This window comes from Coptis chinensis, chromosome 4, assembly GCF_015680905.1.
Source record: "Coptis chinensis isolate HL-2020 chromosome 4, ASM1568090v1, whole genome shotgun sequence".
NCBI lineage: Eukaryota > Viridiplantae > Streptophyta > Magnoliopsida > Ranunculales > Ranunculaceae > Coptis > Coptis chinensis.
The window spans coordinates 98680090-98824268 of NC_141459.1; the positions used below are offsets into that span (position 1 = coordinate 98680090).

Below are 144179 nucleotides of genomic sequence, written 5' to 3' on the forward strand. Positions count from 1 at the left end.
ATATGGCAGAGGTATAGTCTTTGGCATTATCAATTCGAAAAACATGCATGTGTGTAGAATACCGATTAGTAATCTCAGCATAGAATTTTTGAAAGACAGGGAATACTTGAGAACAATTTTCCATAATATATATCCAACTAACATGAGAGAAATCATCGATAAATGTAATAAAGTACTTGGCTCCAAAAAGGCCAGTGGTTCTACAAGGACCCCAAACATCTGAATGAACTAACTGAAAAAGGAGCACTATAACACTTATTTAACCTATTTTTGTAAGTAGCACAATGATGTTTAGCTAACTCACAAACCTCACAACTTAAAGACTGAATACTATAATAAATACTGGGAACTAAACTTCGCAAACTAGCCAGAGGAAGATAACTAAGATGTCTATGCCACTGAACAGGAGAGACTGATCTGAGACTGTGAGAGTCTGCTTCTAGTGAGAGTGCCCATAACCATCTTGAAAGTAATAGATGCCGCCGTGCTCATACCCCCCACCAACTAGTGTCTTTGTCTGTAGATCTTGGAACACAACATGAGTGGAAGAAAAATTTACATTACAGTGAAGAGATTGGGTGAGATGATGAACATATAATAGATTAAAGGGAAAATTTTGAATAAGCAAGACAGAGACAAGTGATACATAACGAGTTAACTGAATAATACCTCGACCAATAATACTAGCCTTATCCCCATTTGCTAATATGACATATAATGGTGTGTGAGTATACGCAAAATTAGAAAATAACTGGGGATTACCTATCATATGATCAGAAGCTCCTGAGTCAATGACCAAAGAGTTGTTACCACTCGTATGAAGACATGTTTTACCTGAATTAGCTAGGGTTGCAGTGGGTGGATTGGATAGACTCGATGAACTGACTGGAATAGCTTGAATCCGCTTCATCCGGGCTGCAAAATCTTCTGGAACTTGTTGAAAGTCGGTCTTTTTGGGATCAATTATTGTGGCATTGTTGGCTTTGTGCAAAGGTGGGCATCCTGTTATATCCCAACAAAAATCAAAACTATAATTTGTGCGCCCACAATGCTCACAAGGATCAAACCCACCTATACCACGACCGCGACCACTCCCTTAATTACGACCACCTTCACGTCCACGACTAGCTCCACCCCCTCTACCTCTATTACCATGACCGGAGGAGGGGTTGTTAAAATTATTGCTGCTTAAAGCTAGGGATCAATAAAGCCACACTTTCATTGTGTCTTGGGGGAGGTGTAGTAATACTAGAAAGACGAGAATAGGCTTCGGACAAAGTAGGGAGCTTAGATTCAACTTGAACTTGGGCTTTCACATTAGCAAACTTGGGACGTAGCCCAGATAGGAATTTTGAGACTCAAAATTCCTCTCTTTGTTTCTGATAATTGTAAAAATGAATGAATAGTCTACCTACGAAATGAACTATGAATTCAAAACGTAAGTATTCTAAACTTAATGATGCTATAAGTTTATCAAATCTTTCTACTCTCAATCCTATGAGATATAGTGGAGTAGATAAGTTCGTTCCACTCTTAGTTCCCTAGCATGGATTGTTTTCTAATCTAACTAGTCGTTTTTAAGTCTATGAGAGTTTTACGAAGGGGAATTAGACTACGATGCAACTACCCACAAGATGCAACTAGTCGCTTATCAGTCAACTAAGGGAATGTTACGTTGATTCTATGATAAGGAGTTAGAGGGGGATTGATTCCACCTTAACTCGACTTAATCCACTAACGACGAATCGTCGTAATCCGAATTGAAATCCTTGTCGAGAACAATTGGTTATTCCTAATCCCTAATTATACATGGCATTTCTACCAATCATAACTAGCATGTGAACAATTAAACCCATTCTCATGGTGAACTAATCATTTCTAGAGTGGAATAGAAAATACTGCGACTTCTACGATAATCGAATCAAGCTTTCATCAAGGCTTCACAACCCCCTCTAATGGAGGTTTAGCCTTGAATCATTCCGCAATCATTTCCATTTATATTAAAACTAAACATAATATAAAGCATTGAAATTTATTTAATTAAACAATAATGAATCTAATTTAATGACTAAATTGAACTAAGGACATGAATTGAAATTAGATCTAGAATTGGAATTGACAAAATCGAAATGGATAAAGAATACTACTTTATTGATCTAATCCAATGAAGAACAAGATTTAAGGTTTAATCTAATAAAGGATTTGAAACTAATTAAATAAAACAATTAAATCTAGATCTAGAAGCTATTTTAATGGCTACTTTCTATTCTAAGCTATCTACCCTAATTCTCTACTAATTAATCTACCATTAACAAAGACTTAAGCTTTTGTTCTTATACATTCAGATCCAAAATTCGTGCATGGGCTTGGAGCCAGGGTTTGGGCCAGAGAATCAGGCCCAAAACCCAATTCTTTCAGTCCAAAAAGGCCTCTTCAGCTGCAGTTGACTTCCACAGACTTTTCGTCCACTTCTGCTCCTCTGATTGGGTCAAGGCTTGGACCATTACAAAGCTCTTTCCGAGCCGGTCGTTTTGACATAAGGTATGCCCAATTCAGGTGGTCCGAGTCCAAAGATACGGCTTTTCGGTTCTGGCGACTTTTGCTCCTTTATCTCGCTAAAGTGGTACATTTACGCACATAATGGACTTTGAAGCCTGAAAATGCATAAAAACGCTGCGTGTCAGTGTTAACTCTTACTTATTATTCACATAATTGGTCTAACAAAGATGATTATTAAGGGGTTAAAACTACAGTTTTGGGCTCTTATCAAACCACCCCAAACAAAGATTTTGCTTGTCCTCAAGCAAAGATGAGAAATTAGAATAAGTGACCAAAAATGAAGTTCTAACTACTCGTTTAACACTGAGTGCGATTGCATTGACCATATGCAACAAGGCCTTAAACCACTAGGAATTCCCTAGTGGACGAGTTATAGCCTCGTGAGAGTTTTCCAAATGAAGGTACTCACAAACTTCATCTATACTCTGGCGACTAAGAAAATAAAACTATTGTTTCCTTATTCATGCTCAACTATCTATACATCTCTCTAGCAATTACATAAGAATAACCAGTCAAAACCCTAAGTTAATATATGCATAATAATCAATCATCTACAATAAACATATATACAATGAGTAGTACTATCAAATGTTTAGCGAGGTTTGTTTTAGGAACTTCGGAATAAGCGTCCTTAAATAGGTTCTCACAATAATAGTCAAGAAACAACACTCGATTTTTGCACTCAAGTTTAGCTACTCCGATTAATGCAGTGGGCACACTTTACCTTACAATCTCAAATGATGACAACAAAGGAAGCGGTCGATCAAACACATCGCCACTTACTATCACACTAACCTATTCCTAATTGAGCTAGAGGTCTTTATTAGGTGTTACGGGGATTAGGAGATGGTTTAAGAAGGAAGGAAATGGATATTCAAAAGGACAAGTCCGAGATAATAGAGTCTTCATTATTATATAACTTAGAAAACCTTGTTATTTTTTTTTGCTTCTACACTTTGTTTCCATCCTTAGCCAGTATTTTTTTTTTTTTTTTTTTTTTTCCTTGGCTTTTGACTCCTTTTTATTCTATTTTTTTGGAGTTTTATTTTTATTTCTATTTTTCTTTTCTTTGGATGGAAACTTCTTTTCTTTATTTTCTGAAGCAAGTAACAATTTTTGTTTACCACGGGTTTTTTCTCTTCTTCTTTCTTCACTCATTCTATTCTCGGACTTATTCTAAATTGGGTAGGTTGATTTATTCTTTTTTTTTTTTTTTTTTTTTGTTTTTGTAACAAGGTAAAAAGGAATTGTGGTGTATGGAAGGCTAAAGAAAAGGCTTCGAGTGGTGACTAGCGGAAAATAATTCATAGGTTTGAATTTACGGCTATATCGATCCAAAGAGCGGCCTAAATTCTCACTTAGGATATGGTTTAGTGATCAAGCAAGTGGGCGTGTGATTTCTCTATCCGGATTTTACTTCTCCCTTGTGTCATTTCTCAAATGTTTTCACTCATATAAGGCTTTAGGCTATATTCTCCGCAGGATTTGTAGAATAAGTACTCTAGCCTAGATTTGAAAACTTCTCGCTAACAATCATAGATACTCATGTAATATATTTATAGATAGATGCAAAGATTATTACCTACGTATTAACCTAAGTTTCTAACAATTATTCTGATGCAACAACTATGTGAGACTTCTAGATTGTTAAGAGCATGGAGAAAGAAAACAATACCAATATTCCTAAGTGTATAGCATAAACTTATTTATTTATATTTTTAAATTTTTGAAATTTTAACTAGAAAACAAATGCATATTATATATATCTATATCCTAACAGATGTCTTAATTACACGTGATTCTATGCCCCCCCCAAACAAGAAGCATGCTTTGTCCTCAAAGCATTGTAAATAAAGAGGGTAAGAAAAATACCATTGAAGCGCGTGAAATTCAGAAACATCTGCAAAACAATGTTAGAACGTACTAATATAGGAAATAAAAACTGACGCAACTCTATAAGAGTTCCACCCATTATGGGGTTAACCTAATTAAATTGCTTGGGACATAAGCAGACACTAACAGAAACTAAAACTTACCTCCACTCCCGTTGTTATTCGTCATCTTCGTCATCCTCTACTTCTATAAAGAAGTGAGGTTCCTTCGGCGCCTGCCATGCTATGATAATTTGCGAGGCTTCACGCCATTTATCATCTATGGTTGCTAACCTATTAAGTGCCACTTGGTCCGATGGGGTGTAGGGTGCAACTTTGGTGAGGTTGTATCCGCCACCCATGCCAAGTCATTGCGGAAAGATCGAATAATACTATTGGTGGGTCGCGACCGTCTACCTTAATCCAATCCGGTGAAGCGTGTACAAAAAACAGGAAAGAAACATAGCATAATACGTGAAATTAAAACAGGCATAAGAAGGTACTTATGCCTCATGGTATAGGCTCGTGCTAAACTAGACATCAAAGTTCTGGGAAGGTCATAGAATCGGCGTCCATTGGCTAAAGCAAGGAAAACGCTGCAAGTGGCGTCATTCACAGAAGAAAAACGCCATTCCCCTAAAATGTTTAGCATAATCCAAAACATAACAGTTCTATGTTCATGGACCCGGCTACCAAGAGGCAACGTTATAGTCCCTTGGTCCTCAATCTGGAAAAATGCCGCCCCATAAGCCTCGTGCAAAGACTCATAAGTGTAGACATGCATATTATCGACCCAATAGCACCATGGGTCTTGTATCTCGGCCGGGCATAGCAAGTCGAAGAACAAATGCTAGCAAGAACACGGTAATCTCCATTGGTTCATCGTCAATGTTGATGGAGAACACTTGTTCTCCGTCCGGTCTCTCAAAGAAAATGCAGTTATTATAAAAATAAGATGCAAGTCTTTGGAGAATAAAGTTCACCCGGTCTTACCATAAGAGGTTCCCATGACATATATGTGATCACCTCGCAAAACCAAGCACCGTAAAGTAGTGCTTTGGAACAAATCTTCGAAAGACTGTTCGGTATCAATATTGGAGATGTCATCTCAAAATTACGCTTTGGAATAGCTGCGAATGATCCGGATACTACTGCTGGCTGGAAAATTTCTGGTCGGAGAAGTCGGCGGCGGCCTCAACTTAGCGCAGTACGCTCTTTGTATTTTGATTTCCAAGAACTTAGCGCGGGTGGTCGCTTTTGACTTGAAGCGCGGCGCTTCGACCAAATTTTTCTGACAGAATTTTTAGGCGCGCCATTCAACTAGAAACGTAGGCGCGGAAAGCTGATTTTGTGAAAATGGAAAGAAACGCGGGGAATCGCGGGTGTGAAGGGTGAGTGATGGAGTTTAGGTGTAGTGTGAGTTGTGAGGATAGATTGTATCAAGTTTATATAGGTTTAAAGTTGCTAGAATGGATCGGAAAGTTGCCAAAACTAATTACGGCGGTTCAGAATCCTAAAATTTCAAACTTCAGCGGAAACAACTCATCTCCCGGATTCTATTTCAAACCCGGTATCTCTTATTTGGATTTTATGGTGAATGTACCTATTTAATCTAGATTTCATCCTACAATGATTCTCAATCACGATATGCCTAAACTACCATATTTTCACCTTACTCCATGATGAAATTCTAACAAGGGTTTTTATTAAGAATACGACTTGAAATAATCAAACCACCCCAAACAAGTTGGGAAGGTGGGGTCAATATGAAACAAGCACAAAAATGAAAATAAACCCTTATATTATAATTTCATTGGAGTATCACTACAAGATTAAGCATTCTTGAAATAAAAGTTACATTACAATAAAGACAACAAAAAGTAAATAAAACAACAACTTATAAAACACAAATAACTACCACTATCACTCCTCATCCTCTCTAAACACCTTCGCCATCGGGTGGCGAGGGCCTGAACTTCAGTGGTGGCTCACGGGCTCGGAAGGTCCAAAGCCGATCGTCCTTAAAATCGGCGGCGCTCATGCCTAATAGTAGGTGTCCTCGGAAGGCGAGTCCGTGCGAGGTGGGAAGCGTGCTAGCATATCCACTCTAAACCGGGCTGGGCTTCTATCTCACTACCGCTCCCATCTCCATCATCCTCCCTCTGCGGGTGCGGATCTCCGAAGTTGTGGTGAATGGTCACCGTCGAGTCCGGAGGTCTGCCGCGACAGAGTGTTGAGTGAGCGATGCCCCTATGTAGCATAGTCATGCGCTTCGATCGCAGACCGACACCTCCTGGAAGGCATCCGTATCAAAGCGGGTGCCATCCTCCTCATCCTCCTCCGACTCATCCTCATCTACCCTCTGCTCCTCCTCCTCCTCGGCTGTTCCTATCCTCGGGCAATTTCCAGACTTGTTGGACACACTCCCTATAGATACGGCGGGTTCCCGTGCGAGGGTAATGTAAATCCTCTCGGCGGGAGTTGCCTTCATCTTCAACATGATCTTAGTGATAAGCACGGGAAGAGGTGCCAACGACCGTCGAACCTCCCTCATCATGTTCGGCAAAAACTCGGGGATACGAGAAATCGTGCTTCCGCTCGGGGTATCCATAGGGCGATGGAGGCAGTCGGACCGATGTCACCGACCTTGTCCTTGCCTAGGACATTCCGACCAATCCAATCGGGTCTTGCCCGGTTGGTTGGTCCTCGAGGATGCTGGGCGCACACAATGGGAGTTTGGATTGTAGCTCCCATTGATGACGATGCGCCCATCAACGGCTCAACCCGTCAAAGCGGGGATCCACGTAAAAAGCGGCATCAGTTGATTCTAGGCGGAATGCCTAGAATCTCGACCAAACGATCCGTGAGTCAACTCCGCTTCTCTTCTTCCTTACCATCACAAAAATCTTACTCCCTCCAACTCCACGGTGTTATAGAACCGTCGACCAAGTCTTAGTGGTAGAAGTCCTCGATTAAAGTACCACGGACTACTCCGGTCTCTACTAGCCATTTCGTCACCGTAAAAGCGGCGAAATGGTCCGGAGTGAAAAAAATTGCTCGGTATAATTCGGCGTTGAGCCATGTTTGGAATGGAGTGAGGGGTCTAAATATGATGTGGTGGTGGTGGATTAACTGACCGACCTAAGGAAAAGTTGTGGTGGTGTTATGGTGGCGGGAGCAACAAAATTTTGAAATTTTGGTGGTTTTTGTTGGGTTAAATTGGTGGATTTTGTTTTGATTGGTGTTTGAAGTGGATTTGGGGTTGGGATTTGATTTTTGGCGTGGGTTTATGGTATTATTTTTTAATTTTGATTTTTTTAGGTTTGGAAGATGTTAATGGCGGTGGAAGATGAAAAACGATGAACTGTTTTAGCGTGAGAATGTAAGAGCTGGCCTCTCTCCATGATAAGGCGGGTGGTAGCGAAGTTGGGCCCCAAGCCCAAAATCGAAATTTTCGATTTTTCGATTTTTTCGCGAATTTCAAATCAAAATTCCCGGCTTAGTTACATGTCCGATTTTTGCGAATGAGATATGGAAATGATCGGGAGAGAATTTCCTATCCAATGATCCATAAAACACTCTATTCCGACTTCGGATGACATACGAGATAGTGGAAAACGCCTCGAGATGCGTGCATGGCGTAAGTTATCTTGAATGAATGAAATCTAAATGAATAGATCATGTCAATCCGAATCGTAATACAATAAAAGCGGCCTAAGCAACTCTAATGGGACATAAAACATTTTAGTACAGAAACACAACACCCCACCCCAAACAAATTTTTACAACGGCTTAGAAAATTTGTTTTAGCGATGGGTCTTTTAAAGTCGATTCAGAGACTTCATAGATTACTATGTTTATTTTATTTTTTTTTTTTTTTTTTAGTTTTAGAAGGAAAAACAATAAGCAATAAAGACATAATTCACACCATAGAGAAACATGACTCAAAAATCCGAGAAAACATGCAAGAGTGGAAAACGTGAACTATGTGAACCGTGGACTTAGGATCCGGTACTTACGACCACACACTCCATAGGGAGGTCCGGTTACCTTAATGGTGCACTCACCAATATATTGGAATGAAAGGAAATGCACCAACACAGAAATTTGAGTGGATTTATAGTCGGATACTCAAGACTTTATCTAAAACATATGTATGAACATGCGGTTGATCATATATCAACAACCAGAAATAGTTGTGGATCATTCCATAAATAAATATCGGAGGAAACATATCCAAACACAATGAAACACCAAGATTTCCTACGACCACGACCTGAGTGGAATCAAAACGAAGTCGGATAACCCCTATTGTGTAACCTATCATGCACCTTCTTTTTCATTTTTGAATGAGTGGGTGTACTAGTAAATAAGTGTGGAAAAGTGAATGGTTGTGAAGGATATGGTGGATATGGATAAGTTTTAGAAAGGCGACTTGTACACAATGAGGATGTGGTTTTAGCATCGAACTCATTCATTGTGTGTGTAGGGACTGTCTCAATTCTGAAAATGAAGGTGTCAAATAGGTTGTCCTTACGAAGTATCCGTTTTACTAGGAGGATTTAAAAATTATGAAGCCTGAAGAAACAACAGGGATCGAGTGCAAACTTCGAGATTCCTTTGAAAGGGTGGAAGGAGGGAATCGAGGTGGATCTTGTGCAAGTTAGTTCTTGATAGGGTGAATTGTCACCTACTTTCGAAGAAACTCATCAAATTCCTCATCAAGATTGGTCATATCCACATTACTATGGTAGTCCTTTACATCTTTGAAAAGTCATCTATCCCGGCCTCATCAATAATATGTGTATCGACTAGTGTAGGAATGAAAATGTTGGAGTCGACTTTCCAAAGGAAAGAATTTTGGGCATATGATCATCATGGAGCGTGTTGTTGAAATAATCTCGAGCAAAGCTCTCGATCATGCTAACCTCTCCATCCATAGGCGAATCGAGATGCGTGTCCTTGTTTTAAAACATTGACTTCAACAAAGATGGCCAAAAGACATGGACATTGAACCATCCGCGGCAATTAATGAGCGCGTGGCGGTTGCCAAAAGGGCGCCCTAAAATGATCGGAGACCCAGTCGTTTAGCGACTTCGTATCGAGGACTACAAAATCAACGGATAGTAGAAATCCTGAACTTTTACAAACACATTTTCGACTACACCCTTAGGATACTTAATAGACCGATCGACTAATTGCAACGTCATTTTAGTGGGTTGCATTTTGTCCTCTGACCTATTTGTCTATACAAATAAAATGGGAGTAAGTTAACACTAGCCCGTGTCTAATAACGGTGGTCGTATAGGAATCTCTAAGGTGCATTATGCGATGGGGCGACCGGGGTCCTTGTACTTAACAATTCCATTATGTTGAGATAAGGTTGGGAATTGTTACATAAAAATCGTCTTTTTTAGTATATTTGTCTTCGCCTAGTAGTACCTGCAATTCCTTAAGAAACTTAGCATGATGTGGTAGCTTTTTAATAGCCGAGGAAGGGAAGGTTTATAGTTAGATTCTTAAAAACATCCCTAATCTCCTCATAATTTGTATCCTTAGTTAACATGGCTAATTTTTGTGGAAGCGGTGGTTTACGTCTATATTTAGCAATGGTATCACCCGGATGTTTAACCGTGGCTTTTGTTTCTTTGGTTGTGTTGTGGCGGGTACCCTACGGTGGTAGGCTCTTGAGTTTCTATTTAAGGTATCTAGTAATATAGCGGGTGTAGGGGCTCTTGGTGGGGTAACTATAGGCATAGTTACTTTGTTATCAACCACTCTGCCCGAAGCGGAGAGTGGTGATGGCATTTATCTCACCTACATTTTCATATTCATTACTAGTATTATCGGTTACCTCAAAGGCTGTGTTTGTTGTTTTAGGATTAGGTATTGCGTTACACGGAAACACACCTTTGGGTTGGGCTTTATCTTGAGCCAATTGTTGGGTTAAATTATTTACAGTTGTAGAAATTTTGTTGGTTGGATTGAGCCATGGTTTGGAAAAGTTTTGGCTCACTTGTATAAAGGTGTCAAGGCGATCCGGTTGTGTGGGTGTAGTGGTCACGGGTGGTTATTCTTTGGAACTATTTCCCGTGAATTATTTATTGGTGGATTTTGATAGTTATTATTTACGGAACGATACCTCTATTAGCATTATAATTATTATAATTACCTTGACCTTGTGCTTGACCTTTGTCGAGGTTGCACTTGGTTATTATAATTATTAAAATTACCCCCGACCACATCCTTGTCGTAGTGGAGCTTGGTTAAAAACTTTGCGTAGGCCTAACATATTGATTATTGTACCCTTGAGGTGTGGCGTTTTGGTTATTCCTCCAACCGAAGTTGGGATTTTGTCTCCAAAGATTAGGTTCACTATTAATGGAACAAGCCTGTTCATAGGCTATAGGGCCGATGGGAATCGGGATGCTTTCGGGGACTCCAATGAAACTACATGGACTTGAATTTACATTCATAACGGGGATTGGCTTTTGTTGTGCAGATATGGCATCTACCTTTTTAGTGAGGGATTCAATTAGAGTTTTAAGCTCGGGATCTGATTTAACCTCAAACATCTTGGTAGTCTTAAGCGTGGAAGAAGAACTAAGCGGGCCGGGGATATCATCACTACCCCAGTTGTTATTTAAGCAGTTTGGTCCTCTAAAATTTATAAACCTCAGAGGCTCCTTTACTTAAGAAACTACCCCATTCATTATGTCAAGGACTTCTTTATGGTGATGTTGAAGTCCTTTGAAAAAACACGAACTAACGTGTCTTTTGCTAAGTTATGGTGTGGACACTCTATAAGCGAATCGGTGAAAGCGATTCCAAGCCTCGAAAATGATTCATGAGGATTTTGTCGAAAAAATGAATCTTGGAAAGCATCTCATCCGTCTTTAGGGGTGGGTAAAAATGTTCCATAAGCAATGAACAAGTTTAGCCCACGAGTCCACTGAAATTAAGCTTGGGCAGTTAACCAAGGCATTTGCCTTATCGGCTAAGGTGAAAGGGAATACCCTTAATTTAATTTGTTCGAACCAACCCGTAGGATGGTGGAATGTTGTTAGGACTTGTTCAATCCCTGGCGTGTCTTTGGTAAGGTTTTCATGGTCTAAACCATGAAAAAGCGGGTAACAAATTAAAAATATTTGGAGGGATTTCACGAAATCCCCATTGGGTTTGCTAGAAACGATGCAAGATTTGGGGCTATCGCTCAAGGCTTTGTAGAAGTCGAGAGAGAGGAGTCTCTCTTTCTTCCCCGTTATATCGGTGGTGTGTGTGGAATAGTAGCTAGAGGTGTAGTGTGTGGTATACTAGATAGACTTGATTGTTGATGTTGTTGTGTATTTCGTTAGGTGTTTTTGTTGACCCGGACCTTAATCTCATGCAAGACTAAGTCGAGCTTAACTACACATCTGACACTCCAAACAATTACGATATACTAGTATAAACCTCTAACGGGAGATCGCGAGGTGTGGAAGAAAGGAATACGATTAAATCCTTGCTTAAACTTATGAATAGCGTCTTGTTTGCTGGCGTGTTAGGTGTATATAAGAGAATAGAACAACGAAAAACTTGACAACTTCGAAGTTCAAATCAAAGCTGTGGAAATCACGGAATTTCAGAAGGCGTGGTAGCCTATATCTTTAGTGGCTCTTCAAAACAAAGTCGAAACTCGATAAGATAAGCGAATTCGCTCTCTTTGAAGCGTGGGCTCAATGTATAAGCGAAGTCGATTAAGATAGCGGCGGGCGCTCTCTTTGAAGCGTGAAGCGGCTTCGATCGCGTTTTCTGTGAATTTTTCCAAAGCTGAAAGCGGCAACCCGCGGTATGAATCAAACAAAAGGGTGGGTGGGTGAAATGGGACTTAAAATTACTAATTCTATTATGAAAACAATGCTAAAAGTGTAACTAAGATGGCAGCGTGCACCATTTGATAAATTCAAATGACTAGTTTTACCTCTGAGATAAATCGATGAAACTTACCAGCGCAAGTAAAACTAAACTTAATCTAATATCTGGTTTATCAAAGATTTTCTACTCTCCGATCCTATGAGATATAGTGGAGTAGATAAGTTAGTTCCACTCTAGTTCCCTAGCATGGATTGTTTTCTAATCTAACTAGTGGTTTTAAGTCTATGAGAGTTTTCACGAAAGGAATTATACTACGATGCAACTACCCACAAGATGCAACTAGTTCGGTTATCGATCGACTAAAGGGAATGTTCGTTGATTCTATGATAAGGAGTTAGAGGGGGATTGATTCCACCTTAACTTCGACTTAATCCACTAACGACGAATGCGTAAGTAATCGAATGAAGCCCAGCGAAACAATTTGGTTATTCCTAATCCCTAATTATACATGGCATTTCTACCAATTCATAACTAGCATGTGAACAATTAAACCCATTCTCATGGTGAACTAATCATTTCTAGAGTGGAATAGAAAATCGGCGACTCTATAATCGGAATCAAGCTTTCATCAAGGCTTCACAACCCCCTCTAATGGAGGTTTAGCCTTGAATCATTCATAATCATTTCCATTTATATTAAAACTAAACATAATATAAAGCATTGAAATTTATTTAATTAAACAATAATGAATCTAATTTAATGACTAAATTGAACTAAGGACATGAATTGAAATTAGATCTAGAATTGGAATTGACAAAATCGAAATGGATAAAGAATACTACTTTATTGATCTAATCGATGAAGAACAAGATTTAAGGTTTAATCTAATAAAGGATTTGAAACTAATTAAATAAAACAATTAAATCTAGATCTAGAAGCTATTTTAATGGCTACTTTCTATTCTAAGCTATCTACCCTAATTCTCTACTAATTAATCTACCATTAACAAAGACTTAAGCTTTTGTTCTTATACATTCAGATCAAAATTCGTGCATGGGCTTGGAGCGGGGTTTGGGCGGAGAATGGGGCCCCAAAACCCAATTCTTTCGATCCAAAAGGCCTCTTCAGCTGCAGTTGACTTCCAGACTTTTCGTCCACTTCTGCTCCTCTGATTGGGTCAAGGCTTGGACCATTACAAATATTATATATATCTATATCCTAGTCAGATATGTCTTAATTACACGTGATTCTATGCCCCCAAACAAAGAAGCATGCTTTGTCCTCAAAGCATTGTAAATAAAAGAGGGTAAGAAAAAAACCATTGAAGCGTGAAATTAAAACATCTGCAAAACAATGTTAGAACGCATTGTATAGGAAATAAAAATCGACGAATCCTCTATAAAGAGTTCCACCCATTATGGGGTTAACCTAATTAAATTGCTTGGGGACATAAGCGCATACTAACGTAAACTAAAACTTACCTCCACCGTTGTTGTTATTCGTCATCTTCGCTATCCTCTACTTCTATAAAGAAGTGAGGTTCCTTCGCCGTCTGCCATGCTATGATAATTTGCGGGCTTCGCCATTTATCATCTATGGTTGCTAACCTATTAAGTGCCACTTGTCTGATGGGGTGTAGGGTGCAACTGGTGAGGTTGTTATCCGCCACCCATGCCAAAGTCATTGCCGCGGAAAGATCGAATAATACTATTGGTGGGTCGCGACCGTGTCTACCTTAATCCATCCGGTGAAGCGTGTACAAAAAGCGGGGAAAGAAACATAGCATAATCATTGAAAATAAAACAGGCATAAGAAGGTACTTATGCCTCATGGTATAGGCTGCTAAACTAGACATCAAAGTTCTCGGGAAGGTCATAGAATCGGGCGTCCATTAGCTAAAAGCAAGGAAAACGCTGCAAGTGGCGTCATTCACGTAAGAAAAGCGCCATTCCCCTAAAATGTTTAGCATAATCCAAAACATAACGGTTTCTATGTTCATGGACCGAGGGCTACCAAGGGCAGCGTTATAGTCCCCTTGGTCCTCAATCTGAGGAAAATGCCTGCCCCATAAGCCTCGTGCAAAGACTTCATAAGTGTAGACATGCATATTATCGACCCAATAGCACCATGGGTCTTGTATCTCAAAGGTAGCATAGCAGTCCAAGAACAAATGCTAGCAAGAACACGGTAATCTCCATTGGTTCATCGTCAATGTTGATGGAGAACACTTGTTCTCCGTCCGGTCTCTCAAAGAAAATGCAGTTATTATAAAAATAAGATGCAAAGTCTTTGGAGAATAAAGTTCACCGGTCTTACCATAAGAGGTTCCCAACATATATGTGATCACCTCGCGAAACCAAGCACCGTAAGTAGTGCTTTGGAACAAATCTTGAAGAAGCTGTTCCGTATCAATATTGGAGATGTCATCTCAAAATTACGCTTTGGAATAGTCTGCGAATGATCCGGATACTCTGTAAAAAACTGGAAAAATTTCTGGTCCAGAAGTCGCGTAGCTGCTATTTTAGAGCTGGCGCCATCTTTGTATTTTGATTTCGATAACTTAGCGGTCGGTCGCCAGCTAATCTGCGCCCTCGACCAAATTTTTACGACAGAATTTTTAGGCCTTGCCCAGCCAACAACTAGAAGCGTGGTGGCCTCCCGAAGGTTCGATTTTGTGAAAATGGAAGCGAAACGCGGGAATCAGCGGGGTGTGAAGGGTGAGTGATGGAGTTTAGGTGTAGTGTGAGTTGTGAGGATAGATTGTATCAAGTTTATATAGGTTTAAAGTTGCTAGAATGGATCGGAAAGTTGCCAAAACTAATTCTGGCCGGTTCCTCGAAATCCTAAAATTTCCAAACTTCAAAACGAAACAACTCGTCTCACGGATTCTATTTCAAACCCGATTATCTCTTATTTGGATTTTATGACTGAATGTACCTATTTAATCTAGATTTCATCCTACAATGATTCTCAATCACGATATGCCTAAACTACCATATTTTCACCTTACTCATGATGTAAATTCTAACAAGTAGGGTTTTTATTAAGAATACGACTTGAAATAATCAAACCACCCCCAAACAAGTTGGGAAGGTGGGGGTCAATATGAAACAAGCACAAAAATGAAAATAAACCCTTATATTATAATTTCATTCTATATCACTACAAGATTCAAATTCTTGAAATAAAAGTTACATTACAATAAAGACAACAAAAGTAAATAAAACAACAACTTATAAAACACAAATAACTACCACTATCATCCTCGTCCTCTCTAAACACCTGCCATGGGTGGCGGAGGGCCTGAACTTCAGTGGTGGCTCACGGGCTCCGGAAGGTCCGGCCAAATTAAATCGCCCGTCGGCGGCGCTCATGCCTAGTAGGCGTGTCCTCGGTGATGCAATGGCTCTGAGAGGTGGGAAGCGTGCTAGCATATCCACTCTAAACTGGCGGGCTTCTATCTCAGCCCTCGCTGCTCCCCATCTCTCATCCTCCCTCACGGGTGCGGATCTCGAAGTTGTGGTGAATGGTCACTGTCGAGTCCGGAGGTCTGCCGCCGAGAGTGTTGAGTGAACGCATGCCCCCATGTAGCATAGTCATGCGCTCGGCATCGAACCAACACCTCGGAAGGCATCCATATCAAAGCAGTGCCATCCTCCTCATCCTCCTCCGACTCATCCTCATCTACCCTCTGCTCCTCCTCCTCGGCTGTTTCCCTATCCTCGGGCAATTTCCGGACTTGTTGGACACACTCCCTATAGATCTGGGGTTCCCGGCAGGGTAATGTAAATCCTCTCGAAGCCGGAGTTGCCTTCATCTTCAACATGATCTTAGTGATAAGCACGGGAAGAGGTGCCAACGACCCGTCGAACCTCGATCATGTTCGGCCAAAACTCCGGGATACAGAAATCGTACTTCGCTCTGGGAGTATCCATAGGACGATGGAGGCAGGTCGACGATAATCACGACCTTGTCCTTGCCTAGGACATTCCGACCAATCCACTTTGGTCATGGCCGGTTGGTTGGTCCCGAGGAGATGCTGGCGCCAATGGGGAGTTTGGATTGTAGCTCCCGTTGATGGCGATAACGCCCATCAATTTCTCAACCCGTCAAAACCGGGATCTGTAAAAGCGGCATCAGATTGATTCTAGGCGGAATGCCTAGAATCTCGACCAACAGATCCGTAAGTCAACTCCTTCTCTTCTTCCTTACCATCACAAAATCTTACTCCCCTCCACTCCACGGTGTTATAGAACCGTCGACCAAGTCTTAGTGGTAGAAGTCCTCGGTCGAAAGTACCACTGACTACTCAGTCTCTACTAGCCATTTTAAGTCACCCGTAAAAGCGGCGAAATGGTCTGCCGATGAAAATTTGCTCGGTATAATTCGGTTTGAGCCATGTTTGGAATGGAATGGTGAGGGTCTAAATATGATGTGGTGGTGGTGGATTAACTTGACCCGACCTAAGGAAAAGTTGTGGTGGTGTTATGGTGGCGGAGAGCAACAAATTTTTGAAATTTTGGTCGCGTTTTGTTGGGTTAAATTGGTGGATTTTGTTTTGATTGGTGTTTGAAGTGGATTTGGGGTTGGGGTTTGATTTTTGGCGTGGGTTTATGGTATTATTTTTTAATTTTGATTTTTTAGGTTTGGAAGATGTTAATGGCGGTGGAAGATGAAGAAGCGATGAACTGTTCGTGAGAATGTAAAAGCCTTGCGGCCTCTCCATGGTGGTGGTGGGTATGAAGTTGGACCCAAGCCCAAAATCGAAATTTTCGATTTTTCGATTTTTTTGAATTTCAAATCAAAATTCCCGCCGTTACATGTCCGATTTTTGCAAATGAGATATGGAAATGATCGGAGAGAATTTCCTATCCAATGATCCATAAAACACTCTATTCCGACTTCGGATGACATACGAGATAGTGGAAAACGCCTCGAAGTGCGTGCATGGCGTAAGTTATCGCGAGCGAATGAAATCTAAATGAATAGATCATGTCAATCGAATAAGTAATACAATAAAACGGCCTAAGCAACTCTAATGGGACATAAAACATTTTAGTACAGAAACACAACACCCTTTAAACAAATTTTTTACAACGAAGCTTAGAAAATTTGTTTTTAGCAGTGGGTCTTTTAAAGTCAGATTCCCGAGACTTCATAGATTACTATGTTTATTTTATTTTTTTATTTTTTTATTTTAGTTTTAGAAGGAAAAACAATAAGCAATAAAGACATAATTCACACCATAGAGAAACATGACTCAAAAATCCGAGAAAAACATGCAAGAGTGGAAAACGTGAACTATGTGAACCGTGGACTTAGGATCCGTACTTCTGACCACACACTCCATAGGGAGGGGTCCGTTACCTTAATGGTGCACTCACCATATATTGGAATGAAAGGAAATGCACCAACACAGAAATTTGAGTCGTTTATAGTCGGATACTCAAGACTTTATCTAAAACATATGTATGAACATGCGGTTGATCATATATCGACAACCCGAAATAGTTGTGGATCATTCCATAAATAAATATCGGAGGAAACATATCCAAACACAATGAAACACCAAGATTTCCTCGACCGCGACCTAGTGGAATCCAAAGCGAAGTCGGATAACCCTATTGTGTAACCTATCATGCACCTTCTTTTTCATTTTTGAATGAGTGGGTGTACTAGTAAATAAGTGTGGAAAAGTGAATGGTTGTGAAGGATATGGTGGATATGGATAAGTTTTAGAAAGGCGGCTTGTACCAATGATGGGATGTGGTTTTAGCATCGAACTCATTCATTGTGTGTGTAGGGACTGTCTCAATTCTGAAAATGAAGGTGTCAAATAGGTTGTCCTTCTGAAGTATCCGTTTGCTAGGAGGATTTAAAAATTATGAAGCCTGAAGAAAACAAACGGGATCGAGTGCAAACTTCGAGATTCCTTTGAAAAAGGGTGGAAGGAGGGGCATCGAGGTGGATCTTGTGCAAGTTAGTTCTTGATAGGGTGAATTGTCACCTACTCGAAGAAACTCATCAAATTCCTCATCAAGATTGGTCATATCCACATTACTATGGTAGTCCTTTACATCTTTGAGAGAGAAAGTCATCTATCCCGGCCCTCATCAATAATATGTGTATCGACTAGTGTAGGAATGAAAATGTTGGAGTCCGACTTTCCAAAGGAAAGAATTTTGGGCATATGATCATCATGGAACGTGTTGTTGAAATAATCTCGAGCAAAGCTCTCGATCATGCTAACCTCTCCATCCATAGGCGAATCGGATGCTTGTCCTTGTTTTAAAACATTGACTTCAACGGAGATGGCCAAAAGACATGGACATTGAACCATCACGGCAATTAATGGCGCATTGGCGGTTGCCAAAAAGGCCGCCCTAAAATGATCGGACCCAGTGGTTTAGCGACTACGTATCGAGGACTACAAAATCAGCCGGATAGTAGAAATCCCGAACTTTTACCAACACATTTTTCGACTACACCCTTAGGATACTTAATAGACCGATCGACTAATTGCAACGTCATTTTAGTGGGTTGCATTTTGTCTAGACCTATTTGTCTATACAAATAAAATGGGAGTAAGTTAACACTAGCCCCCGTGTCTAATAACGGTGTCGTCGTATAGGAATCTCTAAGGTGCATTGTGCAATGGGGACTGACCGGGGTCCTTGTACTTAACAATTCCATTATGTTCAGATAAAGGTTGGGGAATTGTTACGCTAAAAATCGTCTTTTGGTATATTTGTCTTAAGCCTAGTAGTACCACAATTCCTTAAGAAACTTAGCATGATGTGGTAGCTTTTTAATAGCTTGAGGAAGGGAAGGTTTATAGTTAGATTCTTAAAACATCCCTAATCTCCTCATAATTTGTATCCTTAGTTAACATGGCTAATTTTTGTGGAAAACGTGGTTTTACGTCTATATTTAGCAATGGTATCACCGGATGTTTTACCGTGGCTTTTTGTTTCTTTGGTTGTGTTGTAACCCGGTACCTCTACGATGGTAGGCTCTTCAGTTTCTATTTCATTATCTAGTAATATATAGCGGTGTAGGGGATCTTGGTGGGGTAACTATAGGCATAGTTACTTTGTTATCAACCACTCTGCCGGAGCGGAGTGGTGATGGCATTTATCTCACCTACATTTTCATATTCATTACTAGTATTATCGGTTACCTCAAAGGCTGTGTTTGTTGTTTTAGGATTAGGTATTGCGTTACACGGAAACACACCTTTGGGTTGGGCTTTATCTTGAGCCAATTGTTGGGTTAAATTATTTACGGATTGTAGAAAGCCGTTGGTTGGATTGAGCCATGGTTTGGAAAAGTTTTGGCTCACTTGTATAAAGGTGTCAAGACGATCCGGTTGTGTGGGGTGTAGTGGTCCGGGTGGTGTTACTCGGAACTATTTCCCGTGAATTATTTATTGGTGGATTTTGATAGTTATTATTTACCTGAACGATACCTCTATTAGCATTATAATTATTATAATTACCTTGACCTTGTGCTTGACCTTGTCGAGGTTGCACTTGGTTATTATAATTATTAAAATTACCCTGACCCTGTCCTTGTCGTAGTGGAGCTTGGTTAAAGCTTTGCGTAGGCCTAACATATTGATTATTGTACCCTTGAGGTGTGACGTGTTGGTTATTCCTCCAACCGAAGTTGGGATTTTGTCTCCAAGGGGTTAGGTTCACTATTAATGGAACAAGCCTGTTCATAGGCTATAGGGCGATGGGAATCGGGATGCTCGGGGACTCAACCGAAAACTACATGGACTTGAATTTACATTCATAACGGGGATTGGCTTTTGTTGTACAGATATGGCATCTACCTTTTTAGTGAGGGATTCAATTAGAGTTTTAAGCTCGGGGATCTGATTTAACCTCAAACATCTTGGTAGTCTTAAGCGTGGAAGAAGAACTAAGCGGGCGGGGATATCATCGCTACCCCCAGGTTGTTATTTAAACTTAGTTTGGTCCTCTAAAAATTTATAAGCCTCCGGGGCTCCTTTACTTAAGAAACTACCCCCATTCATTATGTCAAGGACTTCTTTATGGTGATGTTGAAGTCCTTTGAAAAGGCAACGAACTAACGCGTGTCTTTTGCTAAGTTATGGTGTGGACACTCTATAAGCGGATCGGTGAAGCGATTCCAAGCCTCTGAAAATGATTCATGAGGATTTTGTCGAAAAGAAATGAATCTTGGAAAGCATCTCATCCGTCTTTAGGGGTGGGTAAAATGTTCCATAAACAAATGAACAAGTTTAGCCCACGAGTCCACGAATTAGGCTTGGGCAGTTAACCAAGACGCCTTATCGGGCTAAGGTGAAAGGGAATACCCTTAATTTAATTTGTTCGAACCAACCGTAGGATGGTGGAATGTTGTTAGGACTTGTTCAATCCTACGCGTATCTTTGGTAAGGTTTTTCATGGTCTAAACCATGAAAAAGCGGGTAACAAATTAAAAATATTTGGAGGGATTCAAAATCCCATTTGGGTTTGCTAGAACGATGCAAGATTTGGGGCTATCGCTCAAGGCTTTGTAGAAGTCCGAGAGAGGAGTCTCTCTTTCTTCCCCCATTATATCAGGTGGTGTGTGTGGAATAGTAGCTAGAGGTGTAGTGTGTGGTATACTAGATAGACTTGATTGTTGATGTTGTTGTGTATTTACGTTCGGTGTTTTTGTACGACCAGACCTTAATCTCATGCAAGACTAAGTCGAGCTTAACTACACATGCAACACTCCAAACAATTCTGATATACTAGTATAAACCTCTAACAGGAGATGCGAGGTGTGGAAGAAAGGAATACCGATTAGGCCTTGCTTCGCTTATGAATAGCGTCTTGTTTACGCCGTGTTCGGTGTATATAAGAGAATAGAACACTGAAAAACTTGACAACTCGAAGTTCAAATCAAACTGTGGAAATCCGGAATTTGAGAGAAGGCTGGCGCTATCTTATCTCTTGTATGCGGCTATTCGGCAAAGTCGAAATTCGATGAAGATAGCGCTGGTCGCGCTCTCTTTGTAGCGGCGCTCAATGTATAAACGAAGTCCAAGAAGATAGCGAATTCGCTCTCTTTTTGCGAAGCCTGGCCTTCGATCGCGTTTTCATGAATTTTTCCAAAACTGAAGCGGCAACCACAGTATGAATCAAACAAGGGTGGGTGGGTGAAATGGGACTTAAAAATTACTAATTCTATTATGAAAACAATGCTAAAGTGTAACTAAGATGGCAGCGGCGCCATTTGATAAATTCAAATGACTAGTTTTACCTACGAGATAAATCGATGAAACTTACCAACGCAAGTAAAACTAAACTTGATCTAATACGTGGTTTATCAAAGATTTTCTACTCTCAATCCTATGAGATATAGTGGAGTAGATAAGTTCGTTCCACTCCTAGTTCCCTAGCATGGATTGTTTTCTAATCTAACTAGTCGTTTTTAAGTCTATGAGAGTTTTCTGAAGGGGAATTAGACTACGATGCAACTACCCACAAGATCTGACTAGTTCGCTTCGGTCCCCAACTAAGGGAATGTTACGTTGATTCTATGATAAGGAGTTAGAGGGGATTGATTCCACCTTAACTCGACTTAATCCACTAACGAATAAATCGTCAGTAATCCGAATTGAACCGCCGCAGAACAATTTAGTTATTCCTAATCCCTAATTATACATGGCATTTCTACCAATCATAACTAGCATGTGAACAATTAAACCCATTCTCATGGTGAACTAATCATTTCTAGAGTGGAATAGAAAATACTGACGACTTCTACGATAATCGAATCAAGCTTTCATCAAGGCTTCACAACCCCCTCTAATGGAGGTTTAGCCTTGAATCATTCATAATCATTTCCATTTATATTAAAACTAAACATAATATAAAGCATTGAAATTTATTTAATTAAACAATAATGAATCTAATTTAATGACTAAATTGAACTAAGGACATGAATTGAAATTAGATCTAGAATTGGAATTGACAAAATCGAAATGGATAAAGAATACTACTTTATTGATCTAATCCAATGAAGAACAAGATTTAAGGTTTAATCTAATAAAGGATTTGAAACTAATTAAATAAAACAATTAAATCTAGATCTAGAAGCTATTTTAATGGCTACTTTCTATTCTAAGCTATCTACCCTAATTCTCTACTAATTAATCTACCATTAACAAAGACTTAAGCTTTTGTTCTTATACATTCAGATCAAAAATTCGTGCATGGGCTTGGAGCCGGGGTTTGGGCGGAGAATCGGGCCCAAAACCCAATCTTCAAATCCAAAAGGCCTCTTCAGCTGCAGTTGACTTCCACAGACTTTTCGTCCACTTTTGCTCCTCTGATTGGGTCAAGGCTTGGACCATTACAAAGCTCTTTCGAGCGGTCGTTTTGACATAAGGTATGCCCAATTCGGTGGTCCGAGTCCAAAGATACGGCTTTTCGGAAGTTCTCTGCGACTTTGCTCCTTTATCTCGCTAAAGTGGTACATTTCTGCACATAATGGACTTTGAAGCCTGAAATGCATAAAAACGCATAATCAGTGTTAACTCTTACTTATTATTCACATAATTGGTCTAACAGTATGATTATTAAGGGGTTAAAACTACAGTTTTGGGCTCTTATCAGTTTCCTCAATTGATTTATATCTATAGTTAGTGGGTGATAAATATTTAGTTCTCCCCACTTGCTACGAAGAGAATTATAATACTCAGAGATAGACATATCGCCTTGAGTTAGATCAAAGATGTTCTTATACAACTGAAAGATACGTGAAGTATTCTGAGATTGAGAGTATGATTCTTGTAGATATTCCCAAATCTCCTTAGAGGTTTTGAAAACCGCACAGTATTACAAACATCCTTCTCCATAGTATTCCACAGAAAATTCTTAACCAAGGCGTCATCTTTCGTCCAGGTTGTCTTTACTTTATCATCTAGGGGATCTGTCAGATGACTTTCCTTACCTTTTCTAGTAAGATAAACAGTAACTTCTTCTGCCCATTGAAGGTAATTGGCAACACCCTCCAATTTGACAAAAGTCATACCAACAGAGAAAACAGACGTATTACCAAATTCATTGGATTTTGGAACAGCTTCAGTCATTGTAAAGAGAAGAAAAACTCACTGTATGGAAAGGAAGATAGAGTGTGAGACGAATAACCCGAGGCGTCGTCGCTTCGAAAGAATCCTTAAAGCGAAGTAATGCTGCCACAAGAAATGCGAGATCTGAGGCCGCTGCGGCGTGTTTGAAAAGCTTGAAACCAAAGCGGCGTCTTGCTATCAAGACTTAGAAACTGTAAGATACAGAGAGATGGCGATACCACGCCTTCCCCCTCTGAAAACCTAACGTACTCCTCTTTATTAATATCGAGAGATTGCGGAAATGAAACAATACTAAGATGGCAATTAATACTAAAATTGGAACCTTGAAACTGCAAATCTCTCTCCTAGCATTCTCTAAACAGAGTCGACTCTGATACCATGTTATTTTATACTAGGAGAGTCATATAGTTGTTAGTTGGGTAGGTTAAGGAGATGAGGTGGAGAAGAAGAAGGATGGAGGCACAAGAAGAAGGTAGGGTTTAGAGTTAATATTCTCTACCCACCGGTTCATATATTTATAGTAAACTTATCTTGGGTGATAAGTTTCTCTTGTACACCAAAATAGAAACTACTAAAGACGTGTCCACACTTATAACATTATGGGACTTTACATACTTCAACATGTGAAGAACTCACTTATCTACACTTAGATGGGAACATAATTTATGGTGACATTCCCGCAGAAATTGGGAAAATGACTCAACTGCGTGGTCTCAGCTTATCATCAAATGAGTTGAAGGGAAACATTCCAACTGAATTGGGACAGTTAAGATTTTTATTAACCAGCCTTGTCGCACACTAAATCATCTCTTTCTACTGCTATAAACCTGAGATTACATCTATGAATCTCACATAGTGTATCTTCAAATCAGTAATTTCTTGTTTCTTTGGGTGATATGTAGAGCTTGCTTACACAATGAAGGTGACAGAAAAATGTGATGTGTACAGCTTTGGAGTAGTAACTCTAAAGGTCATGATGGGAAAACACCCAGGAGAGCTCATCTCAACTCTATCCTCATCGTCATCTGATGATGGAAGTCTTCTGTTGAAATATATACTGGAGGAAAGGATTCTGCCTCCCGCATGTCAATTGGTAAAGGAAATTGTTTTTGTAGTTACAACGGCTCTAGCATGTGCACGCACCAATCCTGAATGGCTAAATCAGGGCTTACTATGCTTTTAGTCTCTCAAGAGTTGTCATCTCGGACTCAAGCATATCTCTCTGAGCCATAAGGCGTTATTACCATGAGCATGCTTAGAGCAAGTCCAATGGGGTGCTATATGGGCTACTAAAGGGTCATATAGTACCCCAACCACAAAAATATCATTCCAATGGGAATGTTAAAAGGCTCCTAAATTTAGAAGGAGTCATAAACCCAACCAAAGTTAAAACCTTCGCTAGCAGCTGCCATAATAAGTTTCGGGAGACGGACAACATAGTTTCTGCCGTCAGTTAGTAATTTGTGGACTCTGCCGTCTGTCTCCCATTTTAATTAAATGGACAGACATTAGAAACTCTGCCGTCTGTATCTAAAGAGAAAAGAATTGTGTGTTTTAGCGTCTAGAATATATGGGGTTTCTGCCGTGTATATGTTAAATTACAACAGACAACATAAACTCTGTTGTTCGTATCCCGATTTTAACAACTGCTAAAAAGTCCCATTGGACTGGTTTTTGGATTTTCAGGTGCCAAATTTAACTGGGGCTACTAAAAGGCATATGTAGCACCTTTTAGCAGCCCATTATAGCAACCCTCCATTGGACTTGCTCTTAGTAAACTACAATAGTAGTTGGTTTTCACAACTCTATAAATGACTCCATTATGAGAAGAGCGCATATACCATAAAATAACATGGAAAGGATGACCTGCTTTGTTTTAGACTTTTAGTACCAACGAGAAAATGGTGTTGGTTTTCCAAATTATAGTATTAGGCAGAGCTATTTTTGTACTTTCCTTCTATACTTTATTACCTTTTCTAATGTTTTTTTTTTATTATTCATCTATAAAATTAAGTTATGAGATCTCTCAATCACTTAATTTTTCCCTAAATTAGTTTCTACATGGTATCTGAGTGAGTTATAAGATATGCTCTGCATTTGAGATTATGTTTTGGTCTGAATTATGTCGTTTCTCTGTTTTCTTTCTTATTTGACGGATGACGTACATCTCTATCTCTTTGGTAATGTTGTTCTGATCGAAACTAAGCTTCCACACTTTGTTGCTCTTTTTTATATAGCGAGATGTGATAGGTGCTGATCTGAATCTCATATTTGTTTATTATTTTTGAGGAATTTCAAGCAAAAATGGTATCTAACTTCTGACTTTTTATCAGTTTGGGGACCGAACTTCTGAATTATTTTTATCAATTTGGGGACTAAACTTTCACATATTTATCAATGTGGGAAATCGTTAGTTTTGCTATCCAAATTTTCCAAACAGAATGATTAAAATCCTCGTTGTAAAACTCATTCTGTTCGGGAAATTTGGACGACAAATCTAACGATTCTGCACATTGCAAAAATCTGGGAGTTTAGTCAACAAATTGATAAAAAAAAAATGTTGGAATGATTAAAATTGAAAGAAAGCTTAATACCCTTTTTGGCTGAAATTCCTTATTTTTTTATGTAATTAATTAATTAATCAAGATGACTACTACCAATGAGTCTAGTATCTTGACTGCTTCTTTGGTTAGAACGAGTGAAGATATCAGTCCTTCTACCCTATTTCATAATAATCTGAAAATTACCTTATAGTTATTAGATTACTTAACTATCTTATGTTCGATGGGCACAGTTGTAAACTATTTGTTATAGGCCGTGGAAAGATAGGGTTTCTTCTGGGCACAGAGAAAGAACCTGCAGAAAGAGATCCGAAGTATGTTAAGTGGTTCTAAGATGATTCTATATATGGTGAGGACTTGGTTGATTAATTCTATGTAACTAACGATTTTTGCTGGCTATTTGTTTACAAACACTGCACAACTTATTTGGGAATCTCTTTGTACGATATACTCTCAGTGACAGAATAATGTTAGGAGTCTCCAACTTTCTAATGAGATTGGAAATTTCAAACAAGGTACTCAGTCTTGAGGGGCATACTATGCCAGACTTCGATCTGGTTGGAAAAAATTATCTCACTCTTTGAAAATCTAAAAGGAGATCAATAGAGATTATGGAAGAGAGTTTATGAGGGTTTTGTTTTTCTTTCCTCGGCCCATTCTCTTAATAGTTGAGTGAATTTAATTGAATAGAGAACTAGATATAAGATATATTAATGTTGATTAGAGATAATAATGGCTATTAAATATGGTGATGGCAAAAATTATGGAGTAAAACGAATTTGTAAGAGTAAAAGTAGGGATTTTTATAATGTTTTTGACTTTTGTATACATGGCTTTTCTTTATTGGATCGCACAACCAAAAAATTTTGGGGCCCATTATTATGAGATGGGGCACTGTGATTAAGCACCTCATGCACACCCTCAAAGCCAGCCCTGTCACCATGATATCTTCCTGGATTGGCCAGCTAGTGCACCAAGTAAAAAGATTCCACCTCCACCCACAGCAGTAGAGATTGTGGAGAAAGAATAAGGTGTTTTAGTAAAAGCACTACACCAAAAGCACTGGTAACTCATCTCCAAGAACTACCCACAACACGAGCTTGTTACTCTCAAGCTAGCTTATAAAGACAGTAGGTGAGAGAGGTTATGGTTCTTGAGTTCAATGCCTTCAGTTCCATTTCGATCACCCTGGTATGAACCTAGTTGATAACAAGTGGGTCTTCAAGATTAAGCTCAAATTAAAGCGATGGGACTCTTGATAAGTTCAAAACAAGGTTGGTAGCCAAGAAGTATCATCAAATTAAAAGGCAATATAATTTAGTCCAGTGGCAACAATCATGAAAGACCTGGGGTCCTTTGAACTACTTTCTTGGCCTTGAAATCAATAGAAATTCTAAATGCATTTTACTTTCTCAAACCAAATAGTACACATGAACTTCTCAAGAAATCCAACATGTCAGATGCCAAACCCGGCAATTCTCCTAGTTCTACCACAAAACTTGATCATAACCTTTTACCACACCATTGCTATTAGATCCTTCTAAGCACAAGCCATAGTAGGTGCTCTACAATTTTTATTTCGACTAATTTCAGAATCATAAATATTTCAATCTTATATTGTTTTTTTTTTTTTTTTTTTTTTTAAAAACCAAAATATCCAGCGGAATTCCGACATTCCGTTTGGAATCGTAAACACTGGTCAACTCTTCCAAGAGTTCAACATCTGACTGCAGTAAAATAAATCTTAAGATACTTGAAAGGTTCCAAAAGGCAAGGATTGTTTTTTACAAGAAAGGAAATCAATAGATTATACCCTTTTCCGATGCTGACTGGCTTGACTGCGCTGGTTGCCCAATTGACATAAGATCTACAACTGGGGTTTGCATTTACATGGGTTCAAATCTTGTTAGTTAGTGTGCCAAGAACAACTTACTATATATATTGCCAGATCTTCCACTGAAGCTGAATATAAATCACTTGCTCGATCATACAGCAGCAGATCGAAATTTCTTAGATATGCATCTTGTTCAGATTTCACAAGCCACCTCTTATCTTTTGTGATAACATTAGTGCTATAACACTTTCTTCAAATCCTGTTTTTCATGCTCGTGCAAAGCATGTTGAAGTAGATTATTACCATTTTATCAGAGAAAAAGTTGTTCATAAACTCATTGATGTCAGATACTTGTGTGCTCAAGACCAACTTGCTAATGTGTTTACAAAAGGATTATCTTCAATCAGATTTCAGCTTCTCAAGAGCAAGCTTTCAGTGAGATGTTCAAAGGGTATTAAGGAAGATACTTGTGAAGCAGAGAAGCCAATGATCAAGCCATAATTAAGAAAGTGTGTTAATACTATTTTCCCTGTAATTACAGCTCAACATAGTTAGAGAATCTGTTGAGTTTGTTATGACAACTGGTGAGGTTAGTTCAAATGAGAACTAACAAATCATTTTTTTAAGGAATCATCTTATTTCTTCATTTTCACTTTGTAAACATAAGCTACATAGGTTTGGACTCTTTGAGGAATCAATTGACAACTGTGACAACCTTGGTAAGCAAACAATAGGGTGCAGGAAAGATCTGAAAAGTAAGCAAATCGCACCACAGCACCAAGTACCGTAAAACAAATACCCAATGTAAACGGGTTATATATTAGGACGACTGACCCTAGTACATGATTTGTCTTATTTATTTATGTAATAGTAGTCGGGACTTCGGAGGGGGCAGTGGACAGGGGGGCGGTGGAGATTTGTAATGTATTCGCCAGTTAGCAGTTGGGGAGGGTGTCCGTGGTCCCCCATCTCTTAGACTTCGCCTTGCCTTCTCTTCGTAAAGTATGCCGCTAGAGTAATGACCATGTATTTGATCATAGCCAGTGATCTCCTTCGGGGATGCCAATGCAGTACCACATACCTTTCCCGTATAACTAGTCTGTGAGATTGCTCCAGAGACCAACAGAACCAAAAACAAACATGAACTGAGATCCATAACACTCAACCACTTAGATGTAAAGCTTGATATAAAGATATGAACAAAAACTTCGGACTTCTACCTTGGCTTGGATTGTAGTTTGAGATTACCATTTATACCTCAGTAACAGAGCTGAACATTCAAAACGCCCAAGGATGTCTCCAAGAAGTCAAGAAAAAGATAGATCAAAATTGAGTGGTTGAATTTCAACGGGTGTAGTTTGGCATATAGCGATTCCCCATGGACTGGAATACAGAAAAGTCAAACATTTATGCAAAGTGACATCGACCAAGACTTTCCATTCGGCGTTGCTTCTGTTATTACCTTTTACTAGTCTGATACAGGTACTGCGCACCTCTGGGTTAAACACACACATATGAAATTACTTAAATTTAATGATCAATAGAAGGGGCTAGGAGTGTAAAAAAAAAACCGTTGACCCATCATCCAGTAGGGTACCTGGTTTTCACCCGCCATCCAAATTCGCACCGACCGAAAAAGACCCGCCCCGCCCCGCCACGTTTTTATGCGGTCGGACTATGGGTGTAGGTTTTATGCTCAAACCCGACCCGTCAAGTCAAAGCCCGACCCAAAGTTTGTTGACCAAGCTTTCCCCAAGACTCTAACTCTAATATTTTTGTATTTTGTTTATATTTTCTTTTCACTTTTGTAGGAATTTGAGAGATATGAATCTGAAACTTATGAGTTCAACATCAATTTCAGCATATTCAAATTTGAACATTGGGTAAATATCAAAAGTTCAAATTCAACTTTCAAATTTTGGAAGATGAATCATTCATCCTTTGTATTAATTTTAATTCTTTTTAGTTTATATTTTATTGTTTTGTCTTATAGATCCGCCATTTCATCTTCGTTTTAAATAAATGCTATGGAAAATATTCAATTTACAAATGGTAAATCACGGGAAAAAAAAATTCAAATTCTGAGATATGGTTTTGGGTTCAAGTTCAAGTTTTTTTTTTTTTTGTTTATTTTTATTGATTGATTCTATTTTTTTCTCTATGTTGTGAATTAGAAATATATTACTTGCGAAATTAAAAAAATTTTTTTTGGTGAAATTGGGTTAAAATGATAATTTCCACCCGACCGGATGACCATGAAAAACCCTCCCCATAAAATTGACCCAACAGTCGGTTGGGTGATGAATCTTAAGACATGACAACTTTCAACCCACCGCCGTCCGTCACATGAATTTGTATCCCCTAGACCCGGATTCTTCCACTCCCCATCACTATTTAACCCGTAGTTGACCCGGCCCGCCCCGTATTACACCCCTAGAAGGGGCAAAACAGTCATAAAAAAATCAGGACAAAATAGTTATTAAATTTAAAAAACTAGGGGCAAAACAGTCATAAAAAATAGACACAAAAAAATATTACAATACTATTGCAATACTGTAAGTGAGAGCCGGAATTTTTAAAGTCATTAAGATAAAGGAAGGACGACTATCGCACATGCTAAAACACCAAAATTCTTTTCTAAGTTCTCTTATTCGCCTGCTAGGATCCTATGTGGTGTAAGGGTGTAGAGAGAGAAAACAAAATCCAGCAACTAAAAATTGAAATTAAAGGGATTAAAATAAAAATGCCTATTTCTTATTTCTCATGTGAAAAAAATGTCTATTTCTCCTACTTGTCACAATTTTTTTATTACGTAGTATTTTTTTTTTTCTAATATCCACATAATAAAATAAAATAAAAATCATGACACATGTGAAAATAATGATGGGACACAAATAGAACCTAACGTGCAACAAAGTCACAAGTTGATTCCTAAAATTGCTAAAAAAAATGTTTGTACCACAAGTAATGAAGGAATTGAGTTAAGCAAAAAGAAATGAATTAAGTTTATTTTTAGAAACCTATCATTATTATATCATTCCAAGGGATTTATTCTACTTTTTTTTTTTTTTTTTTTTTTTTTTTCCGATAATAGGATTTATTCTACTTTAGTTATAAATTTTGTGTTCAAATAATTAAATTTATTAATGTATGTTTAGATATATAGATTCACCTAAATTTGGATATATTTACCTAAAATAGGTGCTACCTTTTCTCAAACTTTAGGTTGTCCCGCCTTTATAGACCCAACGTATACCAAGACTAAAAGAATAAATCATCATTTTACCATTTTCTTATCAAAAAATCTATTTAGATTCCCTTAATAACTCCATCTCCATAGGACTCCATATCTCATGTGGCATCTAAATTATTTTTCTCTTTCCAATAATAAAAAAAAACAAAAATAGAAGCAAAAAAATAACTAATAACTTATCTAATTAAATAACTAACACCCGAAATAGTAATAAATAAATAACAAAAATCTTGCCTATATTTCCACAAATAAATTAAACAAAAAAAGAAAGAAGATAAAGAAAAATAAAATAAAAAATAAAACCCAATGCCCTAAAAAAAATTGGGCCTCCAAAAAATTCACATTCGTCATTCTCAATCCCCTCACTCTCTTTCTTGTCACAAAATTCTATTTTTTTTTATCACTTTAGTTACATTAATTTTGAATGGAGAAAAGAAATTCATATGATTATCTATCTATAGACTTAAAACAAATGTCTGGATGATTATGCCAAAAAATATGATGATTTGCTTCACAAGTGCACCCAATTCATATTCTTTTGGAAGTTACGGTTTATTTTTCTTTATTTTTTTTTTTCTTTCTTTGGTTGATTTGTTTATGGAAATATAGACAAGTGTTTTTATTTACTCTTTGATTTATTTGTTATTTTGGTTTTAGTTATTTAATTAGGTATGTTATTTGGAATATATTAATTTATTTCTATGTTTGCTTTTTAAATTTTGGGAAGAGAATAAAATTTTGATGGTCATGTAAGAAATTGGCGTCAAAAGGGAGTCATCGGGAGAGTGTGAGTAGAACTACTCTTTTCTTATACACAATTTACTCACTTCGTTATGTAATGGATAAAGTATATGAGGACAACAAAATGGTTAAAATTGACAAATGGGGAGTATTTCTGGAAAACAAAAATGATACTATGTTTATGCGCTCTTTTATTTGTTGTATATACTTATACCAAATTCTAGAGTACACAGATTGTACCTACACTATCACATCTGGCCCTCCATCAGGCAAGGAGTGAGAGTGTATTGCATGGCAGAGTCTTTAATTAAGGGTTAATTGTACCAGCACACCCATAAAAGGCTATATCTTATCTAGTATTACACTCTTACCGTTTAGTATGTAATATTAAGATATAGGTGAGGTTAAAATTGGAAATATAACAATTCTTGGCAATGGACCAATATATAAAGTAGGTAGGTCAATTCTTATTGCTGCTCTTATTAAAGAAGTAAGAGCATCTCTAGGTGGTGGTAGCATACTCTTCAAATTTGAAGAATGCTACCACAAAATTTGATAGCAAATTTCGACCAACTCTAGGTGGTCACAAAATTAAACAAAATTTATTGGGGACCCACTGCTTAAGTGTCACAATATCTTTTTTTTTATTTAATGTCGTAGTACGGTCGGACTTTTGTCATTTTTTTTCTAAATTCACTCTAGTTAGTAGGAAAAAAATGAGTTCCGCAACGAATCCGTCTATAATAACCAAACCGCGATGGAGTGGTGGCGGTGAGGAAGAAGAAAACAAATGCATACATTTGGGATAATCCCGTGGTGATCTAGATGATGAACCAACCACTTCCTGAGCTGGAAATCAAGGAGCCGAGAGGTCGACGATCCATTCTTTGCTTCAATATCGACAAGTCGATTTTGAATTTCCTGCGGAGGCTATTGATTTCGACCATCTTAGGCGGTGTCTAAGAGGTTTCATGAAAGGCATGTCTCAAGAGTTGTTCTTGAACAACAATTATGTATTTTAATTTCATAAATTAGTAGCGATAGTAGTTAATTTTAGTAGTTCAATACAATCATTATATTTTTATTTTATTTTTTTTAATTTTAGTTTCATTTTGCGTACATCGAGATGTGTTATGTATCGGGTTGATTGCACTCCGAAGCTTAGGAAGTGGTGGGATGATATTAAGAAAGTCGGTGCAACCATGTTAGAGATGCAATTTTAGCGACTCCTTTTGCTCATCTAGTTGACATCCCTTACAATAAAGTCATTGAGGGGAGTTATTAATGGTTTAGTTGAGAGATGGTGGGATAGTACACATACTTTTCACTTCCCTCGGGGAGAGTTGGGCTTCACTCCATTAGATTTTTGCATGATATCTGGTTTGAGTATAGGATTAGGTAATCCGTTGAGATGTAACTTAATCTTGAATTCGAGTTGTGCCCAAATGATGACTTTCTTCCCTTGTTTTCGATCGAGGAGTCGTATGGCGATCTTTGGTGTTAGGATTTACGGTATCAAGGCTGCATACATTACACCGTTGACTCTTGATTCGAGATTGCAGTTTTTGATAGATTATTTGTCACTTGATTCGATGATGGTCAAACACATGTTGATGAGTATGTAAGAGCTTTTGTATGTATTTGATGGGTGTCTTCTTTTTTCCTTCGGCCATTCCACGATTAACTTGGGATTTCTAGCTAACTTTGAGCACTTGCATAGTTGTTAGGCGGTATTGATTTTGGTGGAGCCATATCATCATTTGTTTGTTGTTGTTTTTAGATAGAATCTCGACATCTAGTCCCCGGATGGGAGGGTTTGTCATTCTCTTATAGGTATGGTTTTATGAGTATTTCCGTCTTTGCCAAATCCTATCCTCCAAGAGTATACCGATGAGAGGCCTAGGCTCGGGGGCTTGGCACGGACCTTGTCGGCAGCGTCGACCCGGTGAGATCGGTCATAACATAACTTCATCCAACCCGGATCGAGCTTAGCACCGCGGGCTTCTATTGTTTGGAGGCCTTGGAGGACATCTGTGCACATCGGTAGCGAATGGTATGGAATATGCATTGTTCATTTCTCATAGGAGGATGGTATTCACTTGTGGGAGTGATATGGAGTGGTATTTAGGGGATAGATGTTACGCATACGGCTCACACCATACTTTGGTATCCCTCGATCCGCTACCCATGTATCGAAAGGACATGACCTTAGAGCAAGTCATCGAGAGTAACGTGCATTGGACTTGGCTCTGAAAAACCTAGTTACATTGCGGACTTATGAAGCGATACTACCGTTCTTGGTTTCGGGGTGTCTATTGGTCATTTGCTCCCGGTACCGTAGATTAAATATGGCAACATTCATCACGGTTAGCAATTTGGGTGTCGGGCGTGAATTCAGATTAATTGGCCGTCCACGGTAGACGTTTCACATGGACACATGCACACATTTGTTCCAACACGGATCCCCTCGGTCCGAGTGGCCTTGGGTTTTCGGTTTGAAGCGATCCGAGTGGCGGGCGATTTACTGACCCATTTCTTCTATTGATGCCACTTTCGCGTCGTGCGGTTAGAGCCCGACCTTGGACATCTATCTCGGTAATTATTTTTATTGGTTTTGTTTTATTATTTTGGTTTATTATGAAAATGTCATAAATTATTAATGAATAATTATTTCGGGATGACCTACGCATGAGATATGAGACAAAATTAAATGTAAATGATGGCTTTATGCCCCTCGGTGTCGCTTCTGGTGTTGAGAGAGAGAGACTTCTTTCCCCAAGCTCATGTGGATTATGGCGATTTACAGCGCCCGGATTGATGAGTTCTGAGGCTCGGATTGATCGCACAAGGGTGAGTTCATCCGCAAAGATGGAATGACGGAGAGTTCAAAGACAAAGGGCGGTCGAGGAGGAGTTCACGGAGGAGGCGTATGTAGGATAGTCTAGGAGGTTGTTGTATGACGATTATTATTATGTTGTGTGATTTAGAATTGTTCATTTGATCATTTTGATATGTTGTGTCATTATTATTATGTTGTGTGATTTAGAATTGTTCATTTGATCATTTTGATATGTTGTGTCATTATTATTATGTTGTGTGATTTAGAATTGTTCATTTGATCATTTTGATATGTTGTGTCATTATTATTATGTTGTGTGATTTAGAATTTATTTCCTTTGATTTAGCAAATGAATTACAATTTTTATTAATAGAACGAACAACTAATACATGATTGCAAAACATCAAATAAAAATAAATAAATAAAAGATAACTATTACATATCACCCTTATTACATACTACTAGAGTTACTCTAATTATCAAGCCCGGTCATCATTTTCTTCATCATTGGCTTCTTCGTTGTTGGAAGCTTCATTTGTACTACTTGCTCCAACCTTTTTTTTCATATTTAGCTACAATTGCATCTTGTTTTAGCTCTAAAACCCTTCAAAACGAGGATTGACATTGTCGAAGTGACATTGCCAACAACCTAGTCTCATTTTCCTCCTCTCTAACACGGAGTTTTTCTTGCTTCAAAAAATAACTTTTTGTGTCTTCTCTTGCTTCAATTTCATCATACTTTGAAATTGCTCATTTTGAATCTCTTCTTTATTTCTTGACTTTCTTTAAAAGCTTCAAGAAAATCATCCATATTTTTAGCGTGGATGCAACATTACCCTCAACAATGAAACAACTTTCTTGTTCTTCTCAATTTCTTTGCTCTGCTTCCTACCGACCGACCTCTCCAAAACCTTCGTCTGCTAGGATCGTACTCGAAAGTACGATGAAGGTGAAGGGGTAGAATAAAGGCGTTGAAGGGTTGGGGTTGAGGGTGAAGAATCGAAACCTTCAACATCTCCGGATCTTGCTTTCTTCTTTGGTCTTGGAGCAAAGCGTTTACAAAATCGAAGTTCTTTGCCACTTTGGCGTATTTTTGACTAGATTATAACAATCTTGCCATATCCAAGGTTTTCCAGTAGTAGCCGCATAAGTTGTTGCTGCGTCTGAAAGCTACGTTTATTAAAAAAAAAAAAAAAATCAATATCAAGTAGTATATAAAATGAAGTATAAATTAAACGCGAAGTATAAAACGAATCTTACAATGTCTTCACGTCCCCACCCGGCGGAGGTTGTTCTTCAAGCTTTTACAGCATGATATTTGTTGAAGAACGGTAAAATAATCGCCCAACGTTGTGAAACTCCCTTCCACTTACGGTTGCGGTCAAAACCTTGAATTTGATTCATTCTAGCCATAATTCGTTCCCAATAAACTTGACCCGATTGATCATTCCCTACTATAGGATCTTCTCCAATCTCAATCCATGCTCTAGTAAGAGCAATATTTTCTTCATTTGTCCAACTTGGACCCCTTCCTTGTTTTGGTTGTGACATTGAGAGTGTTATGTGTGAAAGGTTGAGAGTGTTGTGTGTGAAATGGTTGAGAGTGTTGTGTGTGAAAATGAAGAAGGAGATGAGTGTAGATATAGAAGGTAGAAATCCGGCCGTTTTTTGCCCGTTTTTTGCCCGTTGAAGCCGCGACATTATTAGAATGGCGCCCGATGAGTAGTGGCGTACGGCGATTAGTAATAAGCCTCCTTAAAATTGTGGTCAAAGTCAAAAAGTTGAAATATACATTAGTAATGGCGCGACATTATTATTATTGTAGGCATCCGCATCAAATTGCCAAATTTGTCAACAAGCGGTGATCTCGACCACCTAGAGTTGGAATTCCGGGAAATTCCGACGCATTTCTTCAAATTTGAAGAATGCGACCACGGATACGTCCACCTAGAGATGCTCTAAGTATATATATAAGATAAGTCAAACAAGGAGGGGCATAAGAAGGTCAACTTAACCATCTAAGAACCAAGGCCAAAATATCACCGATATATTTGATACATTAGTGATATATCTTGTTTTTTTGGTACACCCATATGGATATATTTGATATATCTCAACCGAATATTAAATCCTTTTTTTTTTTCCGATATATATCATAATTTTGATATAATGATATATATCGACCGATATATACGATATATCCGATATAAATTATTGACTTTGACCGATATATCGATGATATTTCTGATATAATCGAGGACATTTCCGATATATCTACATACAAAACAAAATTTTGACTGATCAACAAAAAAAATAGATATCTCTAATATTTCTAATATATCTGATATATATCGATTTTTTAATACATCAAATATTCACCAAATTCGATATTTTGAGCCTCGCTTAGAACGAATAACATTACATATTGATGATTGATCCCATTGCCTCATCTAGGCTGTCTAGGTCGTCTCCTTTGGAGCTGGAGGCGATTAATTCCTTTTCGGCAGCAGTAATTAGTAGCATCAAGTTTAAGTTTAACAAGAGTACAAATGTGTCACATGTCAAAGGAACCTTCATGGCTAGATATCAAATTTTTAAATGGAAAAAAACTAAACACTCCTCACTACCCCCAAATTCCCTGACCAGGTATATGTATAGAAGATTAGTAACGAAGAGAATTAAATAAGACTTTTGGAGGATATGGCGAAGTTAAAATGCAAGGATAAAAGTCCATTAATTTGAGGTAAGAGTACTAAACGGCGCGTATAAAATGTAGGAGAGTTTTACATGTCCATCCATTTTAGTTCATTTTGGATTTTTAGGAGTTTCATCGTCTACCATTCCCATGCAAAACTTAATTTCAAGAACAAAAAAGTCATTGATAGTTTTTTCTTTACCTTTCATGCAAGTATTTCTCCCCTTCCATTCACACCGTAGATTGGTATCTATTCATGACCATATCCGCACAAGTGAAATCAGAAAAATAAAAAAATTGTCTAAAAATAAAAGTAAAAAACTCAGCACGCTGCTATTTTGTTTTGCTTTTGTTTTTTTTTTTTTTTTTTTTTTTGAAACTTTGTTGAGCTATGAACAATGAGTGTTCATAGTCCATACTGTACTATGAATAATCAATGTTCATAGTCATGAGCTATGAACATTATTTGTTCATATCACAATTGGACTATGAACAATGATTATTCATAGTTCGGTAGCTATGAACATTCATTATTCATAGTTATGAACATTATTTGTTCATACTATGAATAATGAGTGTTCATAGTTATACTGTACTATGAACAATCAATGTTCATAGTCATATGAATATTCTTTGTTCATACCACAATTGGACTATAAACAAACAATGATTGTTCATAGTCATGAGCTATGAACATTCTTTGTTCATATCATAAATGTTCATAATCATGAACTATGAATATACCCAGATTATTTCGGCTAGAACATTTATTTTTTATCTTCAAGGGTATAGTTGACCTTTCAACTATCAGAACCGTTGTTAGTTGTTATTTCTGCGTCAAGAATAAACTTGAACTTTCATCCACCCGGTCTTATGAGTTATTAAAAAATATGCGTCCCGGCAATTTGTCCTTGAGAGTACCAGGCTACCCGCTAACAGCATGCGTGTGAACACTGCACTGACAGTGCGGATAGGTTAAGCCGTTAAGCAGCCAGACTAGACTACTAAATAAAAGCAGACTTCGAGGGCACAGCTTGAGATTTTTTCACGTAAAAAAATCGTATAGCTGACTAATTGAGAACCGTTGGATGAGATTGGAAATGAACTCTTGAGTCTCTTGACCATAGATTTACTGCTTGAATGGTTATCCACTTATCCATGCATGCACAGTTCTGGTCATTAAGATTCAAGACACCACCAGCTGGCTGGCTGCTTAAATTCGAAGAAATAAATGCTGTATGTCCAACTTGTTCTTATTCTATCGATTTCTTTAGCTAAATAAGTCAAACGAGAGCAGGCATAAGAAGGTCAACCATGTACGAACCAAATCACCAATATGAAATTATAAAAAAGAAAAAAGAAAAAGAAAACGTGTATTTAGAATTTTAGATGGAGTACTAATCGGGATTGTAATGGAGTAGTAACTGAGAGGTGAGAACATGTACTAATGTCTTCCTCATTCCATGCAATCTTTGACTTTCCGTATTATGGCGACTTTTCCTTTTCCCATGTGAGTGCCATACTGCCATAGGCATTAGGCAAACAACAAAACCAACAATTATCACTCATACACATATGAGACATTTGCAGACATGAAACCAGTAATTCAAAAACCTCATCATTTTCTTCTTCTTTCCATCTTTCTATTTGTTCTTCCTTTGAAGTCATCATCAACACTAAGAACAGAAGCAGAAGCTCTGATCAAATGGAGGACTTCCTTACCTGTTCCTGCCCCTTCTCTCCATCCTTGGTCCATTACCAATGTCACAAATCTCTGCAACTGGACTGGAGTCACTTGCAACAATGCTGGAAGTACTGTCACCATGCTAGACCTTTCAGATATGAATCTCAATGGTACACTCGACCAATTCAACTTCTCATCCCTTCCTAACATCACTTATTTCAATCTCAATGGCAACAATCTAAACGGAACCATACCACCCCTCATTTCCAATCTGTCTAAGCTTACATACTTAAACTTGGGCAGCAATTATTTTACTGAAAACATCCCTGTAGAGATCGCAAAGTTGTCCGAACTACGTATTCTTCGCCTAGATGACAATGAGTTTCGTGGTTCAATTCCATATCAACTAAGTAGTCTTCAACAGGTATGGTATCTAGACCTTGGATCAAACTACTTAGAATCTCCTGACTGGTCCCAATTTTCCAACATGCCTAAGTTGAGTTATCTTAGTCTGTATCTCAATGAGTTTAGTTCAGAATTCCCGCCCTTCATTCTCAATTCTCCAAATCTTACATATCTTGACTTGTGCCAAAATATGTTCACAGGTCCTATACCTGATTCAATAACTAATCTGGTGGAGATTGAATACCTCAATCTCACTGATAATGCATTTCAAGGATTATTGCCAGTGAATCTGTCAAAGCTTGTTTCTCTTAAAGATCTACTTTTGGGACGGAATGCGTTCACCGGTATGATACCACCTCAATTTGGTTTACTTTCAAATCTTCATGATCTTGAACTTTACAACAATTCGCTTGGCGGGCAAATTCCTTCTTCTCTAGGCCAGCTTAGGATGCTAGAAAAACTCGATCTACAAATCAATGGATTCAATTCTACTATCCCATTGGAGCTCGGCCTCTGTGCTAATCTTACCTATCTGGACTTGTCACTGAATTCACTAACTGGGGATCTACCCACTTCACTATCCAATCTCACAAAACTAGTGACACTGGCCATGTCTAGTAACTTACTATATGGTGAAATTTCATCTTACTTCATAGCCAATTGGACGGAATTAGTCTCTTTGCAACTCCAGAACAATTCCTTCACTGGAGTGATCCCACCAGAGATTGGAAGATTGACAAATCTTGATATCCTCTTCCTTTTTGGCAACAATTTTACAGGTTCTATCCCGTCAGAGATTGGAAACTTTAATCTCTTAACTCAGCTAGATTTTTCGATGAACAAGCTCACTGGTTCTATACCCCCTACAGTTGGAAATCTTACACAGCTTCGAATCTTACAGCTATTCGACAACAATCTCAGTGGTAGCATTCCTCCAGAAATTGGCAACCTGACATCATTAGAGATTCTTGATCTCAACACCAACAAGTTGCAAGGAGAACTTCCGGACACCATTTCTCGCCTTGTGAACCTGCAGTATCTGTCACTGTATACTAACCTACTTTCAGGTCACCTTCCAAAGGATCTAGGCCAGGACATGTTCTTGAGTTTTGCCAGTTTTGCAAACAATAGTTTCTCAGGTGAATTGCCACCGATGTTGTGCAATGGTCTCTCCCTTGTAAATTTTACAGCAAATGGAAATAACTTTACAGGGCCGTTGCCAGAGTGCTTAAGGAATTGCTCAAGACTAGGAAGAGTTCGTCTCCAAGGAAACAAGTTCAGCGGAGACATATCAAAGGCATTTGGAGTTCATCCTAATCTTGTGTATCTAGATCTCAGTGAAAATGAACTGTCAGGTGAGCTCACGCCGGAGTGGGGAGAATGTGAAGAACTCACTTATCTACACTTAGATGGGAACAGAATTTCTGGTGACATTCCCGCTGAGATTGGCAAAATTACTCAACTGCGTGATCTCAGCTTATCATCGAATGAGTTGAAGGGAAAGATTCCAACTGAATTGGGACAGTTAAGATTTTTGTTCAATCTCAATTTGAGTGGCAATCACTTAACAGGGGAGATACCTGGTGTTATTGGCAGTCTGTCTGGTCTTCGAAATCTTGACTTGTCAAAAAATGAACTAAGCGGCAGCATTACTGAAGAGCTTGGGGATTGTGTCGGCCTATTGCAGCTAAGTTTGAGCAGCAACAATTTATCCGGTAGCATACCATCCAAGTTTGGAAACTTGGTTGCATTGCAGTCACTTTTAGATCTTAGCAACAACTCATTATCAGGACCGATCCCCCAATTTCTGGATAAGCTCACCACACTTGAGAAGCTGAATGTCTCCAACAACAAGCTCTCTGGTAGAATTCCATCCACATTTTCCAGCATGTTTAGCCTACAATCTGTGGATTTCTCATATAACAACTTGACTGGTCCAGTCCCCACATTTCGACAAGCTGAATCTGCAATCTTTGTGGGAAACTCTGGCTTATGTGGTGATGCACAAGGACTATCTTCCTGTAGTTCTAGTCCCAGAGGAGGTAATAGTCGTCGCAAGATACTTATTGCCGTTATTGTTCCCATTGTTGGCATTATAATCTTTGCAATCATTGTTATTGGAATTCTAATGTTGTCAAGGAGAACTAGACTGTTGGATGAAGAAAAGGTATGTATTGAAGATGAAGAGAACTCTGAGTCGTTGATATGGGAAAGGGAAGGAAAGTTCACATTTGGTGATATTGTGAAAGCCACTGATAACTTTAATGAGAAGTACTGTATTGGCAGAGGAGGCTTCGGAAGTGTTTATAAAGCAGTTCTGCGAACAGGTCATACTGTTGCTGTAAAACGACTGGATATGTCAGATTCAGGTGACATACCTGATATAAATCATCGAAGTTTTCAGAATGAGATTCGTACATTAACCGAGGTAAGGCACCGGAATATAGTTAAGCTGTATGGTTTCTGCTCAAAGAAAGGGTGCATGTATTTGGTGTACGAGTACATAGTAAGAGGTAGTTTGGGAATGGTTTTGTATGAAGAAGAGACTGGGAGAGAACTTGACTGGGTCACTCGAGTTAAGGTTCTCCGAGGTGTGGCACATGCTATCGCTTACTTGCACCATGACTGTTCACCCACTATAGTGCACCGCGACATATCAGTTAATAACATCTTGCTAGACGTAGAGTCTGAACCTCGGCTCTCTGACTTTGGAACAGCAAGATTGTTGAGTTCAGATTCATCAAACTGGACTAGTATTGCAGGTGCTTATGGCTACATGGCCCCAGGTGAGATAAATCCCCAATTCTTCATTTCTCCCCTCCCTCAATGCTCATTTTCAAGAATTGATTGCATGCCTAAGGTTTTATTTTAATTAGCTTCATCCAAACGTTATACAGAAATTCCCGTTTCACACAAACTATTCAACTATATTCTATTTTTCATTTTTTCTATTAACCACACTTGTAACATCCTAAATCATATCATTCTACTGCTACAAACCTGAGATTACATCTATGAATCTCACATAGCGAATCTTCTACTCACTAATTTCTTGTTTCTTCGGGTGATATGCAGAGCTTGCTTACACAATGAAGGTGACAGAAAAATGTGATGTGTATAGCTTTGGAGTAGTAGCTCTAGAGGTCATGATGGGAAAACACCCAGGTGAGCTCATCTCAACTCTAACCTCATCGTCATCTGATGATGGAAGTCTTCTGTTGAAGGAAGTACTGGACGAAAGGCTTCTGCCTCCCACAGGTCAATTGGCAGAGGAAATTGTTTTTGTAGTTACAATGGCTCTAGCATGTACACGCACCAATCCTGAATCACGGCCTACTATGCGTTTCGTCTCTCAAGAGTTGTCAGCTCGGACTCAGGCGTATCTCTCTGAGCCATTAGGCACTATTACCATGAGCAAACTCAGTCAACTAAAACAGTAGTTGGATCTCACAACTCTGTAAATGACTCCAATATCTGAAGAGCGCATGAACCATAAAAACACATGGAAGGGGTGACCTGCTTTGTTTTAGTTCCAACTAGAAAACTCTGTATGTTTCCAATTTTAGGTTGCTTAGAATGTTTTCCTTTGTGAAATATTTTCGATATGTAATACTTTGACTAGAAAGGTGTACAAGCGTAGCCTAATGCTCTTAGGACTCCTTAACACTAACCTTGAAGGACTATTTGTCAGTATAGTTTTCTTCTTTAGTTAATTTTTCTCTTTCTTTATCTCTTTTTGAGCATTGAATAGTTTTCTTAATGTTTTGATTGGATCGTTGTTTATTTGGCACTAGATACGGTAATACCAATAAACCACGGATTTTGAACCCTTTGATTAGTTTGTTGTGATCATTATAACTGAAGTTGACCTCGACTCTCTAAATAACTAACACAGCAAGTATTAGGTTTTAGATTGCTATAAAGACTCCAAACACAAAACTCAGGGGAGTTGGTGTGTGTGTGGGGGGTGGGGGATCTGGTGCGCTCAACACAATAGTAAGGAAGGGCCTTATCATGCTTAAATGTAGTCAACTATTTAACTGTACTCATTATGTCATATATCTACATGTTGAAAACTTCCTCCCCACTAAATAGTGACAGCAATAAAAATAAAGAAGGATCACTTTTCATCAATACTGAATACAACAGAACACATATTAATGTCATTTCTTCTTTACCAACAATACTACTACATACCCAATGACTCATTTCAAACAGGAACAAAATTTATCTTATACATGCGATCCCATGCTTGTAACATTCTATCTACAAAACACACACGTTCAATTCCAAGCATGTGGAGAAACAAATAAGTAAGATGAAGAAGCGCAATTGAGCGAAAATAAAAGTAAAGAACAAAATGATTAGCATTCCACTCCACATTGTTTAAGGATCGGTCCTGTCTGCTTAGGCAAGAATGGATCAATACGGACCCAAAGCAAGGAGAAAATTGAGGAAAGCAGAATAGACCAGAGGACTACAATAGTGGGAGTCCTGTTCTGCCTCCCCATCAGTCCTTTGAGGAAAGGATACAGGTGAACAATCACCCAGAAAGCGAAGAACAACTTACCGAATAAGGGACCCCATGAGCCATACCCATTGTTAATGGCATCAGATACTCCAGCAACAACTCCAACCATGTTCAAAATTATTAATGTCGTAGGTGGGATAAGAAGAGTAGTCCACTTGAAGAGGTAGAGATCACCAAATTCTTCGTCTTCTGCGGTCTTAGAAGTTACAGTGAAGTTGGTATCAACTCCTGCAAGAACCTTAAGAAGGCCTTGAAAGACAGCAAAAAGATGTGCTGAAACACCTCCAATCACCCAAAACTGCTCATTACGCCACCAATCCTGGATACTAACACCACTCCACCTGAGCTCAAGCACTCCAGTCACAATAATTGAAAGGAAGAGAGCCAAGAACCATACACTAGCAAGGTTGGTCAGCTGCATATGATAATAAATTTTTAATTAGGAAAATCAAGATATATTTTTCATCCAAAGTATAACTAAATATTAATCTTTTGGAAACATTGAAAACATCGTAATAGCAAAATGCTTACCGTAGGAATGATAAACTTTCCAGTAAGAAGACATACGGCAGGAATAGTACAATAGAAGAGCAAAGGAATTGAAGTGAACGGGTAGACAATGGTGTTAGTATATGCGAGCCTTTCTAGCCATTTTAGTTTCCCTCCATATCCATACCATAGTGGGCAGTGACGACTAAGAAATATCTCAACAGAACCAAGAGCCCACCTCAAGACTTGGTGCAACCGATCTGAAAGATTTATTGGAGCTGAACCCTTGAAGGCAGGTCTTTTAGGCATACAATATACTGACTTCCACCCTCTGCAATGCATCTTGAAGCCAGTCAATATATCTTCTGTGATTGAACCATATATCCAACCAATCTGCGGAAAAGAACAGTCCCTTAAGAATTTTTAACTGGCATAAATTATAATGATTACTCAGGATTCTCTAATACGCAATTCAACAACGCATAATGGTAAGTATAATTTTTCGTTTCTTAGAAGCCATCTCATTGACATTTATAAGCACTTGTTTTGAAAAATGATTTCCGGAAATTTCAAAAGCTCAAATTCAAATACTACAAAGAGCTGAAGCCAACTTTTGGCATGTTCTACCAACAACATATTGAAGTTCAAACTCCAGTGAAACTTTAATGTTGTGAAAGGTCCCGTGTGAAGACTACATTTTACCATAAAATCCTAGCATAATGAACAAGTTCCTCTGTACTCTGACAATACATCTACATTTTTTGACAATCCACATGAAAATTTTATATGAAGCACTTCTTTTCAGGCATTGAGCAAAAATCAATGCCAAACATCCTAAGAAGTGAGATTACCATATATAGGTCTGCAACTTTCAGTAAAGGGAAAGTATTCAAGGACATAGATTAAATATAAGAAACATATCGCATGAGTAGAAACTATCTAATCAGTGTACGGCATTATAGTAATCCACTTGACAAGTTCAACCTGCGTTGGCTGACATACATTATGCAGCTCAGTCTCATTGCAACTAAAGTTTTCATGCCAATATGCCATGCAAATGTAGAATATATTGAATATAAGAAGTTGAAGTGAAAAATCACCTCTTTGCCCCATTCAGTCTTCTCTTCATAGCCACAACTGATAACATGAATTGCCTCCTTTATAAGAGCTGTTGAATTAGTCCCGTGAGGATGTCCACCTTCTTCCATGAGTGTTGATGTAATAAACACTGGAGACTGACCAAAACGCTTCTCAAAGTTCTTTTGTGACATAAGGGAAGACTTCTCCAACTCCTCATATCCTTCTAATCCTTCTTCAATCTCTTCAAGATCAAAGACCGGGGAGGAACCTTTCTTTGCATTGTTCTTCTTCTTCTTGCTATAGAATTTTCCTAACAGACCATTACCTCCCTTCTTTGACTTTGACTTAGATTTTTTTGAGCCACCAAAACAACAGCAGCACCATGATGGCAAGCAATCACAGGTCATCTTAGGCCTCTTTTCAGATACCGGTGGATCATATCCATACAATGCTTGTCGGTTGAAGACGCATCCAGTACCAACATACACTGGTCCTTGGATACCATCTAAGCCTCTCATATTGATCTACACCATAAGAAAGAAGAAATCCATAATGTATGTATATAGAGCTAACTATTGTTTTGTCCCTTGGTTGGACACGTAATTGGTACAACATGATTTTCTTTTCATTGAATCCAAAAGGAATTTGTAAATCAATCCTCTATGAAATCACAAGCTGGAATATCAAAATAGACAAAGGGCTATACTTACATCGAAGAATACAACGTTACGATTAGCATATCTATCATGTCGATCAATGCCATCAAACCTCTGAGGGAATTGAACATAACACAACTTCTTCCCTAGCTGAGGATCCATCAAAAAACACATAGCTTCCCTCATTGCCTTGCTATTGTTGATGTAGTGATCGCAATCAAGATTCAACAGAAATGGTGCATTTGTGAGCACTGCTGATACTCGAACCTAATAAAAGAAACATAATTATCAAACCACATGATACTGAACTTGGCTATAATGTACAAGATTACTAGCACTTGTAGCTTCACAGTAAGCTCCAATAAGTTGAAACAATAAACTAACATAGAAGTAATAAACATATAAATATCATGGTAAAGCTTAATTAAGATATGGCATTTGCTAGCAGAAATATTTAGCTGCTAAAGATATTTAGCCATTTCATGGCCTTGAGTGTTAACTAAACCAAGATATTTTGATTAAATCGTACTTACCATGGCGTTCATGGCACCGGCTTTTTTATGATGTTGATACCCAGGTCGCTTCTCACGTGATATGTATACTAGTCGAGGAAGCTCCTTACCTTCAACATCAAGTGCACCTGCACTTCCCAGGTAAACCTGCAAAACAATAGGTAATAATATTATTGTTTCATTATTACAAAACACATTCAATTTACATATTTGTGTAATGGCCAATTGTTGAATTATGAGATAGTTCCATTTGTACCACCTCACTGAATGACACCTTTTTTCTTTAAAAACAGTTGTTTATAAACAAGTGTAGTCTAATAACTCTGAGGTATGCATAAAAGTTTACTGGGCGGACATACCTGGATCATGCCAGGATGATCACGAGTATTGTTCCCAGGCCACGGGGTACCATCTTGCATGACCCATCCTTCTTCCGGTTTTTTCTGAGCTTTTGCCACCAATGCATTGATCCTCACTTTGAATTCTTCGTATTCTCTCTGCGTATTTACACAACTGAATGAAAATGCACCAGGAAACTCTTCATATTACGTATGACTCAAACTGCACTGAACTCTAAATGGGCCTGGATTGGACCAAGAAATTTGAAAGGTTTCAGTAGGCTCAGAAAACTTTACAGTATGTAAGTGGAATTTGCCAAATGTATACTTTCTCGTGATACAGGCGTGTCCACTAAAAAGAGAACAGTTATCAAATTCCTTTCTTAGAACAAACTTTCTGATTTGTCCCCATTAAAAATAAAAAAAAAAAAAAAAATTAAAAAAATCTCATTGTAAAATATATAAGAGTTCTTCTTATCATTAGCTAAAGATTTTTTTTTTTTTTTTTTTTTTAGTTTGAAAGAAGTGTGACTAGTTCAGCACTTCAAGTTTTTTATTCATTTTTTTTCCCAAGACCAAAAACTAGATTTTGTAACTGGTTAAGTTTTTTTCTTTTATTTTTTTTAAGATTGGGGATAAATCAGGAAGCATATATTAAGGTGGAAATTTGATAACTGTTGACCACTTTTCAGTGGACACTTGGTTGGTTCATGTTTCCTTTGGAGTTTTTGAGCAAATCCCGCTGGGAGCAAAAAATCACTCCATTTTGTACTGGATATTGGTACTGTGCGACCCCCAAAACAATATACTAGAGAGTTTGATCCATGAATATAGTCAGTATCACAAAAAGATTAGATTTAGTGATACCTTAATAGCTCTTCTCTCTTTCACAAAGGTTGGTTGCACCTTATCCTTCAAATAATCAATCTTTTGAGAAAAATAGTAGTCAGGTGCTCTAGGCTCAATACTATACTTCTTACAAAATGGTACCCATCTCCTTGCAAATTCAGCTGTTTCAGATAATGTATCAAACAACAACATTGACGCACCATCGTCCGATACATAGCAACTCACTTTCTCGACTGGGTAGTCAACGGACAGGATCGAAAGTACAGTATTTGCCGTTATAATAGGTGGTTCTTTTAATGGATCAACTGAACTCACAAATACATCAACTGGTGATAATTTGTTAGGTTCACCTTCACGTTCAAATCTTAAGGAAAGACGGTCTAGATATGTTTCACGGTTTATAGGGAACCATTTTGGAAATTGGTCTAGTATCCATGACAGAGCAAACCATGTTTCGCAAATGACTGAAATTAGCCATAGGGGATAAGCGTCTTTAGCTGGAGTTAGAATCCGAAAGCGTAAGAAAAAACACAGGACCACTAGTCGAAGGACAATGACTATTCGGTATGGATTGATTTTGCTCGATGGTATAGGGATTTTTCGCCATAAGGGTTGTCGTGCCTCGGCCATCCTGCCAAATAATCAAGATCAATATGCAAGAACATTATTATAAAACTTAAAATCATACTTGAAAGTTGTAAAAATAACTGATTTATGTAAGCACGTTGATAGACGTCTAGTTCATGAAATGATTCTGAAAGTTCAAAAACATGTATAGGCCAAGGAAGAAAATTATCATACAGGAAATCATCTTCATCTCCTAGATCATTTTCTCCACCATCTTCTTTGCTCATTAAACCTTTCTTTTCTTGCTTAGCCTTCCATTTGTCTACCCTTTCTTTCCATTCCACATTATTGTATACATCCTTCTCACCTTCAAAATCCTTACCAACAACTACCAACAAAAAAATGTAAAATTTCAAAATTCACGAGTTAATAAGATAAGAAATTCAATAAAAATAATCTAGGATAAATTGGAGTTGGATGAAGAGTTCACTTACTACTTCCAGCAATGGAAGAAAAAGCTGGGCCATTTGGATGCCATTGTTGTGGATGGTAGTCTCCATTTTCCTGTAACATTATCCACTTGAGCGTAAGACAAGTGCTTAAGTTATGGCACGGATCAAATCATTAGTTTACTTGATTATTGTTACTCTCCCTGTATATCCGGCCTGCTTGTGTATATACGTACATTTTTATTGTAATGACACTCAACATTTGTTCGCATGAACTCTTCAAATGAAAAGGTGATGTTATTGTGGGTCGTTTAGGTTTAAACCTTAAGTCTAAGCAGAGACATAATGATAATAGATTTTGGTTACCGAGCGATTAATATCAATGTTGTTATTCGTGACATCGCCTTTGTGGCTCTTAATCTGAAATTCATCGTCAAAATCATCTCCATTCCCATTGTCTTCCTCATCTCCTGGAACTCGCGGACAGCCTGCCAATACATAACTCCTTGTTTAAAAACTGTATCAGAGTTCTAAAACTCGACTCACAAAGTTCGACTACAAATGAATTTTTTTGAAGGAACACACTTTTAATTTATCATATTTCAGAATATAAATTTTGAACTTGACTAATAGCACAAAATTATGTATGAGACCTTTGTGACGCTTGTAGCGAGTGTTGCACTGAGGGCAGCACTGATTCCCTTCACTTCTCTCATAGTCATAACAAAGCCGACAAACAGGAAATCCACATTCATAACAGGCCACAAATAACTCCCCGTTGTCCTTGAGTCCAATCTCATCACCACATACTCGACAGTTTTTGACACTGATTGGCGTATTGGAGGAGGCTGACCAATAAATCATGTCACAGTGAGTTAGCACCTTCTTAGCACTCTATAAAACACAGGCATAATTAATATGATTACCAAACAATATGTAGTAAACTTAGCATTTCTAGTAAACTTTATATCATGCTTCATTATGATAAATGTACCTCATCTGCATTTTGCATTACATGTAACTCGTTTCGCCTATGAGAACCCGCGACTAAGCCAGTCATGGTGTTTGATGCCATGGCTGGCGATGGCAAAAAAAAAGATGAAGGTGCTGAATAGAGTGTTCTCAGAGGTATGGAGAATTGGAAGGAGCTAGGTTTTAAGGATAGTAAGGTAAGAGGTATTGAGTCTTTCACCTACTGTGAGTTGAGAAGTCTAAGTTTGATTCTAAGAGAAGTTAAAGAGGGGATGCTTTGATGGAAGGTTTGCTCTACCAACAAGGCCTAGAGGCATAGCTTAAACTCTAAGGCGTTGAAGCTTGTCTTATATTACTAAACCAAACCCGGCATAATATACCTGCATTGCAGGTACTGTAGTACCACCAAGAGGCCCATTAGACACACACACCAAATTAAAGAGCAAATACTATAGCTCCCTCTTGCATGTTGATCGCTGATAAATTAAATCCAATTGCTCTCATATTCATCATACTATTGAGTTTAAAGATCTCGAAGAAATTTCACAACAATATTGTTCAAAAAAAAAATCGTATATATTATATTCATCAGTCATAAAATCCGGCCTCTTATATACTTGGTAATCCTTTGGTAATTTACAACCGTAACATGAAGGCAGAAAATAAGATAATGAAACGCAAATATCCTAGCCCCAGATTCACAGATGGAGCTGCACAACTCGTAATTGTCACTATGCCTATACTGGGCTCTTGAAACTCGTATAATGTAAGTCAATTTTAGCGCCTGTCATCATTCCTCCAACACACACTGATTACTCCTTGCACTCTAACACGCATGTTAGTATCATTCTTCCCCTGTTGCCCATCGAGGTACGCAGAATGTAGGTGCTTATGTGCAGTTCACACACACAACATTTGTCCTGCCTCTAAATAATTTGTACCACATGTGCCCTTATGCAAATTCGGATAGTATTTTCCTTCTTTCAAAATAGTGTCTCCCCCTCTCTAGATAAGACAATTAGGATTTCCCCGGAAATTAGGGTACCCACACCATACACACAAAAAACATACCGTCAACTCAATTTGATTTTTTTTTTTATTTCCCCCACTAGATGGCCTAATTTCCATCTAGTGGGGCAAATCCTAGTTAACTCATCTAGTAGGAGGGAAATACTAGCTAACCCTTTGAAATATCTTGATGGGTATACTTTTGAATTTTGATATATAGCAACTGTATGGAAAGACTTTGGCTTGAAGTTTATGGCATTCTGGAATCATGGCTTTGTTTGTTTGGTGATGCTATTGAGTATTGACAAGGGACTCCCAAGTTCAACTGGCCTTGGAATCAACCTATATATTTTCTCCAGATCGCTCACTTGTCGCAGTAATTAAGGTACTCATCTCAAAATATTGAGATAAAGAAGAGGGAACATTATAAACCGTAGAATCATCTCAAAATATTGAGATAAAGAAGAGGGAACTGTTATGGACTGATTTGGGATTAATAGACCTAAGGGTTCGGAGGAGTCCATGGGCTGGAGGGTCATCGCGGACTGAGAGTAGGCAGCGAGTATGGAGCAGAATAGTCCTGGGCTGATGGGCCATTGCGGACTAGGAGTAGACAGCGAGCATGGAGCAGAAATAGATAGGGTAACCCAAAAGGCGGTGAACAGGTGTGCGAAGTCAGAGAGGACACGTGGGTTCATTAGAACGGATGGATGGAAGGAAGATCAAGGGGAGGGCGCATACTATGGAGGAACCAAGTATAATAAGGGAGGAAACCCTAACGAAAAGGAGGAGAGAGAAAAAAAAGATAAAACACTAGAGAAAGAATCAGGTCACAACAATTGGCGCCGTCCGAGGGGACTAAACTGACAACCACACTAGTTAAAAACCACGGTTCTAGGAGAAGAGATAGCACCATCGAAAAGAAAAGCAAAAGTGGAGACAGAAACGGAGGTCGGGGAAGCAAATGGTATATGAGTGGTCAATCAACTAGAGGAGGTAGGAGGAGAAATAGATCTGACGGTGGTGGAGAGAATGAGAGAGATGGAGGTAGAGATGGGTAGGCTGAGGGAAGAGAATGGAAAGTTTAGAAGAGAGAGGGAAGCGGAAGAAGCAAGAAGAGAGGAAAATACCATAGAAGATGAATCTGATGAAGAAAGATCAGATGAGGAACCTGTGCAGCCGTTAGATGGAATAGGGAAGGGAGTAGAGCTAGATCCACAAATAGAAGGCGGTGGAATAGCATATGGTGTCACATTACAGCAAGTTCAACACATGTTTGAAAGGGAAAGGGAAGCCATCCGACCAGTGCAACAGGAGAGTAGAGGAACGGCGAACCAGGTAATAGCGGTGCTCACTCACAACCCGTTGGCGGCGGTGGTGAGGTCAATGGAGGTACCAAGGCGGTTCACACAGCCCAGATTCGATAGATTTGATGGAAAGGGAGACCCGGTGCATCACATACAACATTTTCGCCAATAGTTAGCTTTATGGCAAGAGGATAAGTTTAATGGTTTATGGTGTATGCTTTTTCCAACAAGTCTGAAAGAGGGAGCTTCCGATTGGTTTTATCGGTTGCCAGCTGGAAGTATAGAGAAGTTCAGTGAACTAGAAAAGGCATTCATCACTCATTACATTCATCAAAAGAAAAGAGCGTGAACGTGTCCGCGCTATTTTATATGAAACAAGAAGACGGAGAATCGTTAAGGAAATTTGTGTCCAGGCTCAACGCGGAGGCCATGAAAGTGGAGAATTTAGATGAGAAGACTGCAGTGATAGCTTTTAGGAATGGAGTTCGCCAAGGAAGTAAAGTACACATGTCCATAGTAAAAAATGAAGAGGTGACATCTAGCTTGGCGGAACTGTATCCTAGATTGGAGAAGTATATAAGGTGTGGAGATTATATACCGCGGTCTACTAAAAAGGGAGGAAAAGGGGTCAGTACAGTGGAGAAAGATGATGAAAGGAGAGGCAAAATGGACTACAAGGGAAAAGGGTACAAGGCGGATCGCCCTAGGGAAAGAGAACGGAGGGAAGAAAGGGTCAGGAAGCCATACCAAGAGCTATACCGCAGAGTCCAACCGGCTACAACAACATAACATTCACGGAGAAGGATAGGAAAAGGGTCAGCCTTCCCTATGATGATGTGTTAGGGGTGACTCTCGTAGTAGGTAACTATCTTACTAAAAGAATTTTAATTGATTGTGGTAGTTCAGTAGATTTATTGTTCTGTTCTGCCCTAGTTGAAATGCATATAGAGAGATCAGCCTTGAAATAGCTAGAAATAATTTGTTTGGGTTTAATGGGAGCATGACCGTACCTATAGGAGAAATAGAATTGCTGGTATCTACAAGTCCAGTCACAGTCATGACCACGTTCATGATAGTGAAGTCCACGGACATGATTGGGGTGTGGACATGGAAATCGAAGCTGAAGCCAGAGAGACCGCGGACAAAAACGACCCTTGGAACAAAAATAATGGCTGTAAAGTATTCACGGACGGATCATCTGCTGACACTGGGAGTGGAGTTAACGTTATGATGGTTACTCCAGAGAACACAAGGTTAGAGCTTTCTATGAAACTTGGATTCAATGCATCTAACAATGAAATAGAGTACGAAGAAGTATTAGCAGGACTGGAGTTGGCAGAGAAGGCAGGAGTCACAGAGTTAACAATTTACATAGATTTGAATTTGGTAGTTTGCCAAGCCAATGGAGGGTTCACAACTAGATGCCCGCGGATGGTGAATAAGGTTGTTGAAAAAGTTTATATTTAATGAATTTTTTATTATGTAAATGCAGAGAAATATTGGTATAATGTTTATTTTGGATCACAGCTGAGTAGGTAGCAATTGTAAATCGGTTATAACTGGGGCAGATATTTGTTGTCCCGGACCTGGTATGGCGAACCGGTCCAAAACTGAACTGGGGCAGATATTAGTTGTCCCGGACACGGTATGACAAACCGGTCCAAAACAAAACGGGGGCAGATATTAGTTTTCCCGGACTCAGTGTGGCAAACTAGTCCAAAACAAGACTGGGGCAGATATTAGTTGTCCCGGACACGGTATGGCAAACCGGTCCAAAATAAAACGGCAGATATTAGTTGTTCCGGACTCGGTGTGGCAAACCAGTCCAAAACAAAACTGGAGCAGATATTAGTTGTCCCAGACACAGTATGGCAAACTAGTCCAAAACAAAACTGGGACAAATATTAGTTATCCCGGACAAGGTATGGCAAACCGGTCCAAAACACAACTAGGGGCAGATATTAGTTGTCCCCAGACTCGGCATTGGTGTAAGAATACAAACAAATAGTACGAGTCCATGGAGAGTGAGAATGCAAAATGGGTCAAAGAGATAGTGTTGCAATGTATGTGTAAAAGAAGCACGAAAGGAATAGATATAACGTTAAAGTCATAAAATGAATATGAATCACGAAACAAAGTAGGTTCACGGTATGGATTCCATTGTATTTTCTTTAGCTCCAATCTCTGATAACTACTTCTTAATCAGATTATACGTGGTGTACAGATAGTTATCTAACTACCATATGTGGAAACCAAGGCTAAGTCTCCAACCTTTGTGATAGTTTTCACCGGTTTCATACATATAGAAACCGCACAAAAAACTAGGGGGCATAGCGGGGAAACAAGTATAGGCAAACAAGATACTTAGACATTTAAAGATGTTCAAAAGTGGAAACTTAAACAGGCAAAAGAGACCAGCGTGCTTGGAATACCAGGAAGTACACGATGGCCAAAATTAGACAATCTAAGTGGAACTCAAAATTCAAAATAAGCATCATGGACAAGGGGGTCAGCTTTGCATGTCGATCTCCATCACGGACAAGGGTCATCTTCGCCTGTTTCCATCACGGACAAGGGTTCCTGGATAGTATTGACCGCGGTCAGGGGTTTTGGAACAATATCTATCGCGGTGGACAAGTCCGCAAGTGCGTTATCAGACGTCTCTTAAGGGATCACGAAGGGGTTTGGAGGAAGTTCCATAGTGGTGCTAGGATTGACTTTTTCGGTGTTAATTCTTTGCGGACCTACTTAACTGCTAAAGCAGTGTGCTCCTCAGCTTCTTTCCGATACTCTTCGCAGACACGATGCGCAAGGTCTCAATCTCGAGTCGAGCAGCGTCCCTTTCAACAAGGAGCTGGTCGCATTTGGTGCAAAGGCCATACTGACCATCAACACCGTAAAGCTTCACCTTCATCCATCAACCCTAGCCTGGCTAGCGTAGAGATTGAAAGCACGAACAAGGCATAGAGAATCCAAAGATGCCTGCAGACAAAATAAACGTAAGTAGCAGACAAAGCAATGCGAATGTGTAATGAAATGGAGGATGTTATGACCGAGTGCAGCGGATATACACATTGGGTTATTCTATAAATTATAATCTTACTAAGGAATGCATTATAGGGTCTTCGAACAATAAGGGATCATGATGAAATGAGTAATAGTGCACTAGATGATTCCATAAAACAAATCGTGGCCAAGAAGATATAGTATAACAAGTTCAAAGATGGCAGAAAGCACCCAGCTGGATAGAGGTATGATATGTATCGACTGCAATGAAATGATAGCCTAAAACTTCGTAGTGAATAGACTTACTTAATATGGTGATGAGTTGTGTTGCAAGGAGTTTGCTGAAATCAGGCTGCGAAAAAGCACTGTTTAACATGGATAAAGACAATACAAGTGTTTTGGACTTGAAGTGGATATCAACTTGAAGTCCACGTGCAATTGTTCGTACTATGGATTTGGTTTACTACTTTATGAAATGAGATTATAATAAGTGAATATGAATGTATTATATGTATTGGTTACTAAATACTCTTCAAATTGTTGTGGCAATAGGTGGGTTGGCTGAAAAGGAATTAGTATTGGCATCTAAGATCAATATTATTGACGTGCAACACCTGCTTAGGAGCAAAGCTGCTAACTAACAGTCTATTCTCATGCTACAACAAGAAATGGAAAGTGAAGTTGCTTTTGTAGTAGAAGAGTCATCCGTCATAAACTGGGAATAAAGAAGGATACTTACACGCTCTAGGCTTTGGTAGAGAGAAGTGCAATCATCCGCGGTGAGACAATCAGTGACATAAGCCAAATCAACTGAGAGGTGAGCCTCGTGAAACATAGCAAAAGCTACATCAGGATCCTGTAAAACTGAGTCTGCAGAAGTAAAAGGACGATTAGAAATGTTTGACAGAAGAAAGAGGGTGGGCGTCATTAACAACTTTAGCTTTGTAGCCACCACGATGATCTGTAGAGTCTTTCTCCTTTTCACAAAGCCGAAGGGAAGACGTGTTTTTGCGAGAAGAATCCAGTGGAGCGAGAGAGGAGCAAGATGAACAAATCTAACTTTAAAGCAACTAAAAAGACTTGAAGAACTTCATTCCCATGCCGGCGAACAAAAAGAAATCACCAAATGGTAGGTTGAACAGAAATAGATCGGATGTTGAAGGAGGCTTAATGGAGTTTGAGAGGAGAAAATAATAGAGAGAGAAGTATGGCAAAAGTGAAGAGGTAATGGGGGCGGCGCGGTCACCTAGAGGGTTATTTCTCAAAACGACCATAGAGAGAGCGACACATGGCTTCAACATTAAAAGAAAGTCATTTAGTTTAGTGGGAGCAGTCGGGTGTTCTTGGCACCACAACCCAACAGTGGTCTATGATCCCAAGAAGGGGCAACTGTTATGGACTGATTTGGGATTAATAGACCTAAGGGTTCGGAGGAGTCCATGGGCTGGAGGGTCATCGCGGAATGAGAGTAGGCAGCGAGCATGGAGCAGAATAGTCCTGGGCTGATGGGCCATCGCGGAATAGGAGTAGGCAGCGAGCATGGAGCAGAAATAGATAGGGTAACCCAAAAGGCGGTGAACAGGTGTGTGAAGTCAGAGAGGACACGTGGGTTCATTAGAACGGATGGATGGAAGGAAGATCAAGGGGAGGGCCTATACTATGCAGGAACCAAGTATAATAAGGGAGGAAACCCTAACGAAAAGGAGAGAAAAAAAAAAAGATAAAACACTAGAGAAAGAATCAGGTCACAACAGGAACATTATAAACCGTAGAACTCTAATGGAAATCGATATAATTGGCATTGGACAATTTACAAGTCAGATATAGAGGGGGTAGTGAGTCTCGTATCTTGAAGAATTGGGGTTTGCCAGACAAGCTACGGAGGGCAGGGCACTTAGGATCAAGGATTGCAAATGATACCCACCCAAGGGTGACATCATAAAAGCTAATGTCGATGGGGCTTCTTGTGGTAATCTTGGCCTTTCGGGCTATATATGGTGCGTGCTTCAGAAACAATGAATGTGTGTTCCTAGCGCTTCTTTGCATGCATATTAGTCATCAGATGATTTCATAGTTGAATGTTTAGCAATTTTAGAGGCGGTGAAATATGTTATTCAGAAAAATTGGAGAAAGGTCGGGGTGGAGTCAGACTTGATATCTGCGGTTAGTGCTTTTGGAACTTCAAATGTACCTTGGTGTATGAAGCAGCGATGACAACACTTAGACTACTGCAAATTGACTCAAATTTGGAGAGAAGCCACTTTCACAGCAGACCAATTGGCGAAGGACTCGATCAGTTTTCAAGACAATGATCAAACCAAAAAAAAAAAAAAAAAAAAAAATTAGTTTCAATACAAAATTTTACTTACTGAGACAAAAAAAAAACATTGGACAATTTCATTAATTCTCCTAAATTTTAAAAGGGAGAGGTTCTAGGGACATATTTTATCTTGACACCTAAATAAACTCAAAATTGTTAGAGCATTTATAAGTTTTGGATTAAGCTAATATTTTGTAGATATGGTCTCCTAACTATTCTAAACATTGTTACAAATAATAAAAAAAATTAAAAACTTCTAAACTTGTCAAATATAGTATAAAAAATGGTGAAAATGAATAGTCTACAATTAGCCAAATTTTGTAAATTATTAACTATATTTGGCAAGTTTGGATTTTTTTTTATTATTTGTGACAATGTTTAGAATAGTTAGGAGATCATATCTACAAAGTATTAGCCTAATCCAAAACTTATAATTGTCCTAACAATTTTGAGTTTATTTATGTGTCAAAATAAAATATGTCCCTAGAACCCCTCCCATTTTAAAAATGGAAAATGAACAATTCACAGTTTCACACACCTAAGCCCAAAACTCTATTTCAAGAAAGGTTCTCTCTTGGACTACACACATTTATCGCAAACATAACCACCAATATTATTAGTTTCGACGCACCAGCACTTCTGTCGAACACAAAATCCAAGAAATTGATCTCAGTCATAGCCACTGTTGCGGCCATCAGTTTTGACACGTAAACGTTTTCGAAACTTCGATTGGTCCTACAACCCGACAAATGCCAAGTGTTCGGGTATGCAACCTGTTCTGCATATCTCCACAAAGTTGGGGGACCATAAAGAGTCGTTCACTTTTCATCACAAATGAAAGTCATGTACGCCTTTAGAGTTTCGACTCCATACAAAGCATACCGTCCACGTGAATATCAGCTCACCTAGCAACCAAATGTGTGGCTTTGTTTGCACCTCTACTACAATCCATATATAACCACAGGGCTCTCAGTATTACACCACAACACAATCTCTCAACAAGCAGAAAAAAAAGTGAAAGGACACAGAAAGAATACCATCAACTGCACATCTCTCACAAGTTCTAACAAGAAAGTAAAGGGTTTAGTGGAGTACAACTAGTCTCTTTTGTGTAGCAATGGCAACTTCACTTTCAGCAACTGGGTTGAAAGGAAGTTTATATTCTTCCTTCCGTGGAGGTTGGGGAACAACTATATTAGGTGAAGACCATGCCAAGTTAAGCAATTCAGTTCCAACTTGTATTCGAGTTCCAAAGCCGATACAATCAAGACCAATGATGAAGAATATAAATGAAGGGAAGGGTGTCTTTGCGCCATTGGTTGTTGTCACCCGTGATATTGTTGGAAAGAAGAGGTTCAATCAACTTAGAGGAAAGGCCATTGCCTTACATTCACAGGTACCACTACTTTCTCTCTGTATTAGCTGCTATTAAGAAATAATTGAACAACTTGAAAATCTCAGGATTCTATACTTCTTGTGATGATTTCGGGAAAGCAAAAAATAGATGCATGAGGTGGCCTGATGACATGAATAGATACATACAGGATTACTTTTGAAAAACAGGAATCTTATAAGGAAAACAGTAAACAGAACCTGAGAATGGTGTGTGGCCTGAAAATGGACAAAACCAAACATGAATTTCACTAATTTCCTCTGTTATTACTTGTTCTTATTTGTAACAGCATTTCTTGTTTTGAATGGATGCCTTTTATTTTGTCTCAGGTTATTACCGAGTTCTGTAAATCGATTGGAGCAGATGCAAAACAAAGGCAAGGGTTGATCCGATTGGCAAAGAAAAATGGAGAACGACTTGGTTTTCTTGCTTGATAACTATTCTTTTTCCTCAAACCCTTGTATCTCACTATCGCCTTCAATTTTAGTATAACGGTAGAAAATGGATTTATAAAATAGGATGAATTTTCCTTATGTCAGAGCTGCAAAGCATATTGTTAGCAAATTAACTTGTATGGTTGTCCTTAGAAAGGTTTATCAAAGTTTTCATTAGGAAAGTCCAAACTTGTTGGAACTTGTTTCAATTGTTGTGAATAATTAATTGTGAACGCATGTGTGTGTGTGAACGGATCAATCCTACACAAAGATTGATCTTTCTCGATAGACAAGACTTCAACACCCTCCAAGCAATATCCCAACACTTCTCAATATCAAATAACAAGCGTATGAAATAAAACAATCAATGTAAAAGAAGAAACAAACCACAAGACGAGATATATCGTGGTTTCGGCCAATTTGCCTACATCCACACCGCGAAGTTCCAAGCTTTAATAGATGTCCCGAGTAACAGTTTCTGAAGTCTCTCAATTCACTCACAAAGAATGAACACTCAACTCACAAAGAATTGTTCTCTTGTAATCACTTTTCTTGGTTTTAGAAAAAGTTAGGTTTTCCAAAAACCGATTTTGTTTTTCTATACCAAAACCAAAAGTCATTCTTTCTTGTAGGCCCAAAGAAAAGACTGAAATGGCTGGCCTGGCGCCATTAATTAAAGCCATGGCCCGTGGCCTAAAAGCTGGAAAACATCGAGAGTAGTGGCGAAGTCGCGCTTACCTTATTCTGGCCTTGCCGCCTCGGCCGTGAAAACAAATTTTTTCTACATTCTCCACCGGTGAGGTTTTAACACATAAAACCAAAGCCGAAACACATCCAACAAGATCACATCCAAAGAGGAACACCTCCGGCCAAGGAAGACTTCGCGATCAACCGCCCGGGCGGCTATGCCCACACGGGGCTCTTTCAAACATGTAGGATTTGGAGCAAGTCCAAACAAAGTTGGAACTTAACTCCGGTGACAACTTTTCGTCGTCGATATATCGGCGGGGTTGTCATGGGTGTCTACTTTCTCGAAGTGCTACATCACCATCCTCAACGACATCCCGTATAAAGTGATATCGGACATCAATATGCTTGGTCCGACCATGATGAACTTGGTTCTTTTCGCCAAATGAATAGCACTCGACTATCACAATACACAATGAACAACGACGCTTTCGATACCCAAATCATCTAGAAGACCTCGGCCATAGTGCCTCTTTCCATCGCCTCTGCCATCGCCATATACTCTGCGTGATTAGATAGATAGAACATACTATAGCACAGCATAGACCTCAACTAACGGTGCACCATGCATCATAAACACATAACCGGTAGTCGATCGTCGTCTATCTAGATCACTGCGTAATCGGAATCCACAAACCCACCGACATAACAAGTGCCTCCCACCATAAGCTAATCCCACATCCAAAGTACCGCTTCAAGTACCTTAGTACCCATTTCATCGCCCCCCAATCTTTGCTTCCCGGATTTGCCATATACCTCCGCACAACACTAATCACTGCGTGGAAATGTCAAAGGCACACCATAGCATACATCAAACTACCCAAAAGGCTGCATAAGGAACATTAGCCATATGCTTTTGTTCCTCCAATCAACTAGGAGAACTTAGGTGAAAGCCTAAAATGCCCAAATAAAGGAGTAGAAACCGACTTTGCATTCTCCATACCAAATCGAGAAATTACTTTTCGAGATGTATTTCTTACGAGATACAACTATCCGTCGCTTCTTCCTATCTCTGTCAATCTCCATGCCCATTATCTTCTTGGCTCCACCTAAGTCTTTCATCTCAAACTTCGAGGCTAAGTTGAGATTTCAACTTGTCTATCTCCACCATGCTTTTGGAAGCAATAAGCATGTCATCCACATAAAGCGGGGAGATAGATGAAGTCATTACCTCGAAGCCTTCTAAAGTAGACCGCAGCCATACTTACTTCGGGTGTACTCATGTTGCATCATGAATGTGTCAAAGCGCATACCATTGCAGGCGATTGCTTTAACCCGTCTGATAACCCGATTCAATTTGCATACATAATCTTCTTTCTCGAATAGCGACAAACCCTTCAGGGTTGTCTCATATAGATCTCTTCTTCCAAGTCCCCACGCAAAGCGGTTTTTTTCACATCAAGTTGCTCTAACTCCCGGTTAGTGAGCAACTAAACTTAATAACACGAATGGACGTATGTTTGACCACCGGGAAAATACCTCATTGTAGTCAACTCCTTCCTTCGTGAAAAACCGCTTTGCTACCACTCTTGCCTTGTACCCGATCTTGTCGGACTCGGGGAAGGACCTCTTTTTTTCGAACACCCATTTATTGCCGATAGTCCTTTTGCCGCTTTGGCAATAAAACTAGGTCCCATGTGTGATTTTTATCAAGAGATTCCATCTCGCTGCATAGCTACCAACCAATCTCGTAATGAGCATCTCTAACGGCTTCCTTGAAGCTATCGGCTCATCATCTTCGATATTCGGTCGTATGCCACTAAATCCACGACCATAGTGTTTCACGGCTTCGTGCCCATACTTGTGCACTTCTTTGTCTCTCGGGCTAGTGGTCGAAATTCGACTACTACAAGTTCGCGGATGCTCTTGCTCTTCTTCCCCGTTCTTTGTGTGGTTCCATGATTTGGTACCTCGTCATGATCTAACCGGTCATCTGGCGCATCGGACAACTCAAGCTTCGGTGGCTTGAACTTCTATAGACTTCGCCATTCTCGCCCGGTTGCTTTTAACTTAAAAAGATAACCGCGGAAGTCTCATCAAAAGTAACATCTCTGGCGACCGGGGAACTTGTGGGCTTCAGACACCCACAATCTGTATCCGCTTTACCCCATTTGCGAAACTAAGAATATGGCCTTCTTAGCTCTGGGATCTAGCTTCCGCCTCACATGGTAGTAAGTACATCGATCCAAACACTTCATAAGATACTATAATCAATTTAACCACACCTCATAAGGTGTCCTGCAATCTATAGGGTAATGCGGTGACCTATTATGCGGGTAACATGCCATGGACAATCGCATCGCCCAATACTCTTTGCCTTGGTGGCATTAGACAATAAACATCTTGCTCTTTCAAGCAAAGTTCTATTCATCCTCTCTGCCATTCCATTCTCATTGGCGTGCCCACGGTATCCGATTAATAGCAATTCCATCTTGGAAAGGTCCATAGGTATACTCGATTACCATTGTCGGACCGTAATGTCTTTACCTTCCTATCCGTATGCGATTCTCAACCCTTTGCCTTCCACTTCTTAAATGTCTCAAACACTTCATCTTTTGATTTCATCATATATACCCCCACATAGCGAGTATGATCATCAATGAATGAGACATAATAGCGGTTACCTCCCTTGGAAGCCACCACGGAGGGTCCCCGAACATCTGTATGCACATAATCAAGGATGCATTTGTCATGTGCTTGCTTGACTTGAACTTGACTCTGCTTGGCTTCCCATAGGCCTTGATGCTCCGCGGAACCCCATACTTGGCTTCTTCAAGTTCTTCAAACCCCTCGCTTGCATAACTCGGACAAACCGCTTTTCACTTCATATGCCTAAACGTATGCCACATCTTAGTGCACTCGGAATCATTACTACATGCACTCCATCGCTACATCGCCTATCACCGTACTTCTACCAATCGAGTATACAAGGTTCCATATTTTTGACCCTTCATAACAACCAAGAGCCATGAACAATATTTAGGACTCCCACCTTCGCCCACAAACTTGTGGCCTTTGGAATCAAGGTACCAAGAGAAATAAGACTTTTCTTTAGCTTCGGAACATGTCTCACATCGGTTAGAGTCCTCACTACACCATCATACATCTTGACCCGTATAGTTCCAATTCCTACCGCCTTTACAAGCAACGTCATTACCCATTAAAAGCGAACCGCCATCAATGCTCTCATAAGAAGTAAACCACTTTCTATTCGGGGCATATGATAGGAACATCCGGAATCAAGAATCCACCTCTCCGGTCATATAGTCTTGTGTGGACACCGCGGAAAATCTCTTCGAGCACGAAGCATAATTTGCCTCAAATTTTGCCTTACCTTTCTTCGACCATCTCTCTTGTTCTCTTTTCTTGGTGAGGGACAATTACTTATGTAATGTCCTTTTCATTGCAATTGAAGACCGTACATGTTTTAAAAGGCTTCTTTGACTTGGACCTAGAATTATCATTACTTGAATAATTCTGTTGGAATAATTTCCTCTTGCCACTAGCCCCTGACTTGCATCAATGCTATTCTCTGCGTGTCTTCTTCATCAACTCATAAGAAAGAAGTGCACTCTCGAACTTCATCAAGATCGGCGACTTCTCGTTCATGAATGTAGTCATTAGATGCTCATAACTTTCGGCAAGGAGAATATCAAACATGCCGCTTGATCCTCATCATCCATCTTCATACCAACATTCAAATAATCATTAGGCGTCGGCCGGAACTCACTAACGTGCTCTTGCATCGTTGAACCATCGACCATCATGTACCGATAAAGACGCTTCTTAAGGTACATCTTGTTCGATCATGCTCTTTGTCATATACATAGACTCTAGTTTGAGCCAAATACCGGCGGTATTTTCTCCCATCACACTATACATGACCTCATTAGCAAGACATAACCGGATTGATGAACAAGCTTGAAGATCGAACTCTTCCCAATCATCATTGCTCATACTCGCCGCCTTAGATTTAATCCCCTTCAAGGCCTTGTGCAAACCTTGTTGGATAAGGATGTCCTTTACTTGGACTTGCCAAATCCCAAAGTTATTCTTCCCATTAAACTTCTCTACTTCAAACCTTGCGTTTGACATCTTGGGAGCCATCTTTCAAGTTACACACAATAACCCAAAAGAAACAATTTCACCTCGGAATTTAATCGAACACCTTGTCTACACAAATTTTTAGTACTAAACTCCTCAAAATCCTAGGTCGTATACCTACGCTCTGATACCAATTGTTGTGAATTGTTGTGAATAATTAACTGCGGAAACAACGTTACCCACACCAAACGGATCAATCCTACACAAAGATTGATCTTTCTCAATAGACAAGACTTCAACACCCTCCAAGCAATATCCCAACACTTCTCAATATCAAATAACAAGCATATGAAATAAAACAATCAATGTAAAGAAGAACAAACCACAAGGCCGAGATATATCGTGGTTCGACGAATTTGCCTACATCCACATGCGAGTTCCAAGCTTTAATAGATGTCCGAGATACAGATTACAAGTCTCTCTCAATTCACTCACAAAGAATGAACACTTCAACTCACAAAGAATTGTTCTCTTGTAATCACTCTCTTTCTTGGTTTTAGAAAAGTTAGGTTTTCCAAAAACTGATTTTGTTTTATACCAAAACCAAAAGTCGCGATTCTTGTAGCGAGGCCATTAAAAAAGACAGCGGCGGTATCCCTACTCTGGCCTCGCATACATTATTAAAAGCCATGATGGTAGCGGCGCTTCTTTGAGCGCGGGGCTCGCTAAAACACTGGAGTAGTGAGCGAAGTCGCCCAGCTCACTTGGCCGCCACCGTGAAGAAACAGAATTTTCTCTACAGAACTTCTTTCAGTTCTTTGTGTGTGTGAATTGTGATGCATGTGTGTGTGTGTGTGTTTTCCCTGAAGCCAATAGTACAGTAGAAACCACATTCATTAGGAAAAGTTATCTGTTAATCATATGCAGCAATTGCCAATGGAACAAGCTTCATGCACCTGTTTTTGTATGACGGACTCAATAAATTAGTCATGCCTTCAAGACAACTTACCTAAAGGGAAAAAAGTGACAAGTGCTCTTACAAATTAATATAATAGGTTTACCATGTTAATCTAGAATAGTAAACCATACCAAGGATAGCGAGAGACAGAAAAGTTGCTCAACAGCACGACCACCAAGTGTCAAAGTAGCATATCAAACTATAGTTTGCTTAACAGGTTCTTGATCTATATGATGTGATCTCAGAAAGCTCAAACAGAGGATCTACCTGCTACACTATTTCTTTAAATCCTCCTGCAATTGAACAGATAGTGGGAATGGATATTAGAGCCACAGTAGATCATTCATATTTTACAGGTCAAACTCGCATCCAATATGTAAGAGCCTTTAGCCTCGAAATAAAAGATCTCCCACTTTCTCCCAATCCCAAACAATGAAATGGATACACAAATAATGGATAGAATATTATGACAGAGTTATAAGTGTATAACAGGAGGTACTGAAGTTACAGTAGTACACAATAAGTTGAGTTCTGTGTTTTTCTGCAGAACATTGCAAAACGTGGAATTCGAGTCATAATTTGTTCCACATTCCAGAGAAGCCTTGACATCTATTTACCCTATCTCTATAGTCCTTTACTTCCTAGGCTGCATTCAGCTAAGCCGAAAATTATGGTGTTTTCCCTTGGAGTTAATAACTTCTACCACATATACACCAGCATATATCGATCTCATACGGTTTCAATTCATTCGTGCATGATTAATAAAGTGGTGATGGTGTATTCTGGTAAAAGAAGACACTAAGGAAGAAGTGGCTAACCAAACGCAGCCTTTTCACTGCACAGAACTGTTATAATACGACAAGGCCACATCTTAAGCAATGACGCACACCATATTCACATACACTCAACATAAGAGGGAATCATATATTTTTGCATTTCATTTGTTAGAGTGCGCAATTGGAAGTTAATAAATTAAGATATGACTGAATTATGGATGATGAATCGATGATTGGATCATGGAGATGCACACACTAATAGGATTGTGCAGAGCTCCCAAAATTTGTGAAGTATAAGCTAAAGCAATGTCGAGATATGAGATTTGTTGTTAAATAAAATATAATTTCGCATAGAGAATACGAAGAATTCAAAGCTCGGATGGGTCATGCAAGATAGTCGAAAACAATACTTGTTGTGCACGACCGCGGAAGCAAACAACAACAACAAGATTAACCACAAAGGTGTGATCTTTCTACTAAGACAAAGCCTCCAACAAATTCCCCAAACACAAGCTCAATCAACAATATCAACAAAAACAAGTATAAACTAGTGCAGAGAATATGTAAAGAACAAACATACATAAGACGATGATTTATCGTGGTTCGGCAATGTGTCTACATTCACACGGCGAGAACAATGATTTACTAGATGAACAAGATAGAGGATTACAAGAAGAGCTCTCACTTCACTCACTAAGAATGATTTCTCACTAACACTCACAAAGAATGTTCTCTCTCAAATCTCTCTTTTGTTCTAGGTTAAGTTCAAGAGTTTTTTCACAAAGAAAAAATTCTCTCTAACTTTCTCACAGAGAAAAAGTTTGATCCAACTATCTCACTAAGAAAAAGTTTTTTTTTTTTCCGAAAATAATATAAAGTTGGTTCTGCTAGCTGTCCACACTTCTTAAAGTTGGTCAGCCTAGACCATCTTCGAAACAGGACCGAAGCAGTAAACTTATAAGTGAGACGGTTCTAACAGGCCGTCCAATAGTGGGAAAGTTGGCATGACCAAGCTATCAATTTCCCATTTTTCAATATTCTCCACCTCGGTGAGGTTTTAACATATAAAACCGAGCCAAACACAATCATACTATCCACAAAAAATCACTAGTATTCAAACCACATCTCAAACTCGCCGCCAATTGCCCCGAAGGGGCTTGCCGACAAAGAGTCATACCCACAAAGAGCTATGCTCACAAATAGAGCTATGTTCACAAAGACTCATGCTCACAAAGAGCAATAACGCCCACAAAGGGTCATGCCTACGAAAGACATCAATCAACAATGTAAGAAGTGGATCGGAGTACCTCCAACCAATGTTGGAACTCAACTCTATAGAAAACTTTCTACAACCCAAAGCCCTCTTGCTCTTAGGCAAAGAAACAAATTCCCAAGTACAAAATAAACTTGTCATGAGCCTCCACCATTTCTTGCATATCCACCGACCAATCTTTGCAATGACCATCTCTAACAACTTCTTTGAAGTCGTTTGGCTCATCACACTCGATATTCAGTGCGTATGCAACCGAGTCCAGTCGACCATAATGCTTCACTGGCTTATCATGGCCATACTTCGTAACTTGTTTCACGTACACTTCTCTTTGGATTTAATATGTTCTAGCCAAAGCTTGCTACTCATGCTGTTGTAGCTTTACTTCTTGTTGAATAGTTCTTTCAATAAGAACCTCGCTCTCTATAACATCCTCTGATGCTTCCATTTCAACCACTTGGGATTTTATAGAATCACCGCTATCTGCAGCCTTCTCCGGCCTGCTAAAATATAGCACCGAGGTCTCATCAAAGGTAACCTCATTGCTGACCAGGAACTTGTGGCTCTCAAGACACCACAATCCGTATCCCTTTCCTCCCTTTGCATAGCCTAAGAATATAACTTTCTTAGCTTTAGAATCAAGCTTACTATCTTTCATGTGGTAGTAAGCACTAGATAATCCAAACACGCGCAAAGTATCATAATCAGCTGGTTTCCTTGTCCACACCTCATAAGGTGTCTTGTAGTCTATCGCCGGAACTAGTGATCTATTGTACAAGTAACATGCCATGGCCACTGCATCTGCCCAGAACCCTTTGCCAAGATTGGCATTGGATAGCAAACACCTAGCTTTCTCAAGAAATATGCGATTCATTCTTTCTACTAACCTATTCTACTGCGGCGTGCCCTTCATTGTTCAGTGTCTAGCTAGCGATACCATGTTGCGCACAGAACTCCTTGAAAGGACCATAGGTATGCTTAGTACCATTATCAGACCTCAAAGTACGTCCTCACTCTTCACCTTTCTTTCTGTGTGTTTCTCAACCATTGCTTTCCACTTTTTAAATGTCTCGAAAAATTCATCCTTGGACTTCAAGATATATACCCACACATAGCGTGTATAATCATCGATGAAAGAGACATAATACCGGTTACCTTCCTTAGAAGCCACTTTGGAGGGTCCCCACACATCTGAATGCACATAATCCAGAATACCTCTCGTCTTGTGCTTGCTTGTACCAAATTTGACTCTGCACTGCTTTCCATAGACACAATGCTCACAGAATTCCATACTTGGTTTCTTCAAGTCTCTCAGTAGCCCTTGCTAGCACAACTCAGACAATCCCTTTTGACTCATATGCCCAAGGCACATATGCCACAATTTTGTGCACTCAGAGTTATCACCACATGTACCCACTACTACATCGCCTATCACTGTACTACCCAATAAAGTATACAAGTTTCCATATCTTTAACCCTTCATAATGACTAAAGAGCCACTTAAGATCTTTAAGTCTCTACCATTTCCCACAAACTTGTAGCCTTTGGAATCCAAGGTATCAAGAGAAATGAGGTTTTTCTTTAATTCAGGAACATGCCTCACATCAGTTAAAGTCATCACCACACTATCATGCATCTTGACTCATATAGTTTCAATCCCAACCGTCTTACAAGCAACGTTATTGCCCATCAAAACGGAACCTCCACTCAAGTTCTCATAGGTAGCAAACCAATTACTATTTGGACACATGTGGTAGGAACACCCGGAATCAAGAATCCACTTATTGGTCATGTGGTAGTCTTGTGTAGACATCGAAAGACTTACATCATCCCCATCGAAGCCGGAAGCAAGACTTGCTTCACTAACGTCCTCATTCTCCAACTTACCGCTCATCTTGTTACTCTTTTTTGGGCTAGGGCAATCACTTAGATAATGCCTCTTTTTCTTGCAATTGTAGCACCGTACATGTTTTAAAGGCTTCTTTGAACTACCCTTCCACTTGCTTGTGGAAGTCTTCTCATTTGACCTCACTCTTGCCGTCAATTCTTGTGCTTCTTTATCAAATTTCTCTACTTCAAACCTTGCATTTGATATCTTGGGAGCCATTTCCACAAGACACAAGTCACACAAAGAAACTTACAAGAAAAAATCACTTGAGAATTTTATCAAACACCTTCTCTTTACAAATTTTGAGCACTATGCATTTGACATCTTGTGGAAGTCTTCTCATTTGACCTCACTTTTGCGGTCAATTATTGCGCTTCTTTATCAAATTTCTCTACTTCAAACCTTGCATTTGACATCTTGGGAGCCATTTCCACAAGTCACACAAAACAAATTACAAGAAAAAATCACTTGATAATTTTATCAAACACCTTGTCTTCACAAATTTTGAGCACTATGGTTTTTACCCAAAACTAAGAATCCTAGGTCGTAAACCTTGCTTTGATACCAATTGTTATGTACAAACGCGGAAGCAAACAACAACAACAAGATTAACCACAAAGGTGTGATCTTTCTACTAAGACAAATGCTCCAACAAATTCCCCAAACACAAGCTCAATTAACAATATCAACAAAAACAAGTATAAACTAGTGTAGAGAATATGTAAAGAACAAACATACATAAGACGATCATTTATCGTGGTTCGGCAATGTGCCTACATCCACACGGCGAGAACAATGATTTACTAGATGAACAAGATAGAGGATTACAAGAGGAGCTCTCACTTCATTCACAAAGAAAAAGTTCTCTCTAACTTGCTCACAAAGAAAAAGTTTGATCCAACTAACTTTCTAAGAAAAAGTTTTTTTTTCTCTCTCTATAATCTAAACCCTAATCCCTTATATATTGGGTACAAAAGAAGGAGAAAATAATATAAAGTTGGTTATGCTGGGCCTTCCACACTTCTAAAAGTTGGTCAGACCAGACCATCTTCGAAACAGGACCGAAGCAGTAAACTTAGAAGTGAGACGGTTCTAATGTGTCGTCTAATAGTGGGAAAGTTGGCATGACCAAGCTATCCATTTCCCATTTTTCAACAATACTCGTGATCATCCTGGCATGATCCAGGTATGTCCAGTAAACTTTTATGCATACCTCAGAGTTAGACAACACTTGTTTATAAACAACTTTTTTCCAAGAAAAAAAGGTGTCACTCCATGAGGTGGTACAAATGCAATTATATATATATAAAGGATAATTGATTAATAAAAGAATTGGAAAAGTTACAAAAGTCAAATTTCTATGTCACAAATTTGAAGTACGTGGTGTTTGGGTTTTCAATCCTATGCAAGAGATAAGGTTTCTCATTCCACCATGTTTCAGTGTTCTTTGCTAAAGTTGCTCCAAACTTAGATAGACAATCTGCTCCAAAGTTAACCTCACGCCAGGTGGAAGTGATGTTAATCCATACTACTCGCTTCTTGAGATCATCCCATTCGTCCTTGAGCTTCCAATGTACTCTGTCAGATTGGAATGCAAGAGCAATTGAAGATGAATCGGTTTCCACCCATATGCTTGTCCAACCTAGTGCAATACCCTTCTTGATCCCTTTAACTACTGCACAACTTTCTGCCATAAAGTTTGTGGTTATGCCTATCCCACCAGCTGCAGCACCAATCACCTCCCCGTCAGAGTTCCTGTGAATGTTACCCCAACCAGATCTACCTGGATTGCCAAGAGAGCACCTGTCTGTGTTAACCTTCAGTATGCCCACAGGAGGGAGTAGCCAGAAGCATTCTAGAATTTGTGGGGCACGCCTGAGCTTTCAGAGAAGGAAGAGTGTTTAGATCCTGCAAAGTGTTGTTCATGTGACCCTTAGATTTTCCATGAGCTCAAACTGCTGCACTTCTAATTTGGTAGCATATGCCTTTAAGATTTGAGCCTTTTTCATCATATAGAACTCTGCTCCTGTTCTTCCATTGACTGACCAAACAAGTAATGCTGGTTGCTTTCCACATGTCAAGTATCTCACAATATAACAATTTCCCATTACAAAATTATGTAAATTGAATGTGTTTTGTAATGAAACAATATTACCTATTGTTTTGCAGGTTTACCTAAGCAGTGCAGGTGCACTTGATGTGGAAGGTAAGGAGCTTCGATCCCCGACTAGTGTGAATGAGTGATATTCTCATTCAGGAATATCAGGCCCGTGTCTAGCATAACGGAAATACCATACCGAACTCATGCCCTCATCCTCCGAGCTGGCTTCAGAGCGACTCACATCATTAGCTTAAGCACTCGATCTACAAGATCGCTCCAAAGTAGCTCAACTCGCACATCCTCACGCAGAACGTTCCATCTAATGACATCATCCTTCTTCTAGATGCAATCATTACCAAAGCCATACTTACACAATCCATTACCGCAAAATACGAACCACTGTAACCACTCCCCATCATTACATAATTCCTACTAACACCATTTATACACTCCTTCTCAATCTCAACCATACATCTGTGCTTGTCAGTACACGTGTAGTGTGGATCCTCATGTTCAGTAACTATAAATACCCCCTACATGAACTACGCCAGACCTGATTCTACTCTCCCCGAGTGAGAGATAGATCGTGGGCGGTTAAACTCGAAACGAACTTCGGTCTTTCCAAACTAAATATCACCTTCACATTGGCGCCGTCTGTGGTCTCGATTTCTTGAGAAACTTTCGCAACTTTCCCAAATCACTCAATAAGAAAACTCTTCAAACCCACGAAGCATGGCAAGCCTCGAAGCTCAAATTCAGAGCTTAACAAGTCAACTAGGTACAATGAACTAGCACATCACCTTGCTCAGGCAGGAGAATGTTGCATTACGAGCATAAGTGGACGCGCAAAATCCACCTGGTGCCCTAGCAGAGGACGGTATCAATGAAGTTAATCAGCAAATTAACGAGCTATCGCAAATAATCAATCAAAGTGCAGTCAAGAAGGATGCCACTCAGATTGTGCAAAAGATGCTAAAGACGTACGTCGTGTCCCCTTTCACTGCCGAGATACTCAGTAAACCTTCTCCTCCAGATTTCATCCAACCACGCTTTGAAATGTATGATGGCAGCATATATCCTGGTCAACACGTGGCTCGATATATTCAGAGTCTCGCGCTCTATAGTGTCTAGGAATTCGACCATCTCCATTGCCGTTTGTTTCTTGCAAGCCTTAAAGATGGCACTCTCGATTGGTTTTTCTCTCTTGAGCCTGACTTGATAAAGAACTTCGAGCATCTCACCGATCTATTTGCTAGCTAGTGCGTCCACAACAGGCGTAAAAAAGCATACCTAGATTCACTTTTCCAACTCTCACTAGGCAAAGATGAAACTATCCGTGCCTTCTTAGGTCGGTTCAAAACCGAACTACTATGCATGGAAAGCGGCCTCAAAGAGTCATTTGCCACATTGGCATTCTTCAATGCCTGCCGAGTTCGCAACACCACACTCTCCAGGTCGCTCTTAAAAGAACGTCCGAAACTTTATCTGAGCTGTATGCTTGAGTAGACAAATATATTAAGCTGCAAGAAGGCCTGAAACGTGAAGGTCTAACAAAAGAATAACAAGTGGCAGTGATCTTTGATGACGCTCCACCTTAAAAAAAGCGTCCCAGACATCAAGGATAGGAGTCTGGAAACAAAACACCCAACAGCCGCGAGTTCGCTATACTCACCCGATCTCCCAGCTACATACTGGAGAAGATCAAGCGAGCTGCCTATTACCGACTTGAAGTACGGTAGCCAGAGGATCGTCCATGCAAACCCTACTGTGCCTTCCATAAAGCAAAATGTCATGATACCAATGAGTGCTGGGGGCTCAAGCACTACCTCCAAGACCTCGTCGAGTTGGGTCATATCAAGCATTATACCAATATCGCCGATAGATGGCGACCTGCGCCATAAGCTCATGGCTCGCAAAGAGCGTAGAAGATCTCCAGCTCGCCATAATGGTCAAGCTCGCTCCCATAGCAGAGGACGCCCCAGCGACCATTCCCGTTATGATCGTCATCAACACTCGTCTGATAGAGATAACGACAGGACGATCAACATGATCACGCTCCAGGATAATTCTGTTACATCCACTAGAGAAAAAGGGAGACGTGTAGGCGCTCTCCAGGAAGTCTACCAGTTCTCCTCCCAGGCAGCACCTGCCCCATGCAGTTCAAGTCACAGTTCAGGCGACATAACTTTCACGGAGGTCGACCTCAACAAGGTTTGCCTCCCCTATAATGATGCCCTAGTTGTCCACGTCAAATCAGCGACTGGACAGTCAAACGTGTCCTGGTAGACCCAGGTAGTTCATGTGACATCTTGTTCTATCAGACCATCAAAGAGATGAACCTGTCTAGATCAATCTTCATAGATCCAATAGCCCCTCTCTATGGATTCAATGGCTCTCGAGCTAATCCAATTGGCGACATCATACTCCCCGTCTCCATTAGATCTCGAGAAGACAAGGTCAGCATCACCACATGATTAAGCGTTCTAGACGTCTACTCGTCCTACAATGCCATCCTAGGATGTCGCTGGATCCATCAAATGCAAGCAATACCATCAACACTCCATCAGGTACTCTGCTTTCCGGCCCCAGAGGTATGATGGAGCTTCGCAGCAACCATCTTGAGGCTTACCACTACAATCATATCCTTTCAGCGAACAAACCCGCTGGGGCTTCCATTCGAACCAAGAGCGAGCTCACCAGCACCACAATGGCCAAAGACTTAATCGTTGAGATCAAACCCAAAAAGCCAAAGGAGAACGCTGGGGGCTTTTTCAAAATAGTCACTCCACCAGTCAGGACCCCAGAGGTCGCCCCAGCCCTTGTTAATCTGCCAGTCAGGATCCCAGAGGTTGCACCAGCCCCTGTTGTCATGACTATAGAGGTCGCATCAGCCCTTATTGTCATAACCACAGAGGTAGCACCAACTCCTGTTGTCAAGACCTCCATTCCTCAAATCGACAAAGCATCACCCGCGACCAGCTCCACTGAGGTTGCTTCAGATTCTAAAGTAGCAGTTCAAACTGAAGAAAAGGAGCAAGTGAACCTCGGGGCTGAAGACGATCCCAAGTTTGTCTATATAGGGGCTAACCTTGACCCTACTCTCAAGGCATAACTTATAAACTTTTTATCATTGAATAAAGACGTTTTCGCTTAGTCGTACATCGATGTACCTGGTATAGATCCTAGTATTGCATGTCATAATTTAAATGTGAACCCCAATGCTAGGCCAGTTCGTCAGCGACGTAGGAAGCTATCCCTGAGATTTCAAAAAACAATTAATGATGAGGTCGATAAACTAAAAAAAGTAGGCTTCATCAGAAAGGTAGACTACCCAGAGTGGATCGCTAACATAGTAGTAGTCCCAAAAAAGAATGGTACAGTTTACCTTTGCGTAGACTTTACCAATCTCAACCAAGAAACACCTAATAATAGTTTTCCCTTGCCAAGAATCAACCGACTCATGGACTAGACCTGCGGCCACGAGCTCCTGTCATTTATGGATGCATACAGTGGATACAACCAGATCCCACTCGCAGAAAAAGACCAAGAGAAAACTTCATTCATCATAGAGCAAGGGATCTACTGCTACAATGTCATCCTATTCGGCCTTAAGAACGCTGGCGCGACCTACCAACAGCTCGTCACTGAAATGTTCCAAGATATGTTAGGGGACACCATGGAAGTCTATATAGAAGACATGGTGGTCAAGAGCAAGAAAGCGGTTGATCACCTCACTTACCTCGAGCAGGCGTTCTCCAAGTTACGCCGAACTCAGATGAAGCTGAATCCCAAAAAATACCTTTTTGGAGCGTCCTTTGGGAAATTTCTTAGGTATTAGGTATCATAACGAGGAATTGAGGCCAATCCAGACCAGATCCGAGCGTTCTTGGAAATGCCTGATCCAAAGACAAAGAAGCAAATACAAAAACTATCAGGAATGGTGGCAGCTCTCAACCGATTCATACCAAGGGCGATAGACAAATGCCGACTTTTCCTGCAGCTTCTCAAAAAAGGGGAACAATTCTCATGGAGCGACCAATGGCAGCAAACGTTCTCTACTCTAAAAGAGTACCTGACAACACCACTTGTCCTGGCAAAACAAACAGATGGTGAAACATTGGGGCTCTACCTCGCGGTCTTTGACTTTGCTATTAGTTCAGTTCTCTTCAAAGAGGACCAAGTAGGATAAAAAAAGCCGATTTACTTCACAAGCAAGATGCTAACACCAGCTGAAAAGAACTACTCTTACATTGAAAAAGCAGTACTCGCATTGCTATACTCTGCAAGGAAGTTCATGCCTTATTTTCAAGCACATCTACTCAAAGTACTCACCGACCTCCCACTGAAGAAGATCCTTCTTAAAGATAACAAGACAACTCGTATGGCTGTATGGGCAGAAAAACTCGGTGAACATCACATCGAGTTCGTCCCGCGCACTTCTTAAAAAGGACAGGTCGTAGCTGACTTTCTAGCAGACTTTCCTATCGACAACTTGAATTAGGAGCCAAAAACAGATATCACATCCACCAAACAGCCAGACAAGCCAGCCTGGTCACTCTTTGTGGATGGTTCTAGCAATCCTGGAGGAAGCGGGATCGGAGTCGTCCTAGCGTCACCAGATGGCACTATGGTTGAGAAAGCAGTTTGCATCGATTTTGCGACTTATAACAATGAGGCGGAGTACGAAGTTTTAATTATGGGACTTATAATGGCACTACAGCTCGGTGTCCAGGAGCTAAAAGTCTTTAGTGACTCATAACTGGTTGTTTGCCAGATTGCTAAAGAGTACACTACCAATGAAGGTAACCTTTCTAAATACCTTCAAGTTGTTTATCAATTACTTCATTCTTTTAAGACAGCCACCATACACCACTTCTTGCGTGACGAGAATTGCTACGTGGACAGTTTAGCCTATTTGGCTACTCAAACACCGAACTGTGTCCCCAGGCAATTACTTATCAAAGTAACATACCGACTTACTTATCAAGATGAGCACGTCCTGGCAATCAACGACTTGTGCCCACTCTCTGACATTCAGATGAGTCAAACTTGGATGCAACCCATCATAGAATACATTCAACACGGCACAGCCCCAGAAAACCGTACCAAAGCCAAACAAGTTCAATATCAGACACGTCGCTACTACTTGGTGAACAACAAACTATTCCGAAAATCTGCTGGCGGACCTCACTTGAGGTGCATAAGCCCAGAACAAGGTCAGTTGATTTTTGCAGAAATCCATGAGGGCGAATGAGGGAACCATGCTGGAGGTCGCTCCTTGGCTCACAAAGCGATCTCCCAAGGGTACTTCTGGCCACGAATGCAGGTCGATGCCAAAAAGTACGTACTTAAATGCTTCAAATACCAAACTTTTGGCCACAATATCATCCAGCCAGCTCACGAGTTAATCAACATCGCCAGCCCTTGGCTATTTCACTTGTGGGGCATAGATATCATGAAACCATTCATCTCGTAAAAAAGTACTGGCTTTCGGTTTGTCTTGGACGCAACTGATTACTTCACTAAATAAGTCGAAGCGATCCCCTTAGCTCATGTCAAAGAGTCACATGTCAGAAACTTCATTTGGACACACATCATCACTAGATTTGGTTTACCCCACACACTGGTGATGGACAATGGCTCCCAGTTCAAAGGAAAAATAGTCAAGGAGTTTTTAGCAAAGTGGAAGATCGTTCATATATTCTCCACTCCCTAGTAGGCCTAAAGCAATGGTCAAGCAGAGGCTAACAACAAAGCAATCTTGGAAAATTTGAAGAAAAAGATTGAAAAGAACAAGAGCCAATGGCCAAATCAGTTAGATAACATCCTATGGGCTCACCAAACTACAGCTCGTTCTAGCACAGGCGAGTCACCATTTTCACTATGCTATGGCACAGAAGTCGTTATTCCTACCGAACTGACAGTCACCACGACTTGGTCAGAGCTCGTTGAATCTGGGCACAATGACTCCGTTCTCGCCAAGAGGTCGACTTACTAGAAGAATGCCGCGACCTAGCAACCATCAGAGTGGCATCTTATCATCAGACTCTAAAGAATTCATACAATAAGCGAGTCAATCCTCAATCTTTTCAGCCTGGTGACTTAGTCTTGAAAAAGACTAAGGATGACTCCAAACTGGCACCAACATAGGAAGGCCCTTACATAGTAGAGCAAGTTGTTGGCAATGGTGCCTATTGGATCAAAACACTGGATGGTCAAACATTACCACGTCCATGGAACACTTACTCTTTAAATAAATTTTATCAATAAAGTTCTTTTTCATTTCCGTTGTGTTTTTACTATTATTGTTGTTACCATGTATAAACGACTATTCAGTATCAAAGCTGGTAATTGCAATCTCCAAACACATGCACAGCTCATTCTCTACAGTTCTTATTAGTTACTGACTTACAACTTTAGGATTAACTCAGCAAGAACGCTCTTCGCGAGAAACACACTTTTTTAAGCTAACACGCTCACTCGAGCTCATATGCTTCTTAGCCTCTACAGTTCTTACTAGTTGATGACCTACAACTCTAGGATTAATAACTCAATGAGAACGCTCTCCGTGAGAGCAACACACTTTCTTAAGCTAACACGCTCACTCGAGCTTATAGGCTTCTTAGCCTCTATAGTTCTTACTAGTCGATGGCCTACAACTCTAGGCTTAACTCAGCGAGAACGCTCTCCATGAGCAACATACTTTCTTAAGTTAACATGCTCACTCGAGCTCATAGGCTTTTTAGCCTCTACAATTCTTACTAGTTGATGACCTACAACTTTAGGCTTAACTCAGCGAGAACGCTCTCTGCGAGCAACATACTTTCTCAAGCTAACACGCTCACTTGAGCCCATAGGTTTCTTAGCCTCTACAATTCTTAATAGTTGATGACCTACAACTTTAGGCTCAACTCAGCGAGAATGCTCTCTGCGAGCAACACGCTTTCTCAAGCTAACATGCTCACTCGAGCTCATAGGCTTCTTAGCCTTTACATTTCGTATTTGTTGTTAACCTATAACCCTAGGCTGCAATGACGAAATAACAAAACAATATGTACAAGCAGTTGGACATCAACAAAATACATGCATTCCATAACATCCACAATTCGAACTGCCTGAACAAACTTAGGAAGCCAGTTCATAAATTCACCACTTTGCTGGGTCTACCCATATTGGTCTGATTACAAGTTTTTGAAACTATCGAACTGCCACTTACGTGAAAACCAGTTCGTTTTGTATCTTTGCAATATAAAGAAAGGCGAACCACCTAGGCAAGCCTAGGATACCAGCTCTATTGTTCCACAATCGCTTACAAAACTGAACACAGACAAAATAGTAAAAATACTTCACAACTTACACCAAAGACGAAGACATCCAGCAGCCATGGTCAAACACCAGAAGTAATGTGCTTATCGTCAGCGGGAGCAACACTGGTTGAAGGAGCGTTACTCGCATCTCCTGGTACTACAATAACACTTGTACCCAGAGCTCCACGATCACACTCCTCTTTCAGCTGCAAGTACGTCTCCTCCAGTATTGCATATTCTCCACACACTCAGTCATATATGCCCTGCGCCTTTCGTGCAATGGCCTGACAATGCTTAGCGTACTCCGTCACTACAGCCAGCTTCTCCCAAAAATCAATCATCAAGCTGACCAGCACCGTCCTCTCATCTAAAGCGTCTTGATGTTTTTTCATCACAGCCTTTAGTTTATTCTTATCAGTCTCCTATGCAGCCCACATGCTCACTAGCTCTTCCTTGGCCTTGCTCACATCACTTTCACCATTGTTAGCACGTTGGACGGTATGCTTCAACTTATCATACCCAACAAGGAACTACAAATAGAACATCAATGTTATATTCGCCAACAAAACAACAAGAAACCAGACTAGATGAAGAGCTTACCAAACAACACGCCATGTCCATGGTCCCCAGAGTCGTCCCCAAATCTTCATCTCCAAGCTCTTCTTTATCACCATCCAACACAATCCTTTCCAGAAGACAGGTCGCTATGGGTGCCGAGTGGAAGCTACAGTTAGAACGTTTCACCATACGTTTCTTCCCTGTCTTTCCAGTATAGAAGAACTCGCTCCCCAAGTCACCAGCACACTTCCCCAAAGACCCAGTAGCAGCGTTCTCACCAGCAATACCTTTTCCTTTGCCCAGTACACCACGGTCCTCCGTGTTCAGGTCATTTCTACCCATACAACTAGGAGACCTGAACACTATACCTCCAGTTCGCTCGCGCGAACCGGCATTAAAGCGACCTTCAGCTTTGGACCATTTGCTGCTCCTCGATCCAGAAGCAACTGCCTTTCTCTTACCACGATCACACCGCCGATGAGGCACAAAGTCAATATCATCCATCACAAGGGGGGAGGCTTCCCTCGCCCCTCCTTCGTCATGCGCATCTCCACGTCGCCTGGCCATCAAGTATTCTAAGGACAACTCAACATTCAGTAAGTTAACAAGAAAGAAAGGACAAACAATGAAAGACACCAACCTGGAACGATCAAGGAACTTGCACAAGAACCTTGGAGAAGCAGCTTGAAGAAAGTGCAGAAGTAACACCTTTGAACTTCTCACAAAAATTTGTTTTATGTTCCATTGTGTCCCTTCCTAAAACATGTCCTAAATACATCAAAACCCCAAATGGCGCGCCACTTGGCGACTACCATGTTTGAATCTCTAACTGTTCATATTCCCACACGTGCTAAGGTCCTCTCTCAGCAGAATGCTCCGACATGGGAAACGCTTCATATGCACAAGACGTTCCCTCGACCTCCCAGGTTACATGGCCTTAATACCTATCACTATTTGGACCTACAATACTAAGACCGATTAAAAAGCAGGACGCTCAATCAGGATCACAGGCTAATTAGCCTCACCAACTCTTACCAGATAAAGCCTACAACGCTAAACAGGTACAATAACATCAAGGAGATCACATTCACAACATCACAGAAATAAGCAAAAAGCAGAAGCATGCAATTCATAAAGGCAAAAGAACGAATTGCCCGGCCAACCTCAGGCCCCAGTTCGTCTACTAACCAAGCTACTAAGTCTACTCAAGAAATCCAACTCGGTTAGCCAACATTCATCACTCCAAGAACTCCCTAGAGCAATCCGGGAAGCCAGGTCATTCGAAGTACAACAAAGAAAACCTACTAAGAAAGGCGAACTGCCTAGGTTACCCTAGGAAACTAGCTCTAATGTATTACAGCTTACAAAGATCAACATACGAAAAAACACTCACAAATCTCCAATTCAAAAAAACGGGCAAGTTTTCAGTGGACAAGGGATCCAGGTCGCCTTCAGCGATGTTCTCGTCACCAGCAACAGTTGAGGTGCCAGCAGCATTCACTTCCATAGGCACATCAGGAGCGACCTCATCAATATGGGACTCAACGACCTCCAGAGCAGTTTTAGATAAGATAGGAACATCACATGCATCTCCTAATACGGGTAACATCGGTGTACTGGGAGCCCCGCGTTCATGCTCCTCTTTGAAAGCTTTGTACTCTACTTCCAGCTCGAGATAATCAACATCAAGAACGTTGTATGCTTCAGTAGCCTTCTGAGTGACGACTTTACAATGCTGGGCATAACCAGTCACCCTGTCAAGCTCCGCCCTCGTAGCATTAAGCTCCAACTTCGTTCCTTCCAGCTCGGTGCTCATCAGGATCTTCTCCAAGCAAACGTTCTGATGCTGTGTTTTCAGGACCTCAAGCTCCTTGAGATCAATCACATCTATGTCATGGATATTCCTCAACTCCTCCTTTAGCTTTGCTGTAGACTCCTTTTATAATTCAGCAATCTGAGCGATCTCCTTCAACTTTCGGTATCCACTCACAAGCTACATACACAAAAATACAACAACAGTCGATCTTTGAAATGCAAATACAGAATTAATGAGTAAGCTTTGTAGAGCGTCACTTACCAAACAATGAGCAAGATCCATTCGCCTCAGATTTTCAGTAAGGTCCTTGGAATCCAGCTCCTTGCGGTTGCCATCCAGAGCCATCTGATCAATCATACACGCCGCAATCTTGCTCGACTTGTAGCTGATATCAGTTTGCTTTACTATTCGTTGCACCCCCTAGTCATCCACATACACCACTTGGTGGCAAGTCGTCATCAGCCATGACAGACTTCCCACTCGCTTTACTCGGGACCTTCAACCTCACTGTCGAGCTGTGGTCTCGAGGTGCTGGTGGCTGGCTCTGACCGACCCCAAAGGTCTCCAGATCCAAGATGCTCAGGTCGGGCGCAGTCCTAGACCTGGAACTACGAGAGGTCTTACCCCCAACTTGTTCACCACCAGACGCACCTCCAGCACCGGAGCTGCCCCCAATCACATGCCCCATAGCCCTGGCAACCTTAGCAGCTCTTTGCTTAGCCGTATCAGCCTTCCTCTTTAGCGACCTGCTTCGCTCGCGAGGAGTGAACTCGATCTCCTCCAAGTCAAAGGGAGCGCTACCAGACCCTCTCCCCCCTTCAGGCTGCCTACTCGACCCACCAGCCCCAGAGGCTCCAGCACCACCTATGGGTCGCTTCTGACCATAACGGTTTCGGTTCCTTTCTTCCCTAGTCACCAACTCATTCGCATTCCTCTCCATTACTGATTCACTAGAAGCTTCGCAAATCACTTGACCTCGAGCCCTTTTCTTCTGGCTTTTCGTCTTCTCCCTGATCGCGTGACCTCCTCTTTCTACAAAGTAGCTCGCTACTTTGGGTAGTTTCTCTTGCTTCTGAACTAGAGTGAGTTTCGCAAATGACTTAATCACCCCACGTTTGGTTCATTTTTTGATAACGACCTCTACAAAAATAGCAAAAAAGCAGTTCAAATACAAACTCAATAGTCAGAGCATCAAACTAATAAGACAATACACTAATACCCACCCGAAAAGTTACAAACCTTAGTGTTTACTCCAAATCCAGTGGCACAATAATTCCCAGCTACCAACAATGGCCTTCTCTCCCAAGCCTCATTACTCACACCATCTAGCACACTAGACTTTCTTGTTCGTGTTTGCAAGGTAAAGTTATGAGCCCGAGATCGTTTCACAGATAATTGCTCAGCAATGTCAGCGACCCTTATGCGATATTCACCACTCGCATTCAACAGGTCAAACACCCTAAGCAGCCGCCAGGTATTACCCATGAACTGGCAGGGCGCTTTCCCACAAAAGTTTAAAAATTCACAAGCCGGTTCGAGAACGGTATCCTCATACCAGCTCTCAGCTGCCCTTCGTAGACTACTACCCCGTAGTTCGCCGGCGTCTACCTCGAGCTGAACACGTTCGCTTTCTCTCCTAGTTCGTGTATCTCCAGGTCGCTTACAGTGATCCCATAAGCTTCTCTCAGATTGGCGAAAGCATTCACCTCACGTTTATCTACAACCCTAGGGGGCAGCCCATTAGAAGATGACCCCTCGTCGCGACCTAAAATGCTAGCTACAGCAACCACGGAATCAAATCGTCCATCATCCTCATCCTCACACCTCACTGACTTTTCTCTCTCTTCTTCATACTCACCACAACTCAAGACACTTCTCGAATCTCCTAAGATCGAGTATCATCAGAGTCAGACATCTCCTTTTTCTTAGCAAATACCAAACCTAAACAAGAATAGCTAAAGCCGACCTAGCTACTGGACACACAACGCTAGCACAGAAGAAAAATGAAGATCTACAATGGCAGAAACACTAACCTGAGAAACCCTAGCTTGCATTTTTGCTGGAGGAGAAACAAAAAATGACTTTTCAGATTTCCAGATTTGGTTTTATACAGTCGACCCTTAAGTTCTCGATGTATATCATGATTACACCCTATACTCTATACGACACGCCCCCTTCAATACTACTCAGATTCTCCCATGTGCCCGTCACATGCCAACTACCATCCCACATCAGTTCGTCATACAACACGAGCTGATCTCACTAGCACGGTTGGTATTTCCATTCACGTCGGTTCGCTTCCTCACAACACGCACCACTGTTTTCTCTCAGCAGATCAATTCAATGTACAACACGACCTACTGAGAGGGGGCTGTGTGAGGGAGTGATATTCTCATTCAGGAATATCAGGCACTTGTCTAGCATAACGAAAATACCATACCGACCTCATGCCCTCGTCCTCCGAGCTGGCTTCAAAGTAACTCACATCATCAGCTCAACCGCCCGATCTATGAGTTCGCTCCAAAGTAGCTCAACTCGCACATCCTCATGCAGAATGTTCCATCTAATGACATCATCCTTCTTCTAGATGAAATAATTACCAAAGGCATACTTACACAATCCATTACCACAAAATACGAACCACTGTAACCACTCCCCATTGTAGGGGGGATTTCCCGTCACTGAACATATGACACGTGTATGGGAAATAACCTAAGAATATAGATGTCCAGAATGAGATGAGGACAATTAGATCAGTTCTGTGAGTAAGTGATCTCGTGCTTAGCACGAGTATTTAGTGGACATGTGTCAAGCACATGACTGACCGCCTTCAAACATAACAGTTACCCCAGCCGTTAGGAATTGATACAGACAGTTCCTGAATAGAAGGAAACTGAAGATGGCGATCTTTGATGATAAAGAAGGAATCGTGATGACATATCTTAGGAGTTACCTTTTAGATATAATCTTCCCATACACGATGGGACATTATGATCAACAAAGAAACTTACCTCCCATAAAGATATGGTCTAGATTCAGACTTCCATAAGAAGAGGAATCCTAATAGGAAGACAGAGTCTAAAGATGGAAGGGAACTCACAAGCGGTGAGGACAGCCCTAAACCCTAGGACTCTCGTCACCCTTCCTATATAAACTAGAGTGATTCGCTCTTAGGAACTAAGCAAAAGAGGGTTTGATTCTCCAACAGAACAAAGGAGATACATAGGCAGCCGTTAGACGGTTCAACCCTGAACTCACCATCATCTCATCCCTTCTCTATTCAGCAAAGGATTCCTGATCACAAGGCACAGAGGAAGATAAGGAGATACACGAAATATCCCCTACATCTTTTGGCGCCGTCTGTGGGGACAATAGTAGGTAAATATTCATTTCAAATGATTGATTTATTCCAAAAACTCTTACCGTTGTGATGGCAGGAGCAAAGAAAACAAAGGGTGGCGCTACCACGCACAGCATCGCCATTAGAGAACAAGTGCACTAGATGCTAGAAGGGGGTGAGAACGTCGATCACCAGGGTGCGAATGATCTCCCCCAAGGACCTATGACTAGCTCTGATGGACCAGTTGTTCTCGGAGCAGGTCCCAGAAATAACGCTCAGGAGGAACACCAAAATGGTAAGAATGTCAGCCTCACTAACCCGTTCGAGCTCAGCAAGTCAGGTGCGAGCTCGAATAGCAAAGAAGCAACCTTGAGCGAGAATTATAGCTGCTAAGGCACTTATATCAGTTAGACATAGGGAAAGAGCCACTTATCGATCGCGATGATGACGACCTTCCAAAAGATGGTCGTGTTAGGAACCCAAGGCATGGGGATCCAGTACGACGTGAGCCATCTGAGTCGAATACAGTAACTCAAATGAGGACTCGGGAACAGCTTCAGAACCAGAGTTCACTGACCATGATCGTGATGTCGACCCTCGACATCGGAAAAGAGCTCAGAGCAAGAAACATTCTACCAAAGAAAGTGCATGGGAAACTGAGAAGAATGACCTGATCCGTCAAATGCATTGGATGACAGGCAAGGGGAGAAAAATGCTAGACTCCCTTGTTCAATCCGCCATAATGGGGGCAGGCAGATCTCCTTTTGCATCATGGGTGATGGAGAAGCCATATCCCCGTGGTTACAGACAATCGAAGTTCAGTGTCTTTAGTGGAAAATCAGATCCGGAGGATCACGTATTCAGATATCGTGCCATTATGGGAAAATATGAGAGATATGACCATGTCATGTGTCAGGAGTTCAAAGCCTCCCTATTTGGATCTACGCTCCAATGGTACCACATATTACCTGAGCGTCAGATCAGGTCCTTAGAAGAACTATTTAGGACCTTTATAGACAGGTACTCATGCAACAAGCATCAGCTAAAACTGATTGATGCACTATTCAACATCAAGAAAAAGGATGAAGAGGCATTGAGATCTTATATACAACGGTTCATGGAAATTTCAATCCAAATAGAGTCTTGTGATGAACAGAATGCTATAATAGCTTTCAAACAAGGGTTGGATGAAAATAACGCCTTATTCGGATCTCTCTCCAGAAAGCCACCCCGTAATTTAGAGAAACTCCTTGACAGGGTTGAAACTCATGTAGGGTGGGAAGAAGATGTCCTGAACAGACATCAAGAAGCAAAGAAGACTAGTTGGACAGTTTCTGGGCTTTCCCGAGAATGGAATGGAAATTCTTCCCCTCAAAAGTCGAAGAGAGATCGCAATCGTAATCGCCAAAGGGCCAAATCTCCATCAAAGGGACGAATGCCCAGAGGGCAATACCAGAATGTAGCCAGTAGTACAGATGGAAAACCACAAAAGAAGCCACGTGTGGAAGGAACTAAAGAAGCTCTTCCCTTAATGGACATAAACTTTGCCCCTCTAGACAAAATGCCCGATGAGGTTCTGTACTCGATAAAAAATCAGAGTTACCTCAAGTGGCCAACTCCGCTAAAGCCAGGCTCCCTGGGTACTAGAGACCAAAGGACCTACTGCAAGTTCCATAAGAGTAAGGATCACAGCACCAGAGCCTGTAAGACCCTAAAAAATGAACTACATGACTTGATTGAAAAGGGGTATTTGAAACAGTTTGTGGCGCACGAATAGACGAACGCAGTGCAGCCTGAGGAGATCAACACGTCAGTTCAGGATCCCCCAGGTACTGGACCGCTCAATGGCTGGCTCCAAATAAATATGATTTCTGGAAAAGTAAGCAAACGAAGTGGACAGATCACTGAAAAAGGTACGCGATATCAAATGCGCATCGCCAAGCAGATGAGGATCATGAACAGCGAGCTGACCATAGGATCTCAGGTTAACGTGATACCTCACAAAGATTTGCTCATCCCCTTCACAGAGGCTGACTGTTGTAGCATCCAAAGCCCCCATGAGGATGCGCTTGTCCTGACACTTCCTTTTGGAGATTATGATTTACATCGCATATTGGTTGATCCAGGCGGCTCGACAGATGTGCTATACTACGACGCATTCAAGAAGTTGCAACTTCCTAATTCTGAGATGGTATTTGCCAGTTCAAACCTATATGGATTCAGTGGGGACAAAGCTCTGACAGTTGGGGAGATTCAACTACCCGTAGCTACTGGTCCGGTAACTCTCATCATAAACTTTGTAGTGGTAAAAGCTAACACACCCTATCATATGATCTTGGGCATGACCTGGCTACACAGACTCCGAGCTGTTCTTAGCACCTATCACCAATGTTTAAAGTTCCCTCACAACAGGACAATCGAGACAATTATAGGGGATCAGGTGGCTGCCAAAGCATGCTATGCGCTAGCAACGAAGCAATCCCCACTCCCTTTTGAACCAATGGAGGTAGGGCGACTCTCCAAATAGCAATTACAATTGGATCCACCTCTCTCGGACCTGGTCCCACGAGAGAGGGAGGATCCCCCCATCACTGGAGCCATTAGAAGAAGTGGAAATTATAGGTGGTAGCTCGCCAAAAACAACTTTCATCGGCACCTTGTTGAGTTCTGAAGAGCGCCAAGCTCTGATATAGTTCCTCCGAGAGCACAGAGATGTGTTTGCTTGGTCAATCGAAGAAATGCCAAGAATTGACCCCCACGTGGTATGCCACCGACTCAATGTCCGCAGTGATGCAGTAGTAGCCAAGAAGAAACCAAGAAGGATAGGTGCTGACAGATCCAAGGCGGTAAAAGCTGAAGTTGAAAAACTAAAGGTAGCTAATTTTGTCAGGGAAATTAATTTCCCCACCTGGATATCTAATATTGTCACCGTAAGAAAGAAGAATGGGTCATGGAGAATCTGCATTGACTTCACGGATCTGAACCGTGCATGTCCAAAAGACAGCTACCCTCTGCCATAAATTGACAAGTTGGTGGATGCGATGGCTGGACATGAACTGTTATCTTTCACAGATGGGTCGTCAAGCTACAACCAGACCCCCTTACATGAGGAGGACCACAAGCATGCCAGTTTCATAACCGAGGATGGCCTGTACTCCTATCAGGTTATGCCATTCGGATTGAAAAATGCAGGAGCCACATACCAGTGTTTGGTAAACAAGATGTTAGAAAGATTAATAGGCGACATTGTGGAGATGTATGTGGACGATCTCCTGATCAAGAGTCTGAAATGGGGAGATCATCTCTCCCACTTGAAACGTGTATTTAATGTTCTTCGAGAATATCGCATGAAGCTCAACCCTGTGAAATGTGCTTTCGCTGTATCATCAGGAAAGTTTTTAGGGTACCTAGTTACTAAAAGAGGGATTGAGGCGAACCCAGATCAGATTTGAGCGCTCATAGAAATGCCCTCACCTAAAAACATGAAAGAGGTTCAAAAAGTTATAGGCAGATTAGCAACTCTGAACAAGTTCATCTCCAAGAGTTCAGATAAGTGCAAACCCCTATTTCAGTTACTATGGAAGAACAGCTCATTCACATGGATAGAAGAGTGCCAAAAGGCATTCGCTCAACTCAAAACATACCTGAGGGCACCGCCAATACTTTCAAAGCCTGTTGAGGGAGAAGTCCTGGGTCTTTATCTTTGTTCATCTGACTACGACATCAGTTATGTACTGATACTCGTAGATGAAAAGAAGGTTGAAAAACCTGTTTATTTCTTGAGCCGGACACTCTTACCAGCAGAAACAAGATACCCTAAACTCGAAAGAGTCGCTTTAGCACTTGTTTTTGCCGTAGAGAAATTACGACCATACTTCCAGTCCCACAACATCAGAGTAATCACAGAATACCAATTGTGATCAATTCTAGAACGACCGAACCAGTCAGGAAGACTAGCTAAATGGTCTGTGCAACTGTCAGAATATGATATTATTTATGTCTCCAGAATCTCAGAGAAAGGTCAAGCACTAGCAGAATTCTTGGGAGATTTCCCAATAACTTACACGGGGTATGACTCAACCACCCCCAGTTCTGATGATGGCATCATACCTGAATCTCCCAACACCCATCCAGACCCATGGGAGTCGAGCTCCGAATGGCAGCTATTCATGGATGAATCTTCAAACGATAGAGGCGCAGGAGTTGGAGCTATGTTAGTTACTCCTGACAATATGTAGCTAGAGAAATCCATCCGATTAGGTTGGAATGCTTCTAACAATGAGGTAAAGTATGAGGCGACACTTGCTGGCCTCACAATGGCCCTTGACCTGGGCCTAACACACATCACAGTTTTTAGTGACTCACAACTGGTTATGTTCCAAGTTGATGGAGGATATGAGGCCAGGGATGAACGAATTGTTAAATACCTGGAACTAGTGAGGAGCCTTCAAGGAAAGTTTGAGAACATTCAGTTCTATCAACTGCCTCGATCCGAAAATCGACATGTAGATGCTTTGACATATGTTGCCTCGATGTTAGGCAACAGCGAGTCGCGTTCCATCCCTATAGAGTTCTAGGAGAAATCTAGCATTTAGATCCCCGTTACAACAGTTTGTGTTATTCTAGCCATTACTCCGAGTTGGATGGATCCATATAAATCCTACCTCAGAGACGGGACACTCCCTGAGGATAAGAATGTAGCAAGGTGACTGCTTGCAAAAATAAAAAGATTCACCCTTGTTGGAGACGATCTGTACAAGAAGTCCTTTCTGGGACCTCATCTCAGATGTCTCTCCCCACACCTCGCTGAACAGGTTATACAAGAAGTTCATGAAGGGATTTGTGGCAACCATGCTGGGGGCAGAACACTAGCTCTCAAGATCCTAAGGCAAGGGTACTTTTGGCCTTATATGCAAAATGATGCACAAGTTTTTGCCTGCAAATGTGAAAAATGTCAACAATATGCTCCACTAATCCATGCTCCAGCAACAGAACTGCACCCATTGCCCAGCCCATGGCCATTTGCACATGGGGAAGCGACATCGTAGGACCTCTACTACCTGCTCCTGGCAATGTATGATTTTTGTTGGTTGCAATGGATTACTTCACCAAGTGGATAGAAGCAGTTCCCCTTGTCTTCATTCGCGAACAGGACGTTAGAAAGTTCATTTGGAACAATATTGTCTGCAGGTTTGGTATACCCAAAGTTATCATCTCAGATAATGGGCTACAGTTTGTAGGAGGATTGGTCGCGGAACTCTGTGAGGAGTTTCACATTACCCATCTGTTCTCAACTCCGAGGTACCCACAAGGCAATGGCCAGGCTGAAGCCTCTAACAGGGTCATATTGGATAACATGAAGTGTAAATTGGATGACACGAAAGGCTTATGGGTCGAGGAACTACCTAAGGTCCTATGGGCACACTGAACTACACCTAGGCGGTCAACTGGTGATTCCCCATTTTCACTAACCTACAGAACTGAAGCTGTCATACCTCTAGAACTGGTAGCTCCCACTCAAAAGTCAGATGTTGTGCACACTCTGGACAATGAAGAGCTGTTATGTAGAGAAATAGATCTCTTAGATGAAAAGTGAAAAGGTGTCGCCCTTCGCTTAGCTACTAACCAGCAAATTCTAAAGAGATCATATGACAAGAGAGTCCGTATTCGATCTTTCAAATCTAGAGATCTAGTTTAGTGCGAGATCCCAGAACCCAACGGCAAGCTTGGGCCCAACTGGGAAGGGCCATACATCATCGACAAGGTTGGTCGAATTGGTTTTTATTATCTACGCACTGTTGAAGGGGACGTTCTTGTCAAACCATGGAACGCGCAGCACCTTCGCAAGTACTATCATTAAATTATTATTTTATATTTTTAACACATTGTTTACTCCTTTCCAAGTCATCAATAAAGTTCTCTACATTGCCATCGAATTTATTCCTTGCATTAGTTCTTTATTTATGATTCACAATGGATTAAGCCTTTAGGGAATTATCTTCTCACTATTTGTTCAAGAATATTGTATGCCAATTTGCTTTAGAACTAGTGATACTGAGTATGGAAAAGTTGAACTGTATGCCAGATCCTTTCCCATTCCTACGCAGCTGAAACTGTATGCCAGTTTTTTCAAACTGCAATTATCCTTGATGGGTTAAGCCTTTAGGGAAACAGACAACACTAACTGTTTAGTAAACTGCATGCTAGTTTGACTTGGGGCAAAAGATAGTGTTCTTGAGAGCCTGAACTGTATGCTAGTTCCAGATGCTCTCGAAACATCACCATAGGAGTTGCTTGCTGGGAAGATCTGGGTTAGATCCAGATCTTAGCACACAAATTATGGGCCTGGAACTGCATCGACATGATGGCACTGAGGAAGACTCCCCCACTACTGTTCTGGCGATAACCTATTTATTTTTTAAATAAATAGAACCTATCGTTATTAAACATAGTGTCGTGCTCACGACACCAAGTTACTTTCGCAAGTCATATGACTCTATTGCAATCGAACTCCTACTTACAGTTAACTTGAATGGTTCCCATGATATCATGATCAGATTCTTGTCATGCCTCATTTTAATCTGTTCAACCTACAAAGGTCACCTATTGCTGTTCCAAATGAACTTTGGGGGCATCAGGGATAGAGTATGCATAGTAACACATGTCATATAACATAAAGTGCTTATAATGTATACATAAACTAGAAGAGCTATAGAGCTTAGTAAGTAAATAGTACGCATGCATAAAATAGAAGAGATGTAGAGCTCAGTAAGTAAATTATATGTGAGCTACATAGCTCAATATTACAGATCCATAGAATAATTGTTTGAAAATAATTGTTTATGAAAATCATCAACTGAAAAACTTATGAAACAGGGGTAGAATCAAACTTCGGTTGACCATCAGCGCTTGTTGTTGCACCATCACTAGGAACTCTTGCTTCACTCTCAAGAATATGCCGTGTGGTTGGATTAGCTGGAATGGTTTAAGGTTGAATAGAACACTCACCTAAAACTGGAACTGGCAGAAAAGGAAGCTGAACGGGAGGCATGTCATCATCGGTGTCTTCTTCAGAGGATGAGGAGGCATCAGGCATAAGTTCTTCCTGGATAGCTAAGATATTGGTGTCTAAATTAGGAAACAAGATGAAAGGGTTGGTCACTCGCCCTGAGCATCCAACTGAGAGACATATCCAGTAGCCTCAATAGCCTCGTCAAACTTAACTTGTCTGGCAGCATTGAAGGACTCTTGAGAAACATCAAGTACTCTCAGAGCAAAACGAATGGCATTTTCAGCTGATCTCTTCTTCACCTCCTTCACCACTTGAGAATAAAACTCAGAGGTCTCCGCCAAGAGGTCATCAACCTTCTTATCCGAGCGAAGACGTTTCTCTTTTAGAGCCCTCCCATAGCCTGACATGACCTCATTTGCATGGGCAATAGCTTCCCCAAGGGTCCTTATCTCAGTGTTCCTACGGTTAAGTTCCCCTTGGACTTGGTCATGTTGTGCTTGCAGGGTAGTGAAGTGGGCTCACAGTTCCAAGAACTTCACTTTCCAAGTGGCAGCATTAACAACTCCTTTTTTGGCTTTCTCTAGAGAGCTCCGAAGGTTGGAAATAGTGTCTCTCATATTCTTGAAGCTAGTATCGATTTTTCTTCTCTTTAAGCCAAGAGTCGGTCAACTGGATCTCGCAACTCCATGATTCCTTCTCGCCCTCTTTCACCCAAACCAGCTCACCGGTAGCCATGGCATCAGTGGATGAATTAGTAGAGGTTGCAAAGATGGGTTCTTTCATAGCCAAAAAGTTATTCACTAACTGGAGAAGAATATAAGATATGTAAGAAACATAATGAAAGAAACCAAACACTGAACAAAGAATAAAGTCTTACCTTGGCAAGGTGAACATCAGATCGGCAATAGAACAGGTCCACAGTCTCAGCTATGTTGGCTTCAGCCTTGTCAACAGGAAGTCGCGCAGCTTCCAGAACTCCCAGCGCGATATCAACATCCATCTCCCTCTTAGGGGATTCTAGAGATCTTGGCAAATAGGGAATGTCGTCACTCACCCCCTTCCTATCACTGGATCGAGGAGGGGGGAGAGCGACAGTTACAGTGGTGGTTTCAGCAATACCCTTCCCCTTGCGATTATCAGGGAGGGAGGGGTCAACAGTCAGAAGGACATTATCACCAGTTTGTTCAGAACCTATAGAAGGATTTGGAACTGGTGGGGGTACAGCTCATTCTCACAAGACTTAACAGGTGGGGGAATACTAGCATGAACTTTAAAAAGTGGGTATTCACTAACAGATAAAAGGCGAAACTTTGTTTTCTTACCAGAGGGGGCAACATCAGAAGCAATATCAGATCTCTTCAATCTAGAACGGTTGGATGCACGCACTCCCCTTTTAAAATTGCTGGTCGCCAGTAGTTCATGAGGCAGTTCAGGGCCTCTCCCGCCAGTGATCACACAATCATCACTAACAGCAGGCTCCTTAATTGAACCCGATGTCGCAACATCACTGGAGATGGCCTCCGAACTCTTCTCCTTGCGTTTTCCTCTTCTTTTAGTAATCAAAGAGAATTCATCCTGAACTGGAGGAAGAAGAAGTCTGGCATCCTGATCAACAGGAGGAGGAAGTGTTGTGTGCCCAAAATTCACAGTATTTACCCCAAAGGGGGAATATCCAGGAACAAGTTGCAGCAATTCTTCAGTAGATATGTTGAAATATTCAAGAAGACGGGAGGGATAAGGAACAATCACCCAAGGCATCCTCTGTTCCTTGGGGATTTTCTTGATAATATCCACCGTAGCATCATCAGTTGTAGTTAATTAATTCCAGGGAGAAGAGTCATCTAAGGAATAATAGCAAAAAATATTCAGGTAAAAGACTCTTATATCAAGTTATAAAGTACCTGAGTAGGAAGACTTACTGGTTGGAGCATGGGTTTATTTTTTGGGAACAGGAATTCCTATTGGCTCACCATCAGCATCGGAGGGGCGAACGTCCCACGCATCACCCAACACACGAAGGTGGTGATCAGCCCAGCCTTCGTCACTCTACTTCCCCTAAAAAAAGAAGATCGGAGAATTCTTGTCTCTGGTCATGAGGTAGTAATACGACTGGTCTCTAATATGCCGGACCTCATAAAAGTAACCGAAAACCCAACGGTTTAGGGCAAACCCATGTCTTTTGGCAAGAAGGGCAGAATACATAACAGTTCTGTAAAACATGGGTGCTGCCTGACCAAGAGCAAGGTTGAAGTGAATCAAACACTCTCTTACCAATGGGTGGAGGGGAAGAGTGAGTCCGGCCCTAAGCTGATCAATGGTGATGAGTGCCACCTCCTTGTAGGTTAACTCATCAGATAACCTCCCCCACTCCAGGCCGATATCTTTAGGGATGTGAAATTTCTCGCAGATCAGTTCCAAGGAGGAAAGATCTCCGAAGTTTACAAGTGACCAGTTGGGATTCATGATCGAGAAAGAGGAAAAGTTTCAAGCTTTGGTTAAACCCTAACGGGAGATCAAAATGTTTAGTATGCAGAAAAAGGTAGCAGAAGAGATAATGAAAGTTCTCTCACCAGATCTCTTATATACAAATAAGATGGACGATTAGGATGAGCCCAAGCGGTGCGTCTTTTCGAGATGGAACTGCCATCATTACCTTTTTTCGGGAAACGACGTGTTTGTTCGAGCCGTCTTTTCAGAGCCTTATTTAGTTGGGTACGCCAGCAGTTCCAATAAAGCGTTTTGGAAAAGGATTCTCGCGCCAAAAGCAGCGTCGCTTCAAGCGCCCACGTGCTAGCTAGCATGAGCGGGGGCATTTGTAGGGGGGATTTCCCGTCACTGAACAGATGACACGTGTATGGGAAATAACCTAAGACTATAGATATCCAGAATGAGATGAGGACCATCAGATCAGTTATGTGAGTAAGTGATCTCGTGCTTAGCACAAGTGTTTAGTGGACATGTGTCAGGCACATGACTGGTCGCCTTCAAACATAACAGTTATCCCAGTCGTTAGAACTGATACAGACAGTTCCTGAACAGAAGGAAACTGAAGATGGCAATCTTTGATGACAAGGAAAGAATCGTGATGACATATCTTAGAAGTTACCTTTTAGATATAATCTTCCTATACACGATGGGACATTATGATCAACAAGAAAACTTACCTCCCATAAAGATATGGTCTAGATTCAGACTTCCATAAGAAGAGGAATCATAATAGGAAGACAGTCCAAAGATGGAAGAGAACTCACAAGCGGTGAGAACAACTTTAAACCCTAGGACTCTCGTCACCCTTCTTATATAAACCAGAGTGATTCGCTCTTAGGAACTAGACAAAAGAGGGTTTGATTATCTAATAGAACAAATGAGATGTATAGGCAGCCGTCAGATATTTCAACCCTGAACTCACTATCATGTCATCTCATCCCTTCTCTATTCAGCAAAAGATTCTTGATCACAAGGCACAGAGGAAGATCAGGGAATACACGAAATATCCCCATCATTACATAATTCTTACTAACACCATTCATACACTCCTTCTCAATCTCAACTATACATCTGTGCTTGTCAGTACACGTGTAGTGTGGATCCTCATGTTCAGTAACTATAAATACTCCCTATATGAACTACGCCATACCTGATTCTACTCTCCCCCCAAAAGTGAGAGATAGATATGCATTCCAGATGGAGCATTCGAACTAAAAAAAAAAAAGTGCTGAGTGCCTGGGTGGGTTTTAGAAACATTCCAAATTGCACTCAATGCCAAACTATGACTTTACCAACTGCAAGGTAAAAAGAAAAGTGCTGCTGAGTGCCTGGGTGGGGAGCAGAAACAACTGCAGAGCAAATCATATTACTATTTACCAGTGTCACATGCGGGACCAGTTTTATTCAGGATATTACAACTTACAAGTGAGCAATTCTAAGCACAGTTGGCTTTGTAAAAGTACACCAGAAGGCATATATTACAAAGTTGAGAACTACCGATTCATTTTGCATTCCATGCATCAGTTTATTCAACCAAAAACACAAAGAGAATCCCATGCATAGGAGAAACTTTTCCTATGAACTGAAAACTAGAGGCCAATACTCAACAACTGGATCTTCCCAAAAACGGTCTTGCACCCTCTACATTCTAGGTACATCTAGAGCATCAAAAGAGAAAGAAATCACCTCTTAAAAAAAAAAAAAAAAAAAAAAAAAAAAAAAAAAAAAAAAAAAAAAAACAAAAAAAGAAACTTGCGTAGTAGCCATTAATTTCATTTCACTTCCATAGAAAAACCTAACAGGCAAGGGCAAGGGAGCCTGTTGAAGCTGTTGCTGGAGCACTCTCAAGCATTTTCTTCGGTGAGCTGCATTTCTTGGTGATGAATCTGAAACAAGCACGATGTGAAACCGAAACGGCAATCATTAGTATGGGAAGAAAAGTCAACATGCGGCAGTCATTAGTATATGTCCTTTGAAAAACATAACAAAAGATGAGATGAAATGGATGTCTAGCTATTTTGAACTGATCGCCACGTATCCCCTTAACATTCATGGTTTGGACACGGAAGAACAATATATGACTCAGAAGAGATTATAACACAATATTGATGGATATGATATGATAATTAGATTGGAATAAATCAGCAATGGAAATCTCCAAGGCAGATATCCATATTTATGTTTTACCATCTGAAAGTAAATTACTTGCTCTTACACTATGATCAGCACAGGAGAGTTCATTAAGAAAATGATAACTAGAACACTGCTCAATAGAAGTGCTCGTGGCTGTTCTTAGAGGAGAGAGCTTTTAGTCTACTCGCAGATGGGAAGGGTAAAACATCCTCTAGCTAGTTTAAGTGGCATAACTGAATTATACATACCTGAAGAAATCCCTCCATAACAACTCAAACATCAACCAGTTCATTCCACCAGCTGATTGGCCATTACCACCTACTTTCCTGCTTCAGGTAGCAAATTGTTCAAGAAATGTGTTAGAATGTAGGATATATGTAAAGAGTATTTATGTAATGTCCATACTGATTATTATTTAGGTGTATGGTACTTAGAGAAGAATGTAATAGTTAGGGTGTACCGAATTCAATAAGGCTTTCAGACTTAAGAAAATGATAGCTCAAATCTAATTCAAAAATATATGAGAGAGCTCTTGAAATAGGAGCATCTTTTAGATCAAAGATGTATAATGAGCCATACCTGGCGGCAGATTTCTTTATTTCGTCAAACATGAAACGAGGAGATAGGCATCCTGTGGCTAGCCATGGAGAGATTTTGCAGGAGAAATTCGCCCCAAACATGCTGCCTTGGCCACCATCCTTATTTAAATTGGTTGGTTGCGCCAAACATTCGCCAGCAAACTTTTTGAGCCTCTGCAGTGCTTCAGTTTCCCCTCCCACAAGAGAAGCATTGGTAGTAAGTTCTCCATCCTGTGTGAAAAAAATAGCTTTAACATCAAGGATACCATATCAACTATTAGCTACGTAACATGGACACTTCCTATTCTGAAAATAGTCCGTGTCGGACACATAGACACACGGACACTCATGCCTGAGACACAGACACATTATGGATACGCTTTCAAACTTGGGTTTCTTCTATACTCTAAAAGACTAACAAAATAATCTATTAATATATTTACAACTCGATATAATATGCCACTTAATTTCATAGTTATTTGTTTGTAAGGAGGTGTTTTTTAAGCTCTAGAGCTCCATAATCAGTTGTGTAACTAAAGAATAGTTAAAGTTTTCTTTTTAATTAGCTGTGTCTCCATGTCCTATTCATACAAGTCCCCGTGTCAGACACTGACAAGCGTATCCGTGCCAATGTGACTTAGACTATTAGCAGACAAATTGAGAGAGAAATTCTTAGTATGAAATGTACTTGAAAATCTTCTTTGGCAGGCATGAACTAATCAAATTAGTATGAGAAACCAATAGAGCATTTGACATGGCTGAAATTGTTTCTATAACAGTTTGGAATGAGAAACCAATCTAAATTATTAAAAAAATCACTAGCGATAAGTAACATGAAAAATGGTGTTCCAAGTAGGCACTAAACAAGCATCGACAGAGTTAAGAGAATGTGAAACAAATAACAATAAGTAACATAATACTAGTGGAAACTTTCCTGGACTGGCCAGAAGAAAGGAATCCCCCACAAACATTTTCTGGGTCCTAAAAACACATTTTCCATTCATATCAAAATATAACACATACAATAACACCACTCCCCTATGAAAGATGATAAGCTGATAAAAAACAACTTGGTTTGGTTTGAACTAAAACTTATACTATATTTTGTTTGATATAAGCACATTACATCCCTTTTTTTTTTTTTTTTTTCCGTAAAAATAGGTCTAATTAATTCAGAATAAGTAACAACAACTTGAGATTGAACCAAAACTTATTCCATATCAAATTTACCCTAAAAATTTGAAACAACAATACTTACTTGTTTAGTTCAAGTTCCATTGCATCAATATCACTCAATACCATAATAATCCAGTACCTGAAACTCACAAAAAAGTTTAATCGTCAATTAAGAAAAAACATTAAGTAGAAACTGCATTTATCATTCAAAAACCTTTAGGATCATCACATTTAACACTTCGAACCAGAAATTTCACTAATCACTTCAAAAATTGAAACAAAAAATCACCAATTTCATGTAAAATTATGTAAAGTTACTTATACGAAGCACAATTTGATACGAATTTAGGTGAATTTGCTAATCTAGATCTCAAAATCAATTAGGGTTTGCGAACTTACCAAGGAAGAGCATTTGTAGATGATCTCTTTCAAATCGTCTGTTCAATTTTTATTAGGGTTATGAATATTTGGAGAAAGTCGGAAAGTGAGCTGAATTCAGAATGAGGGGCGTACCTTTTTCTCTTCTCTCTTTTCTCCTTTCTCTTACGAACTATCTTATATAGTTGGGTAGATTGACATAAATAACCTTATGAAAGATAAGTTGGAACGGATTTGTAAGATTAGAACGGGTGTTAGGCGTTCCAATACAGGGACGGTTATTGTCCATTCCAAATAAATTTAGCCACCATTCCTATTTTGAAAAAATGGTGTAGTGACTAGTCTACATATCACGTGAGAAGCAACCTGGATATCAACATCATAAAAAAGCTGGTGCCATGAACGCCATGGTAAGTACAATTTAATGGAAATATATTGGTTTAGTTAACACTCAAGGCCATGAAATGGCCACCTAATATCTTTAGCAGCCAAAGATTTCTGCTAGAAATTTCCATGTATTAGTTAAGATTCACCATGATTTTTATGTGTTAGCTTATTGTTTTAACTTTTTAGACCCTCACTGTGAAACTACAAGTGCTAGTACTCTCGTTCATTATAGCCTAGTTTCTTTTATTAGGTTCGAGTATCAGCAGAGCTCACAAATGCACCATTCTGTTGAATATTGACTGTGATCACTACATCAACAGTAGCAAGGCAATGAGGGAGGCTATGTGCTTTTTGATGGATCCTCAGCTAGGGAAGAAGTTGTGTTATATTCAGTTCCCTCAGAGGTTTGATGGCATTGATCGACATGATAGAATGTAAGTATATATGCCCTTTGTCTATATAGCCCTTTGTCTACATGATATATATCAAATAGCCCTTTGTCTATTTGATATATATTCCGGCCAGCTTGTGATTTCATATATGCTGATTTACAAAATCCTTTTGGACTAAATGAAAAGAAAATCATGTTGTACCAATTACGTGTCCAACCAAGGACCAGTATATGTTGGTACTGGATGCGTTTTCAACCGACAAGCATTGTATGGATATGATCCGCCGGTATCTGAAAAGAGGCCTAAGATGACCTGTGATTATCGTTGTTTTGGTGGCTTAAAAAAATCTAAGTCAAAGTCAAAGAAGGGAGGCAATGGTCTGTTAGGAAAATTCTATAGCAAGAAGAAGAAGAACAATTAATGCAAAGAAAGGTTCCTCCCCGGTCTTTGATCTCCAAGAGATTGAAGAAGGATTAGAAGGATATGAGGAGTTGGAGAAGTCTTCCCTAATGTCACAAAAGAACTTTGAGAAGCGTTTTGGTCAGTCTCCAGTGTTTATTACATCAACACTCATGGAAGAAGGTGGACATCCTCAATGGACTAATTCAACAGCTCTTACAAAGGAGGCAATTCATGTTATCAGTTGTGGCTATGAAGAGAAGACTGAATGGGGTAGTGAACAAAGAAAATAACTACCAATATGCAAGTCTTTATTGGATGGTCTATGGTCTCCAATTTTTTTGATTTAATTATTATTATAAAAAAATATTGGATTATGGTCTCCATGAAGCTTTTTAAATGTTGCATTTTTTGAATCAATAGAATAAGCCAACACAATCCTGATTTAGTACTCCATCTAGATTCATCTTCTTTCTTTCTTTTTTTTTTTATCTTTTTTATTTTTTTGGTGTGGTGATATTTGCACCCACCACAAACCCACTTGAAACCTTTTGAGCTCTATTGACGAAAATATCCCTACTATTGTTGACAACACCACTTTGGTTAAATTGTTATCTTCTTTATTTTAATCAAATGCATAGATGTATTATCGAAAAAAAAAAAATCAAAATAGATAGATATGATCTAATCGTACCATCTTAAGCACAATTTATCAAGTCGATTTCATCATTTCTCATCAACTGGACTCCTTTAATTTAGTTTTAGAAAATGTCACTCGCCAACTTTCACAATAACAACTCAATATTGAATTGTTGTTTCGAGTGCTTTGAAGTTTGAATGTTCATTGTTTGATTTAGGAGTATCAATTTTCAAGTTTTTTTTTTTTTTTTTAGATCACTGAACTCTTAAAAATTAGGAGGTTTCATTGAAACTTGAAAGTAATTGTTTTGAGATAAAAGAGAATAAGAATTAGTTAAGAAAATTTGTAGGTTTAATAATAAAGTGGGTCCAATATATTTAATTAGTGGGTTTAGTGATAAAGTGGGTTCAATCATCAATACGGTGAGTGCATACATCACCACCTTTTAATTTTGGTTGTTGTGTTTCTCGGATCATGTGATCTATAATTTACGAATTAAGGTTCAACAAACAAGGTCACTTGTGCGGTTATGGTCATGAATAGATACCAATCTACAGTGTGACTGGAAGGGGAGAAATACTTGCATGAAGGTTCAAATTTATTAATTGCCAAAGAAAAAAAAAAAAACAAATTGATCAATGACTTTTTCGTTCTTTAAATTAAGTTTGGCGTTGGAATAGTAGATGATGAAACTACTAAAAGTCCAAAATGGATGGACATGTAACTCTCCTACATTCTATACGCACTGTACAATACTCTTAGGTCTTCCAAATTAATGGACTTTTTATCCTGTGATGTGTAATTTATGAAATTGACCTTGATGTACTAGGAGAAATTACTAAAGTGGGTACTATCTACATAGGTTGTTTTTGTTTCACTATACCTTGTATGAAATCTAGGTTTCGACTTTTCGTTGTGTGATTAAAGGTTCAACAAACAAGGTCACTTGTGCGGTTATGGTTATGAATAGATACCAATCTATGGTGTAACTGGAAGGGGAGAAATACTTGCATGAAGGTTCAAATTTATTAATTGCCAAAGAAAAAAAACAAATTGATCAATGACTTTTTCGTTCTTTAAATTAAGTTTGGCGTTGGAATAGTAGACGATGAAACTACTAAAAGTCCAAAATGGATGGACATGTAACTCTCCTACTTTCTATACACATTATACAATACTCTTAAGTCTTCCAAATTAATGGACTTTTATCCTGTGATGTGTAATTTATGAAATTGACCTTGGTGTATTAGGATAAATTACTTAAGTGGGTACTATCTACAGAGGTCGTTTTCTGTTTCACTATACCTTGTTGTATGAAATCTAGGCTTTGACGTTTCGCTGTGTGATTAAAGGTTTAACAAACAAGGTCACTTGTGTGGTTATGGTCATGAATAGATAACAATCTACGGTGTGACTGGAAGGGGAGAAATACTTTCATGAATGTTCAAATTTATTAATTGCCAAAGAAAAAAAACAAATTGATCAATGACTTTCATTCTTTAAATTAAGTTTGGCATTGGAATAGTAGACGATGAAACTACTAAAAGTCCAAAATGGATGGACATGTAACTCTCCTACATTCTATACGCATTGTACAGTACTTTTAGGTCTCCCAAATTAATGGACTTTTTATCCTGTGATGTGTATAGTAATTTACAAAATTGACCTTGGTGTACAAGGAGAAATTACTAAAGTGGGTACTATATATCTACAGAGGTCATTTCGCTGTGTGATTAAAGGTTCAACAAACAAGGTCACTTGTGTGGTTATGGTCATGAATAGATACCAATCTATGGTGTGACTAGAAGGGGAGAAATATTTGCATGAATGTTCAAATTTATTAATTGTCAAAGAATAAAAACAAATTGATCAATGACTTCTTTGTTCTTTAAATTAAGTTTGGCATTGGATAGTAGACGATGAAACTACATACTAAAAGTTCAAAATGGATGGACATGTAACTCTCCTACATTCTATACACATTGTACAGAGTACTATTAGGTCTCCCAAATTAATGGACTTTTTATCCTGTGATGTGTAATTTATGAAATTGACCTTGGTGTATGAAGTTTGTAGTATTGTGGTGGGTGAAGTTCATCATAAATCTTAAGATAGGAGGAATGATTGATGAGTGAAAACAATAACTTTTAACTTTTTCCTATTCATATTCATATTTTTCTTCTATTCCTAATGAGTATGGAAAGACTAGTGTTTAAAGAAAGGAAAGTATTGAAAACATGAAGTTTGTAGGATTAAAACATGAAGAATGAAGAGGAAAGGAGATAACTTTATCACCAAGTTACACTCATTGATAACTTCAATGAGTGCAACTAGTGTTCTTGATATTGATCAAATGACAAGAAATGTAGAGACAAGTTGATTAGAATGAAAAGGATTGAAAACAACAACTATTGAAAACAAGATTGAATATAATGAAATGAAATGAAAACAAACAAACAATAAAACAATAAAACAAGATAAATTGAAATAAGGAAATAACGATACAAGAAAATAAAATGCAATAAATGTAAATCTACCTAAGAAAGCATGATAAAATTGATCTCAATTTTTGGGTTGTCAAACCAAAAATTAGATAATGTTTTCTCTTCATACTTTTTGCTTTTATACTCCTACTTTTACAATGACTGATTTGTCATCTCCCTTTAAAATCAAGACACCTCACTATTTTGCTTTTTACTTTTCCTTTATGTTTTGCTTTTGCTTTTTCTCTAACTCTTGAGCAAGCTAGGTTTTGAGCAAGTCTTCTTTTGTGATAAGGCCATCCATCTCCAGTCTTCTAAGTTAAGGACATGACTTTCAGTCTTCTAGGTTTGAGTCCTTGACTTTTGATCTTTGACTTTGACTTTTTCAGCACTTTTTCATAGCAGTTTGAGTCCTCATAAGAAGCGTTAATGAAGCTCTTTTTGGTGCTACAATGCATCTTTTATGATAAGTGGTCTGAAATGGTTTGTAACCTGCAAAAGGCAGTAAAAACTATGAGTTGTCTGTTTATTATGTGTAAGAAAGGTTGTAATGTAGTAATGTAAAAGTAATACAACACACATTTGGGAGTTGATCAGTGTACTAGGAGAAATTACTAAAGTGGGTAATGTAAAGGGGTTTGTTTGAGTGACTCATGGCGAGTGAAAGACCATAGTACAGGGGCCTACGGACCCTTGTAATAGATGAAGACCATCAGATCATGTTTGAGATTAAAGTATACTTGTGCTACTCATGTGACTTAAGTGGCATGTGCCTGTCACGAGAGCTGACCTCCTCTAAGCTAAACATGTTCTCTGACTAGTCTACTATCTATATACTAAAGTAAAAACCTATAAAAGTGAATTTTCTCTCTCCTATGTGGCACTTTAATATGAGAGATAAACTTTTCTCTTTCAAGGTGGCCTATCCTAATAGAGTTGTGGTGACGTGGATATCTACTTGGCACTCTCTCATAAGAGTCCATCAATTGTGAATTGCTTCAAGCATTCCAATTCCTAATTCCTAAAAAATAGCAAAGAACTTCAAAAATAGGAATCCTCTTTCAATTTGAAATTTATTACAATTATTTCCTAAAAAATAGGAAATATAATCTTATAATTACCCCCTAAATTCTCTCTCTATATATATAGATTTTCTTTCAATGTTGGAATTAAAGATCAATATAAGCATGTACGTTTTTTGTTAGCTGCGAGAAAATAAATATAAAAATTAAAGAATCTAAAGTCTTTGCATTGAATCTAATTTGTGATCATACTAATTGGTCATGTAATAACCATTACATGATCGATTTATATTGTTTTGTCCTAATACAAATCATTGGGAAAACCCTATCTATGCCGCAATAATATGCAGTAACGATCTTTTTCTCTTCTCTTGGTTATATTGAAAGCATGGCATGGCCAACAGAACTACCTTAGTTGATCAAAGTAGAAACAAATTATAATATTTCTTATGATCGAACTTTGTATACTCACTCCCATGAAGGGACATAAGCTCAATTATTTACTTACACTATAGTTTCATTTGATTTAACTACCTATACCTTTTTTTTTTTGGGAAACTACTACCTATACCTGTTTATGGTAGATCATTTTATGAACCTGTTTACACAATCAAACCCAAAAATTGCTAGACTCCTTCGTGCCACTTCGACATTGATTAGGAACTTTTGAGAATTCATAACATAATTTCTTTGATATTAGGAGACTATCTATAATTGCCTCGAGAGTGTACATGGTATGGGCGTATGCAACCCCTATTTTGAGACTTAATTGAAGATGGAAACATTATAGATGAGTCTATTATTTTGATAAATATAGAAGACACGTCTAAATAATCCTTTCACATTCTCATGTATGATGACTTGAGTGGTGACTTCATTGTATGATAACTTGAGTGATGATACTAAACAACATTATCGTGGGATTTTCGTTCATTGTTAACTGATTATTATTTCTTTTGGCTGAGAATAATCAGATGATGATGTTAAGCTATAACAGTTGGCATTGGATACCAAAGAACAAGAGTAATATGGTAGACTCTCCTAGAATTATTAACCTAAATATTGAATGGTACTGAGCAAGCCCTTGGTACTCTTTCAAACACCTTGGTACACTATGAGAAACTAGATGGAGATGTTCGGCAAAAGTTAAAAGCCCAGAAGCTAGACCATTTTTGGAGCCATTTAAGGGAAGTGGTAGGAAGGCCGAGTCGGTGACGCAAGCTAACCAATCTTGGACCTTTAACAGTCACCACTGCACCGTACCATCAGAATCTAAAGTTTTGCATTGAATCTAATTTGCAATCATACTAATTGGTCATGTAATAACCATTGCATGATCGATTTACATTGTTTTGTCCTAATACAAATCATTGAGAAAACCTATCTATACCGCAATAATGTGTAGTGATGATCTTTTTCTCTTCTCTTGGTTATATTGAAAGCATGGCATGGCAAGCAGAACTACCTTAGTTGATCAAAGTAGAAACAAATTATATTATTTCTTATGGCCTTTGTATAGTCACTCTCATGGACATAAGCTCAATTTACTTACACTATAGTTTAATTTGATTTAACTACATGTACCTGTTTATGGCATATCATTTTCTGTACATGTTTACATGATCGGACCCAAAAATTATATTGCTAGACTCCTTTGTGCCACTTCGACCTTGATTAGGAACTTTTGAGAATTCACAACAAAATTTCTTTGATACTAAGAAACTATCTATAATTGCCTCAAGAGTATACATGGTATGGGCAGTATGGAACCTCTATTTTGGGACTTAATTGAAGATGGAAACATTATAGATGAGTCTATTTTGATAAATATAGAAGATCTATGCCTTCTCACGTCTAAATAATCCTTTCACATTCTCATGTATGATGACTTGAGTGGTGACTTCATTGTATGATGACTTAAGTGATGAAACTAAACCACATTGTTGGGGGATTTTTGTCCACTATTTATTGATTATTATTTCTTTTGGCTGAGAATAATCAGACGACGATGCTAAGCTATAATAGTTGGCATTGGATACCAAAGAACAAGAGTAATATGGCAGACGACTCTCCTAGAATTATTAACCTAATGAATGGTACTGAGCAATCCCTTGCTACTTTTTCAAACACTTTGGTACGCTATGAGAAACTAGACGGAGATGTTCGGCAAGAGTTAAAAGCCTAGAAGCTGGACCATTTTTGGAGCCATTTAAGGGAAGTGGAAGGTCGAGTCGGTGACGCAAGCTAACCGATCTTGCACCTTTAACAGTTACCACTGCACCGTACCATCAGCTTAGATCACTTCCTTCAGTACACTGACATCCACATCATGCTGGAAAAACAAAATAACGAACACCAACATTAGCATTATGTACCAATGCCTAACAACTAAAAAAATATGGGTGAAATTCCATCGAGATACATCCACTAATATACCATAATAAGGTTAAAACTTTAATGCCAAATGGAAATTCACGCAAAAAATAAAATAATTAATTAAGGTGTGCCATTTTGCCTTATGTTTAGGCAAGAAGCCAAGAAGTATTCTCTAAGCTGATTGAAAAGATTATAATCATTCGGTCATTGTTGTACATGCAGCTTAGTATAGTATCAAGAGTTTTATAAACTGATTAAAATTTAAGACTCGGAACTGATTGAATTGGTGTGGTTCTGTTGATTTTTACCCAAACAACTTACGAGTTTAGGATGTGTACTAATTATTATGAAAAGCTCATATATGTGCAACAGAGTTGTCATGTGCACCTACTATTAATGCTTCACAAGTCAATTTTGCAAATATTTGGGGTTTTGTTTACTGTTACATTCATATGATGTAATTAGGTATCTAATTTAGCTTGACCTCATGTAGGCAACATTTAGAAGGATAACACCTTTTGGCACCGAATTATGGAGAAAACTACTGGAGTATAAGAATATTGATCGTACTACTCACTCTTGAGTTTCTTTGTCCCTATAAATATCGATAAGTTTTGAAACTGGGTTCTTTCAATTCACTCCCCTTTCTCCACCTCTCCTACAGATTTACAACCCGCCAAGAGGTTTGTCCGTGTTTCATAGGCTATGAGGGTGTGGTGACTCAATGGGGTGTTAGTTGCCTTCTTGGCAAAACTCATAGAGATTTGCTTAAGGTAGCCTATATTGGTGTTTGGCATCCAGCTAGAGTTTCATTCACTATAGCTAGGGCAGAGAAGAATGGGTATCACTATTATATGTAGATGAACAAGAAGATATACAAGCTTGGAAAGGCTTGTCATGGGTCACATGCATACTGCTGACAGTGAGTACGATAGGACTAAGAAAGGCATTACTCCGATGGGAGGTTTAATTTCCCCCAAACTTAATAATAAAGAGCTGCTGTGTGGGACTGAATAAGCATGTTGTTACTCTGAGACAATCATTGTTGAAGCAGACCTCAAGACTGGCCTTGGAGGAAATCAAGCTCAAATTCATACACTTAAAGTTTGACTATGGTGGAGAAGTCAAGTTCGATCTATAGCCAAGTCAAAGCTTAGAAATCACAGAATGTTGGTTGCCGTTCCATTTAATTATAGCAGCAATTCTGCTTAGTTTGTTTTTTGTTCTATGTTTGGGCTTTGATCTTCAGTGAACTTCTTTACTTTTTTCGTCATTTCTGCAAGGATCTAAATTTTTTAGCACAATGTGACTTATGAGCAGTGGTTTCCATAATACCTAATATCGAAAAGTTACATGTTCTAACTCTAATTAAGAGATATCTAAACTATTAGAAAACTTTTTTGAATTGACTTTGCCTTTCTATATACAACAATTATAGAAATGCTATTGTCAACTCTAGATTTCTACATATAGAACAATCATAATCATATCAAAAGATCTAATAAGGAGGATCTATGAAGATATTGTTCTATACTTTGAGTAAGCACCGCACCATTGGTAAAGGGATTAAGTAGTCCTATCACAGTTACTATGAAAAACTTATAATTAATGTATCCCCATCCTCTCCAGAATCAAATTTAGAGGTTACATCATCATGTTTCTAATGATAGAGATATGGGACGACATGAACTTGATTAGGTATGAGCACAAGGAGGCCAAGATTAAGAGAATTATGTAGGAGGTGCAATATAAGGATGAAGAAACGATGAAGGGGGAATGGAAGCAAATGAAAATGAAAAATTGATTGTTAAATAATAGGTCGGACAATAGTGGTATACTTAAAGCTACTCAGAGGAGTTATTTTGCAATGGATGACAAGTAATCAAGATTAAGTTTGTAATGTTCTCACATTTTATCATAATTGATTGGTTTAATATTTACCAATTGATTTCCAAAATGTTCAAAAAATTATGCACCAATAAAAAGAAGGTTTTTACTTTAAGCAAAATATCTTAAAGATCCCGGGCGTATGCTGATCAGTCCCCAAAGATGTGTTTTTATCCTCTTATAATACTTCAATTTAGTCAAATTATATGATCAATTATGTAGAAAACTCATGTTCTTATCGTTGTTTCAGGATACAACCCTATTCTGGACCAAATACCTCAAAAGACGTAATCTAGAGCCAAAAGTAGCCTAAAAGGGACTTTATGGGATAACTAAAAAAAAGTGCCAAAAAGTCAACGGTCAAAGTCAAAGTCTACTCAAGGGTCCAAAAACTCAAAAGCTCAGGAAATACTCCAAGGCTTCAAGGACCAAGGACTCAACCCTTTGCAAGACAAGACTAAGCACAAAAGTCTCAAAAGACCAAAAGATCAAATTCCCACAGACATGGGCTTGGGTCTAAAAGGCTTGACCCTATCCACTTAAAAAGGCACAAGAAGCTTCTAGATTAGGTTGCTTGTTGGATAAGATTAGATGAGGGCAATTAAGTATATCTCTACACATATATAAGTGTAGAGATGCCCACAAAATAGGCATGCAGATTAGGGTAGTTTAGTTAGGAGTAGTGTAAGTAAGTAGGAGTAGGAGATCATAATTAGTTAATTGTTTTATTTACTTTTAATTCATTGTTTTTCATTTTCATTGATTTAAAGCTTCAACCTTTATTGAATCTAGTTGGTTTTCTTCCATTCAAAGTGTTTAATCTTGTTTTTCATAACAATAGTTCTTCAAATCATCTTCTCAATCATTCATTCATCCAACCAAAGTTGGTTATACTCATTTGAATCAATCAAATGAGTGTAACTTGCTAACCAAGCTATATTTCTCTTATCTAATCTTCATGTTTTTCAAACTAAAACAACTCTTATTTTCATGTTTTCATCATCAAAACATTAATAACTAGTTCTCAACATCATCATATATCAAAACCATCCCAAAAATTATAGAGAAATCAAGAAAAAGTTGGGTTTTCTCCATTACCATTCAACTCACATTAGATCTAAGATGACCAACTTCAAAAACCCAATACCCCACGATTCTACTCTGTCAAATGGTTGCTGCCGGGGAGTATCTCTCTCTTTTCTTAAAATTTCTCAACTTGTTTTTCTTATTTTCAAGTTTCCTTTCCTGTTGGATCTTACTGATCCGTTTTGTTTATGATTTCAGGTCTCACTTTGGGTTGAAAACAACTTTGTGAAGCAACTGGAGAAAGCTGGTCAAAAGTTACTGGAACATCGACTGCGACCGCTCGCATCCGACTCGCACCTGACTCGTGGCCGCCCCTCTACCTTGCTACACCAAGACAAACCCTTGGCTCATATTAAAGGCTTTGTTCATTATATCTCTCTGCTTAACTTGTATTTGTTCAAATATTAATGATTTGAAACTAGTTAGATTTCCAATATTTAGTGTTCTTCAAATTAAAAAAAAAAAAAAAAAAAAATAAATAAACAAAATAAAATAAAAAGAGCTTAGTTTATTATCATTATTAGATAAAGTATAAGTTTTAATAGGAAATACCATATTTTGCTTTTATCATTATTAATTATGGATAATTAAAAAAAAAAAAAGGATAATATCAACTTGCTTAAAGATAAAGTTTAAAATATCAAACTTAGGCTTAAAATAGGAAGTATTTGTCTTTTGATTTAAGTTTTTAAACTTACCAAGTGTTAAATATTTGATTAACTTGGGACATTTGAATGCACGAGGCAAGTCATGTAACAATACTCTCACACATTACAAATCAACTTGGAAATTAAAAATTCAATTTTTGACATTTTTTGTTATCTTTTCATAATCACATAGTTAATAGTTCAATCACATTTAGTTAAAGTATTTTAACTTAATTACTTTTTGCTTTACATTTATGTTAATTAAGCCCATGAAGGCAAATTTGTAAACTTATTGGTTTTTCCACCTTTCCAACCCAAAATGTGGGTTTAGTTTAGAAATTCTGTAATCGAAATATCATAAAGCTCGAAAGGTGGGTTTGACGTATCGAGACACCCAACACTCGGTCAAACCCCACCACGACACCTCCATCCCCAAGTACGTGTACACACACTTGGGAGGTAATTTCTTCACCTCCTTGCAACTCCCAGTCAGAGGATACTTGGTTGTTTACAAAAGCGTGTTTGCATGACTCCGTGTTAAAATTCAGTATTGTATTTACTTTACGAGCTTAAGGCTAAACCCGAGCCATAAAAAAACAACAAGTGAGACTAATCCCCACTTTAGTTAATGGACGTTGCGTGATTAAAATGCTACATTGACTAAAGAAAAATTTAAAATCAACCAAACAGAACTAATCTAGTCATGTCCATAGGACAAACACTTAGCACGAAGATTGAGAGTGGAAAACTACCAAATTCCAGTGGACCAACTACCTTACTCACTCCCCTTCCTCATTTCATTGTGAGTGAGATTCTTGGTGGCACACCACGTGGTGAAGTAGTGATCTTCTCTTTTGTAGCATGTAAAGCCCCAAAACCTAGTTTTGCGCCCAATGTCCGATTCGAACAGGGCATAATTTCTAATCTACATACATTGCATGCAAACATTTCAAAAACTTCAAAGTCACAAATAGATTTTGATTGTTTGTGCATCATTCTTGTTTGAGCATTCATGACTTATCAATATGCATCACAACCATCATGGGATTATAGTGCAAACCCAGAACCTTGTTCTTGTTGTGGTAGTTCGTATCATTGGGCGTCTCAATGCACATCATATATCTAGTTTGAGCCTCCTATGGAAGATTATTACAATTACGAACCTCAATTTTCAAATTTTCCTAGTACCCAATACACACAAGAGTTTTCTAGTCATACAGACAATTTATGGAGTTCCATTACAAATAGTCAACCACCATTCATATATCCACCTAGTCAGTCAGAGTGCGGTTTCACCCAAAGTCCATTACCATTCACATCACCATCAATTTCAAATTCATATCCCACTCCACCATCTATCACAAACCAACTTTACTAGGCAATGGCCGAGCAAACAATATAAATTCAACAAATAGCAATGACCTTCTGTTTTCTCCATTCCAATTCACAAGATGCTACATCTTAGACTAATCTTCTTCCCACCATTCCAGAACCCATCCAGCAAGAGAAACAAGGTGTTGCTATAACAAAGCCAATTGCTAAAGCCCATCCTGATATTAATGACAAATTAAAACCCCATCACCATCCACTTGACTATCATGTGAATTCCATCTCTCACGATGATGACTATATGCATGAGAAAACTCCGACATAAGAGATTCTAGAACACGTGTTGGATGGACTCGATACACTTAGACAATGATAAGGAGGACATAGAAAATCAAGTGCTTGAGAAGGAGGATATAAAATCTATGGTGGAAAGTGGATCTCAATTTAGTTTGGCTGTTAAAGACTTATCGATGGAACAAAAATGTAACATCCTTAATATTGCCAATATGAATCACAATTTTGTGGATACGCCAAAGCTAGATGAAGAGTTCTCTGAGTCCTTGAGATCATATGATGAACCACCACCCGACCATCATTCTCTCCAATTAATACCTCTTGAAAGCCAACCTCCATCTATTAAAAATCCACCAATTTCTAAGGACTGCACTATTAAACCATTTCAAAGAAACCTCAAACTCGCGCACTTAAGCCAATTGCCTTTGAAATCCTTCATAATTTTCTAAACCTTCCCAGTAAAGATACTTTGCCCAACATACAAACTCATGAGTATATCATTCTAGTTGAGGAGCGCCCCACATTGATTGAAATGCCAGAAAAAGAGGAATAGAATCTATGGTGGAATGTGAGTTCTTGAGAGCATACAATGATCCCTTTATTCAAGTGGTTGAAAAACCCAATTTATCATATGTCGCATCATTTGAGCCTCTTGAAGAACAACTACTACCACAATCACACTCTCTTGGACAATTCAAACACGACGGGTTATTGCATAAATTCCATAATGTGTTACATAAGTTTTCACATACCATTTTGCACCTTACACTCCAACTACATCATTTCATTCTGTTTGGGGGTATATGCTTTAATATGTTTTTCTGTATTGATCCTCAACTGTTTAGACTATTAGTATATAGTTAATAACATATCATCTTTCTTATGCATAATCTTGTGGAATCTAACTTAAAATGATCCCACATATATAGTCTCGACGACTATCCATGATCTTATCTATGAGGATTAAATCCTCTTTTCCATGATGTATTTCCAATCCATTCATTCTCTTACCTTTGTTTCATTAATGGAATACATCATATAAGGTAACCGGACCCTTTACTTGGAGTGTGTGGTTATTAGTGCCGGAGCCTTGAGTCCACATATATCTCACATATTCTTTGTAAAACACTTTTTACTAGTAGTTTGAGTAAGTGTGACCCTATAGGGTGAGTATACAAATTTTTCTTTTCTTTATTTTACATTCTTTTTCAAAATAGTTTTCTTTCATTGTTTTCTGTCTTACATAAGTTCTTTCCTTCAATCTTCACTATTGACGCTTGAGTAGTCTTTCCTCTATAAAGAAGAGATGTGAAACAAAGCAGAAGTGAGATGGTGATTGAGTGGAGGATGTTTTACAGTTGCTTTTTATGGTTGTTTTTCATACTTAGTCTTATATAGGCATGCCAAACCATGGGAGGGTTGGCAATTGGAGCCCGTTTAATTCAAAAATGTTTTCCTTTTGTGGGTGATTTCTAGTTGTTTAGAGTTTTGTCTTACAATCTAGTTGTAATGGTTTTAACTAGGTCTAACTAGAAAGTATGAGAGGAGAGACTAGATTATCTAGAAATAGAGCTAGTCATCTTCACTAGATTTGCTTATTAGCAAAACAAGAAGTGGAAGATCTAGGGAGGCCAAACCATGGGATGGTTCACAATTTGAGTCACCTAAATTCAAAATTTTTCTTCATTCTATTGGGTGGATCACTCTCCTCATAGTGATTTTTCTTAGTTTTTTTTTTTTTTTTTTTTTTTTTTTTTAATTTAGGAATAAAACCCAAAAAAGAAAAACCCTTCTCTCACCCTTTCATAAATGGTTGTTTTCTCCATTCTATTAATGTAAGATTCTCGATACATCATAGAGTTATGTGATTTTTCAAAACCAAAATGGGCAATGGATTCTACACAGACCAACCCCCTAGACCAACACAATCTAGGGGCGGTTTGAGATTAGTTTTGCTTATTAAGGGTCATCTATATCACCACGCTAATCGCACGGGTCAGGACGTTTATATCATGCATAGTAAATCCTCCAACTCATGTAACTGAAGCTCAGTCTATCTGGATTAGGTTCACACTAAGACGACATTAAAATTGCCTACGACAATCTGTTATGGTATGTTTTAAAATCTTAGAAATCACTACTTTTGTATGAGTTCTTTGTATAATATCTCTATATAGTTTTTCAAAAACTTGAGGATATAAAAATTTAAAATCAGACGTCCTAGAGTAACCAAAATGATACTGGATAAACGTGTGATTTTATCTTCTTGTAAAAACTCTCTATATGGTTAGAGATACCTTTTGAGAAAAAAAAAATAAAAACCTAGACGAGAGAAATCTAGAATTAAACAAATGGTGTAACCTATGGTTATCACTTTAATTTAAAATATTCATTTTGTACAAAAATATATAAAAAAGATTCAATTTGTAAAAAAAAAAAAAAAATATATATATATATATATATATATATATATATATATATATATATATATATATATTAAAAAAGTCTCCCCCCCCCCTTTTTTTTTTCTTCTAAAAATCCTACAAACTTTTCAAAAATGTCTAAGAACAATTCTTCTCCACCGAGCCGTACTCAATGGAGACGTGTACCAACCCCTTTATGAAGTTTTTATAGCTCTTCCAGTTAATATAAAACTTGATATTTGGCAAAGAGTTCACGATACAAAACCAGGTCAAGGAAAAAATTCTTTTGCATGCAAAAAACGTGCAGTTAAGGAAAACTGGTGTATGCACTGTTAAACACTAGATTGCCCTTGGCCTTCAACCTCTTAGTGAAGGTTTAGTTTTCACGGTTTATACTTGTTTAACACCAGCAAGTCGTTAACAACTTCTACATGCCATCCCACCATCTGGTTGGGAATGATTCGTGTTGTGTTTTTTTTTTTTTTTTGCTAAAAGGTAATTGATTAATTGAATAAAATGAAAAGTTACAAAGAAAAAGAATAAGAAGAGTAAAAGTTGTCTAGTGTGAGTAGCATCATATGTGTACCCACCTATTACAACCCAAAATTAAGTAGTGAAACGAAAGTAGGTAGTAAAATGGTTCTCTAGGTTTCTCATGAAAAGAGGCCTTGTGTCCCACCATTTACTTTCACCCCTTTGTAGCGTTGCACCATGTCTCGAGCAACTGTCCGCTCCTAAGTTAGTTTCTCGCCATGTTGCTGTTACATTTATCCATGTGGTTCTCCTTCAGCTGCTTCCATTTTGTTCTAACTTTCCAATGTACTATGTCCTCTTGAAAGGCTTTAACCACTAAGGAAGAATCTGATTCAACCTATATATATTTCCAATTAAGATCCAATGCTCTTTGAATTCCTTCAATAATGGCAACAATTTCTACCATATAGTTAGTTGCAATGCCTAAACCCCCTGCTGCAGCCCCTAAGAAGTCCCCTTTGTAGTCCCTTAGAACTATTCCCCAGCCTGCCATTCTTGGATTTCCCCTTGAGCTTCCATATGCATTAACTTTTATAATCCCAGGGGTTGGGGGGAGCTAATAGCATTCGATAATTTGAGGGGCTCTTCTGAGTTTATGTGGAAGATTGAAGGTGTGCAGAGCTTTCATGTCAACCATACAATTATTCATAGTACCTGATGAGTTGTGATAAGCTCTGATGATGGCTCTCCTGGTGAGGAAGCAAATAGTCAAAAAACTGGATTTCTTTTGATCATAGAGCACCTTATTCCGATTTTTCCACAAACTGACCATGCTTGTCAGCGAACATGCTTTCCACAAATCTAGGATCAATGAGCTATGGTTCTTGCTTTGTTGCATAATATCGTTGAAGGATTTGATAGATGGTCGAATGCTAAAAATTTGCCGCGAATGATTCCAAACTCTCTTTGCCAGAGGACATTGATACAAAATGTGGTCGAGGATTTCTTCTTCCTGTTTGCAAATACAACATCGAGAGTCAAGGTGCATCTTCCTTTTTTTCAACTGATCATCTGTTCTTGAAGCCCCCCTTATTAATTTCCATGCAATGCCTTGATTTTCTTGGGGAGTATTGGGGATCTGACTATAAACGACCTACCTTTTTACAACTTTTCAAAAATTTAGTCCAAAAAAATTAATTAATCTTTAATTTCAAAGTGGTAATTTCAAAATAATGTTTCGTTTTCCTTTGGTCTCGTAGCTTTCTTTTTTATTCATTCCGCCATTCGTACACCTTGCTTTCAAGTTTGACACTCTCTATTTTTGTTAGAGCTCATTCGTGTTTAAAATTTATGCCATCTACACACTTCAAGGCATTTTTCCATCATCCTTTTGTGTCATTCACCCTTGGATGATAGCATGTGATATACCGTTGGATTGGTTTTTTTGAGCCGATCGTTTTGGTAGCTCATTGGTCCAAATCGAATAGGTAACGAAGCGGGAATCTGCATTTTACTCTTGTCGAGAATCAAAAGACAGGATCGGAATTATTGCATTTCATATGGGCTCGGGCCAAAATTAAAAACCTAAAAAAGGGCACGTGCCTCCTTCTTTTCTACCCCACGCGCTCGCCCCCATTGCACTCCATCTTGCCCAGCCAAAACAAAACCCTAGCCACCATAGATAAACATGCATTTATTCAAACGTTTATTGGTTTTCTTGATTAATTATTTTCTTAAGTTCGAGGTCCACAGTCCAAAGTCCAAGTCCAAAGACCCAAGTCCAAAGTCCAAAGTCCAACGTCCGTATAGTAGTCGATGCGTTTTAGTCAAGTTATCTTACTCACGTGGGTTTTGGTAGGATAGGTCGAGTAAGGGGATCGTCCAAACCTTAGGGCTTGGAAAAGGTTCACAACTGGAATTAAAACTTTTGGTGAGTAGGATTTTAGGTTTTTTAGTTGGTTTTAATTAAATTAACGGTAATGCAAATAATGTAAATTACTACGGTGATTATATGTAGGTAAACAAAAATAGAGAAATAGGGAGAGTTAATCATACTCATGCAAGAATAATTTTTAACGGTTTATATTACCACATCACTACATCTCTAATTCGCCTCGTGTTCGAGACGGCGTTGATATTGATCCCTAAGCGATGCCCACATCTCTCGAGCATCGCGCACTAGCATAAAGAGTTGAACTAATATTTGATCTATGGAATATCATTTCAGCTTTTGGCTCGATTCCATATCAGCTAGACAAATTGGAGAGTTTTGTCGACACTGATAAATTGCGCTAAACTTTTGAAACTTCTCACAAAAACAACATTTCCCAGCAGAATCAAAGTTTTGCTTGTCATTTAAAGTACTTTAAAATATATAATTTTTATCTTTTATATGTTTTTTAAATGCCCTCTTTTACTATTCCAGACATTTTAGATTAAACGACGGACTGTTCTAGAGCATCAAGCTCCAAATTTGTATGCAGGTCAATCATTTTGGGACTGGATGTCTAATCTATGCCTAATTCCTAAGTAGTGATTCTAGAATATTAACGAGTCAATCCAGATTCTCACACGAAGCGGTATAACCCCCCCCCACAATTTGCCCCCACCGGGATTAGCTCATGGTCATTGAAGGAATAATAAAACTTGTTGTATACATTAAGTAAATAAATGCGGACAAGAATTAAACTAGAAAAGAAATGACTCATTTTAAAAGGGTAAAATGACTTACATTATTTAAAAGGCCGGCCATCGCTTTGAAATGAAAATGAATGTAAGTCTTTGAATTAAAACTAACTAACTTCTTGCTTGCGGAAGCTAGAGCATAAAATCTTTGAAGGAAGAATAATGAAGGCTACCCCTCATATATATAGCGGAAGACCGCTTCCGCGTGAAATCCCAACATATAATCAGGGTTTGTATGTTAGCTAATTGAAACGTTCAAAACTTTGAGAATCAAAGTTTTGTTTTACCTGTTTTAAATTTTGTCATTTAGCTTTATAAGGTTTTGTCTTTATATGTTTTAGTTTCGTCTTTTAGCCCAATTCAATTCAAACATTGAATTGGTACGTGTCTTTCTCATTACAAGGTGGCACAAATTTGTGACCATTACTTGCCACCTACCTATGCTGACTCATCATGTCTTTTGGGCCTGCATAGTGGGTCCACTTAGTATGTCTAGTGGCAGCGCCGAATTTGGCGTTTTTACAACTTTCTGCGTCTTTAGCGTTTTTTATGCCATCTTATCATCCCAAACATAACACCCCGCTCTAGCGGTTCACTAGCCAACATCGGCACCCGATTTATCCGATTTGAGCCGAAAGTTTGTTTGCTTTTTATATGTGGACCCGTTACCGGTGTTGTTGTTTTTGGAAACTTTGCTCTAGTCGCTCTGTTGGGCTTCAGGGTTAAGTGGGAAACTTCAAATATTCGATATTCCGCATTCCGATGCATGTTTTATCATTATATTTATTTTAAATGCGAAACCTACAAAAGTAAACTAAAAATATAATTATTACATGATTATTAAACACATAATCGACAAAAATGCTATATGTCTCTCGGGGTTTAATATTACAGTTTTGAGTGCTTATCACACCACAACTTAACCCGCGCTCACCCCTAACCAGGTCGCGACCTCCCCTCTACCCACTAACACCACCCACCAAAAGTTTCACAGTAAACTCCATTTTCAACTCCAATAACAACTCTCTACTCCTATTTCACCAATTCAAAGCCAAAATGAACCAGGTCACAAAAATTGTTCCGGAACAAAATTTTGAGCACCTATTCAATTCCATTATTTTTGGCATACACTTCAAGGCGGAGATAGAGAGAAAACATTGGGAGTCTTTGGTAGAGTTGGTGCATACAACTTACTCACCCTCGCTCACTCTTTCATTTTATAATAGTATGCACCGAGCGGCGGATGGTAAGATTTTATGTATGTTTGTTGAAGGAACGTTTGAGCTTACACTAGAGGTTGTGAGTTAAGCCATCGGGATTCCGTTGAAGGCTTACACTCAGACAGAACAGTCTCCAGAAAACAAGTCTGTGGATGTTCTGATCACCAAGATGTTCTGATCACAGTGGATTTTATGTCACTGTGCTTATCAGAACTCGCTGAGGAGGAATCAGTTGGCAGTTTTGCAATGGATAGCCTACAATCTTATAGGCTCAGCCAAACCCTCCGACATTAGTAAGAGTATTCTGCACATTCTTTGGATTCTGCAAGAGCAGAAAAATAGTTTCTGCGTAGTTCATTTCATTTGGGAGAAGCTTCGTAAAGTTCGTAAAACTTATGCTTCCCTCCCTGTGATTGCAACTCTCATCATGCAACAATAGGATTTTGAGCTTCCTGATGACACACTGGAAGTCGAGTACGCTACGGCAGGTCCCATCTATGCCCAATGCGTCCAGCAATACTGGCATCCTCCTACATCTAGGGCAGCCAAGCACGTTCGAGCTAGTCCAGAACCTAAAGACTACTTTGCCCCAGGCACTACTTGCCAGTTTACTTAGCCGATGGATGGAATTCATTTCCTCCATGAGGGATAGAGACTCCTCCACGAGCAAGTTCTCGAACTCCAGCAAACTCAAGAAGCCATTCTAGCTAATCAGCAAGTCGTCCAGCACGAGCAGAGATTCTTTCGACACAATGTCGCAAATACATTGCGTAGGATACAGAATGTTGTCACTAGTAGAGATATGCAACGCAGAAACTGTAGTAAACCAGGAGAAGGATCTTCTCAACATAACGATGAGTCACGCACGGATTCTGACTAGGCACATCCCTCAGTGTCTGTATAGATTTGCACTTATTATTTGTAATAACTATTACTATTATATTAGTATTATGATTAGTAGTATGAATGCATGTTTAGAATTTTTTTATGCGGAATTTGGTATATGAGTAGAAGGTAATACAAGTACATCATGCCAAAATTTTCAAATTTCTGCATTATATATGTTTTTCAAAAATAAATACAAAACCCAAAAATTTCATTGTAGAATAATTTAGACAAACCATGTATTTCTTGTTCTATATCCAACAACTCATGCTCCAAACTTGTTTGGGGGTGGTAAATTTTCATCATGAAGAACAAAGTACTGGTGTATTGCCGTTTTTGTTCATGTTCCTATGATAATCTCTTTCCGTATATCTTCATACATTAAGGACAAAACATATTTCTGTTTGGGGGGTGGTATAGTAACATTCTGCAAAAACTTCTTATATTAGGTATATTAGCATATTTCTTTCTTTCTTAAAATATTTTCAAAATAAACAAAAATAGTTTTTCTGTTTAGTACTAAAAGTCTTGTTTTTCCTTTTTTCTATGATGAATACATGGTCCAGAAGTCTCATTATAGCAATAGAGTAAAGATTCGATCTTCGAACTTAGACTAATATAAGTACAATAGTTTATGCATCTTTTCATGAATGGCATGCATAAGCATTTAATTGTATATAGCAGTAAGTTTTCGAGACCAATGTTAGAACAGTTAAGTTCCATATCATGTAAGAATCTAGCCAAAAACCTCATCTGTATGTTTTTTGAGTGATGATACAAAGTATGTCCGATAGAAAGACCACACGTCCACTTGCTTTATCACCACGCCATATCCTAGGAGAGAATTTAAGCCCTTTTTGGATCGATATAGCCAAATAAATGTTCAAAAATATATATTTCATCTAGTTACCCTTTTTGAGCCTTCAAAAACTTCTAAAAGCCTTTTTATTCTACGATATCAATCCCTAACCCGTTGCTACACATAATAAAAAGCTTATCCAGCTGACAAGTTGAGAATTGGATGAACGGTAAAAAGAGAAGAGAAGACCTTGTACAAAAACAGAACAATTAGTTGCTTCGAAAAGGAAAGAAAAGAAATAAGATTCATATCAAAAATAAAAACTCCCAAAAGTTCAAAATCAAATGGAGTCGACTTCAAAAGAAACAAAAACAAAGTTAGAACTTCCAAAAAAAAATCAAAATCATATGGAGTCACAAAGCCAAAAGGCAAAAGAATGAATCATAAACTCGGAAGCAAAAATAAAATGAGGTTCTTCTCTAGTTATAAATATCCTAAAGACTTTATTTCTCAACTTATCAGAGTTTGTTTCCCCTTCCTTTTTATTTCTAAACCACCACCTTATCCCCGTAACTCCTAATAAAATACCTCTAACTCAACTAGGAATAGGATGGTGTGATAGTAAGTGGCAATTGTGATCAATCGACCCTGGTTTTCTTGGACGTCATTCGTGTATGTGAGGAATATAAGTGCCCTTTGCATTTGAGAGAATGAAACTTGAGGAAGTTTGTGTTTTAACACATCCCTGTGAGAACCCACCTTAAGGATGCTTTCCAAAAGTTTCAGAAACGACTCTGCTTTTGCATTTCATTGCTCATGTTTGTGCATTTATATGTAGATGATTTAATTACTGTACATATGTTATCCAAAGTTCAAAGGAGCTTGTCCTTATTCACCCGTTAATGAGATATATGGACTTTTGAGAATAAATAAGGAAACAAGACCCTTTGTGCTAGATAGATGAAGTTTGTGACTCCATTCTCTAGAAAACTCTCACGAGGCTTAAGCTCGTCCATTAGGGAATTCCTAATGGTTTAATGCCTTGTTGCATACGGTCAATGCAGTCCCACTCTGCGAAACAAGATTAGTATAATAAACACATATTTGGCTTCTTCTGTTTTATTTATCACCTTTGCTTGAGGACAAACAAAATGTTGTTTGGGGGTAGTTGATCAGTCCCCAAATATGCATTTTTATTCTCTTATAATGCTTCAATTTAGTCAAATTATATGATCAATTATGTAGAAAACTCATATTCTTATTGTTATTTCAGGATACAACCCTATTCTGGACCAAATACCTCAAAAGACGTAATCTAAAGCCAAAAGGAGCCTAAAAAAGACCTTATGAGACAACTGAGAAAAAGTGCCAAAAAATCAACGGCCAAAGTCAACTCAAGGGTCCAAAAATTCAAAAACTCATGAAACACTCCAAGACTTCAAGGACCAAGGACTCAACCCTTTGCAAGACAAGGACTAAGCACAAATGTTTCAAAAGACCAAAGGATCAAATTCCCAAAAACATGGGCTTGGGCCCAAAAGGCTTGACCTTATCCACTCAAATAAGGCAATTATGTACATCTCTACACATACACACACACACACACACACACACACACACACACACACATAGAGATGCCCACAAAATAGGTATGTAGGTTAGGGTAGTTTAGTTAGGAGTAATGTAAGTAAGTAGGAGTAGGAGATCATAATTAGTTAATTGTTTTTATTTACTTTTAATTCATTGTTTTCCATTTTCATTGATTTAAAGCTTCAAAGTTTATTGAATCTAGTTGGTTTTCTTCCATTCAAAGTGTTTTATCTTGCTTTTCATAACAATAGTTCTTCAAATCATCTTCTCAATCATTCATTAACCCAACCAAAGTTGGTTATATTTCTTTGAATCAATCAAATGAGTGTAAATTGCTAACCAAGCTACATTTCTCTTATCTAATCTTCATGTTTCTCAAACTAAAACAACTCTTATTTTCATGTTTTCATCATCAAAATAGTAATAACTAGTTCTCAATATCATCATATATCAAAACCATCCCAAAAACAATAGAGAAATCAAGAAAAAGTTGTGTTTTCTCCATCACCATTCAACTCACATTAGATCTAAGATGAACAAGTTTAAAAACCCAATACCCCACGATTCTACTCTATCATATGCCCGGGTCCAAAATCTAGTTAGGAACTGATTTAGACAGTTTCTAAACTAATGGAAACACTACAGGGTGGCTACTGATGATATAGGAAGTAATCTTGGAGCATATCGGTTGAGTTGCCCCTTTGGGATAAACTTCCAATGACAGAAGGGTTATCGTAGCCAGGAAGGAACTTACACCGAACAAGTGGTGGCTAGATATAGACTAGCTTCCATGTGGAGTAGATTCCTAATAGGAAAGGAGAATCCTAGAGGGAAATGGAACTCACACAAAGTGATGGAAACCCTAACCCTAGGTCGATCTCCTAAACTTCTCTTATAAAAGGACAACACGTACTGCCACTCTACGTGTATGTATTGTGTATAAACTACATGTATGTATTGTGTATGCATTAGGGTTTGATTCATCTAAGCAAGTTAAGGGATATGTAGGCAGCCATTATTGGTTCAACCCTTACCTTCATATCATCACATCTCCTTCCATCTAATAGTTTTCTCTTACTCCAGCATCACATGGTCCAATAGAAGATCGTGGGAAGCTAGAAAAAACCTTAACATCTTTTGGCACCGTGTGCTGGGAACGACAACAGGTAACTTTATTTTAGTTGACCGATTCAGACTAACGTTTTTGCTTAAGTATTGTGATGGCAGGAACTAGAAGAGGAGCAACACATGGTGGAAGTTCATGTGGTGGTCACAATACCACTAGATATGATAAAAATGCACCTATCGGCGAGGAACATAATGTCTAGATCCAGGGTAATGGACTCCCTCTGAACGAGGAAAAAATCACACTTAACACCCTAAGATCATTCCAGGCTAGCCAAACAGTTCAGACTCTAGAACAACAAAGGTGAAACTGGGAACAAGAAGCGCAATTGTTAAAGCAGTTGTGCCATGCTAATATAGGGAGAGAGCCACATGTCTATCTAGATGGCGATGCTCCCCCAGGAAGTACTAGGGTTAACGAAGCGTACATATAAGAACCGATGAAGACACACATGGTTTTGAGTCAGATCACGAGTGTGATCTTGACTGGAGACATCAAAGGAGAACTCATAACAGATGAGGCTTAGGTTAGCCCTTGACATGGGAAGACAAGAAGAATGAGTTGTTACGTAGTATTGTTAGTAAGGAAGAAATGTCGTTAAGAATATGTTCTGTCGTATGTAGTATTGATGAAAAGTGATTCTTCTTTATTTTTATTGATGTCACTGTTTAGTGGGAACGAAATTTTCTGTTGGGACGGTTTGGTTTGTCCAACCAACCGAGATTCGTTTCGACCGAGATATTGTGAAATTTCGACAAGTAGTCAAAATTTCAAGCTACACTATAAAAACAAAGTTAGGGTTTAGAGATTAAAAAGTGTGCGTGAGACAAAATTGGTTGCTAAGGTTTGGGATTTAGTGCCTCTCTTGAGAGCTTTGTTTATGTCCAAACTCATTGGTTGTTTGTTGTATGAGAGATTTGTGAGGCCATAAGAAAGGGAAGTGTGTAACACTATTTGATTCTCTTTCAATTGGAGTTTCTCTTTGGTTGTGGATTAGGCGCAAGCCAAACCACGTAAATCTTCATCTCTCTCTTATTTGGTTGATTGGTTTGCTAATTTGGTGAGTAGTTTACATTATTTACTACATGTTTAGGAGTTATCTAGTTAATTTCATATACCGTAGTTCTGGGTTGTTGCTTCTACCATGTTGATATTTGGTTGTTCGCTTCCGTTGCATAGAATTGGTGTGCTCCATAGTTTTTGGGGCACAACAAATTGGTATAAGAGCTAAATGTTCTACCTTGGCTTAGTTGGTGGTTGTTTGTGGTGGAGGTTGGTTGAAATCTAATATTTTGATTTCATTGGTTATTTCCGTATTTGTAGTGTTTGAAGAAATTCCTAAGAGGGTGTTTCTTTGGTTGTTTGTGTTTGTGGTGTATGAAAATCTCCAGTATACTCAGTGGAAATGATATTTGGTACTTTTGACCCTTTTGTGTTGAAGTTTGTTGGTGATCCCTTGAGCGACTCACGCCCTTTCGGGCATTGATATGGGCATGGTTGTTGATTGACCCTTTTTTGGGGGTATGGAAGAACTACGAAGGCTTGATTTCTTGACCGGGTACGTAGGCAACCACTTCGTGGTGCAGTCATTGTTGGGTCCTTAGGGACATTGATGGTTGGAGTGGTTGGTTCTCTCTTTGATGTTGTTTGGTTGGTTGGGTGTAGCGCATTGGTTGGTCGGCTCGAATTTGAGAAATTCTTGCCGAGGTGGAGAATTGTTGGGACGGTTTGGTTTGACCAACCAACCGAGATTCATTTCGACCGAGATATTGTGAAATTTTGACAAGTAGTCAAAATTTCAAGCTACACTATAAAAACAAAGTTTGGGTTTAGAAATTAAGAAGTGTGAGACAAAATTGGTTGCTAGGGTTTGGGATTTGGTGCCTCTCTTGGGAGCTTTGTTCATGCCCAAACTCATTGGTAGTTGTCTATACAATTGGTTGTTTGTTGTATGAGAGATTTATGAGGCCATAAGAAAGGGGAATTTGGGGGTTCTATTGAACCAAGATAAGTGTGTAACACTATTTGATTCTCTTTCAATTGGAGCTTCTCTTTGGTTGTGGATTAGGCGCAAGCCAAATCACGTAAATCTTCGTCTCTCTTATTTGGTTGATTGGTTTGCTAATTTGGTGAATAGTTTACATTATTTACTACGTGTTTAGGAGTTATATAGTTGATTTCATACACTGTAGTTATGGGTTGTTTTTTTTTGGGTAGATAAGTAGGGTTTTTAGAGAGGTCCCTTACCCGTTTATATAAAGATCAAAAGAGTTGATTACATCCTTCCATATTCCTTGCCTATTGCATCCTCATATATAATTTTCTTTAGGGTTTTTTTGACTTAACCCCCCACGGATGTACCCCCCTTTTGCGATAACCCCCCATTTTGAAAATCATTACTGATTGCCCCCAACTCCGTCTGTTTTGTGAGTACCATCAGTTGATATTTTTCATATTGACCATTTTACCCCTATTATAAAGGGGGAATATTTTTGGTTAATTTTGAGAGAGAAAGAAAAAACCCACAATACAAACTTTAATTTTGAGAGGTAGCCTCAAATTGTAAAATGTCAACAACACCATCACCCAGAGCTTCACCAGCTCCAACAACACCACCAGCCCCATCTCCCAATGCAACCTCCTCACCACCAGCTACAACACCACCCTCCGCCTCACCACCGCCCACACCTCCTGCCACCTCCCCACCACCTCCTACAATGCTTGCAGGCTTTCCGCCGCCTTCGGCGACATCGACCACGACCACGCCTTCGCAATCTCTACATACCGCCACCTCCTAGAAATACAAGCAGTCCACCATCACCTCCCACGCCGGTTTCTGGAAGACCATCACCCTCGCCGTCATCGCCATTGTCGAGGCTATCACCACCATCTCCGTCTTTGAATGGGATATCGCGCGATTGGAAAGGTGGTTGGGATTGCTATTGGTGGAGTAGTAATGCTTGTTGTATTGAGTTTGTTGTTTGTTTGTTGTAAGAAGAAGAAAAGAAGAAAAGATAATGGACTATTGGATTTTTATGGTGGTGCTCCTCCTCTTGGACCTAAATGTTGGATTTTTTTTTTGATAGTTTGGGTCTTGATTGCTTTTGATTTTACTTCTTTTGATATGTTAAGTTAATAGTGAATTCACAAACTTTAACATAAATTTGTGTTTCAAGCTTCATTAAGTTCTGATTTTTTTTCTAATTTTCTGATTTTTAAGAAGGTTGGTTAATGGTCAAAGACATATGTTAAAAATGGGGGGTTTTTACAAATTTGAAGTAGGGGCAAAATTGTCAATATGAAAAATATCAATGTACGTTACACACAAAACAGATAGAGTGAGGGGCAATCAGTAATGATTTTCAAAATGGGGGTTATCGCAAAAGGGGGGTACATCCGTGGGGGGTTAAGTAAAAAAACCACTTTTCTTTACATCTTCAAAGAATGAACTAGGTACAATCTCAATAAATCTAAGAGTAGGAATATTAGCAGCTAGTGCATCTGCTAACCTATTAGACTCTCTATAAACATGTTCAATATAAAACACATCTAGTTTCCTGACATAGTGTTTTTGTCATCCATCATATTCTTTGCATGCCATGGGTACTGTGCCTTGTTCTTCATGAAAGAGACCACATTGCTTGAGTCCATCCAAGCTTTTGTTTTTTTTCCCCCTCAACTAGGGGTTAAAGAGACCCCAACCTTTTATTAATGACAAAATCTCAAGTGCAACTTTCCTTCTTTATCCCTCTTGATCAATTCACTAAGTTTTTGATCCATGGGGGGGAGAAAGTACATGCATTGGTTACTACATTATGTACTATGAGTACTGCAATTACTACTAACTCTTGACAGGTAATCCGCAACTTGATTTTTTTCTCTGAACACATGTTGGAATTTAACCTCTGCAAATCTTGCTTGTGCACACCCAATCTGAGCCACCAGGTTCTTACAATACCAAGGTGGAGCTTCCCTCCTTTCCAAGATCTGTATCACCCTCAGTGAGTCACCATCCGAGCTTTAATTCTCTTTATGTTGTGTATTGTAGCCAGCTTTAGTCCTTCCATCAGTCCTTGTAATTCTATAAGTGCTATTCTATTATGATCTACCCTTCCATGAGCTGCTGCCATCACCTCCCCATTGTAATCTCTTATTGTTGCTGCCCATCCTCCTTCTGCCCCTTGAAGAGTTCCATCTGTATTCAATATGCATATATCTTCTCCAGCTTTCTCCCATTTGCACCACTTAATCTCATTCCTCTCGGTTTCTATTTCAATATTCCATATATCCTCGAGTCTGGTTTTGTTCGGACCCTCCTTCATCTTAAACTTGCATGACCAAAGCTTTGTCTTTGCGTCATTCAATACCATTTGAATGATGTGTGCTGCTGTTGCCTGAGTATTCTGAAACACCCTTTTGTTCCTTTCTTGCCAGATTCCATAGATAAATCCATTGAAAATCAGTTTCAACGCATCAGTTTCAGTTTCTATTAGTTGTGGGTTGTTGCTTCTACCTCGTTGATATATGGTTGTTCGCTTCTGTTGCATAGAATTGGTGTGCTCCATAGTTTTTGGGGCACAACAGTTTTCAACATGTAGATATAAGACATACCGAGTACAACCTCTAGTCAGAGTATTACATTTACATATCGAAAATATTTCAGAAAGGAAAACATTCTAAGCAACCTGCAATCTTGGAAACGAACACAGTTTTCTCGTTGAAACTAAAACAAAGCATGTCACCCCTTCCATGTGATTTTATGGTATATACATGCCTCTTCCTTGGAGTCATTTACAGAGTTGTGAGATCCAACTACTATTGTAGTTGACTGAGTTTGCTCATGGTGATAGTGCCTAAGGGCTCAGAGAGATATGCATGAGTCCGAGCTGACAACTCTTGAGAGGCTAAACGCATAGTAGGACGTGATTCAGGATTGGTGCGTGTACATGCTAGAGCCGTTGTAACTACAAAAACAATTTCCTCTGCCAATTGACCTGTGGGGGCAGAAGCCTTTCGTCCAGTACATCCTTTAACAGAAGACTTCCATCATCAGATGACGATGAGGTTAAAGTTGAGATGAGCTCTCCTGGGTGTTTTCCCATCATGATCTCTAGGGCTACTACTCCAAAGCTGTACACATCACATTTTTCTGTCACCTTCATTGTGTAAGCAAGCTCTGCATATCACCCAAAGAAACAAGAAATTAGTGAGTAGAAGATTCGCTATGTGAGATTCATAGATGTAATCTCAGGTTTGTAGCAGTAGAATGATATAATTTAGGATGCGACAAGTCTGGTTAATAGAAAAAATGAAAAATAGAATATAGTTGATAAGTTTGTGTGAAACGGGAATTTCTGTAAAATGTTTGGATGAAGCTAATTAAAATAAAACCTTGGGCATGCAATCAATTCTTGAAAATGAGCATTGAGGGAGGGGAGAAATGAAGACTTGGAGATTCATCTCACCTGGGGCCATGTAACCATAAGCACCCGCAATACTAGTCCAGTTTGACGAATCTGAACTCAACAATCTTGCTGTTCCAAAGTCAGAGAGCCGAGGTTCAGACTCTACGTCTAGCAAGATGTTATTCACTGATATGTCACGGTGCACTATAGTGGGTGAACAGTCATGGTGCAAGTAAGCGATAGCATGTGCCACACCTCGGATAACCTTAACTCGAGTAACCCAGTCAAGTTCTCTCCCAGTCTCTTCTCCATACAAAACCATTCCCAAACTACCTCTTACTATGTACTCGTACACCAAATACATGCACCCTTTCTTTGAGCAGAAACCATACAGCTTAACTATATTCCGGTGCCTTACCTCGGTTAATGTACGAATCTCATTCTGAAAACTTTGACGATTTATATCAGGTATGTCACCTGAATCTGACATATTCAGTCGTTTTACAGCAACAGTATGACCTGTTCGCAGAACTGCTTTATAAACACTTCCAAAGCCTCCTCTGCCAATACAGTACTTCTCATTAAAGTTATCTGTGGCTTTCACAATATCACCAAATGAGAACTTTCCTTCCCTTTCCCATATCAACGACTCAGAATTATCTTCATCTTCAATACATACCATTTCTTCATCCAACGGTCTAGTTCTCCTTGACCACATTAGAATTCCAATAACAATGATTGCAAAGATTATAATGCCAACAACGGGAACAATAATAGCGATAAGTATCTTGCGACGACTATTACCTCCTCTGGGACTAGAACTACAGGAAGATAGTCCTTGTGCATCACCACATAAGCCTGAGTTTTTCCCACAAAGATTGCAGACTCAGCATGTCGAAATGTGGGGACTGGACCAGTCAAGTTGTTATATGAGAAATCCACAGATTGTAGGCTAAGCATGCTGGAAAATGTGAATGGAATTCTACCAGAGAGCTTGTTGTGGGAGACATTCAGCTTCTCAAGTGTGGTGAGCTTATCCAGAAATTGGGGGATCGGTCCTGATAATGAGTTGTTGCTAAGATCTAAAAGTGACTGCAATGCAACCAAGTTTCCAAACTTGGGTGGTATGCTGCCGGATAAATTGTTGCTGCTCAAACTTAGCTGCAATAGGCCGACACAATCCCCAAGCTCTTCAGTAATGCTGCCGCTTAGTTCATTTTTTGACAAGTCAAGATTTCGAAGACCAGACAGACTGCCAATAACACCAGGTATCTCCCCTGTTATGTGATTGCCACTCAAATTGAGATTGAACAAAAATCTTAACTGTCCCAATTCAGTTGGAATCTTTCCCTTCAACTCATTCGATGATAAGCTGAGATCACGCAGTTGAGTCATTTTGCCAATCTCGGTGGGAATGTCACCAGAAATTCTGTTTCCATCTAAGTGTAGATAAGTGAGTTCTTCCCATTCTCCCCACTCCGGCGTGAGCTCACCTGACAGTTCATTTTCACTGAATTTGTTATCTCTCCGTTGAATTTGTTTCCTTCGAGACGAACTCTACGTAGTCCTGAGCAATTCCTTAAACACTCTGGCAAGGACCCTGTAAAGTTATTTCCGTTTGCTGTAAAATTTACAAGGGAGAGACCATTGCACAACATTGGTGGCAATTCACCTGAGAAACTATTGTTTGTAAAACTGACAAAACCCAAGAACATGTCCTGGCCTAGATTCTTTGGAAGGTGACCTGAAAGTTGGTTAGTAAACAATGACAGATACTGCAGGTTCACAAGGCGAGAAATGGTGTCTGGAAGTTCTCCTTGCAACTGGTTGGTGTTGAGATCAAGCTTCGTTAATGATGTCAGGTTGCCGATTTCTGGTGGAATGCTGCCACTGAGATTGTTTTTGAATAGCTGTAAGAATTTAAGCTGTGTAAGATTTCCAACTGTAGGAGGTATGGAACCAGTGAGCTTGTTCTCCGAAAAGTCAAGCCGAGTTAAGAGATTAAAGTTTCCAATCTCTGGCGGGATTGAACCTGAAAAATTGTTGCCGAAAAGGAAGAGGGTATCGAGATTGACGAGATTTGTCAATCTGCCAATGAAGTAAGATGAAATTTCACCAAACAGTAAGTTACGAGAAATGGCCAGTGTCACTAGTTTTGTGAGATTGGATAGTGAAGTGGGTAGATCCCCAGTAAGTGAATTCCGTGACAAGTCCAGATAGGTAAGATTAGTACAGAGGCCGAGCTCCGATGGGATAGTAGAATTGAATCCATTTCTTCGTAGATCAAGTTTTTCAAGCATCCTAAGTTGGCCTAAAGAAGAAGGAATTTGCCCGCCAAGCGAATTGTTGTAAAGTTCAAGATTATGAAGATTTGAAAGTAAACCAAACTCGGGTGGTAGCATACCGGTGAATGCATTCTGCCCCAAAAGCAGATCTTTAAGAGAAACAAGCTTTGAAAGATTCAGTGGCAAGGGTCCTTGAAATGCATTATCAGTGAGATTTAGAGATTCAATTTTCACTAGATTAGTTAATGAATCAGGTATAGGACCTGTGAACATATTTTGACTCAAGTTAAGATATGTAAGATTTGGAGAATTGAGAATGAAGGGTGGGAATTCTGAACTAAATTCATTGATATACAGACTAAGGTAACTCAAGTTAGGCATGTTGGAAAATTTGGACCAGTCAGGAGATTTTAAGGAGTTTGATCCAAGGTCTAGATACCATATCTGTTGGAGACTACTTAGTTGATATGGAATTGAACCAACAAGCTTATTGTCGTCTAGGCGAAGAATACGTAGTTCCGACAACTTTGCGATCTCTACAGGGATGTTTTCAGTAAAATAATTGCTGCCCAAGTTTAAGAAAGTAAGCTTAGATAGATTGGAAATGAGGGGTGGTATGGTTCCGTTTAGATTGTTGCCATTGAGATTGAAATAAGTGATGTTAGGAAGGGATGAGAAGTTGAATTGGTCGAGTGTACCATTGAGATTCATATCTGGAAGGTCTAGCATAGTGACAGTACTTCCAGCATTGTTGCAAGTGATTCCAGTCCAGTTGCAGAGATTTGTGACATTGGTAATGGACCAAGAATCGAGAGAAGGGGTAGGAACAGGTAAGGAAATCCTCCATTTGATCAGAGCTTCTGCTTCTGTTCTTAGTGTTGATGTTGACTTCAAAGGAAAAACAAATAGAAAGATGGAGAGAAGAAGAAAATGATGAGGTTTTCGAATTACTGGTTTCATGTCTTCAAATGTCCCTCATCTGTTCATTATGAGTGATAACTGCTGGTTTTATTCGTGGCCTAACGCCTATGGCAGTGATGGGAAAAGGAAAAGTCAGCATAAGACGAAAATTCAAGGACTGCATGGGATGGGACGAGGAAGAAGCAAGTACATGTCATAGTTTCTCACCACTCATTACCACTTACTTTAATTTTATTTTAAGTTTAATAACAATCAATTTTAAACTTTGGGTAAGGTGACGAATCAGACGTTGAATAAAAGATGGGACAGACCAAGGCCCAAAATTTCGATATCGGTTAATATATCCGGTAAAAAACCGATATATCGGATATTCCGCTTTCCCAAATATCGTGACACCTATCATATTTCGAAAATTTCAATATTAAGTTATGGTTTTGATTATCTTTAACAAAAAAAGGAGTAATCGTATCTACCAATTTCTATCGAGATATATCGTGAGATATCGGATATCGGGAAGACCACCCCTTTGAATATATCCGGGAAGATTTATTCCACTCCCAAACGTGACACCTATCATAAGTGGTTTTGATTATCTTAACAAATAATGTAAAGTACTCTTCAATATCTATCCACATATTACTGTTTTGTATTTTGAAAAAATGATATTACATTTGACGAAATTATATATAAAACTTTATCTTCTTCCCTTTTTCTGTCACATCTCTTCACTGAACAATTTTTTTTTTTTCCAAGTTCATCTTCTCTCTCACCCTTACAGTAAGTTATTTTATCTCTCATAGTTCATTTTATACCCTCCAATGAAAACTTATTCCTGCCCAATTTCCTTTCTCTCTCTTTTTTCCCTCCATTTATACTTTCTTATCATTTTATACTCTAGTGTTCTTCATCTAAGAAAATCATTTGGAGAAACCAGGAGAAGTATTGCAGGAGAAGCACTGCAGATAATCGTGTGCTTGATAATAGGCTTTTAAATGTTTACGTTTAAGTTGATTATGCTTATAAATGTTTCAGTTATATTTTAGTTAAATGTCAGTTTCATAGCAACATTTGTTGTAAAAGTAAAGCAAAATAGGGATGAAAACCGTATTAAGCATATATTTTTAGGCTATCAAAACATGAAGTTTACATCACCACATAATGTTGTACATGTGAGATAAGATATTTTAATATGATCATACTTAGTTTAGTTAAAATGTAGTATGCTCTCTAAAGTGAACTTATATAGATTTATTTATGTTTCAGCCATGGCCATTAAAGCATATCAAACAACTTTTGAATTATACAAGGATGATGATTCTGAAGAGACAACAAATAAGAATTATTCTAGAATGAAAGCAAACTTTTGGTGGAAAAGTCATGTAGAGATGAGAACGTTTGACGAGTTCTAGATTATTGGAAAGAAAGTTGAAGTAGTAGTATCCATTTGTAACCACAATGGATTCCTTAATTTCCATAGATACCATCCCCAGACCCCTCACTATCCGATCTTGAGATTTTGGCCCATTTGTTGGAAATTTTCGTGGTCACAATTAACAAGTTGTACAACTTTTAACTGACTCTGAAGGTGGTAATGACATGAGAATTTGACAAGTTAGTTTTGGACATAGCAAGACTTGCTCAGGAATTGGGGAGGAATATGCATTAAGAAACTGTATTCATCTCTTTATGCGTATTGTTTGATTTTCATTTGGCTAAGGTTTGGTTACTTCTCACATCAAAATAATAATGGGGATAATTTGTGGACTTGAATACTTCTCACGGTGAAAAGCCATGATAGATACATAATGTCCATGCAATGACTGTTTCATTACATAGGAGGTATACCATTAAATTGGGGTCATCTAATAATTGTGCAATATGCTATAAGTTAGACTATAATATGCATGAACATAACCTATATATTAATTTTGATCCAGCTTCTCTATTAATTTTCTTGCTGTAAAAAGATCCTACATGAGAATGAACCTTCTATCAATTATATATATATATATATATATATATATATATATATATATATATATATATATCCCAGCTCTTAGACGGACGTCCGTTTACGGACTTTACTTAAAAATCAAAATTTCAAAATACGAAATATACTCTCACGAAGGGTTTTCTCACGACTTCTTCCTTCTCTCTCCAAAGTCAAAACTTACAGTGACTATTTCCCTCCCTCCTGGTACTCTCTTTCTCTCTCTCATGGGGAATAGTGTTGGTTTTTAACATCAGGAATAGTTCTTGTTTGAGCATTACTCTATTGAGGAAGTAATGATTGCTAGGTGGAATCCAGAGCAATCTCACGAGGAATATATAAGGAATATATAGTAGTAGATATATGAACCGAGCAATTATTTTGAAGAAAGTTCTATTACAGCATGGGCATTGCTCAGCTTCTACTCTGGGTAGTCTGGGCAGGTGTCACTCGTCATCCTTCAAAGTGGAAGTTGTGGGCAGTTGTTCTAGCCACCAGCCTAGCAATGCTCATGGAGAACTATGATTTTCCTCCATATAAAGGATATGTCGATGCTCATGCTTTATGGCATGCCACCACCATCCCCATCACATATCTCTGTTGGAGTTTCATAAAGGATGATGCTAAGTTCAGAACAATAGATTCCGTGAAGAAGGTGAAATAAGATATAGCTTGAATCCTCTAATGCTCTTGTAGAACAGTGAATTATATTGTATCATGCCAGCCTGATTGGAACTTGTTCTTTTTCCCTGGTTTTTGTGACTGCCCCTCGTGGAAATGCTTGGAAGGGTTTCTTGGATTAACCTCATGTTCGATTGAATTTGTTGTGAATATATAAGTGCGGAAACAACGTTATCCACAACAAACGGATCAATCCTACACAAAGATCGATCCTTCACATTAGACAAGACTTCAACACCCTCCAAGCAATATCCCAACACTTCTCAATATCAAATAACAAGCATATAAAGTAAAACAATTAATGTAAAAGAAGAACAAACCACAAGACGAGATATATCGTGGTTCGGCAATTTGCCTACGTCCACACTGCGAGTTTCAAGCTTTACTAGATGTCCGGAGTAACATATTACAAGTCTCTCAATTCACTCACAAAGAATGAACACTCAACTCACAAAGAATTGCTCTCTTGTAATCTCTCTCTTTCTTGGTTTTGGAAAAGTTAGGTTTTCCAAAAAACTGATTTTGTTTTTATACCAAAAAACCAAAATCGCGATTCTTATGTGAAAAGCCCCACAAAAAAAGACTCGGAGCGCTGGCGCTGGTGGTCGCTGCAAAACACCGGAGCATGAGCTGGTCACGCTTCACTCGAGCTGGCGGCTGGCCTCGAAGCATGAAAAAAACAGAAAAAACTCTTTTTTCTCTACATTCTCCACCTCGGTGAGGTTTTAACACATAAAACCAAGCCGAACAAATCCAGCAAGATCACATCCAGTAGGAACACCTCCGGCCAAAGGAAGACTTCGCGATCGAAACCTCGCCCCCAGGGCTATGCCCACACAGGGCTCTTTCAAACATGTAGGATTTGGAGCAAGTCCAAACAGTGTTGGAACTTAACTCCGGTGACAACTTTCGTCAAGATATCAGCCAGGATTGTCATGATTGTCTACTTTCTCAAGTGCTACATCACCATCCTCAACGACATCCCGTATATAAAGTGATAACGGACATCAATATGCTTGGTCCGAAAGCATGATGAACTTGGTTCTTCGCCAAATGAATAGCACTCGACTATCATAATACAAAGCAACACATCGCTTCGAATACCTAAATCATCTAGAAGACCTCGAAGCCATAGTGCCTCTTTCACTGCCTCTGCCACTGCCATATACTCTGCCTCAGTAGTAGATATAGCAACTGTAGCCTGTAGGATAGACCTCCAACTAACCGGTGCACCATGCATCATAAACACATAACCCGATGGTTGATCATCGTCTATCTAGATCACCGCATAATCGGAATCCACAAACTCACTGACATAACAAGTGCCTCCACCATAAGCTAATCCCACATCCAAGGTAACCTTCAAGTACCTTAGTACCCATTTCACTGCCTCCCAATGCTGCTTCCCAGGATTTGCCATATACCTGCTTATAACACTAACTGCCTGTGGAAATGTGCGGTGTATTAATGCACCCATAGCATACATCAAACTACCCGCGGCACTTGCATAAGGAACATTAGCCATATGCTTTTGTTCCTCCACCAACTAGGAGAACTTAGTCGAAAAGCCTAAAATGCCCAGCTAAAGGAGTAGAAACCGACTTTGCATTCTCCATACCAAATCGAGAAATTACTTTCTGAATGTATTTCTTCTGAGATACAACTATCCGTCGCTTCTTCCTATCTTTGTCAATCTCCATGCCCAGTATCTTCTTGGCTCCACCTAAGTCTTTCATCTCAAACTCAGAGCTAAGTTGAGATTTCAACTTGTCTATCTCCACCATGCTTTTGGAAGCAATAAGCATGTCATCCACATAAAGCAGGAGATAGATGAAGTCATTACCACGAAGCCTTCTAAAGTAGATATAGCAGTCATACTTACTTCGGGTGTACTCATGTTGCATCAGGAATGTGTCAAAGCGCTTGTACCATTGCCTGGGCGATTGCTTTAACCCGTATAGTGACCGATTCAATTTGCATACATAATCTTCTTTCTCAGCAACGACAAACCCTTCAGGTTGTCTCATATAGATCTCTTCTTCCAAGTCCCCATGCAAGAAAGCGGTTTTCATCAAGTTGCTCTAACTCCAAGTTGAAGTGAGCAACTAAACTCAATAACACACGAATGGACGTATGTTTGACCACCGGGGAAAATACCTTATTGTAGTCGACTCCTTCCTTCTGTGAAAAACCCTTTGCTACTACTCTTGCCTTGTACCCAGTACTGTCGGACTCAGGAAGGACCTCTTTCTTTCTGAACACCCATTTACTACCGATAGTCCTTTTGCCCTTTGGCAATAAAATTAGGTCCCATGTGTGATTTTTATCAAGAGATTCCATCTCTGCTTGCATAGCTACCAACCAATCTCTGTAATGAGCATCTCTAACAGCTTCCTTGAAGCTATCTGACTCATCATCTTCGATATTCAGTGCATATGCCACTAAATCCACCTGACCATAGTGTTTCACCGGCTTCTCGTGCCCATACTTGTTCACTTCTTTAACTTGTCTCTGTGTCCTAGGGTCAGCCACTACAAGTTGCGGATGCTCTTGCTCTTCTTCCTGTTCTTTGTGTAGGTTCCATGATTTGGTACCTCATCATGATCTAACCGATCATCTCTGCGTTAGACAACTCAAGCTCAAGAGGTTGAACTTCTATGGACTCACCATTCTCCCCTAATTTACTTCCTGGCTTAACTTGAAGATAACACGGAAGTCTCATCAAAGGTAACATCTCTGGCGACCAGAACTTGTGGTCTTCTAGACACCACAATCTATATCCCTTTTACCCCATTTTAAAGCTAAGAATATAGCCTTCTTAGCTCTAGGATCTAGTTTTTCGTCCCTCACATGGTAGTAAGTCACGATCCAAACACTCGCAAAATACTATAATCACCGGGTTACGACCACACCTCATAAGGTGTCCCGCAATCTATAGCTGGCACGGTGACCTATTATGCGAGGTAACACGCCATGGACACTGCATCGCCAATACTCTTTGCCTAGACTGGCATTAGACAATAAACATCTTGCTCTTTCAAGCAAAGTTCTATTCATCCTCTCTGCCTTTCCATTCTCATTGTGTAGCGTGCCCCTTTTATTTGTCGGTGTCTAGCAATTCCACATTGCGCCTGCATTTAACTCTTGGAAAGGTCCATAGGTATACTCAGTACCATTGTCAGACCGTAATGTCTTTACCTTCCTATCTGTGCGATTCTCAACCCTTGCCTTCCACTTCTTATAGGGAGGTAGATAGTTAATGGTAGCTAGTTAAACCTAAATTTTAGATCTAGTTTTTATTTAATTGTTTTTAATTTAGTTTAGTTAAAAATCCAATTCTTGTCTTAGATTAAACTCTTAGAATCATTGTTCTTCATTAGTATTAATAAATAAAATAGCTATTGGTCAATTTCGATTCTTGTCATTTACAATTGTTAGATCTAAGTTCATTTAATACTTGTTTTTCAATTCTTAGTTATTAATTAGATTTTAATTATTGTTTAATTTAGATTAGTAAATTTTAATTCTTTATATTATGTTTAGTTTTAATTTAATCGGAAATGATTGCGTAATGATTCTCGGCTAAACCTCCATTAGAGGGGGTTGAGAAGCCTTGATGAAAGCTTGATTCCGTTTATCGTAGAGTCGTCGTAATTTCTATTCCACGCCAGAAATAATTAGTTCACCATGAGAATAGGTTTAATTGTTCATATGCTAGTTATGAATTGGTAGAAATGCCATGTGTAATTAGAGATTAGGAATAACCAATTGTTCTGCTTAGCAAGCTTCATTCGATTTCTGACGATTAATCTTCGGTAGTGGATTAAGTTGAGTTAAGGTGGAATCAATTCCCCCTCTAACTCCTTATCATAGAATCAACGTAGCATTCCCATAGTTATTTTGATAACCGACTAGTTGCATCTTGTAGGTAGTTGCATCGTAGTCTAGTCGCCACTTCATAAATCTCTCATTAGACTTTAGAGTAGAGTAATTAGACTAGAAAACACAGCATGCGGAAGGACTAGGAGTGGAACGAATCATGTTACTCCACTCTATTTCGATAGAATTGAGAGTAGAAACTTAGAATTGAGAGTAATTAGACTAGAAAACACAACAAGGTTTGCACAAGGTTTTAAAAGGGATTAAATCTAAGGCGGTGAGTATGAGTAATGATGATTGGGAAGAGTTCGATCTTCAGGCTTGTTCATCAATCCGGTTATGTCTTGCTAATGAGGTTATGTATAGTGTGATGGGAGAAAATACCGCTGCTGGTATTTGGCTCAAACTAGAGTTTATGTATATGACAAAGAGCATGACGAACAAGATGTACCTTAAGAAGCGTCTTTATCGGTACATGATGGTCGATGGTTCAACGATGCAAGAGCACGTTAGTGAGTTCCGTCGACGTCTAGCGGATTATTTGAATGTTGGTATGAAGATGGATGATGAGGATCAAGCGGCATGTTTAATATTCTCCTTGCCAGAAAGCTATGAGCATCTAATGACTACATTCATGAACAGAGAAGTCGTCGATCTTGACGAAGTTCAGAGTGCACTTCTTTCTTATGAGTTGATGAAGAAGACACGTGTAGAGAATAACATTGATGCAAGTCAGGGGCTAGTGGTAAGAGGAAATTCGTATGAACAGAATTATTCAAGTAATGATAATTCTAGGTCCAAGTCAAAGAAGCCTTTAAAACATGTACAATCTTACAATTGCAATGAAAAGGGACATTATGCAAGTAATTGTCCTCACCAAGAAAGAGAACAAGAGAGATGGTCGGAAAAAAGGTAAGGCAAAATTGAGGCAAATTATGCTTCGTGCTCAAAGAGGATGAGTTCACCTCGTGTGTCCACACAAAACTATATGACCGAAAGGTGGATTCTTGATTCCGGATGTTCCTATCATATGTGCCCGAATAAAAAGTGGTTTACTTCTTATGAGAGCATTGATGGTGGTTCCGTTTTAATGGGTAATGACGTTGCTTGTAAGACGGTAGGAATTGGAACTATACGGGTCAAGATGTATGATGGTGTAGTGAGGACTTTAACCGATGTGAGACATGTTCCTGAGCTAAAGAAAAGTCTTATTTCTCTTGGTACCTTGGATTCCAAAGGCCACAAGTTTGTGGGCGAAGGTGGAGTCCTAAATATTGTTAATGGCTCTTTAGTTGTTATGAAGGGTAAAAAATATGGAACCTTGTATACTCTGATAGGTAGTACGGTGATAGGCGATGTAGTAGTGGGTGCATGTAGTAATGATTATGAGTGCACTAAGATATAGCATATGCGTTTAGGGCATATGAGTGAAAAGGGTTTGTCTGAGTTATGCAAGCGAGGGTTCTTGAAGAACTTGAAGAAGCCAAGTATGGGGTTCTATGAGCATTGCGTCTATGGGAAGCAGTGCAGAGTCAAGTTCAAGTCAAGCAAGCACACGACAACAGGCATCCTTGATTATGTGCATACGGATGTTTGGGGACCCTCCAGGGTGGCTTCCAAGGGAGGTAACCGCTATTATGTCTCATTCATTGATGATCATACTCGCTATGTATGGGTGTATATGATGAAATCGAAAGATGAAGTGTTTGAGACATTTAAGAAGTGGAAGGCAAGGGTTGAGAATAGAACAGATAGGAAGGTAAAGACATTACGGTCTGACAATGGTACTGAGTATACCTATGGACCTTTCCAAGAGTTCTGTGCGCAACAGGGAATTGCTAGACACTAGACAGTCAGGGGCACGCCACAGCAGAATGGAATGGCAGAGAGGATGAATAGAACTTTGCTTGAAAGAGCAAGATGTTTATTGTCTAATGCCAGTCCTAGGCAAAGAGTATTAGGCGATGCAAAGTGTCCATGGCGTGTTACCCGCATAATAGGTCACCAAGCATACCAGCTATAGATTGCAGGACACCTTATGAGGTGTGGTCAGGTAACCCAGCTGATTATAGTATTTTGCTAGTGTTTGGATCAACAGCTTACTACCATGTGAGGGACAACAAACTAGATCCTAGAGCTAAGAAGGCCATATTCTTAGGCCCCGCAAAATGGGGTAAAGGGATATAGATTGTGGTGTCTAGAAGACCACAAGTTCCCCGGGTCGCCAGAGATGTTACCTTTGATGAGACTTCCGTGTTATCTTCAAGAAGTTTTAAGTAGTCGGGCGAATGGTGAAGTCTATAGAAGTTCAAGCTCGAGCTTGAGTTGTCCGATGCAGCAGATGACCGGTTAGATCATGATGAGGTACCAAATCATGGAACCACACAAAGAACAGGGAGAAGAGCAAGAGCATCCGCAACTTGTAGTGGTGACTCTAGGCCACGAGAGACAAGTTAAAGAAGTGCACAAGTATGGGCACGGTGAAGCCGTGAAACATTATGGTCGGGTGGATTTAGTGGCATATGCACTGAATATCGAAGATGATGAGCCAGATAGCTTCAAGGAAGCTGTTAGAGATGCTCATTACAGAGATTGGTTGGTAGTTATGCAAGCAGAGATGGAATCTCTTGATAAAAATCACACATGGGACCTAATTTTATTGCCAAAGGGCAAAAGGACTATCGGCAGTAAATGGGTGTTCAGAAAGAAAGAGGTCCTTCCTGAGTCCGACAGTACTGGGTACAAGGCAAGAGTGGTAGCAAAGGGTTTTTCACAGAAGGAAGGAGTCGACTACAATGAGGTATTTTCCCCGGTGGTCAAACATACGTCCATTCGTGTGTTATTGAGTTTAGTTGCTCACTTCAACTTGGAGTTAGAGCAACTTGATGTGAAAACTGCTTTCTTGCATGGGGACTTGGAAGAAGAGATCTATATGAGACAACCTGAAGGGTTTGTCGTTCCTAGAAAGAAGATTATGTATGCAAATTGAATCGGTCATTTATGCGGGTTAAAGCAATCGCCTGTGCAATGGTACAAGCGCTTTGACACATTCATGATGCAACATGAGTACACCCGGGCGGTATGACTGCGTGTCTACTTTAGAAGGCTTCGTGGTAATGACTTCATCTATCTCCCCGCTTTATGTGGATGACATGCTTATTGCTTCCAAAAGCATGGTGGAGATAGAAAAGTTGAAATCTCAACTTAGCTCTGAGTTTGAGATGAAAGTCTTAGGTGGAGCCAAGAAGATACTGGGCATGGAGATTGACAGAGATAGGAAGAAGCGGCGGATAGTTGTATCTCGGAAGAAATACATTCGAAAAGTAATTTCTCGATTTGGTATGGAGAATGCAAAGTCGGTTTCTACTCCTTTAGTTTGGGCATTTTAGGCTTTCATTAAGTTCTCTCTAGTTCGGTGGAGGAACAAAAGCATATGGCTAATGTTCCTTATGCAAGTGCCGTGGGTAGTTTGATGTATGCTATGGTGTGCACTGCGCCCGGACATTTCCACAGGCGCGTTAGTGTTATAAGCGGTATATGGCAAATCACGGAAGCGAAGATTGGGAGGCGATGAAATGGGTACTAAGGTACTTGAAGGTTACCTTGGATGTGGGATTAGCTTATGGTGGAGGCACTTGTTATGTCAGTGAGTTTGTGGATTCTGATTATGCAGGTGATCTAGATAGACGACGATCAATTACTGGTTATGTGTTTATGATGCATGGTGCACCGTTAGTTGGAGGTCTATCCTATGTGCTACGATTGCTATATCTACTAATGAGGCGAGTATATGGCGATGGGCGAGGCAAAGGAAAGAGGCACTATGGCTTCGGTGGTCTTCTAGATGATTTGGGTATTGAGCGGAAACGGTGTTGCTTTGTATTGTGATAGTCGAGTGCTATTCATTTGGCGAAGAACCAAGTTCATCATGCTCGGACCAAGCATATTGATGTCCGTTATCACTTTATCACGGATGTCGTTGAGGATGGTGATGTAGCACTTGAGAAAGTAGACACCCATGACAATCCTAACGATATCTTGACGAAAGTTGTCACCGGAGTTAAGTTCCAAATGCTGTTTTGGACTTGCTCCAAATCCTACATGTTTGAAAGAGCCTTGTGTGGGCATAGCTCTTCGGGCGCTTGATTCTGAGTCTTCCTTCTTTGGGAGGTGTTCCTACTTTGGATGTGATCTTGTTTGGATGTGTTTGGCTTGGTTTTATGTGTTAAAACCTCACCGAGGTGGAGAATGTAGAGAAAAAGAGTTTTTTTCTGTTTTTTCACTTTCGAGAGCCGCCTTTTCGAGTGCGGCACCAGCTCATGCTCCAATGTTTTTGGCGACCCATGCTCAAAAAGCGCCCCAGCCGTCTTTTTTTGTGGGCTTCTACAAAGAATCGCGATTTTGGTTTTTTGGTATAAAAACAAAATCAATTTTTTGGAAAACCTAACTTTTCCAAAACCAAGAAAGAGAGAGATTACAAGAGAGCAATTCTTTGTGAGTTGAGTGTTCATTTTTTGTGAGTGAATTGAGAGACTTGTAATCTGTTACTCGACATCTAGTAAAGCTTGGAACTTCGCGGTGTGGGCGTAGGCAAATTGCGAACCACGATATATCTCGTCTTGTGGTTTGTTCTTCTTTTACATTAATTGTTTTACTTTATATGCTTGTTATTTGATATTGAGAAGTGTTGGGATATTGCTTGGAGGGTGTTGAAGTCTTGTCTATTGTGAAGGATCGATCTTTGTGTAGGATTTATCCGTTTGTTGTGGATAACGTTGTTTCCGCACTTATATATTCACAACAATTCATAGCTTTCTGGCAAGGAGAATATTAAACATGCCGCTTGATCCTCATCATCCATCTTCATACCAACATTCAAATAATCCGCTAGACGTCGACGGAACTCACTAACGTGCTCTTGCATCGTTGAACCATCGACCATCATGTACCGATAAAGACGCTTCTTAAGGTACATCTTGTTCGTCATGCTCTTTGTCATATACATAGACTCTAGTTTGAGCCAAATACCGGCAGCGGTATTTTCTCCCATCACACTATACATAACCTCATTAGCAAGACATAACCGGATTGATGAACAAGCCTGAAGATCGAACTCTTCCCAATCATCATTACTCATACTCGCCGCCTTAGATTTAATCCCCTTTAAAGCCTTGTGCAAACCTTGTTGGATGAGGATGTCCTTTACTTGGACTTGCCAAATCCCAAAGTTATTCTTCCCATTAAACTTTTCTACTTCAAACTTTGCGTTTGACATATTGGGAGCCATCTTTCAAGTTACACATAATAACCCAAAAAAAAAACAGTTTCACCTCGGAATTTAATCGAACACCTTGTCTACACAAATTTTTGAGCACTAAACTCAAAATCCTAGGTCGTATACCTACGCTCTGATACCAATTATTGTGAATATATAAGTGCGGAAACAACGTTATCCACAACAAATGGATCAATCCTACACAAAGATCGATCCTTCACAATAGACAAGACTTCAACACCCTCCAAGCAATATCCCAACACTTCTCAATATCAAATAACAAGCATATAAAGTAAAACAATTAATGTAAAAGAAGAACAAACCACAAGACGAGATATATCGTGGTTCGGCAATTTGCCTACGTCCATACTGCGAGTTCCAAGCTTTACTAGATGTCCAGAGTAACAGATTACAAGTCTCTCAATTCACTCACAAAGAATGAACACTCAACTCACAAAGAATTGCTCTCTTGTAATCTCTCTCTTTCTTGGTTTTGGAAAAGTTAGGTTTTCCAAAAAACTGATTTTGTTTTTATACCAAAACCAAAAATCGCGGGTTACCTTGAAATGAAGCCCACAAAAAGACTGAGTCTGGCGCCTTTCTTTGAGTGGGTTGCCAAAACATCGGAGCATGAGCGCTGGGTCGCCATCTGGCCTGAAAAAAAGAAACAGAAAAAGTCTTTTTTCTCTACAGAATCATTCAGTAATTTGATACTGTAATTCTGTAGTATAGGCTCGTTAGATTGAAGAAAGGATACCAAGAACAACAGATGTACTAATTTCAACTTCATCAAGTAAACAGATGAATATCATATGAATCCCAAGGAACTCACTTCTCATAGTTTTCGTGTAAAAATTTACGTTGTGACCGTTTTCCTAAGAAAGTGGCTTTATATCCCAAAAATTAACTTGCCATTCTGTTAAGTGGTTACAATTTTGATAGTTGTAAACTTATAACCGCTTTTGCACACGTACACCAGCAGTTTGTTACTAGTATACTGCATTGCAGTGGGGCGTGAGCGTAGTATATCATTTATTTGGCTCTCATTTTTTATATATAATATAATATATTTTATTTATTTATTTATTTCCACGACTTGATTAATTATTTGATAATTAGACAGATAAATTAAGAAAAATAGAGTATATCATTGTCTAGTTTATTGCAAGTGTAACAATATTGAATGAATATTGCAAGTGTAACAATGGAGCTCCTAAAGTTGGAGTGTTTCATTTTAGTATGGTACTTGAACAAAGAAGTGTAGGCTTGAACACTGTAATTGAAAGAGAGATCTTGCTACTCGAACTTAATAAGAATTCCTGCATGAGCTGTTCACAATTCTTTTTCTCCAGATATCTTTTCAAGGATCGGTAAAGAATTCCTGCGAGAAGTTTTCAACAGAATCATAGATGGTGTGCTTATATTCAACAATTTGTTCCAAAGCAAGCATAAAAAATTTCGGAGGCTCAATTTAGAGAGAAACTTGTTCAATGTTAAAAAACAAGTATGGGTAAAAATACACAGAAGCAATTACACTTGTACATCTGTCTAGATATTCTTAATTACAATGCTGAAAATAAGAAGTATCAACATATGAGTCGACATAACAATGAGCTCCAAGAGTAGGAATCGAATCTAAATTTCCAATCTCAATCTCTGTAGTAGTAGTTAGCTTCTCTTCATCTAATTCAAAAGCCTTCCTTGCTTGCT

General features: G+C 39.3%; 5 protein-coding genes and 1 long non-coding RNA gene across 9 annotated transcripts; 2 read left to right on the forward strand and 4 right to left on the reverse strand.

Moving 5' to 3' along the window:
* The first annotated feature begins 38644 nt into the window (after positions 1-38644).
* LOC147506127 (uncharacterized) lies at positions 38645-43138 on the forward strand. Of its 2 annotated transcripts, XM_086558410.1 has the most exons (3): positions 38674-39753; positions 40189-42195; positions 42485-43138. In XM_086558410.1, the coding sequence occupies exons 1-3, from the start codon at positions 38913-38915 to the stop codon at positions 42847-42849; spliced, it is 3213 nt and encodes a 1070-aa protein (XP_086414536.1). In that variant the 5' UTR covers positions 38674-38912; the 3' UTR covers positions 42850-43138. The 2 variants fall into 2 exon arrangements, with proteins under 2 accessions (XP_086414535.1, XP_086414536.1); XM_086558409.1 differs by having other exon boundaries at positions 38645-42195.
* Positions 43139-43562: 424 nt separating this feature from the next.
* CESA4 (cellulose synthase A4) lies at positions 43563-49694 on the reverse strand. Its single transcript, XM_086558411.1, has 11 exons — positions 49534-49694; positions 49247-49368; positions 48926-48995; positions 48666-48819; positions 47883-48495; positions 47037-47174; positions 46699-46824; positions 46220-46432; positions 45530-46033; positions 44472-44822; positions 43563-44355 (listed from the first exon to the last, which is right to left on the reverse strand). The coding sequence occupies exons 4-11, from the start codon at positions 48716-48718 to the stop codon at positions 43774-43776; spliced, it is 2580 nt and encodes an 859-aa protein (XP_086414537.1). The 5' UTR covers positions 48719-48819; positions 48926-48995; positions 49247-49368; positions 49534-49694; the 3' UTR covers positions 43563-43773.
* Positions 49695-54544: 4850 nt separating this feature from the next.
* LOC147506129 (uncharacterized) lies at positions 54545-66702 on the reverse strand. The gene is made up of 3 exons (XR_015193589.1): positions 66426-66702; positions 65201-65362; positions 54545-55149 (listed from the first exon to the last, which is right to left on the reverse strand). It is a non-coding gene; the product is annotated as an uncharacterized LOC147506129 (long non-coding RNA).
* PGR5 (proton gradient regulation 5) lies at positions 58441-59502 on the forward strand. The gene is made up of 2 exons (XM_086558412.1): positions 58441-58889; positions 59216-59502. The coding sequence occupies exons 1-2, from the start codon at positions 58611-58613 to the stop codon at positions 59318-59320; spliced, it is 384 nt and encodes a 127-aa protein (XP_086414538.1). The 5' UTR covers positions 58441-58610; the 3' UTR covers positions 59321-59502.
* A 28400-nt stretch (positions 66703-95102) lies between the features above and the next one.
* Positions 95103-99443, reverse strand: LOC147506131 (blue-light photoreceptor PHR2-like). Of its 3 annotated transcripts, XM_086558414.1 has the most exons (9): positions 98971-99443; positions 98025-98361; positions 97911-97948; positions 97594-97650; positions 97256-97316; positions 96337-96566; positions 96006-96086; positions 95425-95510; positions 95103-95282 (listed from the first exon to the last, which is right to left on the reverse strand). In XM_086558414.1, exons 4-9 carry the CDS (start codon positions 97635-97637, stop codon positions 95266-95268), a joined length of 519 nt encoding a protein of 172 aa, XP_086414540.1. In that variant the 5' UTR covers positions 97638-97650; positions 97911-97948; positions 98025-98361; positions 98971-99443; the 3' UTR covers positions 95103-95265. The 3 variants fall into 3 exon arrangements, with proteins under 3 accessions (XP_086414540.1, XP_086414539.1, XP_086414541.1); XM_086558413.1 differs by having other exon boundaries at positions 97911-98361; positions 98971-99442; XM_086558415.1 differs by having other exon boundaries at positions 96006-96083; positions 97911-98361; positions 98971-99436.
* Positions 99444-126628: 27185 nt separating this feature from the next.
* Positions 126629-130901, reverse strand: LOC147506132 (uncharacterized). The gene is given in 5 exon segments (XM_086558417.1): positions 126629-127039; positions 127042-127209; positions 127499-128303; positions 128306-128952; positions 128955-130901. Coding segments are annotated over 5 exon segments (3540 nt in total). The 5' UTR covers positions 130684-130901; the 3' UTR covers positions 126629-126848.
* Positions 130902-144179: the final 13278 nt, after the last annotated feature.

What these genes read in the sequence shown, in the direction of transcription:
- CESA4 (XM_086558411.1), bottom strand. Translation starts at nt 48,718, where the DNA reads ATGAGCAAAGAAGATGGTGGAGAAAATGATCTAGGAGATGAAGATGAT. An exon ending in AAGAGAGAAGAGCTATTAAG is followed by an intron (nt 47,175 to 47,882) that starts GTATCACTAAAT and finishes GTAAATACGCAG; the next exon opens with AGAGAATACGAAGAATTCAA. An exon ending in CCGGTGCCATGAACGCCATG is followed by an intron (nt 46,433 to 46,698) that starts GTAAGTACGATT and finishes TTCTTTTATTAG; the next exon opens with GTTCGAGTATCAGCAGTGCT.
- LOC147506127 (XM_086558409.1), top strand. Translation starts at nt 38,913, where the DNA reads ATGAAACCAGTAATTCAAAAACCTCATCATTTTCTTCTTCTTTCCATC. An exon ending in TTATGGCTACATGGCCCCAG is followed by an intron (nt 42,196 to 42,484) that starts GTGAGATAAATC and finishes GGTGATATGCAG; the next exon opens with AGCTTGCTTACACAATGAAG.
- PGR5 (XM_086558412.1), top strand. Translation starts at nt 58,611, where the DNA reads ATGGCAACTTCACTTTCAGCAACTGGGTTGAAAGGAAGTTTATATTCT. An exon ending in CCATTGCCTTACATTCACAG is followed by an intron (nt 58,890 to 59,215) that starts GTACCACTACTT and finishes ATTTTGTCTCAG; the next exon opens with GTTATTACCGAGTTCTGTAA.
- LOC147506131 (XM_086558414.1), bottom strand. Translation starts at nt 97,637, where the DNA reads ATGGTATTGAGTGATATTGATGCAATGGAACTTGAACTAAACAA. An exon ending in GTCCAGGAAAGTTTCCACTA is followed by an intron (nt 96,567 to 97,255) that starts GTATTATGTTAC and finishes TTTTTCACACAG; the next exon opens with GATGGAGAACTTACTACCAA. An exon ending in TTATGGAGGGATTTCTTCAG is followed by an intron (nt 95,511 to 96,005) that starts GTATGTATAATT and finishes TGCTTGTTTCAG; the next exon opens with ATTCATCACCAAGAAATGCA.